The following is a 144179-nucleotide window of genomic DNA, read 5'->3' as shown; positions in this document are numbered from 1 at the left end:
CTTGGTAATGTTGAGGCACTTTTGGGGTACGCTGGGAGCCTTAGGGTCACCGCAACAGGATCAGGCGGCTCAGCTGGGTCTAACAGTTCAGGTGCTGGGGATGCTCTGAAACTGCTCTCCATCGGCTCGGTCTCCTCAGTTACTTCCTCAGGTTGTATATGTTACACCCCCCAGGCGTGGGTGGGTAGTAGCAGTTATGCGACCCTGGGGTTAGAAGGGCCTGGATAGAATCTGGATGCAGGATACAGAGAAGACATGGTGAGACAGTGTTTTCAGTTTCAGGTTTCAGATTCATCTGTTTTCTTTATTCAACAACATACACAAACCAAATCACTTTAGTCTCTTTACTCTTTCTTTAGCAGTTTCACAAACACATTGCATATTTCTGCACTCCTCATACAGATCACACAGAAGATACTTAACCTTCTTAGTTACAGTACATCTCTAGGTACACATTACTGTTACCTTGATCAGCAAACCTCCTCAACACTGTTACTACAAAAAAAAAAAAAAAAATATATATATATATATATATATATATATATATATATATATATATATATATATGTATATAAGAATATATAAAAAAATATTACTTCATATTAATATATTTATATACGCATACATATACCAATACTCACACATTCTACATTAACACCCTTCATTACACAGTTATTAATTAACAAAATTCCATTAACTTGTACTAAGCACACTTTAACTCCATGTTAGTGCTTTTAATATCTCATTTTAAGTTGAGTTTTTAAAACTTGTATCTGCTTAGAGTAATTTTAATTGACCAAAGTAATAAACGTGAACATAACTAAATAAAACAGGAATACTAATTAGAGAAATGTAAAACTGTAGCTTATTCAACTGTAATAAACCCAATGCTGTGGTTGGCAGAGGCTCTAGCTTCACCTAACAAAGCCAAACAGGCTCTTTAATAGAGTGTAGAATTAAACTGGACACTTTAGAAACACTTACTTCACCTACAGAGACTTAGTTTAGTTTTATATATACATATTTTTAATTAACTCAATTATTTATGTGTTTTTAACATACACAATGCGTGTTACTGAGTAAAAATGGCTGGTGCCGCTTAATACAGGCGCGAAATGGCGGCAGCAAGGCGCGTAATTACTCCAATGAGTTAACTAGTGTTAGCGGGAAGAAAATAGAGAACAATAGCGTCGGCCAGGTGCAGAGTTAGCAGGCCGCGGTAGCTAATGCTAGCGTCAGAGTAATTGAAACAATAGCGTCGGCCAGGCGCAGAGTTAGCAGGCCGCGGTAGCTAATGCTATTAGAATTACTTGAGAAAATAGCGACAAACGGACACTATTACAGAGCGGAGATAGTAAATACTACAGCGAAAACACACGAGAGATAGCGACGGACTGGAACACGGTTAAAGAGCGGGTATATCTCACGCCAGAGCGAGGGGAATAACAGCGGGGCGCCGGCTAGGCGCGGTTAGCGAGCGGCGGTGGCTAATGCTAACGGCGGAGAAATACAGCGAGAGCGCCGGCCAGGCGCGCAGTTAGTGGGCTGCGGGAGCTAACGCTGCCCGATGCTGAGCGTCCACCAACACACAGGACCATAGCGGCTCATATTACACACCGTAACACTTTCAAAGCATATACACACTCAAATAACCCTATTATAGTGCTTTAGAAACATGTATACTTGCACATAGTGATGCTACCCTTGAACCTGAAGCTTCGAGGCGTGTGTTGAAAAAACGACACGCATTGGTTCGAATCACTGAGCCGATGCTTGATTCGTTCTACAAAGATCACGTGACCAATGACGTCCGAAGCTTCATTTTGGCACACAACCACGTGACTGCTTCAGGGAAAGATTCAAAAGTGGCAAATCCTGGCGCGCAGTTCGAGGGTTGTTAGCGGAGATACAGATACAGAGACAGAGAGCGAGGGAGCGAGAGCGAGAGAGAGAGAGAGAGAGAGAGAGAGAGAGAGAGAGAGAGAGAGAGAGAGAGATAGATAGATAGATAGATAGATAGATAGATAGATAGATAGATAGATAGATAGATAGATAAGATAAGATATAGATAGATCATATATAGATAGATAGATAAGATATAGATAGTAGATAATAAAATATTAGAATGGAACCAGTAAGAAAAAGAGGCCGTTCTGAAGTTTGGGAACACTTTGAACTTTTGCCATCAAATAAGGTAGAAAATTATTATTTAGAAAATATAAACTTTGAAAGAAAACTATGCCTTTTAGACATATGGCATTTTATTAGTTCTGTAAGAGTCTACAATAATTATATATATATATATACATATATATATATATATATGTATATATATATATGTATATATATATACATATATATATATACATATATATATACATATATATATATATATATGTATATATATATATATATATATGTATATATATATGTATATATATATGTATATATCCTCATAGTTCAATGTGTGTACTGTCATGGCATACATCCAGTAAAAGTGTTGCCTTATGACAACATATTTTGAAATAACCAACTGAACCCCAGCACTGTGGAAAAAATGTTATTCCTAAATAAAAACTAAATTACACATGTACATAACCACGTCCATTAAATATGTGCCCCCTGCCCCTTACACAAGCACCTTCACCTTTATGAGCATACATTTCTTTCATCAAATTCTTCCATATCCCCCATGCAGCATATCTACATGAGCCTTGCCTATGGAAAAATAGGCAATGGACTAGTGATACATGTAAACATGTTACAACCCCTGCTTGGAAAGATGTGAATAATAGTGAATAATATAATTTTAAAATTTGGTATATTAACAGATTAATAACATGGTGAAGGGAAAAAAGCAACAATGTGAATGCAATTAGAATTACAAGTGTAGTTTCTCCAGTGTGCCTTATCAAGGTACATTCTAAGTGTATTATATATTAATTAAAAATATATTACAGTTATGTCTTTTAATATAATGCATTAAATTATCCAGACATCAAAGTATTCTTCCATTTCCTTTTTTCAGTTTTTATTTAAACCTCAAATGTCATGTAAATGCACTGGAACAGGTTTAAAAACTGTAAAAAGACAAAAAAAAAACGCCCCTCGTCCTTTAAATACACAAAGCACTTTCAGGTTTTGCCCACCAGGTGCCGCTGATGTCCACTGTGTTATGAAGCTCCGAGTAATGAACCTTTTTTCGATACAATTAGGAAAAAGGCTTCAGTGCTTCAGAAAGCCTCGGTTTGCCATCACTACTTGCACAGTTTCACATATTTTCCCACCTGGATGCAGGATACAGAGAAGACACGGTGAGACAGTGTTTTCAGTTTCAGGTCTCAGATTCATCTGAGACTAATCTACTGATGCCCACCTAAGCCTCTGTATAGCACCCGCCCCCTAGCACTGCTCCCTCTACTGGACTGGATGATTCACAATACAATGCAATAAACCCATTTAAAGCAGAAAAGATTATATATACAGATGCAAATAATATTAATATATAATATATAAACTAAATAATCACTTAAATGTGACTACACTTTTAAGGGTGTCACATATATCACGGCGTCTGTATTCTTGATCCGTCGCTTCTCCGCGGACCTTGTAAGACACAGGCCCCGACTGCTGGGTGATGACCCCTGGGATCCATCTTGGTGTTTCGCCGGCAGTGTTTTGCAGGTAAATTTGTTCATCAGTGTCGAATTGCCTGTCCAATGCTGTTCTGTTGTGTCCTTCCTTTTGCCGATACTGCTTCCTCCTCACAGTTTCTTGAATGTTTGGTTTCAGAAAGTCCAGTCTGGTTCTGACATGTCTTTTCAAGAACACATCAGCAGGTGACTCGCCTGTTGTGCTGTTGGGAGTTGTGCGATATCGTAGAAGGAAGTGAGAGACCTTGTCTTCAATGCTCAAGTCTTCTCTTGCCAGCTTTTTCATGCCAGCCTTGAATGTTGAGACATATCTCTCGGCTAGGCCACTTGTGGCCAGGTGCCTCGGAGCACCAGTCATGTGGAGGATTCCATTTCTCCTCGCGACTGTTAAAACTCATCAGACGTAAAGGTTGTTGCATTGTCTGTGACAATCTGTTCAGGAACTCCATATGATGCAAAAAGTCTCTTTAGTCTGGTGATGGTTGCAGATGAGGTTATTTGTGTCATTTTGTAAACCTCTAACCATTTCGAGTATGCGTCTACTACAATCATGAACATGTGGCCCATGAATCAATGTGAAGTCTCTTCCACACATCTCCTGGAAATCACATCCTTTACACACTTTTTCAATGTCCATGTCAATATGGGGCCACCAGACATATTGTCTTGCAATTGCCTTCATTTTCACAATGCCAGGGTGCCCCCTGTGGATTTCTTTAAGCACTGCAGCTCTGAGCTTCACTGGTGCTATCACTCTCGTGCCCCTGCTCCACAGAGAGTTCATCACGCTTTTTGTGGTATCCTTTCAACTCAAATCAAATTTATTTGTATAGCGCTTTTTACAACAGGTGTTGTAGCTTTACAGAAACATGATTACAGGACAAAGAATCAGGCAAAACATTAAACATAGAACATACAGAATACAGAACCCCCAGTGAGCGCGGAGGCAAGGAAAAACTCCCTCAGAGCTGCAGGAGGAGGAAGAAACCTTGGGAGGACCAAGACTCACATTTAAGGGGGGACCATCCTACCACTGGTCAAACAGCTTTTAAATTCAAATTTAAAAAGTCTTTTATACATCCACATAGGTTTTATATATTCAGGACTATAATAGCACGCCACTAATGGCTTGGATGTAAACTGTAGTGGATAATAAGATGGACGATGAGTAGCTGATCTGTGGTGGTGGTGGAGAAGAGCTGACTTCAGAAACTTCCATCAGTCTGGCCGGACAGGAGACGCGAGAGCCTGAGGGTCCAACATCAGTATCGGGTCAGACAGGTGGGCAGTCAGTAACTCGGAGGAAGGCAGAGAGATGGAATTAGTTTTTACTGGATTTATGTGAAACAGAGAATATAAAACATTATCAGACTCCGGCAGAACTGAATAAAACAGCCTAACTAAAGGCAGAGAGCCAGAAGGTAACATAGACATGGAGGCTCCCTGAAACACTGGCATCCACCCACTCCACTGTCCACAAACCTGAGTGACCGTGTGCAGTGGGAGAACAACAGCACCAGCATCTCAGTTTACCCACAATTCCCTCTGTCCATGAACCCCTGAATCTGCAGCCTTATCTAAAGGAAAAAAAACATTAATTACCAAAAGCTAAACTAAACAAGTAAGTTTTCAGTCTAGACTTAAAGATTGAGACTGTGTCTCGAACATATTCGGGGAGATTATTCCAGAGTTGAGGAGCTTTATAAGAGAAAGCTCTTCCTCCTGCAGAGCTCCTCTGAATTTTAGGAACTACTAGGAAACCAGCACCCTGAGATCTGAGTAATCGCGGTGGTTCATAACAGGAGATGAGGTCTTGTAAATACTCAGGAGCGAGCCCGTGTAGGGCTTTATACGTTAACAGGAGAATTTTATAGTCTATGCGGAATTTGACTGGAAGCCAGTGCAGTGCTGATAGTACTGGACTAATATGGTCAAATTTTCTAGTTTTAGTAAGGACCCTGGCTGCAGCATTTTGAACTATCTGAAGTTTATTTAAGTTACTGCAGGAACATCCAGACAGTAGCGCATTACAATAATCTAGCCTTGAGGTAATAAAGGCATGGACTAGTTTTTCTGCGTCATGCAGTGATAGGGCATTTCTTAGCTTGGCAATATTACGGAGGTGTAGAAAAGCTGTTCTAGTAACATTAGATATGTGTTTATCGAATGTTAGATCTGAATCTATAATAACTCCAAGGTTTTTAGCTGCTGAACCAGGTGTGACTGAGAAGTCGGCCAGATTTAGCATTAAGTCTGATAATTTATTTCTAGCAGCTTTGGGGCCTAATAGGAGAACTTCTGTTTTATCACTATTTAATAGGAGGAAGTTGTGCGACATCCACAATTTCACATCTTTTACACAATCCTCAATTTTCTTTAATCTCACTCTGTCATCAGGTTTGGCTGATAACTTTATAACTGATAACTAATAACTTTGCCCAGTGGGAGCATATATAATGTAAATAATAATGGTCCTAATATAGAGCCTTGTGGAATTCCATATCTTACCTTGGTATAACTGGAAGACATATCATTTATCCTCACAAACTGATAGCGATCGGTTACGTATGATTTGAACCATGATAAGGCAGTTCCAGTTACACCGACCATGTTCTCTAGTCTTTCTAAAAGGATAGTATGATCTATTGTATCAAAGGCTGCGCTCAGATTGAGAAGTACGAGTAGGGAAACACAGCCTTGGTCGGCGGCCGTAAGTAGATCGTTTGTTATTTTAACTAAAGCTGTCTCAGTGCTATAATGAGGCCTAAATCCAGATTGAAATTTTTCATAGATTTGGTTTCTTTGCAGGTAAGAGCAAAGTTGTTGGGCTACAGCTTTTTCTAAAATCTTAGAAATAAACGGTAAGTTTGAAATAGGTCTATAGTTAGACAGTACACTAGGATCAAGATTTGGTTTCTTGATCAGAGGTTTAATTACAGCTGTTTTAAAGGCTTTGGGTACATGGCCCAGGGTGAGCGATGAGTTTACTATCATTAACAGAGGTTTAATTATATCTGGTAGTACCTGCTTTAATAATTTTGTGGGAACTGCATCAAGTGTGCAGGTTGTGCTGTTTGAAGAGGAGATCATTTTCTCTAGTTCTAGCTGTGGAAGTGGGTTAAAGACTTCCAACCTAACTTCGGTGACAGGGTTTTGTTCTAAATCAGCCAGACCAGATGACAGAGAGGATGTCATATTTATCTGTTTAATTTTATCCCAAATGTTTTCAATTTTACTATCGAAGAAGTCCATAAAATCGTTGCTGGTGTGAATGGCTGGAATCTGAGGTTCAGTACCTGCCTGGCTTTTAGTTAATTTGGAAATAACACTAAAGAGAACTCTAGGATTATTTTTATTTATCTCGATCTGTGAGGCCAGATATGCTGAGCGGGCTTTATTAAGTTCTTTTCTATATTTTACAAGACTGTCTTTCCACACAGAGTGAAACACTTCCAGTTTAGTTGATCGATATTTACGCTCTAAATTTCGTACTAACTGCTTTAAGGTACGAGTTTGATCATTGTACCACGGTGCGAGCTTTTTCTGTCTCTCTATTTTATGTTTAAGGGGTGCTACAACATCTAAGGTAGAGCGAAAGGTGTTTTCTAAACCTTCGGTTAGTTTGTCTAGTTCTACTGGGTCTACAGGAAAGTACATTAGAGTTGATAAATCGTTGTAAATTGTTGGGCTGTAAAAGGCGAAATTGAACGTTTTATAGAGTAGCTAGGGGATGTTCATTACCTTATTTCATTTAAATTACATCTTAGTCATAATATACGTATATTATGACTAAGATGTAATTTAAATGAAATAAGGTAATGATCTGAAATTGCGGAAGTTTGAGAACGAATATTCGGGTTATCTATGCTCACACCCAGGGTCAAAACTAAATCCAGAGTATGATTACAGTAATGAGTAGGTCCTGTTATATTTTGAATAATACCCACTGAGTCTAAAATCGATGTGAATGCCTTTTTTAATGGATCATCCAATTTTTTGAAATGAATGTTGAAGTCTCCAACTATAATCACTTTATCATTACTTACTGCTAAGTCTGTGACAAAATCACTAAATTCTTTTAAAAATTCTAAATAGGGCCCTGGTGGTCTGTAGATGTTAATTAAAGAAAATGCATTCTTTTTTGTAACTGGATTAATTATACTGGTGTAAAGAAGCTCAAAAGAAGTAAAATTTTCATAGTGTTTCTGATTGCTAACTAAGGTACTTTGGAAAAGTATGCAGACCCCACCTCCTCTACCGGACAATCTCGGATTGTGTATATAATTATAGCCTGCAGGGGTGGCTTCATTTAATGCTACATATTCATTTGGCCTAATCCAGGTTTCTGTCAGACACAGAACATCGAATTTCTGATAAGTTATCATTTCATTCACTAGAACTGCTTTTGAATTTAGAGATCTAATATTAAGTAAACCAATCTTTGGGCTTGAAGTGTTAGTACTACAGTCTGGATATGATTGTTTAATATAAGTTAAGTTATTTAGATTGACTGTTTTAGTTTTTTTATGTTTTTGTTTGACTCGGGGGACAGACACAGTCTGAATACATTGGTATCTAGGTAACGTCTCTTTGCAGCTCGCAGACGGTCGGTTAAGCCTCTCTGTCTGCGGCCTGGTCCCGGGTCTGGATTGTCAGCAGCTTCTAACACTACTCTGCCGACTAACTAAAAGACTATGAGCTATGCTGTATGAAAGTAAGGCAGCAACCTCCCGTGTGGGGTGGACACCATCCCTACCTAAAAGACCAGGCTTGCCCTCAAACTGTAGCCAGTTATCTATAAAGCCCACATGATTTTCTGCACACCACTTGGACATCCAGCGGTTCAGCGAAGAAAGCCTGCTGTAAGCTTCATCACCACGCCTCATTGGGATGGGGCCAGAGCAGATTACCTCCTCGGACAGCGTCTGGGCCTGTTTAATCACCTCTTTAATATTAGCCTTAGTTACTTCAGACTGCCGCAGACGAATATCATTGGCCCCTACATGAATTACTACCTTCGAATATCTCCTATTCCCTATCAACCTAAGGTTGCCACTAATGTCCGGTGCTCTGGCTCCCGGTAAACAAGTAACTGTTGCCGCTGGTGCCCCTAAAGGAGTAGCTAATTTCACGTGTCGGACGATAGAGTCTCCTATCACCAGAGTACCTTTAACAGGCTCCTCAGTTGGTGCTTCACTGAGCGGGGCAAACCTGTTTGACACGTGAACTGGGGGAGCGTGGTGTTCAGGTGGGCTGGCTGTGGCCTTTGCGGTAGCATTAGCCTTAGCCTTTCGACTATGCCGCCGAGACGTTACCCATTCGCCTCGCTGTGAGGGCTCTAAGGCCGGAGTCGAGGGGGTACTAACTCTCCCTGAGACACCCGGGGCTGCTAACAGTGAATCCTGCTGTCTATCCCTTATTAAACCCCGGATGTGCAGCTCTAACTTATTCACCTTATCCACCAAGGTGCTAACTATCTCACACTTAGTACAAATACCACTATTGTTACCAGTATCGGTGGACAAGGGATCTAAGCTATACATGCCACACTCTAAACAGGAGTAAACCTTAGCAGAAGCCATGGAGAAAAAAAGCACTCACCTTGTTTCAGTTGAAATTAGAAACTTACACAAACAAACTGCAGCAGCAAACAGCTAATCCAGCAAACCTGAGGAAAAAAGTCTATAAAAGTAGACTGAGAGTGGATTAATAGGTGTGTAGAGCAAAGAGGAAGCAGACTAAAAGTGGATTAGTAAGTGTGAAGAGAGTAAAAGAGAAGAAAACAGAGAAAAGTGTAGAAGCTTAAGATTAGAGCAAGCTTTCAGCAGCAGAGCAGACCAGAGTAGTAGAGAGCAGAGCAGGGAGCAGAGCAGGGAGCCTCTGTGTCAGTTCTCATTACTCTAGCAATCTGCTTTGCAGTTAGCGGCACTCCCTCTAGGTGTTCACATATCAGTGCGTCGACATAGGCAGAGATTGTGCCTGTTCCAGCATCTTTGGTCTCTGATAGCGGCACACGAGACAACCCGTCAGCGTTGCCATGCTTCTCTGACTGACAGTAAACAATGTGATAGTTGTATGCCGACAGTATGATGGCCCACCTCTGGATCCGGGCTGCTGCCATTGTAGGAAGCCCTTTATGTTCTCCAAACAAAGTCAGTAATGGCCTATGGTCTTTGACCAAGTTGAATTTACGTCCCCAGAGGTATTGGTGAAACTTTTTAACACCATAGACAAGGCTTAAGGCCTCTTTCTCAATTTGCGAATATTTCTTCTCTGCTGGAGAGAGGGTACGCGAAGCATAAGCAATTGGATGTTCTTTTCCATCTGATGCTGTGTGTTGGATTACGGCTCCAATGCCATAAGTTGAAGCGTCACACGCAAGAGTCAACGGCAGACTCTGATCATAGTGCATTAACACTTGTCAGGAGTTCTTTACATTTGTTGAATGCATCTTGTTCAGCTTTCTTGCATTTCCATGTGACTTGCTCTTTCAGCAGACTGTAAAGTGGCGCTAGCACAGTACTTTGCTGCGGCATGAAACGGCCATAGTAGTTAACTAGGCCAAGGAAAGCCCGTAGCTCCTTCACATTTGTAGGTGCGGGTGCATCATGTATTGCTCTCACCTTGTCTTTGGATGGGTACACCCCTTTTTCATCCAGGACATGGCCCAGGTACTCGATTTGGGTCTTTCCGAACTCGCACTTTGACTGTTTCACTCTCTCTCTTGCAAGCGTTGTAGGACTCTGTCGAGATTCTTCAGATGCTCTGTCTCGTCTCTTCCCGTTATGAGCAGATCATCAAGGTAAACAACCACGTTCAGGTCCTTCATTAGATTCTCCGTTACTCTCTGGAAGATACTAACAGCAGAGTTAATGCCAAAACAAAGACGATTATACACAAACAAGCCTTTGTGAGTGTTGATTGTTGTGTATTTTTTTAATCTTCATCAAGGAGCACTTGTTGGTAAGCTGAAGCTAGGTCGATTTTCGAAAACAACTTGCCACCACTCAGCGTTTCCAGCACTTCTTCAATGCGCGGCAGTGGGTATATGTCTGTGTTGGTTGCCTGGTTTCTGTTACCTTGTAATCGCCGCACAAGCGAATCATGCCACCTCTCTTGACCACAGGAACGACAGGAGCGGCCCATTCACTGTGTTTTACAGGACTGATGTTTTCTTTTTCTAGTCTCTGTAGTTCATCCTCTACTCGTTCCTTCATTGCAAATGGCAAAGGGCGGCTTTTGTGGAACCTGGGCGTGGCATCAGGCTTGACAGAAATTGTGGCTTTAATATCCTTTAATGTTCTCAACTCTTCTTTAAAAACTGTATTTTTCTAACACTTCAGGTATTGACTTGGATGTTGAGGACTGTTTTGCATGAATCATTTTTATTGTTTTCCAGTCCAACTTGATGCTTTTAAGCCAGTTCCTACCACAAAGTGCAGGTCCCTTTCCTATCACTACAATTAATGGTAAATGAGCAGTTTGATCTCCATATGTAACTTTTGCTACAAACTGCCCTCTAACTGGAATGGCCTGGCCAGTGTAGGTCTTCAGCGTGACGTTGCTGCCGCCTAGTGGCACATTCGCGAATGACTCTTTGTACATCGCCTCAGATATTATACTGACTGCAGCTCCCGTGTCTATTTCCATTGCGACAGGTTTACGGTAAAGTTTTCTTTGAATGCCTGTTAGTCTGTTTCATTTACACAGAACACTTCCTCTGTCTCCTCTTCTTCTGCTATCACATAACTTGCCACTTTTTGCTGATTCTTAATGCGCCGTCCTTTCCTCTCTCTCGCGACAGGCTGGCTACCCCTGCATGCTTTCTGTATATGACCGACTTTATCACATTTGTGTCATTTGGCAGTTTTGAAGTAGCATTCATGTGGGCTATGATTTTTTCCTTTACATCTATAGCACGCTGCCTGCGCCGGTGGAGAAGGCTTTTGTGTGTAATTTACCTTGTGCATAGAAGAAGTAGAGGGAGCCTCGCTTTGCCGTAGCTGCCGAGTGTCTCGGTGGGCTGCTTCCATATTGAGAGCGATCTCCTGGGCTCTGGCAAACGTTAGTTCATCTGTGGAAAGCAACTTGCGTTGGCACGCTTCATTTATTGTAACACATAAAGCGATACTCTTACTGTCCGCAATGTTTGCGACCTTAGGCGTCTGTCGAATGCTTTCTTGGACTCGCAGCCAAGCCCGCTTTTCTGTATTCGATTTCTGCGCTGCTTATTATCTCGGGCCGTGCCTGCTCTATTGCTTTAATGACTCGCAGTCCGCATTGTTTATTATCTCGGGCCGTGCCCGCTCTAATGCTTTACTGTACTCGCAGTCCGCGTTGTTTATTATCTCGGGCCGTGCCCACTCTAATGCTTTACTGTACTCGCAGTCCGCGTTGTTTATTATCTCGGGCCGTGCCCACTCTAATGCTTTACTGTACTCGCAGTCCGCGTTGTTTATTATCTCGGGCCGTGCCCGCTCTAATGCTTTAATGACTCGCGTTCCGCATTGTTTATTATCTCGGGTCGTGCCCGCTCTGATGGTTTACTGTACTCGCAGTCCGCATTGTTTATTATTTTGGGCCGTGCCCGCTCTTTACTGTACTCGCAGTCCGCATCGTTTATTATCTCGGGCCGTGCCCGCTCTAATGCTTTAATGACTCGCAGTATGCATTGCTCTTATTGGGTTAATTTTGTGTTGCCTGTGCTATGTTTTGTTTTGTGATTGGCATGTACCTTTCTTGCAGAATTTCAGACTTTTATGATTCCGTGTATTAAAATATTAATCAACGCCGCGGGCCAAGGATGCTATTTGCTATTTTGCGCATTTACCGATCACGGGTTGCTTTGACGTGCTGCTCTGCAAATTACGTGCCTCAATGTTAAGTATCTGATCCGATTTGTCGTTGCTTTATGTCTTATGGTTTGTGCTGATGTTACTTTCCCTGGTCCTTTGGTTTTGGGGGTGTTCTCCAAGGACAGTCTGCCCTTGGTTCTTGCATTTGGTCCTTCCTTCCTGATTTGTTTTGAAATTAATTTCGTTTCCCCTGTCATTTTTGCTGTGTTCGCATCATTACTTACAAGGTGTCTAATAACAATCATCAGTAAAATGTTATAGCAGTCAATGATAATGGAAAGTCTTTTAAATCTCGGCCGTGCCCGCCCTAATACCCACTGGACTCGTAGTCTGCGTTGCTGCGATCGCGGGCCGTGCCCGCTCTAAATACCCACTGGACTCGTAGTCCACGCTTCTGCAGTTGCGATCCGTGCTCGCTCTTATACCCTCACCCATCTTGTTCGGGATGCCAGATGTCCAAGTAACCAGGTAAAGGATCCTCCTGTGGGTAATTATATCTTTTCATATTTTTTGGGATAGGCTCCGCCCCCGCCGTACCTGTCCGGCAGGATCTGCGAGGTTCTAGACGCTGCGGACCTTTTTGACAGGCCTTTCGCCAAAGACCCTATATACACTATATTCACTATAACTAATTGTCATACGTTGTAATTGGGATTAAATCTTTCTTGCTGCACTTTGTCTCTAGAGTTTTCCTGCTAGAACTGCAGTGTGGAGCTCAGGGTGGAAACAAACAAACTTCTTCACATCTAGCTCTAAAAACAATGTGAACTATATTACTCTAGCTCCATTACTGATTGGGCTAAAAGATTAACATTAGAGAGTAGGACTGCACAATATATTGTTTAAGCATCGTCATCGCGATGTGCACATGTTACATTGAAGGACGAACAATGTCACCTAAGGCAGTGGTTCCCAACCTTTTTCTTCAGGGACCCATATTTTTACCATTGTAAGCTTTGGTGACCCAACATAACCCCCGCCCCCCCCCCCCCAAAATGTAAAAGATGTAAGTGTATAATTGGGTTGGGGGGGGGGGGGGTTAGAAATGACAAATAAAAACTGACATTTACTACAGATGAATAAAATAAACACGTAAAAAAGGAAAAATTGATACATAAAACATAAGGAATTTTTATCTTATGAAGAAAAAAATTATTAGATCAATAAAATAATACAACTATTTAAAATGAATAAAAAATAATTTATATAAAATAAAAACAAACAACAAAAAAAAAAAAAGAATAATATCAGTTTCAGTTTCAAATCAGTAAAACAGCTCACCAAAACCTCAACCTGTCCAAATATTGGACAATAATTGATTAACTTTACAGGCCCTCACTCATTTTCATTTATTTAACTAAACTGAGTTTTATATTCTTATATTCTTATATTATTATATTCAGCCTCGCGCTGAATTCAGCTCCGCGCTGCCGGAGAGAGCGCCCGCGCGCGCGCCAGAGAGAGAGAGAGAGACAGAGAGAGCGCAGCGCAGCGCGGCGAATTTTGCTTACCCTAGACTATATATAGTATTAATATTAAACCCCTTAAAATCAAGAGGGCTTCGCGACCCATCGTGGATCTTTGGCGACCCATAGGTTGGGTCGCGACCCATAGGTTGGGAACCACTGACCTAAGGCAATTAAATTAAACACGTCATGTTGCTATGTTTTAATTTTTGACACAAGAAGCATCCTCTCTGTGTGTAAGTGACAGGCTCCTGCTGCCAGTGTGAGAAGTGCAGGGGGGGGCAGGAGTAAACACAGGTAAGGGCATGCTGAGGCTACCTAATGTTGGGCTGTAGCACTGACTTGGGTAAAGATAGCTGCTGCTCCAGCGCCGACTAGTTGGATGAAGAACTGCAGCTTCCTGTAAGCGAGCAGTTTCACCTGTCCCCCACACAGCACTGCTTAACTGCATAACCCTAAACTTCTGAAAGCCGGTTCCTGCGAACCTTTTAAGAACCGGGCCGTGTTTCCACTGATTTAAGGAGTCACTCACTACATATGTGAATGTGGGCGTAAACAGAAGTCAGGGGGAGATTTAAAAAGCGACGTGGCAGAACCCGAGCTCCTCTTGAAACTTGTGCTGCTGTCCTCGGTGGACCACTGTTGATTCATTTTTATTCATTTAGCTGCTTCTGCTGCTCCTAGCTGTGAGTAGAGGTGAGGTTTGTAAACAACTTCGCCCCGGAGATGCTTCAACGCCGCTCGCGTCACAGGTTCGCTGTTCCAGACCAGCAAGATTGGGGGGCCAGAACGGAACCGGCTTTTCTGGCCCAGAACCTGTGATTTTGCAGTGGAAATGCAAAGAACCGTTTGGGAACCTGGCACCAGCAACGGCACTCTGCCGGTGGAAAAGTGTCTTAAAACAACATTTGTGTAATTACTTTTAATCACAAATTTGTTTCTGTACTACATTACGTCACGCATCTTTACGTTCTCATGTCACATGTTATGGTTTGCTCACATTGCAGCAACACAAAGCATTTTTTCGCTCCGCCTCCCACTGTTCTTTATGCAGTGTGGCAGCAGCAGCAAAAAGTTATTTTTAAGATATTTTCAACTTAATGCAACTGAGAAGCGATTTAACTGTGCTCTCTTTACCTGAAAAAAGGACACAAATTGGTATACTAGCATCAAAAATCTGGTTCAGGTTATTGAACCACTACAGGAAGTCCGATAAGAACTTGGTTAGGATGTCCCCGAGGATGTGAATCAGCAACAGAAACTGGAAATCTGCTCAGTGGTTTATTGACTTATATGCATGTGTGGTTCTGTAAATAAAACCAATACAGAACTAGTTCAGTGGAATATTGATTAAGGAGTCAACATAGACCATCAAACATATACAAATTAACAACAGTCCTTCTCAAATAGGCAAACAAAATCAAAGGCATTTAGCTACACATCTGACCGACATTAAGCATTTACTTAACAACATTTCTAGTTAACATTTACAAATATGTAGTATATAAACTAACACAAGAAAAGGTCCATAGTACTTACTTTAAATGTACGCACACCAAATGAACTGAGCAGCTTATAATTTAACAACCTGAACAATCAACTTAAAACTTAAACTATGAAGCTGAAGTCTCTCCATCTCTCTCTGCTACTGAGGCACTGAGAATTGCAGCTGCAGGGCTAATTACTTCTGCCTTCTGATTGGGTGAGAGTTAATGAGCCATCTGATTGGTGGAGTCATTACAGAATCATGAAGGGAGGGGCTGCTCCCAGGTGCTCTGCCTTTTGCACATTACCTCTCTGTTTGATTACAGAGACAGAGGACCAGCTGGTCCTGAGCTGGATATTTTAGGAAGGTTCACCAGGTGATAAAAAAAGGACAGCGTCTTGTTCAACACAGCACTGAACTACAACTCTGCACATTTTTGCTGGTGGCAGATAAACCTGCTTGAGTGGTGGAGAAAGCGATTGGCAGCGATGCCGCATTGCTTCAGTGTGAACGTATCCAGCTGGCACACAACTGACCTTCAACGTTGAAATGTGGTTGAAATATGACTAAAGTAATGTATGTTGTTGTTTCAGTGTTGTTTCCCCCAACCCCCACCAGCACACTTACTCTCCTCTGCGCTCCGCAAAACCAGCGACCTGATTGGCTGTTTCTCCTGAAAGGTGAAACTTTCTACCTAACCAGTTCCACGATTGGCATTATGAGATTTCCCATTCACACAATGGTCAGTGGCCTGAGCTGAGTGGGAACGATATCACTTTTGGGGGGAACCAATCCACCTATTTCATCCCCCCCAGTTCCTACGCCAATGCAAATGGGCGTGGTAGTGGGGGGAAAACTGTACTTCACTACTCAGGGCCTGAGTGAGAGGGGCCCATGAATATCCTGATGGACAATTTTTTGTGATTTTTTTTATTGAATTGGGCCCTCCAGTTAATTATTTATTAATTGATCTTTCAAATATATTGATAACATCAACTGAGGGAATGAACTTAAGTCACAGTCCCTTAACATAATAGATATTCTTGGGGCCCCCTCTTGGAGGCGCAAAATGGTTTAGTCCGCCCGACAGCGGACTAACATTAGTGAGCCCAGACTGAAAGACCTGGTGGCTAGACCAAAAAGCATAAATCTGCCCAAAAAGCAGAAATCAGAAAGTTTGCTTGTTATGCAAAGTCCAATTAAAGTTAACGTAGTCCATTGTATGCTCACATGAAGTTGGTTGCTTAGTAAGTTGCCAACCAGGCTGTAAGTATAAAGACAATTATGAGCTGGCTAATGTTAGTTCTACTATTATGACTCCAGAAGAAATGTTGTTAGTTGAACTATTTAATGTTTTAACATTTTTAATAAAAACAAAGATACATACTATAAAGAGGTTATATAGAAACAGTCTCTTCAAGTAGAGTCTTTGGCGTAGGCACAGTCATCGAACCAGGACTTGATACATCTGGGTTCTGCAGGTCCGTTCGTACATTGGAGACAGGGGCGAAGCCAACCCCAAAAGTAAAAGAAATTATATATATATATACCCAACGGCAGATATTTACATTGTTCCTACATCCTGTAATAAAAGAAATGTTTAATTAATAATAAGCATTATAATAAACGAAACACATACTTTTAAACATTAGCTCTTTAGCACCAGAGACTGTGGACCGTGAAGTATTTCTTTTTATACCTTGGATATCCCATGCATGAGTGAGTTTATTTAGCAATTAACTTGTGGATTGTGTAAGGTGAGCACATGCTTGCTTTATGTAAATGTGGGGTGTTCTGTGCATTTTCAAGCAAAGTTATCTTGGGTGTAGTGCCCGCTGATGCGCTTGAATCGCGCCAACTTTCCATGCTGTTAGCATGGGCCGATGCCCCTCATTCATACATACGCTGGGCTACGAGCCCTAAAACGGGGTGCGCTCCCAAAGCGTACGGGCGGTGAGCCCTTCACTCAATTATTCATTCATTCTTTTGGGCCGCGTGCCCTCGTTCATTCATTCATTAATTCATTCATCCAATCATGCGCGGGGAACGCCCCCAAACATACAGGCCGTGTGCCCTCATTCATTCATTCATTTATTCATTCATCCGATTATGCGCGGGGAACACCCCCAAACATACAGGCTGTGTGCCTTCATTCATTCATTTGTTTGTTCATTCTTCGTTCATCCGATCATGCGAGGGGTGAGCCACGGGCCCTACATTGATCCACTTGGGCGTTGAGCCCAATCATGCGCAGGGACCGCCCCCAAAGCATGCATTGCTGTTAGTAATGGGCTGCGCGCTTGGACATCAAGCCTGCAAGCGCAGGGATCGACCCCTTAGGAAACATGCATTGCTGTTAGCAACTTACCATAGTCCTAATGTCATGTTTGCTGACCTATGAGCCCGAGCTTAAGAGGGGATCGTCCCCTAAGCATGTGTTGATGTAAATGACCACGGGCATAATGCATAAAAGCTAGGTATAAACATGTGTGAAGGATCAGCAGTGCTCATTTTATAACTGGTCCATACTGTTAGTGAAGCATTAAAACAATAAGCAAATGTTGATGTGGATAATGGAAATTATGGAAATAATGGAAATTGCTGAATTGACGCGTAAATTAACATACTCTAAAGTCTGTAGTACATCCACTACCTCCAGTGTGTGCTTATAAAATAGAACTTACTTAGTGTTGAATGGGCTCGCTGGGCGTTAAGCAGTAGGCCTAACCAGATTGGGTCTAATGTGGGACAGGTATGCTGAAAATACCTGCCTCCCAAGCAGCATAATGGAAGGAATGCTGACGCCAGCTTCGGCTGAAGACGTGGCTGTGCCAATCCTGAAAGACCAGCGTAGCAGGATGGAGATAGTCTGCGTTTTTTTATAACATTGAACAGGTGAACTCTGAACCACTGTTTCTTCATAGGGTAGCTATTAGGTAAAACCAACAGAGGTGCATTAAGATTAGAAGAGCGTGATTGCAGATAGCAAGCCCCAGAAGTGTAAGGGCAGAAATCATAGTGCAGTTTTAGCATTTTTATTGTAAAACCAGGGCCCTGTTATCTGTATATTAGACTGTTTCAAGAAAACAGAAAAGAAGGAAGGCGTAAAACTTAAATCAGACAGTGTGTGGCCACTGAACTGATCAAAAAAAATTGTTGTCGCTTGTGAACTGCCTGTACGCATAAATCCATAAAAGCCGCCACATGAAGTTGAAACATAGGGAGAATAAAACTCTTGTAAAATTAAGATAAATTTCTGTAAAATAGCAACCTTCATCTTTAGATTGAGAAAGAGAATTTTGCAATGCCTTTGAGCATACCTGTCAAGTCTCCCGTTTTGTCCGGGAAACTACCGTATTTTACTCCTCTTTCCCGCCGTCCTCCCGTATTAGTATTTTCCCGTAAATTTCCCGTATTATATTAAGATTAAAAAATATATATTATTGAGGAGACAGGGCACTGACCCCGCTGTGTCTCTTAACCAATCATGGAGCCGGTTCAAGGAGAAAGTCCCGCCTTTCAGGAGAAACAGCCAATCAGCTTGCTATAGAGGGTCAGCGTGGGGAAGCCCCCCGTCGCTGTGAGTTCAGGCAGCTATTCGGAGCTGCTGATGTTAAAACATATCTGGATATTCAGCGATTTTTCTAAAAGAAAGGTAACGGTAGGCTAATCATGTAAACTGTGATGAGATTTTTCTGATAGCTGCTTAAAAATACTTGTCTCCGAAATAAAACACACAGATTAAACCTTTTAAAATAAAAAAATACAGTTTGTGACTCAGTTTAACTAGAAAATGTGGAGAGGACCGAAATGAACTGAACTGATCAGGAGTGATCAAAAGAAAGAAGTATTAATTAAAAATGATTAATTGTGTAGGCCATTAGGACTAATTTTTACTGATGGAATATATCTGGTCCATGTCCTTTTAGTAAAATCTCATAATACTATTTTTAGGTCACCAACAGTCATTTTGCAGAATTTGTGCACCCTTTGTTTAATTTTAAATCTATTAAATAAATAAAAAATATATATAATATAAAAGAGTGCATTTATGGCAAAAAAGACATGAAATCTTAACTTTTTTAATATCTAGAAAAGTATTTTTAATTTGACTGTATTAAAAGAATGACATATGTAGGAATGTCCACAACATTTCAGATTCTGATAATCTAATTGTAGTGTGTAAGTGGTTCACATGTGGTTATTTTAATTTTTTTTTTTGTAAACCTGTCTTAAAATGTAAGGGGTACTGAACCTTCGTTGGGCTGGTGGGACGGCTTTAAGCGGACAGAGGAAAATATCCCTTATTTTTCAATCTAAAACTTGACAGGTATGCCTTTGAGGAGTAGGCGTATAGCTGGGTTAGAAAACAAACTTGGATAATCTGGACTATTACAATGTTCCTTAATTGACTGGCATCAATAATTTTCTGCAGAGAGAAATTTGTCTATGTTGTGTAGTATGAGGGTTGAAGGAGCTAAACCTTTAGACATGCAGTTTTGAGTGCTAAATATCTAATTAAATATAAATATATATTCAAATATATAACGCAGGATTAAGTGATTGAAAGTGGGCATGGTTCCAGGAACTGTTTGGCTGCTGGGCAGAGGCATCTGAATTATTATAAATGAAAACAGGACAATGCAACAGCAACGTTATTGCAGTGAACAAATTATGAACAGCTTTAATAATGAAAATTTTATTACTGATTGTCAGGTAATTATACTAAGCCACATGTGTCAAACACAAGGCCCGCGGGCCAAATGTGGCCCGCCACGTCTTTTTATGTGGCCCGCGAGAGCTTGTAAGATCTTAGTGTCTATAATAAATAAGTCAGAAGCGTTCTTTGACCAAAAAATACATTTCCCACAATGCTTGTCGATTGTATTACCCGCAAAGTTACGGCTTACTGCCACTACACGGCAGTGTAGTCATTGATGTGGAAACCCTGCCGGAGGGAAGGTGTAACTTCGCGGGTGGAATTGAGACATATAAATGTTTATCCCATAATGTCCAGAAAAAGAGAAGTTGATGCAGACGGACGGCTGTGCTTCAAGGCGAAAGACCGGTATGCCTTTTGTGTTACGAAGAGTGTTTCTGACCAAAATAAACGCTTTTTAGGAGAGATATAAGTTCTGTGTAAATATTTATAAGACAATAGCTGACAAAATCTGTTTTAATGAGGTTAATAAACATCACTGGGACAGCGCTAGTCGCAGTTTCACCGCAGCAAAGTACGAGGACGTGAATCACTTATCTAACCAGCCTTTACTAATTTCTGCCCTCAATAACCCTTTCAATAACCTCCAATAGCCTTTAATAGTCTTCAGTAGCCTTCAACAGTCTAACCTTGCAGCCGTGGTGTGTCCACTAAACTCCGTAGTTATAAACATCCTGAGGTTAGCAGCGCGATAACTGACCTGTTTATAATGTAATCCCAGCAGTGACTCATGCTCTAAACGGCTGCTGTTAGCTGATTGGGCTGAAAGATGAACTGTAGAGAGCTGTATTATTCGGTTACAAAAATCTTTATTTCATACACAGAAGAACTTAAAATTTTTAAAAACGCTCCAGACTGGCTGAGCTGAGCCCTGTAGCCCGTGGCTGGGCTGTAGCTCTGACTCAGTAAATACTGCGGACTTGTGGTGCTGCTGCTGCAGCTCCCACTAGTGGTTGGATGAGGAACTGCTAAATCTGAGGAAATGCTTTGTTCTTAACAGCTCACAATTTTTGATTTTATATTTATTAAGCCTTATTTCAGTTAATAATTTCAAAGTTAATATAACTTGATGTCATTTCTATTCACTTGAATAGTTTGGTTCTTGATTGATGGAGTTTTTGGATTTCATGACATGACAAATTAAAAGGATTTATGTTAATAGAGCAACAAGCAAACATTTTTTCCATGCAACTGTAATATTTGATTGAATAAATAATATATTGAGAGTTATTTAACATTAAGGAGTAATTACATTCATTTACATATATTACATTTGGTTACATTTTATTAGATTTATAAGTTACATCTGGCCCTCGGAGGACAGCCAATATGCCAATGTGGCCCTCGGCCAAAATGAGTTTGACACCCCTGTACTAAGCAATGACATGATTGAAGTGCAAGAAGAACGACCTTTATTGATAATCGTGACCACGGCTTCATAGTCACAGTATAAATTAATTAATTTCAGAGACAATAATTTGTCCCATGAAACGAACGCGACCACCACCGGATAAATTTCGTGCAGAGCTGAAGAGGCAGATCCAGGGGCGAGGGTTGAAAATCCAACTGCCAACGTTCGGCCAACCATCGCCCTTAGAAGTAACCCCCAAAACAGACGGACAGAGCAGTGTTTGTAAAATTGAGTGCGTCCAAAAAAACGAGCGCCGAGGAATACAAACAGAAATACCAGACCACAAAACGAGAAAGCGGGACCAGAACAACAATTACAGCAGCCAACGAAGAAGAGACAACGTCCGGCCCACCAGCCAGCCAAAAGTGCAATGACCGTGGAGCGGACCATCCGCGCGCCGGGCAAACATGCCGGGGGCAAACAGGCTTCGGAAGGAAGGCAAAAAAAAAAGCAGCAGCAGGAGAAATGATATGAGAAAAAGAAATGATCATACCCAAAAGGCATGCATGGCAGTAGCCAAACAAAGGAGGAAGAGGCCAGGGCAGCAGAGGACCCAGGCAGAAGAGCACTAGGCAGCACTGAGGACTGAGGACCCGGGAAGAAGAGCATCAGCCAGCGCAGCAGCCGCCAAAGATCTGGTCAGAAGCGCACCAGGCGGCACAGCAGCAGCAAAAGCCCAGCCAGCGTAGCAGCAGCACAAAAGTGTGTGAGTGAGTGATCTTATTTAAAGTCAGATGGTTGGATAGGATTGGATAGGTACTTAGGTGACGTAGCACTGGAGTCTTTAGTAGAACTTACGCTGCGCTTTCATTTATCGACATTAACCAGTTTCAGAAACAAAAAGTGCTGCTGGCGCAGCCGCAGCAGCTGAGATCATTGTTCTAGTATTCAAGGACAAGCTCCCCTCTCCGACCCCCCCACCCCCTTTCCGTTTGTATGTTGGTTCCAGAGAGAGAGAGAGAGAAATGCTGACTTGTAGAATTGCTGCCTAAATGCAAGTTGTTTAAAGTAAGTTGTTATTTTGGTTCAATGCGTGTGCTATAGCCTATTGACTACTAACACAGCAGAGCTGAAATTGAAGCTCTGTGCTGAGACTTAATAAATTATCCATCTAGCAATATTTCTGCTGCATATATCAACATGTAAATAGCCTACCAATATCACTGTAGGCCCAAGTGCACACTAGTAATACATTAAGCAATAAAGCAATTTATTATTTTTGTCTGGTAAAAAGCATTAGCCCTGCAGTGCAGTGCTGTACTTAAAATCTATTGTACTGGCATTGATAGGGGCCCACTGACATTGAGAGTGTACAGGGCCCAGAATTTGCTGCTACACCCCTGCCAATGCACGTATATACAAGATAACGGTGGATAACCATGTTTACAAATATGCATTTAAAAAAAGCATATATACGTTTATTATTCTCTCCACTAACCAGTAACCTCTCTAAGCTTGGCATTGATTCTAGAGTAGATGTCTTACTTCATTTGAATGTCAGAATGCAAGTTCCATGACTTGGAGGATCGGTTTATTGGCCTTTTGCTGCTAATTCACCTGTGCCATCACTCTACGGCAAGCCCAAGGACTCTTGCAGGACCTCAGTGCTCTCTTTCTTCCTTGGCTCTTTTTGGAGGCATTTTCTACAAGCCAAGTGAAACACTTCAAGTTCAAGTAATACAAAATCACTGAATAGCCAATTTTACTCAAATAATGCCAGCTCAGTTAAACTAAATTTTAAACAAAATTTGTGGGATCTACCCAGATTGTATCTTGCGCCGCCATTACCAATGGAAGTCTCCTCTGTTCTGATAGTTTTGCTCACAAGAGAAACGGGTGGGTTCAGAAAAAAGGTGATCTGAACTGTGTATCAGATGTATCTGATATAAGGGTGTAAGGAATTTGATGTTAGTATTTTGCTCATATTTATCATTTAATGTCAACTCCAATTATTTTAAGTCTACAGTAAAAATAAAGGGACTGGCCTCACTGTTCCATTACTTTTGGGGAGCATTGTATGTACATAATTGTACTGTTAATATATACACTTAAATATATATAACATATTGTTAAGCATGTTGCTTTATGCCTAAAATATATGTTTCATATATAAAAGTTGTCCTGTTTCAGATAAGTAGGCAAATACATCCTTTTTTATGTTATATGTATTTAGGTATAATGAAATAAGGATTTAAATGTATTACATTAAAAATTATATAAATTAATTTTAAGTTTAAAAAATGTGTGTACTGGAAAAATTGTGATATTGAGCAGTCAAAAACAGCTAGAAATTGTTTTTGTTGTTTTTTTTTTTTGCTGTCATAGACCAGTACAAATTACTTTGTAAGGGTGATGCTGACGACCATGTGTCCTGTTGCAAAAAGTGAGAGTGAATACATGCAAGGACAGAATTGTGAACTGATTGAGGCAAAAGCTGTGAGTATTCTGATTTAATAATGTAAAAAGTTTAATTTGCCAATGCTTAATTAATTTAGTGGTATCCAGTGATGGCATGTTTAAAAAAATCTGATTAATGTTTATTCATTTAAAAAGTTACTTTATTGGATTACTTGATTTTAAAAGTAACTAAGTTTGAATACAAGTTATTTATTAGTTACATTCAGCAGCTGCGGACAACAACGCTCTTTTTTAAGCTTTGTTGCCAGCACTGAGTGTACAACCAACTTTCATGTGGGGGCATGGGGGGGCTGGATGAGGCAGGGCAAGAGAGGGGTCTCTGTGTATATGTGTGTGAGTGAGGAGCAGAAAAAGGGAGGCCTGCTGTGTGTGAAGAAAGCCAGGCGAGGGAGTGACGACTCACAGGCATCTCCTCCCCTAACCCAACACAGACTTCATCCAAGAAGATGGGGAGATGGGGGGTTGTGTGGTTGTGTGTAAATAGGAGAAAGGTGGGAATCACTGTGTGTAAGAGGTGGGGAAAGAGGGGGGTTACTGTGTTACCTGTGTAGCCTGTTATTTTGGCGTAGTAGCGTCCGACAGTTCCAGCAATAAAGCGACAACTGTAAACCTTTTTCTTGTGCATCCTTTCAACGCCTCCAGCCGGACGCTACAATATCTTTTAACAAAGGAAAATGACGAAAAAACTAATGCACAGTGACTTGCATAAGTACCTTTAATCTGATTACTGGATTGAAAATAGAAATGTGTTACTGACATCACCGGTGACATCTTTTAAAATTAATTATCTAATTTGGCCTACTGAATATAGATTTAAGATTTAGCTGCAATAATTGATTTGTTTTTATAGTGTGCTTAATATGTATAAACAGAAAAAATACAATAATTGTAAATCACAAAATCTCTCATTTACTGCTGGAATTTCTTTGTATTTAGAACTTTATCTACACATTCCAACCAGGGGGCGTTACCTGGGTATGCAAAGATCCGGGGCTCAGTCCAGCTATATTTAAAAGTTTGGACACATGCTCATTCAATGTGTTTCCTTTATTTTCATGACTAGTTACATTGTAGATTCTCACTGATGGCATCAAAACTATGAATGAACACATTTGAAGATATGTAATTAATAAAAATGGTGAAATAACTGAAAACATGTTTTATATTCTAGTTTCTTCAAAATAGCCACTCTTTGCTCTGATTACTGCTTTGCACACTCTTGGCATTCTCTCAATGAGCTTTAAGAGGTGGTCACCTGAAATGGTTTTCCCAGAGGTGTTTAGCACTTGTTGCCCCTTCGCCTTTACTCTGCGGCCCAGCTCATCCCAAAACCCTCTCGACTGGGTTCAGGTCCGGTGACTGTGGAGGCCAGGTCATCTGACGCAACACTCTGTCACTCTCCTTCTTGGTCCAATAGCCCTTACAAAGCCTGGAGGTGTTTTTTGGGTCGTTGTTCTGTTGAAAAATAAATTATTGTCCGACTAAACGCAAACCAGATGAGATGGCAGGTTGCTGCAGGATTCAATTGTTCTGCTGCGAGAACTCTGTGTGGTCTCTGATCTCAGCTGCTGTTAACTTGCGATTTCTTAGGCTGGTGACTCGGGTGAACTTGTCCTGAGAAGCAGAGGTGACTCTTGGTCCTCCTTTCCTGGGTTGGTCCTCATGTGTGCCAGTTTCGTTGTAGCGCTTGATGGTTTTTGCGACTCCACTTGGGGACACATTTAAAGTTTTTGCAATCTTCCAGACTGACTGACCTTCATTTCTTAAAGTAATGATGGCCACTCATTTTTCTTTAGTAAGCAGATTGGTTCTTGCCATAATATGAATTTTAACAACTGATGGTCCCAACACCAATGATAAAGCAAGACATTCCACTAATTAACCCTGATAAGGCACACCTAAAAACCTTTTCAGGTGACCACCTCTTGAAGCTCATTGAGAGAATGCCAAGAGTGTGCAAAGCAGTAATCAGAGCAAAGAGTGGCTATTTAGAAGTAACTAGAATATAAAACATGTTTTCAGTTATTTCAACTATATGTGTATATATATATATATATATATATATATATATATATATATATATATATATATATATATATATGTGTGTGTGTGTGTATATATGAGCTGAGCTAAAGCCCCGGAAGCCCAGGCTAGGTGACGCCCCTGCTTCCTACCTTATATTTTCTTATTTCTTTTGTATAGCGCTGGTTTGACTGTGTTGTGTGTAAGAAGAGAGAAGGTGGAGAGTATGTTGATTGTGCTTTATATAAAGATAAAGCAAAGGTAAGTTCTAAGTTTATTTCTTCTTCCATCTTTTCATACGCTGTATCTGTATATAATAAAGATAAGCTGCAGTGGGAAGTACTTTTCTGAAAAGCCTTACTGTTTTTTCAGAGAATAAAGATGAAAGATGAGTGTGACACTTACTTCCGTGGGGGTAAAACTGCTATGTTGCAGTCACCAGGACATGATGATCAGAAGTTTGGATGTGTTGGATGTGTCTGATGTTGACACCTCTCAGTATGCTAACTGAAAAAAATATATAGAATTATTAAACAATAAATGAATAAAGAAACATGAACCTGCTCAATATAAATAAACTGAAGTGGCAAAATTAGCAAATGTGTGCAGTTGAATTATTTTGTTTCTGCAAACCATATAAGTTTCTCATGTTGAAATTAATTTTTTCACTAGTTTAGAACATGACATTCCAAGTTGCAAAAGTTGATTTTAGGGAGGTGAACCCCCCCTAAACGAAACTTTACTTTTATATTAATTAATTTTACATTTAAATTTAATTTAATTTAAATATAATTTAATTTAAATTTAGAGTATTCAGAGTTTTAATTCACATTAAAACAGTCGTTGCTGAATGATATTTAGAGCACTTGAAAATAGATCAAGACATTCATACTGGAAAGGCTTTTTTAATATCCTTGAACAGGCGTCCAAGTGGCCCATCAGGGTTACGAGAACCAAGCCAGGATGACCATGAGGTGCTCCTTCAACAAAGTCTCTGTACGATTTCCTCTCAGTATACGGATATGTCCTTTGATGTTCTAATCTTATATATTATACCAATATCAATCAATATTAATATTAATTTTATATTAAGTTATTATTATTATTATTATTATTATTATTATACATAGACGTATGTTCCTGTATGTCTATGTCTTTATAAATATTTATTACTGTTAATAAATAAATAATTACTTTTGTTTTTCAAAATGTATTTATGTATTTATTAATTTATTTATTTACAGGAACACTTGATTTTATAAACAAAAAATTTAAACCAACTAGAATATGTTTTATACTTTATACATTTATCTTTGAGGACAGATCCGCACCCTCTTGGTATTTTATGAGGGAGAGTCACCTGGAATAGTTTTCTCAGCATCAGCTGTGAAGCTCCAGCTCATCTCAAATCACCATCTCAGTGGTTCGAATGATGTATAACATGTCCGCATTGGATCAATTATAATACGTACAAAAAAACGCAAATATGGAAATTATTAATCATAATTCTAATAAACAAGGCATAGATTCTAAGCTTTAAAATGGAATATTGGGTGTCTATAATTATTCATAAACACAGCCAGATATTAATTATGACGGGCCAGGGCGTGTTAAGAGGTAAATGATGTGTATTGGGCTTCACAAAGTAAACTACGCTGAGTGGACAATTCAAGATTTTTTCCATATCTCTGTTTACCGGCTGCAGCTGGAGTCTGCCCTCTGGTTGGTTAATTTTGCACATTTGGCAGCTTCTTCTTCCATCTTCTTTCTTTTTTTTTTTTTTTATCGGGCCTTTTCGGCTCCACCTGGCCTCTTTTTACCCTCCATCACAGCCGACTGACGCTTTGTGCTATTCTGTTGCTGTATTTAATTTTATGGCTCCAGGCTTGTGGGCACAACCAACTCAAACATTTGGGAGAGGAGAATTCCCTCAGATGGTTGAACCTATCTAACCTACTGCAAAGTAGGGGCTGTGCTGTCAGATGAATAGAGAATGCATACATAGTTGAATGGAATTTAATGCAAGAATAAGATTAGATAAGTGACAGATAAGGGTCAAATTTTTTTTTCCATCCAACCGGTGTTAGATTCCAAACTGACGTCTGTGTACAACATTTTCTCTGCATGCAAATCTCTTTCTTTTTTCTAACACTGAAATACAGCTACTTTATTTCTCAGTTTTAAAACTAGAACGCAGCAATAGCTTTAAAACTGTCCCTTAAACAGTCAGTTTCTGTCTTTGTTCTGGCTCAGCAGAGATCACAGCAAAGACCAGTTGAACTCAGTTACAGTGGAGAGCCACGCTTCTTCTTTAAACTCAGTGCCATTACGCACGCACGCTCCATTCGCACGCACAAGCGAGAACCTTAGGCCAGTTAGGTATAAAACATATTGCTGGTTGACCATCATGACCAATCAAAGGACTGACATGGTATTAATCTCAGCTTAAGCATTCAAAAGTTGTAAGTGTTAGAAGACATTTTGCTGCACCATGGTAGAACTAATTTGCATATGGCGGCCATATTGTTTAAGAAATGGGCCCTTTTCACATTTCCGGGTTTGGAATGCGGGTGTAAAAAATAGCAGGGCAAACAGTGTGGGTAGAACGTACAGACGAATTGGAGCAGCATAGGAAATGCTACTGCAGCGAGCCTTTCTGCTCAAACAGCAAACGCAAACAACCAAACCTGAGTTTCCACGACTTTCCAAATGATACACATTTACGCGGTAAATGGATAAGAGCAATTAGGAGAGAGGAAAATGCCACATTTACGGTTCTGCGTGGCAGTACATGTGTGTAGCCAGCACTTCAGGCCGGAGGAGCTATATGTAAAAGCGGGAGGAAACAGAGCCAGGGATCAGTTCCATCACGATTCGCCTGGAATCATTTTGGGAATCGATATGAAAACCGTCTGACACCCTACGAGAGGGCAAGTACTCGTCTCAGTTTGAACACTGAAGTTACCACGGACAGAGAGACGAGGAGGACCTGAAGCTATGCTAACCAAGCTGAACACTAAAGCTGTGGTGCACGATTACTGCCGTCCACCAACTCCCGGTGAGTAATTTTACAACTCTTATATTAATTTACACAATAAATACACAAGCCAGCTACCTAAATAACCATTTGAATAATTAATAATTACCTGAGTATCAGTCTTAAGAAAGGATACCTACCAAAATAACATTGGAGATACAATATATACTGAATAACCGTCTAAACTTACAAATCATACCTGATTAAAGTCTTAATATGATATAATTATTTGGATAAAGTCTTAATATGCAATACTTACCTGAAAAAGTCTACACTTACAATTCATACCTTAATGAAGTTTAAATATGCAATACTTATTTGAACTTACCTAAATTACTAACTTATGTCCGAGATATCATTTGTTGTTTAAAAACATTCCAAGCACAAGCATGTTTTATGTATTATACCAAAAAATACCAGTATTTGTTAGCTAAACATTGCACAGTAAAATATACCAATTTAGCTTATTCATAATTTGTGTACAATAAAGGTCATTTCAGAGTTTGACTTAAATTTTGTCTTTTTTTTCCCTTTTGTCACAGGCAAAGTGGATGCTGCAGCTGCACAAATAATGGAGCTGGAGAAAAAAGTGATTGCGCTGGAGAATGAAATAAAACAGCTTGCAGAACAACCTAGGCTTTAACAATTTCTGCTCAACTAAAGAAGAGTTCTGCTTTTTTTTACACGATTTCCCTCAACTCTGTACAAAATTCTGTGTAAATATTTTAGCTTTAACTTACCACATTTCTTAATTACTCACTTGAGCTTCGTTTGTTTTTTTTAGATTTTTAAAATTTATAATGAGTGTTTTATAAATATAATAAATTAAATACATTTTAATCCTCTTGTCCCAGGTTGTATTTGTTTTATCTGTAGACAGTCATAGAGAACATAGAGAACTGTAGAGTTCATAGAGAACTGTATTCACTGGACATACCATTGCAGGAAATACAGTATTCTAAATATACTGATTATAAACAATAGAGCTAGTTGTCAGAATTGATGCATTTTTGAAGCACAATCAAAATAATGTTTACCCAAAATATACTGTTTTTTTTAAGTTAATTAAAATGTAAAATAGTTCCATGACACCCAATACAAATAGATTAATTCAGTAAACAAAATGTCAATGAACTGACAAATTTTTTCTTGCTTGTTGCTGGCTCTGTGCTACATAAAAAGACAACTCAAGCAAAGAATACAAGTTTATTTAGAAAATTCCATATTTCCACAAAAAACAACAAACTATAACAGAACAGGCTACTGGAAGAGGGACTGTTTTAAAGCCCATAGTGATGTAATGGGCACTCTGATAAAGAAGAGCAATAGTATGATGGCAAAAGGCCTTCCCCGCAACACTTGCACGATGTCTTCTTTACCTCCACAGGACCTGGGTGGCATGAAGTCACCTGTAATGCGAAGCACAGACACACTGTCAGCTCTAAGAAACATTTTTAAAAAGGTACAAAAAGCACCAAATGTTTATATCTACATTTAAGCCATTGACAATTAGTACTACATCTGTTACATCTTGGATGACCCTAAACAATCTACCTGAATAAGTTAACCTCCTAAAAACCAAGCAAACATTTAATATGATGGACAAATTAACACTCGACCTTCACATTCTTTGGCCACTGGTTTAACCTACCTAGTGGGTAGATAACTAGGGTTAAATGTGATTTAACATAATTTTTTTTCTCCCTGTCGATTAACCTTCCTATCTAAAACACCTGCACTGTGTTTGAAACTGTATATACAAAGATAAAACAGTTCTGTCTTCTATCCAACTCAAAGCCTAAAATAAGCACATCAGATCCTGGGCAGTAGCTACAGTAATTGTTAAAACAGAAAAGAAAACATTAACTAAACAGCAACTTAGCATTACTTGACGTACTGTTATCTATCTAAGTTAGCAAGCTCGCTAGTTAGCGTTAGCTAACCTAACTGGATTGGAAGCCTCGCTAACTTGTATAAAAATAACTACTTAGCCTAAAAATTAAAGATGTATTCCTTGACAAATAGCTTGTAAGCCTTTTCAGCCTTTGATATTTTCGCTACTGATATCTCATCTATGATCAGGGAGAGGTCGGAGAAAGAAATCAAGTTTGTGCAGAGACTGCAGTGAACTCCATTCTAGCGCCGCTGTGTTTACCCTGCTAAACCAAACCGGAAACACGTCATCAAGCTCTGTGAAAAGGGCATATTTCAAGATTTTTTAAATAATTATTGAGGAGTAAGCTCTTCTGAATAGTTTGACACCAAACATGTCATGATCGGTCAAGGAGCCAAGGACAAGTTCTCAAAAGTAGGTTTTGCATATTATGCAAATTTGCAAAAAACTTAGGTGGGTGGAGCATAAACAAGAATGACCAAGGACAAAGATGTTCAATCAGCAAGACGAGCAAGATTAAATAAGTTCATCAGAGCTTTAATTTAGAATGATTCACCTGTAGCTGTTTTACCAAATGACCACCAGAGCGCAGCAAGAGACCACATATAAACTGCTGAGAATCAGTAAGAGAGAAATGTTACTACAACCCCTGGCAAAAAGTATGGAATCACCAGTCTTGGATGAGCACTCCTTCAGACATTTCATTCTGTAAAACAAACTCTGATCAAAAACATGATACAATAATAAGGTCATTCCAAAGTGCAACTTGTTGGCTTTCAGGAACACTCAAAGAAATGAAGAAAAAACATTGTGGAAGTCAGTGAATGTTACTTTTATTGACCAACCACAGGGAAAAAAATATGGAATCACTCAATTCTGAGGAAAAAAGTATGGAATCACTCAAATTGAAGGTAGAAAATAAGGACACACCCAGTCAATTTCCTTTCCCTAAATGGACACCTGCCTCAGATTAGATCTGCTTGTTAGTCTGCAGTTAAAAACACCTGCAGTCATGACACCTTGGAGGGCTGCTGGACGAATTAGAGTGGCAAGAACCATGGCTCCAACAAGAGAAATGTCTCTTGAAACAAAAGAGAGGATTGTGAAACTTCTTGAAGAAGGTAACTCTTCACGCATGGTTGCTAAAGATGTGGGCTGTTCACAGTCAGCTGTATCCAAGATATGGACCAAATACAAACAGCATGGAATGGTTGTTAAAGCCAAGCGTACTGGTAGACCGAGAAAGACATCAAAAGCGTCAAAACAAGCAACTTAAGGCCATTTGTCTTGAAAACCGAAAAAGTACAACTAAACAGATAAATGGGAAGCATAAATGGGAAGAAGCTGGAGCCAATGTATGTGACCGAACCGTAAGAAATCGCCTAAAGGAAATGGGATTTCAATACAGGAAAGCTAAAAGAAAACCATCATTGACACCTAAACATAAAAGAACAAGACTGCAGTGGTCTAAGGAGAGGCAATCATGGACTGTGGATGACTGGATGAAAGTTATCTTCAGTGATGAGTCAAGAATCTGCATTGGACAAGGTGATGATGCTGGAACTTTTGTTTGGTGCCGTTCCAGTGAGATTTATGAAGAGGCCTGCCTGAAGAAAACAACAAATTTCCACAGTCCTTGATGATATGGGGCTGCATGTCAGGCAAAGGCACTGGGGAGATGACTGTGGTTAATTCTTCTATCAATGCACAAGTTTACATTGACATTTTGGACAGTTTTCTCATCCCTTCAGTTGAACAGATGTTTGGAGATAATGAAATAATTTTCCAAGATGACAATGCATCGTGCCATAGGGCAAAAACAGTGAAGGCATTCCTTGGAGAAAGACACATTCAGTCGATGTCATGGCCTGCAAATAGTCCAGATCTCAACCCAATTGAAAACCTGTGGTGGAAATTGAAAAAAATGGTCCACAAGAAGGCTCCGACCTGCAAAGCTGATCTGGCAACTGCTATCAAAGAGAGTTGGCACCAAATTGATGCAGAATACTGTTTGTCACTCATCAAGTCCATGCCTCAGAGACTGAAAGCCGTTATAAAAGCCTAAAGTGGTGCAACTAAATACTAGTGATGTATTTTGAATCATCTTTTGTTTATCTGTTTTTCATGATTCCATACTTTTTTCCTCAGAATTGAGTGATTCCATATTTTTTTCCCTGTGGTTGGTCAATAAAAGTAACATTCACTGACTTCCACAATGTTTTTTCTTCATTTCTTTGAGTGTTCCTGAAAGCCAACAAGTTGCACTTTGGAATGACCTTATTATTGTATCATGTTTTTGATCAGAGTTTGTTTTACAGAATGAAATGTCTGAAGGAGTGCTCATCCAAGACTGGTGATTCCATACTTTTTGCCAGGGGTTGTATAAGTAAATTTCTATTTTTATAGCAGAGAGAAAAAAAAAGTCCGATTTGGCTCAAAATTCAAGTCAAGATCAAGTGGTGTATATATATGTATATAAATTTGTGTGTTGATAGGGTCAAAGGTTCCTCACTTTTGTCCATTTAGGGTTTGAAAAAAGCAATGATTTTGGTTTTGGGTGTGCAAAATCACTGTTGCTCTTTGGCCATATTAGAGGCAAAAAGTAGCCGATTTGGCTCAAAATTTGCACTCAAGATCACAACATGTATATAAATTTATGTGCTGATAGGGTCAAAGGTTCCTGTCTTCTGTCCATTTAGGTTTGAAAAAAGCGATAATATAGGCTTACGGCCAACAAAATCACTGTAGATTTCGAGCCGTTGTAGAGGGAAAACATGTCGGATTTGGCTGAAAATTTGCAGTCAAGATCAGATTATCAGTCTATATATGTGTTAATTTGTGTATTGATAGGGTCAAAGGGTTCTGTCTTCCGTTCATTTAGGTATGAATATAGTGATAAATAGAATTAATTGAAAATAGTTAATTTGTCACCGTAGAGAATACTGAAGACTTATTTGGCTCATACTTGGCAGATGTGCTTAAAATGTTATTGTTAATTAGTGGGTTTATCAGTTTTGACCAAATAACTCTGAAAAGGCTTTCACGTACCTGTTTGATCAAGGCTTATGGGCCACAACTAGTTAAATGTCAAGATTTTTTCAATAATTATTTACCTACAGGGTCTCAAGATTGCATCAAGACCAAATTTGTTTTGATTGGTTGAATATCCAGGGACTAGTTCGAAAAGTGCGATTTTTACTCTACTGGCCACTGATGCAAAACAATGTATTTTTAGTAAAGACATGTAATGACAAAGTTGTAGATGCTACAGCAAAGCATACAAATCAAAAAGAATGACATGCCTAGGCCACTTGTACCTTTAGATATAACTGATTTTCTGCTATGGTGCCCCCAAGAGGCCAATCAATGCCATGTTTTAATAGATGATAGAAGGCCCTCATATACATGTAGGCTATAAGTATTGTCCTGATTGGTCATTGTTTAGCCTGTCAAAAGCTTGCTGAAAACTGATTGGCTAATAACGATCGCAAAAATGTACATATCAAATTTTCCTTCGGTGTAATATAGGCCACAGATGATACATGTCAAACGAGAGCTTGATAGCTTGTACGGTTCCTGAGAAACAGATTTTTAGCTTTGGCTCTGCCCCCTGGGGGCGTATGTCTACACAGATTGACAGGCTACCTCAGAATCATGTTAGAATCAAAGATCTAAAGTGGCATTAGTGTCGGTTTAAGCGTTCAAAAGTTACAGCTGTTAGAGTAAATTTTGGTGTGCCACGTTAAGATTATTTGCATACGGCGGCCATATTGTTCACAAATTTCACGATTTTTTCTATAATTATTGAGGGTGGGACTCTGCTTGTCAAATTGTCAAACATGTCAGGATTGGTAAAAAATCCACAGACTAGTTCGCAAAAGTAGATTTTGCATTTTATTCTAAATAGCAAAAAATCTAAGTGGGTGGAGCTTAGTGGTTCTATTGACCTTTTTGATTTGCCATAAACCAAGGAATCATACATATAACAAAATAATTTTTCGTCTAGCCATCAGGGCGTGGGAGTTACGAGGCCTAACGCGTTGACCTTTGCCATAGCGCCCCCTTGAGGCCGATCGGGCTCATCTTTTGAATCTGATTAGCGGTGAGAAGTACTGCCATATGACCAAGTCTCAGCCCTGTAGGCCTTACGGTTTCTTCTGCCCAATCGCTTTTATGGCAGAAAAAGAATAAGAACTATAATCAGAACAATTACAATAGGGTTCCTACCACTACGTGCTCGAACCCCTAATAATAATTTTATGAGACTGATTACTTAATGAGCTTTATGCTATCAGCACCTACACAAGTTCATGTGTTGATGCCACAATCCTGTGTACACAGCAGCAGGAAAACTCAGATACACACTGGATCACAGTTCAGAACAGGTTTGTGCCTAAAAACAGAGAAATAAAACAGTTAACGAGTCAAAGTTACTGTGAAAGAAATTTTGAAGTACCGTATTTTTCGGACTATAAGGCGCACTTAAAAACTTTTAATTTTCACAAAAATTGACAGTGCGTCTTATAATACGGTGCGCCTTTTGTATGGATTTTACTCGTCAGGTTGTAAGGAGCAGTAAACACACACTCCGTGCAGCGTTATAGAGAGTTTCAGTGCTATACAGAGTCCAGAGCCGTGCAGCTCCGAGGCTGAGCAGCAATAGCATTAGCTAGATGCTAACCGCTAAGCTAGCTAGCTTATTCACTGAGATCAGTATTATCTAAATTTTACTCGTCAGGTTGTAAGAAGCAGTAAACACACACTCCGTGCAGCGTTATACAGAGTTTCAGTGCTATACAGAGTCCAGAGCCGTGCAGCGCCGAGGCTGGAGCAGCAAATAGCATTAGCTAGCTTATTCACTGTTCAGAGATCAGTATTATCTAAATTTTACTCGTCAGGTTGTAAGGAGCAGTAAACACACACTCCGTGCAGCGTTATACAGAGTTTCAGTGCTATACAGAGTCCAGAGCCGTGCAGCTCCGAGGCTGGAGCAGCAAATAGCATTAGCTAGCTTATTCACTGTTCAGAGATCAGTATTATCTAAATTTTACCCGTCAGGTGTAAGGAGCAGTAAACACACACTCCGTGCAGAGCCGTGCCGCTCCGAGGCTGGAGCAGCAATAGCATTAGCTAGATGCTAACCGCTTAGCTAGCTAGCTTTTTCACTGTTCAGAGATCAGTATTTTCTAAATTTAGCACTTTTAATACTGCTGGAGCAGTATTATTAGAGTTAGATGCTAATCGCTAAGCGTTCACCGTTCAGAGGTGAGTTATCGGCCTGTAAGTCTGTGCTGCTTTGCCTGGCTAGCATTAGCTAGATGCTAAGCGCTAACTCTCTCAGAGGTGAGTTTTATCAGCCTGTAATCTGCTTGTTTACCGTGTTAAAACAAGCTACTGGGGACGAATCGCTAGCTAATATCTCACTGTCTTACCAGAACACGCAGGATTACTCAGTGTAACGCTGTCGTTTATGTTTGGGTTAACTTTACTAGTTTAGGTGACTAGCTAGCGCGCTAGCGGATAGCTATGCTAACGCTGGTGCAGCAAGCCTTAGTGGACATCTGGAAATCTAAGCTTACTGTAAATAAACTGAAGCACGTTACTCACCCAAATAAACAGTTTTCAGGAGAGGAATCTGTGTAGATTAATATCCAGCACTCGTTTGACTTTGAAATAGCTAGATTTGTATACTGAGACGCTCCACCGGCAAGCGACCACCCCCGGTGGGGGAAGGGAAACATGGCGCCACCCCTGTTCACTTTGATAGAGGCACCCTTTCTAGTGTCACTTAACGCGCCTTATAATGCGATGCGCCCTATGTATGGAAAAATAGCAGAAAATAGGCGTTCTTTGATAGTGCGTCTTATAATACGGTGCGCCTTATAGTCCGAAAAATACGGTAACTGTTTTTCACAATGGATTAATTAATCACAGATTCTCACCAGAGAGCAATATGGTTGGTGATGTGTTGAGGCATTCTTAAGTAATTAAGATGAGAAATGGCAAGGTGTGATTTTAGTCTTGTGCATTCACCTCCAGCTTTGAATAAGTCCGCCGCGCTGTCCTTCGAAGCAACCATTTTCAAACACATTACAGAACTAACCAAACTAATTTACACAAGCTTTGGCTTTCCCCAATCGCTGTGCATTCAAGCATCCAATTAATCTGGGACACCTCTGGACCCATAACAATGATGAAAAGGAAAAAAACAGATAATGAAGTTGCTTCCTCCAAGATTTGTCAGCAGCAACTGCAGCAGGGGTGTAACCAGGGTCCACAGTCAGGATCCACAGATGAGGAGTTGGCATAGTTACAGTCAGGTTTGGCAGGGTTAAAGCTCCAAAGCTAAACAGGAACAGCAGCCAAGCATGGCAAGGTTTAACAGGGTTTAATGCAGAACTGTCAGAAGACTGCACTGTATCGGTCATTTCAAACCTTTAATAACCCTCTGCATAATTTTTCATGACCTTTTATAATTACATTTTAGTGCACAATGGGCCACCACTGCAAAATGTATATAGAGGAAAAACAGCAGTTACTTCACAAATGACAATCACTGATAAATAAAAGAATTTAATAGATTATTTCCTTGTTTCAAAAGCCTTTGTTTCAACATAAAGTACTTCAATAGTCCAAATGAACATCAGCAGCACTGCCTACTCTGCAGCAGTGCAAGACATACAGACAGACAGTCATGTGACTGTGACCCTGCCTTCTACAACCAGGTGCTGGCTACACATTGAGAAAATGAGAAAAATATGATAGGCACAATGAGCATTTCTATAAAAAAAAAAAAAAAAAAAAAATATATATATGTATATATATATATATATATATATATATATATATATATATATATATATATATATATATATATAGCACATTTCATTCTGTGACAACAAGCATACACTTGGTGAAGAAAAAAAAAACATGGATCTCAGTGATCATTTTGTGAAATTGCAGCCTTCAAACAACCCGAGAGTCCAGAGATCCCAGAAGCAAGAGACACCAGCGCTGATGTGCTAGTGTGAGAATGTGTGCACGCAAGCATTTTTTATATGTCGATTTAAACCATCAACGACGGTACACCCCAAATGCTACAAAACTAAAGAAAATGGTGATGCCCACGAGCGAGGCAGTGGCAGGTGTGGTGAAAAAATGGCGATACTGGAACTGAAAATACCACAGCACTGACAGCATGAGCACGAACAATGGCACCATCAGGCTACCAACGTTCAGTGCCACATGCACCTGGTCCGCAGCACGGGTGCCTGCCGGCACAGCCCGAGTGGCATGCTGTGAGATGTGACAGTGGAGGACACAGTTATCGGACAGGTTCAGCGAGGAAAGTGTCTGGGCGTCATCCTGGAGGAGCTGGCCCTGGTAGATTAGCCGGACTTGGTGTTCCTGTCCAGCGAAGTAGGTCCTAAAGTACACACACAAACACAATTTAGTGTGTTATCTATATACAACTAATCGAAATGCACATTCACAATGGATAATTAACCAACTTATTTAAAAGATGATTGTACAGTGCAGATCAAGTTCAGACTCTTGAAATGTTTTTTCAATCTACAATTGAAAACCAAGCCAAAGTGCCGACCTAAACCCTATTGAGATCATGTAGCATGACCTAAACAGAGCTGTACACACATCCTGGAAATAGTAATGGTGCAACAATGATTTTGACAGTTGCCATTACAGTGAACTTGTTAAAGCATTTATAAATAGGGGTTAATAAAGTGCAGGAGTCCAATTTTCAACAACTGGAGATTTTCTGCCGAACATACTCCTACCCAGATGCGTGGCTCACACAGGTTGCCAGGTTGACACACAGTGACAAGCAACAAAGAGTGCTGATCAGTGAACATATACATTTGCAGTGTCCAAAATGCCCTTCTCTACTATGGTGATAAATTACCCAGCTATGGTTAGCAAACATTACTAAAGCTTAGTGATTACCTGTTAAAAAATATCCAGCTTGCCTGTTTCCATGACTGCAGAAAACTGTTTGCGTGCTGGCAACCCTGAGTGTGAAGATGGGACTGGCAGTGAAGTGCACACTTCAAGTAAGAAAATATTGGCTCAAGCTCTGCTGACAAGAACTATCTGTGCAGGTTTCCTTAATATAGGATGATACTCCTGATCATGAGTTACTACAGAAAATATAATCCTTAATGGTCCAAAGAGGACCAACACCAAAGTGCGACACGTCTGCCGTAACCATTTTTAGGTCCCAGATTTAGGAGGAAGAGTGGAGAGTAGGGCTGAAACGATTACTCGAGTAAATAGAGGTACTTGATTAAAAAAATTGAGTAATTTTCTGTGCCTCAAATAATCGTTTATTTAATTTTAAAACCCAGAGCAACAGAGTTTAGTGCTGACTACATTTATTGTGAAACAGCACACTTAGCGCTGAAAGCAGGAGGAGGAGGCGAAGGTTTTGGTTGAGAAGCTGGCATATGGAAGTTGCAAGGGAAAAGAGAAAACGACAATTTAAGAGAAAAAAGGGCAATAATATACAAATTTTAGGCTCAACCGCAATAACAACTCTGTCATATGTATTTGGTAAAACGTGGTCATACCACCCCACAACAGCACGTCTTCAATGCAGAACTAGCAACATCTCTGCTGTTCAGAAGACAAGGTGCACAACATAAAGCCAATGTTTATGCCTTTTTTAATTCCCTATATTTGATACTTACAGGAAATTCTAAGTTAAAATAATTTAAATAAAATTGATTACATTATTAATAAGTAAACTATTACTTGTGGTATTTATGTCTATTTTGTGTTTTATTTTTTTATTGTTTTATCATTTATTATGGTGAAATGTCTTGTTTTTAATTGCTCTTTAGTCAAGCAAATACGTTTTTTTCCGATTACTCGATTAATCAAATCAGGTTTTCAGTAGAGTACTCGATTACAAAAATAATCGATAGCTTGAGCCCTAGTTGAGAGCCACACAGTCCAAGCCTTTAGAGATCTAGTGTGAAATTTCTACATGAATAATGGTATGGGGAGCCATGTCATCTGTATCACTTTACAAAAATGTGGTCATGAGTTTCTGAGCACCTCCGAATGTGGTTCTCCTCATTCAGACTAGTAGTTTGTGCTGGCCACTTTAATCAGATCAGCTAGGTCACATGTTAATGCCACATGTGAAAAGATTTTCATCAATGACGGCTGTAATATTAGTAATAATGATTAAGCCACACAGATAAATGTAGTTTTTAATTAATCTACAAAAACAGGTTCCTTTAATCCTGGTCCTGGCACCCCCCTGCCGTGCATATTTATGGCTTTTCCTTCTTCCAACACACCTGATTCAACTACTTAGCTCATTAACAAGCATTACAGTGAGTATTTTAATGCAGAGAAAACTTTGAAAAGAGTAGAGAATGAAGGGCACCATGACCAGGATAGAAGAACCCTTTATTAAACTATTAACCAGGATGCTTAATTCTGCCAAACATCCAAAATGCAGTATTAATATTAATAGTACCTCTTAATGTAACCAATGGTGTCCTCAGGGTTGACCTGTGCTACTCGCTCTGTGTCGTTTAGGAACTTTAGCCTCAGCACCATGTTCCTCTCTGTGTCGTTGGGCGTGTCTTCAGAAGGGCTGGGCTGTGTTGATCTTGAGGCACTAGCTGGTGGCTCTGTGGCAAGCGAAGGCCCTGCTGCCTCTCTGCGTCTCAGACCATCCGCTCTCAGCAGGCCTTCATCCCCTCCTCCTTCCTCTGAATTGTGTTCCTCACCCGCTCTCTCGGTCTCGGCCTTACTGTCCTCCCTAAGGCCATGGGACGGTGAGCTGATGTCATTGGTGGGAATGGGCTCCTGGTTCTCTTCTTCGAAAGAGGGGGCAGCAGATTCTGGGCGCGTGGAGAGGAGGTGCTCAGAAGGCTCAGCAGTGTGTGTGGAGATCCAGGCCAAAACCAGGACCAGCACCAGAAACACCACTCCAAAGAGTAGAGTGACCTCATCACCCACACCCTCTATCAAAACCATCCTGGGCTGCTGTGTCCCTAAGGCAACGTCAAACTAGGCACCTACAGAACAAAGGACATAATGGAAGAATACTTTACAGTCCAGATTAAACCTGTCTGAAGATGTAGAAGACAAAGCTTAGCAAACTCCTTTTAAACTTAGTTTCCAGTCATAAAAACTGTAAGAACCTATTAATAAATAAAATATTTATCATACAGGAGAACTGCATTTTCCAAAGAGTGGGACTTGAGGAAAGGTTGGGCAAGATGAGAGGGTTAACACTCAATGGAGTACAGTCTAATGTAAATGGTTCCATAGAAGAAACATAATTAAAGGAGCAGCATGACAGAGCTTTATTTTAGCTTTTCTGTGAAATATCAGAAGTGCTGCTGTCTTACATGAATTTAATTACAAATAAATACTGATATTTTAACATTACCATATGTATATACAAGTGTTTAGAGGGATTATGTATTGTAATGTCTCTTAAGCATTTATAGGTATGTTTTTTAGACACACTGTTCAGCCCCAGACTAAGGCAGTAAACACATGCACTGCTTTTTTTTAATAAAAAGCTTTGCTCAAATCTCAATCTGGGTCAGGACAGTTTGTAGCTAATCCTCTAAAGTAACAAAAATACCATATTTGGTTTAACCTCTGAACACAAAGCAAGCATTTGGAGCAGGGCGCTTCAGGTATTTTCTGCTCATATTCCAGGCAAAAAGTCCTTAAATTTTTTATAAACCTTACCTTTAAAAATCGTTCAACTGTGCTATAGGCAAAAAGGATGTTTTCATTTATTTTGGTACACAATCAATATTAATATGTAAATCAGTCAATTAATAATACCGCTGCCCTTGTGACGTCCAACAATCTGTGCCTTACTGCAATCAGATGCAATTACAATCCCCGTCCCGAAACCCTTACATCATCCAGAGAACCAATCACTGGGTGACATTTTTCAAATGTGAGCTAAAGGGTGGGGACAGCTAAAATCAGAGGGTATAGTTACTCTTTAAACACCTGCACAATGCCCCATCCATCTGCACACACTACCAAACCTCAGTCTAACTCCCATAATTCACCTGGCATTACAATCAGCACACTAGTCAGGGTTCAATCTTTCTTACTAACAAGATAAAACCTTACAACTTATACAAGTGTGGCCATTCCCAAGCCATCCCCTAAGGCAACATTTCCCATGTCCCATGACTTCATGTCATCATTGTATTTAGCCATTCAGATTGTATTTAGAAACATTTAGTTAACATCTGAGTGGAGAAGCCACAGTTTCTTGACTTACGTTCTGCACTGTATAAGGAGCTTTTTACAATTCAGACCTAATGTTTGCATAACACTTTCTGAACGGAGACAAATCAGCACAGAATCAAACACTAAGATTGTACAAATCGAAGACAAGAACAGACTGTGACTGTTCAAAATAAATAAAATTGCAGCCCCTGTGCCTGTTTTTGGGATTTATTTTCTTTTCAGGACATTACTCTTGTGAGAATGTAAAAATAAGAACAAAATAAGAACAATTATGTTCTGGTCAAACACTGAGAAAAAGATGCTGAAAGTACTGGATATGAAACTCATGCAAGTGTAATTAATTTACTTTTATCTATTTTGTACTTTAATAAGTTTAACTTTTCCTTAATGAAAATGTTCATTTTAAAGTATAAAATTGGCTTGGCCCAGGCTAATTCTATGTTTTCCTTAAAGTAGAAGACTAGAACTCTTAATATCGTGTATTTGGTCTGGCCCAAGATGAAAAAATCACATTGGAACATTAGCTTTATATTCATTACATTTGTGTATTATGGCTCGTGTACCATGTTGCTAATTTATTTTACAGTATAAAATCAGCTCGGGCCAGGCTAATTCCAAGATTTCCTTAAATTAAGAATAGAATTCTTCATATGTGTATTTGTTTTGGCCCAAGATGAAAGAAAATCCTTTAAAATCACACTGGATCATCTGCCTCATATTTTTTAGCGCAATGGCTTTCAAAATATAAATTTATTAAATATATATTTTTTATTATATATTAAATTATTAATTATAAATTCCGTTATTAAAATAAATATTTTACAGTATACAATTAGCTTCGGCCAGGATAATGCCTGGTTTTCTTTAAAGTAGGAGGCTAATTCTCTATTTCAGATATTTTTACTCAGGAAATGAATGAAGTACACTAAAACAGCAAATTCATGTTGTAAGTAAAACTGGAGAAAATAAATGATGGAAGATCGTGTATATAACATTACATTTAATAACATATCGTATATTTACATTTTTAATAAACAGCTGTCCTGCTTTTCTTCATTCTATCTGCTTCAGTGTTGATCTGTGGGGTGTTTAATATAATATGTGGAACAGCGGGTGTTTGTGAATGCTCCCTTTAGTTCACGGTGGTTCAGTGAAGCGGTAGCTGCGAATATCAAACCAACTTCAGCCTCGTCCACTAATAGTAGTTCTTCCGTCATTTTGGAGGTTCGATGATTTAAGCAACAGTAACGATATAATCATTTTACCACCCTTATATCAGACTATTAAATTGTGAAAAAAATAAAAAATAAATAAAGACCACATGACCAGCAGCAGTCCAAACACATGTGGTACAGAGACTGTCCAGGGCACCCAATAATTACAGAGAGGATATAGCAAGCGTTACACAGAACTTATCCTGGCCGCATTAACAGGCAAGTTAAATTGACATCATCAGTCAGTCTAAACCTAAACCAATATAAACCACCCGAATCCTCGTTTAATGGTACCGGTAACTAAACAGAAGTGACCAGACCAGAAGAATATACTAAATCATAGGTAAAACAGTAAGATAAAAAAGAATCTACAGAAAGCAGCAACACCGAGTCTAACCTGCACTGTCTAACCAGAATAAAGGTAATATGTTATTTGTGTAGTTATATAGCTATGTGTCGTTATGTATGCGTGTATGTACGTACAGGCAGTCAGGGAGCTTTACAGGTGAGCTAACAGTGCCCCGCAGCTCAGAGCTAACAGCAAGCTTAGCGCGGCTCCGGATCCCCGCTGCAGTCGGTAAACGCGGGTTTTAAACGGATTCTGCAGAAAGACGAAGAAAGATAAACGGAGGGAAGACTTACTGCTGACATATTTACACTGCACGCTGCGACATGTTCCACTCCGCCACACTTTCAGTTACTCTCACTTTAGCTCGCGGGCAGAGTGGCCGCATCAACATTAGCCGATCTGTTCCGGTTGAGAAAAACGCACTTCACACGACAAAATAAAAGTCTCACCTTTATCAAACTACCGAATTTTCCAAGACTGAACTTAACATATTATGATTATTTTATTTATATTTATTAGTATAATAAAATACGAATACATTTTACAAAACAAACAGGAATTTATTTTGAGTCGCTTTGACGGTATGCTGGGTTGTTAAAAAAAAATCAGTATTCAGTCAGTAGTTTTTTTTGTAATGTAAGTTTTGTTAAAACATATTTATGCTCTTTAATTCACGCAGTGGTGAAAAGATTTTTTAGCAAAATGTTTCAGTTTTAACCATATTAAGTTTAGTGCATCCTTAGATGCATCCTAAGACTTGTCCTACTGCGGTCAAGCCAGCCCCCACTTCAAAACGCTTGGTCAAACTAACGTTAGCCCCCACGCTGTTTCTCAGAGCGCGCATACACTGAACATTGCGGCAAGCGTGAGAAGGAACACATTTCAAAATAAAAGCCCCCCCCCCCCTTAATATCAAGACATTATGCTGTGGAGTGGTATTAAAAGGAATCCACATGATATCACGTTATGTCTGATATCACATGTCAATTTAATGTAGTCCTGGTAGTACACAAAATAAAAGCCCTGTAAATTATAACAATTATGTTATTTTAATAATACTAATACTAATAATAATAATACTAATAATACTAGTACTAATAATAATAATAATAATACTTGTATGTGTCACTCACTTAATAACAGGCCATTATAATGTGTCATTTCAAAATAAAGGCCCTTTAAATTATAACAATATTTTATTTCAACACAATATTTAGACTGTTATTAAAAGGATTGTGTCTGATATCACAGGTCAATTCCATATAGTCCTGATAGTACACTACTTGTATGTGTCACTCACTTAATAACAGAACATTTTGATGTGTCATTTCAAAATAAAGGCCCTTTAAATTGTAACATTTATGTAATTTTACACAATGTTTAGACTGTTATTAAAAGAAATCTGTCTGATATCACAGGTCAATATCATATAGTCCTGATAGTACACTACTTGTATGTGTCACTCACCTAAAATCATAACATTTTGATGTGTCATTTCAAAATAAAGGCCCTTTAAATTATAAAAATATTTTATTTCAACACAATGTTTAGACTGTTATTAAAAGGAATCTGTCTGATATCACAGGTCAATTCCATATAGTCCTGATAGTACACTACTTGTATGTGTCACTCACTTAATAACAGAACATTTTGATGTGTCATTTCAAAATAAAGGCCCTTTAAATTGTAACATTTATGTAATTTTACACAATGTTTAGACTGTTATTAAAAGGAATCTGTCTGATATCACAGTTCAATTTCATATAGTCCTGATATCAGACAGATTGTTTTAATAACAGTCTAAACATTGTGTAATTTTGTGTAATTTTACACAAAATTACATAAATGTTACAATTTAAATGGCCCTTATTTTGAAACGACACATCAAAATGTTCTGATATTAAGTGAGTGAAACATACAAGTGGTGTACTATCAGGACTATAAGAAATTGAACTGTGATAGACAGATTTTTTTAATAACAGTCTAAACATTGTGTAAAATTACATAAATGTTACAATTTAAATGGCCCTTATTTTGAAATGACACATCAAACTGTTCTGATATTAAGTGAGTGACACATAGTGACACAAGTAGTGTACTATCAGGACTATATGAAATTGACCTGTGATATCAGACAGATTCCTTTTAATAACAGTCAAAACTTGTGTTGAAATAAAATATTGTTATAATTTAAAGGGCCTTTATTTTGAAATGGCGCATCAAAATGTTCTGATATTAAGTGAGTGACAAATACAAGTGGTGTACTATCAGGACTATATGAAATTGACCTGTGATATCAGACAGATTTATTTTAATAACAGTCAAAACTTGTGTTAAAATAAAATATTGTTATAATTTAAAGGGCCTTTATTTTGAAATTACACATCAAAATGTTCTGATATTAAGTGAGTGACACATAAAAGTGATGTACTATCAGGACTATATGATATTGACCTGTGATATCAGACAGATTCATTTTAATAACAGTCAAAAATTCTGTTAAAATAAAATATTGTTATAATTTAAAGGGCCTTTATTTTGAAACGACACATCAAAATGTTCTGTTATTAAGTGAGTGACACATACAAGTATTGTACTATCAGGACTATATGAAACTGACCTGTGATAGCAGACAGATTCCTTTTAATAACAGTCTAAACATTGTGTTGAAATAAAATGTTATAATTTAAATGGCCTTTATTTTGAAATGACACATGAAAATGTCCTGATATTAAGTAAGTGACAAATACAAGTGGTGTACTATCAGGACTATATGAAATTGACCTGTGATATCAGACAGATTTATTTTAATAACAGTCTAAACATTGTGTTAAAATAATATATTTTTATTATTTAAATGGCCTTTATTTTGAAATGACACATTATAATGCCCTGTTATTAAGTGAGTGACACATACAAGTATTATTATTATTAGTAGTAGTAGTAGTATTAGTAGTAGTAGTAGTAGTAGTAGTAAAATAACATAATTGTTATAATTTACATGGCTTTTATTTTGTGTACTACCAGGACTACATGAAATTGACATGTGATATCAGACATAACATGTGATATCATGTGGATTCCTTTTAATACCACTCCACAGCATAATGTCTTGATAATGTTCAGTGTATGCGCGCTCTGGGAAACAGCGTGGGGGCTAGTTTGACCAAGCGTTTTGAAGTGACCGCAGTCTTATCCTGTGGATGCAATGCTAAGAATGGTCGAGCTGCAGCCAGGGGCGTTCCTGTACAAACCAGAAACACTCATCTACGTAATGCTGCAGGCCGGAGCCCCAGTGGGCGTGGCTAAAGGGCGGAGCATGTGTCAATCATTTTCGACTGCAGCTAATCAGATACTACACTTTCGTTGTCAATCACTTTTTATTAAGCCAATCCTCAGACAGACCAAGCTGTCCATGAGGGGGTGGGTGGGGGTCTCTAAATGACGTCAACACCTAATTTGCATAATACATGTTTTTGAAGCTGTAAAGGATAAAAAAAGTGTGTAAAAAACATCCTAAATATGTTAGAAATGTTACAAAAGAACAACTTATGTCATTTTTTTTACATTAACTTCATTTTTACGTAAATATTTTTTTTTGCCGTGTTCTTAAATGTTATTATAAGTGCAGCAGTTAGCCAGAAGTGTTGATTTACGTTTTTTTTATTTTTAAAGCTATCATAGATTGTTCAATGGTTCAATAGATATTTAGGAGGAGGTGAGTGACAGGCAACGAGGTGAACGTGGGAGAGACTGACTGAGACTGTGTGAGTTAAATTCAATATTTTGTTTGTGTCACAGTGAAGACAGTTATATTTACATCCTGATCTGTAAATACGGGGCGGGGTCAGTCAGCGGCGGCTGTGGGCACGGTGTTGGTGGAGCGGTGTGTAAGCTCTGACTGAGAGACTGCACTGTGAGAGTCGCCAAAAGTCTCCAATAACACCGCAAAAACTCTCTAGATTTGTCGGTAGTGTTTTTTTTTTTTTTTTTTTTTTTTTTTTTTAACAAAAAAAGTCGCCAAAGGGGCTGAAAAGTCGCTAAATTGGAAGCACTGACTGACAGTCACACTTATATATATATATATATATATATATATATATAAGTGTATTAGTATTAGTTGATTTTTAGTTGGTTTATATATATAATTATATATATAAATAATTATTGTTAGTTTAACATCACTGCTACCTAATTATATCTCCTTGTGAATTAGTTATATATTAGTAATAATAAGTAAGTAATAAATAAGTGTCTTAGCCAATCGTGTTCAAGTCCCTCCAACTAAAATTGACAACTTTCAAATTTGACCTAAAAAAAAAAAAAAAAAAAAAAAAAAAAAAAAAGCGACTACCTACTACCAAATCTAGAGAGTTTTTGCGGTGTTATTGGAGACTTTTGGCGACTCTCACAGTGCAGTCTCTTGGCTAAGACACTTATTTATTACTTACTTATTATTACTAATATATAACTAATTCACAAGGAGATATAATTAGGTAGCAGTGATGTTAAACTAACAATAATTATTTTTCAAGCCCAACATAAAATTTAAATCAACACATTTTGTTCTGAGGCAAAATAATAGGGTAGTAAAGAGTCTTTTTTTTATCCTACCCAAAATCACACACCAAATAAATTTTTACATCAAATAAAAATCTGTTTTTTTGAGATTACAGATTCATGGGAACCCTTATAGCAAATATGTGGCTGTGAGTGTAAGAAACACTTAAAATGCAGACAAAATGAATCCAGTTGTTTTTAAATTGTTATAATCATTTAATATAGACATTTTAATATGTAAATATAAACAGAGGTTTTCCCACCTATTGCCCACACATCCACTTACCAAGTCCTCTTACATTCAAAGGAACACTTGCCATAATAAATAATTTCTCTTCGAAAAAAGAGCAAAGCAAACACACAGAGTGACAGTGCCACAATGAGAACAAGATCACACAAAATAAGGTTTCCATAGTACTGCGCATCCAAAAACTTTGACAAAAAGTGCACCAAACAAAAAAACACACAATCCATTTTTCATGATGAGAGTTTGACTACTTTGACCTTTAACCCACTTTGCATGGCTTTCCCCACTAAGGCAAATGACTGATACAGAAAGTACCTGTCTTAAGGAGGGAGGAGGAGGAAAAAGTCTGTTCTTTCAAACACATTATTAAAATCTTGGACACGAAGATAAACAACAATCTGACAACACAACAATTAACAGGGGACATATTATTACTTTGAAAAGAACTGATTATCCACTGTAGTCTACTGAGTGTGCTGCTTTGCCTTCTTTTAACATAGATCATTCTGAGAAAATAAAACTATAGATTTAATCCTTTTTTATAACTCCTTTATACATTCATCATGATCCTCTCTGGTTCCTTTTCACACCTGTATCACTGTTTCATGCTTCCAGAGTTTTAGCTTATAAAACATCACATGTTAATGCTCAGTTCACATTCAGCATCAGATTTAGCATCTGCCTTGGATATATAGTCAGTGTGATCTAGTGAAAATAGGCTCTTTTTCCCCTCATGGATGCAGGGTCAAATTAGGGACATGTGCTCATCTGTAGTGTCACTCCTGTCCAGCCTACACCTACACATTTTTCTTTACAAAAGTCCACCTTTAATCTGGGCAGCATAAACAAGGCGATCGTGGTGTCTGTCCACAACCTGCCCCCTTGATGGTTTAAAACACTTATGAGGGACAGATTAGCAACACGGGAGATAAAAACACGAACTGGTGATCTGGAGATCTAACCAGTGGGGCAATTATCATGAACAAGTAACAGAGTGTCTAAACCCCACCTCTTAGTGAATCAAAATCAAAAGGATGAAGCAACACTCAATCTGGACAAAATATAAAACCAGTATTCAGAGATTCTAGCAGTAACCTGGATGGGCAAAAGGCATTTGGTTCAGGTGTCACTGTGGTATTCAGAAATGATCATCACTACTTTCAAAATTCAAAATACAACCAGTTTTCCAAAGAGAACCAAGGCTCCACTCAACAGATAAATATATATACAGTAATATATTAAATAAAATCTTGATGCAACCACCAGCACAACAGCAGCTGCAATGATATTCCTATTCAGCTATTTTGACAATTGTTATTGTTGGTTGGCATAATGCAGTTTCTACCTTTATTCTATTGTGTACTAAAACAATTTCAAGTCATATATTTTCACACATAATACTGTGATCCTCCTGCCAGTTAATAATGTATTGACCCAAGCCTACTGAAAAACAGCATGGGAGATTTGGGAGCCATCAGTTTTAAAAGTAGCATCATGTACTATTAAGCACCAGAACAGACAGCAGAATCTTGTCATGTGACAGTGCAGCAGTAAGAATTTCTGAGATTAAATGTATACTTGTGTCATCTCCTGTTTGTAGAAACGTTGTTTTAGATTTTGCCCAGAGGTGTCATCAATCCCTTTACCTAACAATACCTAAGACACTTCCATTCAGTCTTAGTTTTCAGTCCAGTCTTAGTATCACCACAACCAGTCCTAAAAATTAGGACTTTTCACATCCTGTGTGAAAAGACACAAACAGACAAGCACGCACGCACGCACGCACACACACACACACGCACACACACCAATCTGCTTTTTCACTGTCATAATGGAACCTCCAGCAGCTTCTTGTGTAGATACTGCTTCACTTCTTCGATTCCATTCAGCTTCTCTAACTCCAGATATGGCAACTGGTAAACAGAGACAGACAATCAAGACTGGGAAAGAACTTTGACAACAGCAATCAGCAATGTATCATTTGTAGCCGATTTAGCTCTCACATTCATAACTGAAGACCAGAGTAATGTACATAAATTATTTTTAATTACATAAACGTCATATAAAACAATGTACCCAACACAGTAATTTAATCAGCCATTAATTCATCTAGCAAAACAGTTAGCATCACTAGTTAGCCATTAGCTGTAATACAATGGTGTAGTGTTGTAGGAGATATGCAGTATTATACAAGTTTATAATGTTTAGAGTAAATAAAAGAGCAGCAATAATAAGCTGGTCTAATGCTGTAAGAGATATAGAGTATTATAATAAGTTATAATGTTTAGGTGAATAAAGGGGCAGCTATAATAAACTAGTCTCATGTTCAAAGGGATGTTCAGTATTATAACAGTTTATGATGTTTAGACTGAATGAAGGGGAAGCTATAATAAATCTATTTAATGCTGTTAGAGATATACAGTATTATAATACTTTATAATGTTTAGGTGAATAAAGGGGAAGCTGTAATAAACTGCTCTAGTGTTGTAAGAGATATACAGTATTATAAAAAAAACAGAAAATGGAATTTGCCAAACAAAAAAAATTGGATTTTATTGAGCCTAAGGATTGGCCGATTAAGCTGAAAGACAATTGGCATTCGGCTACTTTAGCTGAAAGGTTGAGCCGGTTGAGCTGAAAGACAATCAGCGATCATCATTAGCCCAAACAACCCTAATCAGTAAATCTGTAGTTGAGACACTTTCAGTACATTCAATCTACAGCCTACCTGTAGAATTATGTAACCAAGCAGCTGCAGGTGGCGGTCTCTCATGGCCCTGGAGCCCACTAACACGTCAGAGTTGTGGCAGTAGTGCCACTTATCATTTACAGACATAATTACCCTGTAAAAAAACACAAATCCAAACAATAAAATTAATAAATACATTAAAAATTAAATACTGAGTTGCTGTGCACAGAAATGTGCCAATTTTTAAAATTAAAACTGTTTATTGTGGAAGGTTTTTTCAGTTATTTTTTACTTAAATCTACATGGTTGTGTTATTTTACCCAACTGCAGCATAAGGCTTTATAAGAGCACTTTATTAAAAGCACCTGGACATCCATACATACAGCTATCCAAACAGCCAACCATGTGGCAGGCGTGCAATACATACAACTATGCAGCAGCTCACATCATCTATTAGAATGTAGAAATTTGAGCATGGTTTGAATATTTTTTCTTTAGGTTGTTAATACCAATCATTCAATGCTAGAATGCTACAGCCTTTTCAATATGTTTTTTAGAAACTGCAGTATTGTAATTGCTTTTCGTTAGGGATTTGGTATTAAAAAAATGATCCGTTTCAGCCAAAACTTTTCATTTTTGTGCATCTCTAGTAATTAGCAACTCTAAAGATGAAGGTCTGACAATTCTTTAGCGATATACCTGCTGTAAACAAAGTAGTGTTTATTGTAAGAATAGGTTTAAATAGCGTAAATGTTTTTATAGCAGAATGTTAAACTCAGAATCAGCTTTTAGTTAATGTTAAAACAGTTTAATGTTAGTATAATTTAAACATAAAACTTAAAGGCTGTGTTATTAAACATTAGTAATAATTTCAAAATAATATTACAAATGAAAAAAGTAAGACCATTAAATATGTAATACATATTTTGTTTGTATACATACTGTGTATCTGTTGGCTAACTAAATAAAGGGTAATATAGAGTGTGAGCCAAAGAACACGACATACTACAGGAAAATTATCACTGCACCACAGAGGCTGGTTTAGTATTTATGATTGACAGTGTTCAGTGTAAGCAAACTGAACTTTGTATTAATGGTAGTCATGTAAACACAGAATTGCAACACATGTAAATCCCTGAACCTTGTATTACTGTATAATGTGGTAAAACTGTATGAAAAAAGTGGATGAAGTCCAACCCTAAACTCAGAAATGAGTCAGATATTTTCTGCCACAATCAAGAGCACATGACCAAAATACTAAAATGTTTGGGAATTGTATAATTTTTTATAGGCTTCCCCTAACCATTTTCACTTGATACTGGTTGGACTGACCTCTTAACATGCTCCCCAATAGACCGTTCTGTCTCAGGCGGGTCTGCAGAAAGCAGCTGGAGTGGGGTAGCAGTCACTACATCATTCTCCTCTCCCTCATATACCCCCTCATAAAATGGCACAATCTCGCAGTCTGGTACAGGATTGGCCCCTGTCGGGATGGACGAGCCCCCTTCGTCCTCCAGGATCTTTCCAATAGAGAACTGGAATAGGGAATCTTGTGGAGCAGCAGTGCTGGGCATGATAGAGCCTGCCTGAGCCAAGCAGTCTGATGGGCTGCTAAGGGTGGAGCTGTCCTGACTCTCCAGAGAGTGCTCCTTGGCCAGTGTGGCATAGTAATCTGAGGTGGAGTAATAAGTGTTGTAGTCCAGCGGAACTGACCCATTGGTGCCTGCTCTCTGGCCAGTACGTGCCGGGGACCGCATATGTGGGGGTAAGAAAACAGAATCTTCGCTGGGCTGTTTGTCAGACCCCTCCTCCAGTGCAGGTGAGAAGGGAGAGAACTTCTGGAAGTCGGAGGTGAGGGCAGTGATAGAGTTTGAGCCGTCCTGTGATTTGGGGTTTACGACTGCACAAGGAGTAGAATCCATCCTCAATGAGGCCGCTGCCGACCCGGCTCTGATAGGAAGAACACAGCCTGAGTGGTCTATCCACAGCAGAAAATCTAGGAAGGGAGAGCACATCAAAAATGCATCAAGGACATTTTGCAACTTTACTTTTGTTCTGCGGTTTGTTCTACACTGTGTAATTTTCAGGGAACTAAAATGCATCAATATGTCTTATACAATTTAAATTTAAATTGATTTGGTGAGTTAGACTATAAGAGTTGGTTATAATAATAATAATAATAATAATAATAGCCGCAAGCTGCGATTTACGGGACCAGCATGACCATGATGACCAAGATGGATGAACAGCATGACCAGCATAACCAAGCAGGATGACCAGCATGACCAAGCGGGATGACCAACATGACCAAGCGGGATGACCAGCATGACCAAGCAGGATGACCAACATGACCAAGCAGGATGACCAGCATGACCAAGCAGGATGACCAACATGACCAAGCAGGATGACCAGCATGACCAAGCGGGATGACCAACATGACCAAGCAGGATGACCAGCATGACCAAGCAGGATGACCAGCATGACCAAGCTGGTCGACCAGCATGACCAGCTTGACCAAGCTGATTAACCAGCAACACCAAGCTGGTTGACCAGCATGACGGAGAGATAATAGGAGGCGCTGTCCATCAAACTGTAAACTTTGGAATTTGACTTTGACCTCTGGAATATGACCTTTGACCTCTCCCCTTTACCCCTAACCTTTCACCCTTCTTTTATCCGGTAATGTGAATATTTACTTAATAGGAATTTAATATTAATAGGAATCAGGCAATATTCATCTTTATTAATGTGAGTAGGTAAAGTCATATGTTATATTTACCCTAAATATCCATACACCCAACAGCTGTAATGAGCAGTTGGAAACATTTGTACACTGAAAAACGGGAGGGTGAGCAACAGGGGTCTGGAAGAGTTAATCAACCAGGGAATGGTTTAGATCCAAATATAGTCGTAAATCGGTTAGACAATTTCAACACCACAGAAATTAGACGTCGGTTAAACTTTTCCTCTTTACAAAATGTTGACTCTTTTGTCCGTAGCAAACTGCATCAAAGCTTTGCACTTGCTTTTGAGTTTTGGAGTTCATAATTTGAAAAAAGAGTTTCCGTAAGAATCAAAAAATTCTCCTGAGGTAGCGTCGTTGAGACCTATTGCCAACCTGTGTTCTCCCGGGATGTGGCTGGGGTGCCAGAGAACTCTGAAATTTCTCTGGTATCCATGTTTTACTGAAAATCGATGAGAATGTTTTGTCGATTGTTGAGTAACAGAATTGGATCAAAACTTGCGTATACAATTAGATTTATGATCCTTGGAAGAGGCTTTTAAAATTTTACCTCCAGTCTCATACTCCCCGACTTATTAGCAATGGGTGTTGTCCGTAGTCATCATCAGGGCTTATGTTGAAAGCAATCAGAGTGTATTCTTGTGTAGTCTTGACGATTTATGGCTTGTCCCTGATCTTTAAAATGCTTTCCAGATGCTAAAACCAAAGAGTGAAATTCACGGACGACGTTGACGAATTCAAAATTTGGTTGAAATGGTTTTCCAGGGTATTGTATTCCGTCAACATAAAGAGCGATAAACTCTGTATCATATTGTTTAAAATGAAAGGGATTTTTTTCCAAAAACACCACAAATTACATCATTATCAACTAGGGCTGGGCGATATATCGAGATTAAAAAATATTGATATATTTTTATATGCGATATAAGACGAGACAATTGTGTATATTGTGTGTATATTGTGTATATTGATATAGGCTGCGTTACAGTGAGCCCTGCCAGTTCTCCCCGCTGTGTCTCTGTACAGCCTCACCTAGCCCCGCCTCCCTTACTCACTAAACACACTACCCCTCCCCCACCACAGTCAGCATCAGGCAGCAAGAGCATAGAGAGAGAGAGCAGAAGACAGAGAAACGTTACAGCTCATTTTCAGATGGTTTAGATTTAGCGAGTCAGATGAGCAGCAGAATAAGATATTTTGTAGAGCGGGGGTCAGTAATAGGCGGACCTGATCCACTATTGAGAACTAGTTCATTTCGACAGGGTTTTATTTTGAACTTTACAAGCCAATCGCCTGCATTCTAAATAAAGGTGGCGCGCACAGAGGACAGATACGAAGCTCATTCAGACGCCGTTCTCTATAAAAACACAGTGACTGCAGAACCCGACTTTTCAGCTAAACAGCAGCATGTCTCATGTTCTGAAGCATCACCACTGAACAAAACACTGATCTTTAGAGCAGACAGACTCACTCTAACCTGAACTGAACAATCAGCTCCTTCACATGGGTATGAGAATAGACCTGACACTGTTTCAGCCCAGATTTACAGAAAACTCAAACTGCACTTTTTATTTACTTTTTCTTAAGCACTTTAGATGCTCTTTTTCAAAAAGCACAATGTAATTTTTTATATATCCCTTGTTTGTTAGGCTACTTTAAGTGAAAAAAAAAGATTTAATTTGAGGAATTGTTTAATATATATATTTTATGTTTATAATTAGTATAACTTGAAATGACTTTCAGTTGTTGAGGCTACTCTAATATACAGGATACCGCACTGAATTATAAAAGTACCAATATAAAATTTGGAACATGTAGCTTTGTCTTAAAAATATCTTTTTGATATTGCCTTATGGGATGAAAAAAATAGAGATATATATCATATAACGCAATTCAGAAAAAAAAAAACGAGATATAGTTTTTGATCCATATCGCCCAGTCCTATTATCAACCATAGAAATTATTATGGTTTTAGGCATAGGCCCCAGAAACAAATTCTCGTGTACATATACGGCTCCCTGCCGGTAGACTTCGTACATACTCTTTTGATAGGGTATTTATAAAGAGACCTTATAGGATAGTTTACAACATCGACCTTTGGATCGTTAGCTAAATCCGTACCGTCTGCGTTTGTGATTTTACACCTCTTATTCATGAAATCCTGACTTTGTCTCCAATCTTTAACTTAAAGCATAATTTCTTTGCTCTCAAAGGAATCAGTCCAGACAACGTTTTAAGAACTTTGAATGAATTTGACTTGTTTACCTCTGCAGATTTCATTTTGATACTGCTGTGATAATTGTGATAAGAGTGAACCAAATCCTGAACCACATCAATATATTTTCTAGCATTAAAGGCTGTGAAATATTTCCACATTTTATTCCTGAGTGTCTTTTTTAACCTTTTACAGATTGATACTTTCTGACCAGTACCGTAGCAAAGTGAACAATGTTGTGTTTTATCATTAAACCTTGAACGTTTTTTTGAAAAATAATTTTCCTTGATCCATTTGTAATTTTTTAGGAACTCGCCCTTCCTTTAGAGTGAAATTAAACCTCAGCACTTGTTTTATTTTCGCAATACACTTTTAGATAAAATATCTATACATTAATTTCATACTGCCATTATTTTCTGACACGTTTGTCATGTCCACCAAGTCAGCCTGCCTTAAGGGATTCCAGGAAGCCATTGTCAGCCTGCTTGTAATAGTCCACATAGGTCTGAGGGTCTATGTAGCATCTATGTAGGGTCTATGTAGTGTTCAATTACTTCCCAGAGTAGAGAAGTAGTTTCAGTTGTTCAGTGTTGAAGGCATCGACTGTAGAGATGATGTTTCCCATGTGATGGGTAGATCAGATGATTCCAGAGAACAGTGAAAATTCCAGTAGTCAACAATATCTTTGTTCCCTTGATCGTTGTAAACTGACAGTTTTTTTGCTAGAAGCGAAAAACCCTTGAAACCTTTTTTGCTTGATGTCTCTCAGAGCCGTCTTGAAGTACTGTTCATCTCGCACACATGATCGTTTCAGCCACGGTTTGCATTTTTTCCCAATAATGGTATATGGTTGAGATTCCACACAACCTTAGAGCTTTGACTAAGGTGTATTTTAACAAAGGCTTAAAACAGTTTTGCCAACAGTCTTTTACCATTGAAGTGTAGATAGTAGTCTTCTGGATCGTACAAACACGTGTGTTGTGTTTGACTGGGGTGGTCTATTTTAAACTTGCAGTGTTGTCTTGTGTCCTTTTCAATGATTCGGTCCAGCAGATCACTGGTCACAGCACGGATGATGGAAAGCATAGCTGTGCTTATGCAGCAGTCAGTTTCATCCGTTGCTTCCAGCTACGTTTTTCCTGTAGCAATATCATTTGTGGTAGGATCATAAGGTTTAAGAGTTCTTGAGCCATTTTTCCGGGGTATTTGCTGATGCCGCTCCAAGGAGAAAAAAGAGAAGCTTGTGACTTGTTAGCCACAGGCTTAAGGGCTCTCCGTTTCGTGACGAGTCAACCGCTGTGGGCGGGTCAAAACTCTGACTCCTCTCTCGACTTCTTTCACATACACATAGTCAAAGTCTGCATCTGCAGTTAGTTTCAGTTTCAAATAATTGAAACAGCTCACCTATCCTTTATCCTATCCTTTACCCTTTAACCTATCCTTTATATTTGACAATATTTGTGCCAAATCTGTACTTTGAAAAACGGGACATTTAAGACATTCTGTGCATCCACAATGAAAGAGCAGTGGGAGGGGTAAGCAGTTGGAGCTCACTGATTGGGGATTCTCACTGAGGAGATCATACAGCAAAAACTCAATAAACTCTACAGGTTTCACTAATTTTCACCGAAATTATCGCCACAAATAGCCACATTTTTGCTGGAATGGCAATTAAAATCCCAACAACCAACCAACCAACCACCGAAATGATCAGATTTATCAGTTTATCCTGCAGCGTGGGGTGTTCTGATGTATGAGTTACTCACAGGTAAAGTTACAGCTGCTTCTCAAATATTCCTCATCTCCTGTTTTTCTACAAAACAGTTTTTTTAATCTCCCTCGCACTCATATTCTAATCCCATAAAGAATTCTGCAGTTTCCTCAGGGTTTTCTGTCATTATTTCACAGCTAGCTCGAGCGCTGTAAATATAAGTAATTCTGAGGACCGCGAGGCGTTGTGCGCTGCCAAAATCTGACCCCTGCAGAATCTGTCTCCGCTTTGCGAGCAGAAACGGCACAACACTACGCGCTGCTAAACTGCTGTAGTGGAATCAGCGCTTATAAATAAATTAACAAACACGAAAATGAGGGTATTCAATCTGTAATTTCAGTTCGTTTAATTTTAATTACCGTTTTTATTAGTTTCAGTTAAGGAGAACTTTCACTTTCAGTTTTCGTCATTTCGTTCATTTTCGTTAACAGTAATACTTTGTTACTTAGCGATATGGTGATTTATCAGGCCATAGCTTCATATAAAATAAAAATAGTATTCCAAATTAGATGACTACATCACAGACTATTACCTGGAGCCTGGACTCCACCCGAGATTTTCTATTACTTTCCTCGGGCCGGGTCGGGTCCGGGCAGAGAAATAAAAATCAAAGTATCCTGCTATTTAAAAGAATGGAAAATTAATAACAATAATAATATAGTTCTGCATACTAGAGTTTAGATTGTCTGCCTGAACCCGAGTGTGAACGTAAGACTGAACGTGAGCTCATCCGGCCATTTAAAGCTCCGAAGGTGGATTAGTGGGTGCGCACTTCGCGCTTCTTCTACTGCTTACCGCATGATGTGTGGTCTCTCAGCCTGCCAGTCAGACTACAGTGTCAGCTAGGGCTGCACGATATTGGGAAAAATTCACATCGCATTGTTTTAGTTTTCTGCGATATATATCGCGATATTACACAATGCAGGACCCTTGACGTCACCAGCCCCGCCCCCACCCGCGCTCTGTCTCACAACAGAGACCCTGACCGACCGAGAGCTAAGTCAAAGCTTTAGAGTCAGCTAAGCCCTCAAAACTCAAAGAAAACAGCAAAACAACGATAATTAAGCATTTAAATTGCCTTTTAAAAAGGTCAATAAGAGCATTTTTCTGGGATTAAAAGCATGAATTCACAAAACTAAGGTGCACAGCTTTGGACTGGCTGTCTGAGGCGGTTACAGGGTTCATACACTTTTCTATTTTCATGACCGTACAGTCTTTAAAATATCAGTGCAGACATTAACAAGCAGTCGTCATCTCACGCCTCGACTACTGCAATGCCCTGCTAACTGGCCTCCCGTCCTGTGTAGTAAAACCACTCCAAATGATCCAGAATGCAGCAGCACGTCTGGTCTTCAACCAACCAAAATGGGCACGTCACCCCGCTGCTCATTGTGCTCCACTGGCTACCAGTTGATGCTCGCATCAAATTCAAAACTCTTACAAGCCGCTGCGCTCCTCCAATGAACATCGCCTCGCTTTACCAAACACTCACACAAAGCAATCCAGACTGTTCTCATACAGAGTTCCCCAATGGTGTAACAAACTACCCTCCACTACCACATCAGGAGAATCTCTCGCTATCTTTAAGAGACTCCTGAAGACAGAGCTCTTCAAAGAGCACTTACTCTCCTAACACCTCTAACACACTAACTACTTCTAACCTCATTTCCTTCTTCCCCTCCTTCACTTCTCTATCCCTTTATTTCCCTTTGACCTCCTTTAAGCCCTATCTAAAAATGGGTTATCTTAATTCCTATTACTTTTGTACTTCATTATTGTAAGTCGCTTTGGACAAAAGCGTCTGCCAAATGTAATGTAATGTAATGTAATGTAATTAACAATAAAACAAACAAAAAAAAGCACTAAGTGGGTGGAGCATGAACAAGAATGATCAAGATGGCTGACCAGCATGACCAAGAATGAATAAGATGTTCAACCGACAAGATCAGTAAAATCAAATGAGCTATAGCAGGGGTATTAGAATTCAGTATGGTCCAGAGAAACTTTTGTCAGTCCAAGGTCCGGACTGTCGCCAATGTTAACTTGTGTTATGAATCAGTGCTATATCCTGTGTGTGTGTGTGTGTATATATATATATATATATATATATATATATATATATATATATATATATACACACACACAGGATATAGCAAGAGAAAGGCGGATAAAACGATTGGGAGCAATGCCGCATCGCTGCAGTGTGAACAAAAAAGTTATGCCACTTTAAATTAACACAGCCTAAATTAAATCCTTCTCTGTAGTTTATCGGTTTGGGTCCACATTGGACAACTTCTGGGTCCGGACTGCGATCCACCTATGAGTGACCTCTGAGCTATAGGGTTCAGCAGGGCTTTAATTTAAAACCTGTAGCTGTTTTACCAAATGACCACCAGAGTGCAGCAAGACACCACATATAACCTGCTGAGAGCCATGTAGTGAGGAATAAATATGCCTTTCAGTATACTTTAATTTGATTGCAGAGACAATTTGGGAATCAAGATCATACTACCAGTCTGTATATGTACGTTTGTGTGTTGATAGAGTCAAATATTCCTGTCTTCTATCCATTTAGGTTGGAAATTAGCGATAAATGTCATAGTTAATTTGTCACTGGCAGATGTGCTTCAAATGTCATTTTTAATGAGTGTCATCAATAGTTTTGATATGCCACAAACTTTGACAGAGTTTTGGCCAAATAACTCGGAAAAGGCATACAAAAGTTATAACTGTTGAAGTGAATTTGGCTGCCCCACGGTACGAACAATTTGCATATGGCAGCCATAATGTTTTCAAATGTCAATATGTTTTCGATAATTATTGAGGTTCGCACTCTGCTGAGTTGTTTGACACCAAACATGTCAGGATTGGTCAAAAATCCACAGACTAGCATGCAAAAGTAGGTTTTGCATATCATGCTAAATAGCAAAAAATCTACATGGGCGGAGCTTAGTGCCACAAACCAAGGAATCAATTAGTGAAAGAATTTTTCTTCTAGCTATTAGGGCGTGGGAGTTAGAAGGCGTCATGCGTTTAGCTTTGCCATAGTGCCCCCATGAGGCCGATCGGGCTCATGACAAGCGGCTGAGTAGCGGTATAAAGAACTACTATATAACAAAGACCTTACGGTTCCTTCTGGCCAATAACTGGCCAATAACTTCTATGGCAGAAAAAGAATAAGAATAACGAGGGGTCCCCCTGTCACAGGGGGACGTAGGGCCCTCACACGAGTCATACCGGTTGGACCCATATGTGATTTCTCACAAAATGTGCAGCTAAATACATTTACCTTTTAACAAACCTGGAACACGTTTACTGCATAATGAGGTAAGCAGTATATAAGATATCTTTTAAAATGGCTGACTTCCTGTTGGGCGGAGCTTATATAACCAAATGGCAAATACGTGCAAGGCTATAAGTGAAAAAAGTGTTTTTAGGTTTTATGGAATCACAATGTGTCATCAGATATGTTCATATGTTTATTTTTGCCAAATACCAAGAGAATTTGACAAATTTCCTAGAAGTAGTTTGACAACATATGCAAAAAAATGTGTGTAAAAACAGATATTGGCTGACTTACTGTTGGGTGGAGTCAGTCCTACCAATAATGTGTGTGTAATTATGTCTTTCAAGCATCGGTGTTCTGACAATGTTATTGTTTCACTTTAGTTTTTAAGCATTTCCAGTATGTCAAATATGCATTGAATCCTATGTGGTGCTATAGAGCTGATGAATTACACATATTTCAAATTTCAATTTCAGATCAAAGGACAGCCTAAGTAATCCATACCACTGCCGACATTCGGGGGCGCTATGGAGCGGAGCGCCAATTTGCAGGAAGTTTTTGAGTTTTGGAAATGCATCAAAAATGGGCAAAACTGGCTATAATAATAACGAGGGGTCCATGTGTCACAGGGGGACGTAGGGCCCTCGCACAGTGCAAATTGTACCAGGCCAAACCAAGAAACCGATGAGAGTTGTACCCATAAGTGATTTTTAATGAATTGTGCAGTTATACTGCAGGGGCCAATTTTTTAAGTTTTTGAGCATTCCCGTAATGTCAAATGTGCACTGAAACCTAGGTGTTGCTATAGAGCCAATGAAATATATAAAGATGAAATTTCAATTTCAGATCAAAAGACAGCACTAGTCAAGCAGGCCTGTAAAGTTTCATGAGTTTTCATCCATTGTAACCTTCTAAAACACCTATGAACACCAAGATGTATACACTTCCTGTTTTGATGGGGCATCTCAAACAATTCAACTGTCTGCCATTTCGTCATTGTTTAAGATATCGACTATTCCTTTACAATTTATCATCAGGTATGTTAGTAGCTTAATGCTAACAAATATCAAGAGTATTCAAAAATACCCTAGGAGGAGAATGTGTAAAATGCACGTATTTCAAAATGGTCAACTTCCTGTTGGGCTGAGTCAATCATACCAATACTGACGATGTGTGTAATGATATCTATTATGTTTTTGCCAAGTTTCATGAATTTCCAATCAGCTGTATTCTAAAGTGTGCTTATGTTTCTATTTGGTCTAGTGTTGCGTTAAGTGAATTGCCCGCCATTGCGCCATCGTTTCAAAATATATAAAAAATTCCAATATGGCTGACTTCCTGATGGGCGGAGCTAACACATGCCAATTTGTAAAATGCGCGGGATCATATCTATACTTACCAAAAATCGAGAATATTAATTAAGTTAATTTATTAACCAAACCAAATAGGGGGCGCTGTAGAGTCATTTCGTCCATCGACTATTTCTTCACAATTTATCATCAGATATGTTCAAAGTTTATTTTTGTCAAATACCAAGAGAATTCAACAAATATCCTAGGAGTAGTTTCACAACTTATGCAAAGACTTCCTGTTGGTTAGGTGTCGCTATAGAGCCAATGAAATACGTATATTCAAAATTTAGATTTCAGATCAAAGGACAGCCTACGTCAAGCTGGCCTGTGAATTTTTGTGGGTTTGCATCCATTGTAACCTCCTTAAACACCAAGAAACACCAATATGTTTTCAGTTCCTGTTTTAATGGGGGATCTCAAGCAATTCAACTGTCCACCATTTGTCCTCAATCAAGATATAGACTATTCCTTCGCCATTTATCATCAAGGTTGGTAATAGTTTATTGCTGGCAAATAGTAGAGTATTTGAAAATTGTAAATTTCCTAAAAGGAGTTTGAAAACGTTCGCAAAAAATGTGTATAAAATGCACATATTGTAATATATGTAAAAATATATAAAAATATTGGAGAAATTTTGAGTTAGCTACAGCTAATTTATTAGCCTAAAGCAAATAGGGGCGCTGTAGAGTCCTCTAGCTAAACACAAGAAAAACAACAATATATTTCTAAATCAAATCAAGGCTTTATTGAATCTGCCAATTTTCAAGAGGCTGTGAGCTTTCCATGAATGTCATATAAAATAGGTGGTGCTAGAGAGCTGATAAAACACTAATATACGAAATTCCACTTTTAGATCAAAGGACGGCCTAAGTGAAAACTTCGAACATTCGAACATTTCGAACATTATAACCCCCTCAAAACCCAGCGGGAATCTTTTTTTTTTTTTAAACTTCCTGCCAAAATGTCCGACTTCCTGTTGGGTGGAGTCAGATAAAACCAAGTGATCCTTGTTCTTTATAAGGAGGTAAATGAGCTTTGGTGTACATTGGACAAACTTCATCCCAGCCTATGTCGACATTTGGAGGAGCTATGGAGCTCCTGAACCACACCCAAGTCCAGGCTCTATGGAAATTTTAAATTTGGAGTCAAGATCATATTCTCTCTCTCTCTCTCTCTCTCTCTCTCTCTCTGTATATTAGGGGTGTCACGATCTCGATATTTTATCGAAATCGAATCGAAATGAGGTCACGATCTCGAGTATCGAAGTCAAAAAGAGGATCGACGATCCCTCCCGCGCGCGCTACGCAAATAGCGCAGCGCGCTACGCAAATGGCGCGGCACCAACACAGCGCATCCTATTCATTTAAATAGAGATAGCCACTGCATGAGCGCAGTCGGCGGGAGTGTGATCACTGTTTTTATCTGTCCAACGGGGGAGGGGGGGCGGGGGTTGGGCGCGCAGGTTTTGTATCTGTATCTAACGGAGGGGTGGGTGCGCGCAGGTGAGAGCGTGTGAACTCGCTGAAATGCGTGTGTCAGTGTGACTTGAGAACACTGACTATAGATCACAGTGAGGTGGATTAAAAATCTTAAACTTATAATTGACTACACCTGTTGCTTTCCATTGAATTAAAAAAACATCTTTCTCTCAGATAAAGTAAACACAAGCGTGTTTCTGACTAAAATAAAAGCTTTTCAGGAGAGATATAAGTTATGTGTAAATATTTATAAGACAATACCCACATCACTTATCTAACCAGCCTGTACTGATTTCTGCCCCCCAATAATGCTTTCAATGACCTCTTGTAACCCCTGGGAGCCAGGGGTTACACTCTAATAGCCTTTAATAGTCTTCAGTAGCCTTTAAAAGACTTAACTGGCAGCCGTGGTGTGTCCACTAAACTCCGTAGTTATAAACATCCTGAGGTTAGCAGCGCGCTAACTGACCTGTTCATAATGTAATCCGAGCAGTGCCTCCGGGATGGCTGTTCTAACCTGCTGCTGTTAGCTGCTTGGGCTGAAAGATGAACTGTAGTGAGCTGTATTATCCGGTTAGTGGGGTTAAAACCTTTATTTGTTTACAGAAACAGTAAAAACGGACTGGCTGAGCTCTGTAGCCCGTGGCTGGGCTGTACTGAAGTAGTGACTGAGTGAAGAGAGCGGGGTGCTGCTGCTGCTGCAGCTCCGACTAGTGGTTTGATGAAGAACTGCAGCTTCATGTAATGAGCAGTTTCACCAGCCATCCACAAACAGCTCTGATAAACTGCTTGTTTTAATAGTGCACACTGTTGCTACCAAAAAAGTCACTAGATGGCATTACCATATATATCTTAATAAATAATAATAATAATATTTATAATAATAATAATAATAATAATAATAATAATAATAATAATAATAATAATAAATATATTATTTAAATTTTATGAGGCATAAAATAATAACAAGAAAAAAAACAAGAAAATCGAGAATCGAATCGAATCGTGACCCTCAAATCGAAAATGAAATCGAATCGAGGATTTAGAGAATCGTGACACCCCTACTGTATATATATATATATATATATATATATATATATATATATATATATATATGTTATGTATTTATACATTTATGTATTGATAGGATCAAAGGTTTCTGTAATCTGTCGATTTACGCTTGAAAAAAAAAGCAATAAATTAGGCCTGAGACCTTTACAATCACAGTTGATTTTTGGCTCTGGTGCAGGGAAAAAATGCCCAATTTGGCTTAATTGGGTATCAAGATCATATTGTCAGTATATATATATATATATATATATGTGTGTATGTAAATTTGTATGTTGATTGGTTAAAAAAAAAAAACTGTCTTTGGTCCATTTAGGTTTGATAATAGCAATAAATTAGGCCTCAGGCGTAGTTTTTTGGGCTTTGTAGAGGTAAAAAATGTCCGATTTGGCTCCAAAATGGGAATCAAGATAATTTATCAGTATATATATGTATGTAAATTTGTGTTTTGATAGGTTCAAAGATTCCTGTCTTTTGTCCATTTAGGTTCGAAAATAGAAATAAATTAATTAGGCCTCAGGCGTTTACAATCACAGTTGACTTTTGGGCGTTGTAGAGGGACAAAATGTCCGATTTGGCTCCAAATTGGGAATCAAGATCACATTACTAGTAAATATATGTATGCAAATTTGTGTTGATAGGTTTAAAGGTTCCTGTTTTCTATCCATTTAGGTTTGAAAATAGCGATAAATAATATTAATGCAGAATAGTTCATTTGTCACTGTAGAGCCTCCTGAAGACTCACTTGGCTTACACTTGGCAGATGTGCTTGAAATGTCTTTGTTAATCTTCAATACTTTTGACATGCCTAAAACTTTAACAGAGTTTTGGCCAAATAACTCAGAAAAGGCCTTCACGTACCTGTTTGATCAAGGTGTTTGGGCCACAATAGTGAAAATCTCAAGATTTTTAAAATAATTATTTACCTATACACAGTCTCAAGATTGCATCAAGCCCAAAGCTGATTTGAATGGTGGAATATCAAAAGCGCCCCCATGAGGCCAATCAACACAATATTTTAATAGGTGATAGAAAGCCCTCACATACATTTAGGGTACAAGTCTCATCCTGATTGGTGATTGTTTAGCCTGTCAAAAGCTGTCTGGAAACTGATTGGCTAATAGGGACCACAAAAATGTACATATCAAATTTTCCTTCGGTATATCTTTAGGACATAGGCCCAAGATGGTAAATGCCAATCCAGAGCTTGATAGCTTGTATGTTTCTTGAGAAACTGATTTCGTGCATTGGCTCCACCCCCTTGTGGCAGATGTCTAAACGGATTGACATTGTACCTCAGAATCATGTGGCATTAGTGTCAGTTTAAGCTTTCAAAAGTTACAGCTGTTTAGAGTAAATTTGTGTGTGCCACGGTAAGACTAATTTGCATATGGCAGCCATATTGTTAACAAATTTCAAGATTTATGCTAAAGAGCAAAAATCTCAGCACTGTAGTTCCTTCTGCCCAATCACTTCTATGGCTGAAAAAGAATAAGAACTATAATAATATAGTCGCAAGCGACAATTGGGGTTCAAGCACGTACAGGGCCAATTGTGCCTAAAAAGCATTCATGGCAAGAAGTCGACAATAGGAGAAAATGAACAATAGGCAGATTTGGGCCTGATTTACAGACAAAATGCACCCATATGGGGCAGTACAATAGGGATGAGTGATGTTTTAGAATATGGCAAAAGATCTCCATGTGTTTAGATTAATGAACAGGACTGTGTACCAAGATTTATGAAGACTGACTGTATTAATGAGCGTTAGCTCAGGTACTGTTTAGGACTGTATTATGAGAATGATGAATGAAATGGGTGTCTCCTTGGTGTGTCGGTTAGAACACAGGAAAATGTGAGATGCACAGGGTTTAACGGTGATTATTTTAATGATAATGGGTACAGTAAATGCAGCACAGCACAACACAGGGTACACTTCTGTATGAATCTTCAAATAAAATCCTCTTGAATGTGTTTCCACATTATTCATATAATGTAAGTAACAAAGGTGTGTGGTCTACAAGGGAAAAAAGGGTAGAGGAAAATGTCTATCAATCAACATCATATCACTGTACAAACATATATAGATATGTGGCGCAAGAGCACCCTCTACAGGCAACTAGTGGTAATGAACAGGCAACTCTAGCACCTGTGGAAAATTCCAGCAACACCACTTAATTAAGCATTAAGCTAGCGACTTCTAATTCAACATTCTGAGCCCAAAATGACTAATAAACAGCTGATTTAAGTCACATCGCTCGTACAACTACTTGAAACGTAGAACAGGAATTTCAGTTTCAAAGGCAATCTGAACTGAAGGAAACTTAGCTTAAAGCATTTAACAAAAACTGTTTCTAAAGCTTCTATCTAACAATTCTAAGCATGTGACACAAAGTGTACAGGAAGAATAAGGGCTACACATTTGAAATTAAGGCAGGATTACTTACTTCTAGACAATCACGCACACAGGAGAAAAGAAAAGGAACCTCCAACAGCATCCACACGACTAACTGACTAAGTTTGTGTATAGTCACATGACTAGACTACTCACCACTCATTGGACACGTGAACATGAACATTAATTAGTAAGGCAGGACTGAGGCACATGCACAATATGAAAGGCAGTCTTTCCAACACTGACCTTTTGACCTTGGATATATAAGCTGAAGTTATGTTTCCTGTTATTGAACAATGTTTGTGTGCTTTCATGTTATGAAGATGCACATTGATGTATACAATTTAAATAAGCTATTAATGAATTGGACTTATTTTCAAGGCCATACCAAAAGGCTTGCTCCATAATCCTGATTAAAGAATAATAGCACAAACTCACCACTAGAGGGCAGAAACACACCACATAAACCCACTATTAAGCATGAATATTGCTATTATTTTGGTTTTCTGTGCTTTTTTGAGGTCACTGAAAGCTGATTTGGCTCAAATGTGGCCGTTTTCCTCAGAATATGCTTGTTAATGAGACAGTTAAACATTTTTGTGACAATCCTTGACAGTTGTGGCCAAATGACTCAGAAAAGGCATTCAAGTACCTGTTTGATCAAGATGTTTTAGCCACAGAGTTAAAATTTAAATATTTCTTGAAAAATGCTTATCCTTCAGGGTCTGAAGATTGCAACAAGATCAGTTTTTATTTGATTGTGTGAATTTCCACAGACTAGTGAAAAAAAGTGTTTTTTTTTTCACAACAGGCCACTAAAGTAAAACAGTGCATATTTGTAAAGAAAAGTAATTGAAAAGTTGTAAAGGCTACAGCAAAGCATATACCTGAAAAATAATCCTATGGATAGGCTATATGCACATTTAGATATAACTGATTGTCTGGTATAGCGCCCCCAAGAGGCCAATTAAGTCAACAGTTTACAGCATTATAGCATGTCCCTATGCACCTATTGTGTATACGTTTTGTCCTGACTGATGAATGTTTAGCCTGTCAAAAGCATGCTTGAATTTGATTGGCTAATATATATATATATATATATATATATAGTACATTTATGTGTTGATAACAATAATTTACATAGTCATTTCCTTTGATGTACCATTAGTACATAAGCCATAGATGATCACTGCAAAGGTAGAGCTTAATTGCTTGTATGGTTTCTGAGAAACAGATATTTGTCTGTAGCCCTGCCCTCTGGGGGCAGATGTCTACAATGATTGACATGGTACCTCAAAGACCACGAGAGAGTTGGGTTGCAACGGTATGAGATTTTCACGGTATGATAACCGTCTCAGAAAATACCGCGGTATCACGGTTATCACGGTATCACAGTTTGTTACATATATTATTAAACTGACCCTTAAAGAAATTACAACAAAGTTGTTGTTTTTGTTCAATTAACTATTTATTGTAGAAACCTGGAACAATTATAATTTTAATGTCTCCTTAAAAAAATAAGCTGTACACCATCAGGTGAAGGAAATTAGTTTTTTCCACTACTCTTAAGGGCATTAAGAATGTATATATATATAAAAAAAAATATATATATATATATATATATATATATATATATATATATATATATATATATATATATATATATATATATATATATATATATATACACTGCTCAAAAAAAAAATAAAGGGAACACTCAAATAACACATCCTAGATCTGAATGAATGAAATATTCTCATTGAATACTTTGTTCTGTACAAAGTTGAATGTGCTGACAACAAAATCACACAAAAATCATCAATGGAAATCAAATTTATTAACCAATGGAGGCCTGGATTTGGAGCCACACACAAAATTAAAGTGAAAAAACACACTACAGGCTGATCCAACTTTAATGTAATGTCCTTAAAACAAGTCAAAATGAGGCTCAGTATTGTGTGTGGCCTCCACGTGCCTGTATGACCTCCCTACAACGCCTGGGCATGCTCCTGATGAGGTGGCGGATGGTCTCCTGAGGGATCTCCTCCCAGACCTGGACTAAAGCATCCGCCAACTTCTGGACAGTCTGTGGTGCAACGTGACGTTGGTGGATGGAGCGAGACATGATGTCCCAGATGTGCTCAATCGGATTCAGGTCTGGGGAACGGGCGGGCCAGTCCATAGCTTCAATGCCTTCATCTTGCAGGAACTGCTGACACACTCCAGCCACATGAGGTCTAGCATTGTCCTGCATTAGGAGGAACCCAGGGCCAACCGCACCAGCATACGGTCTCACAAGGGGTCTGAGGATCTCATCTCGGTACCTAATGGCAGTCAGGCTACCTCTGGTGAGCACATGGAGGGCTGTGCGGCCCTCCAAAGAAATGCCACCCCACACCATTACTGACCCACTGCCAAACCGGTCATGCTGAAGGATGTTGCAGGCAGCAGACCGCTCTCCACGGCGTCTCCAGACTCTGGCACGTCTGTCATGTGCTCAGTATGAACCTGCTTTCATCTGTGAAGAGCACAAGGCGCCAGTGGCGAATTTGCCAATCCTGGTGTTCTCTGGTAAATGCCAAGCGTCCTGCACGGTGTTGGGCTGTGAGCACAACCCCCATCTGTGGACGTCGGGCCCTCATACCATCCTCATGGAGTCGGTTTCTAACCGTTTGTGCAGACACATGCACATTTGTGGCCTGCTGGAGGTCATTTTGCAGGGCTCTGGCAGTGCTCCTCCTGTTCCTTCTTGCACAAAGGCGGAGGTAGCGGTCCTGCTGCTGGGTTGTTGCCCTCCTACGGCCTCCTCCACGTCTCCTGGTGTACTGGCCTGTCCCCTGGTAGCGCCTCCAGCCTCTGGACACTACGCTGACAGACACAGCAAACCTTCTTGCCACAGCTCGCATTGATGTGCCATCCTGGATGAGCTGCACTACCTGAGCCACTTGTGTGGGTTGTAGAGTCCGTCTCATGCTACCACGAGTGTGAAAGCACCACCAACATTCAAAACTGACCAAAACATCAGCCAGACAGCATAGGTTCTGAGAAGTGGTCTGTGGTCCCCACCTGCAGAACCACTCCTTTATTGAGTGTGTCTTGCTAATTGCCAATAATTTCCACCTGTTGTCTATTCCATTTGCACAACAGCAGGTGAAATTGATTGTCAATCAGTGTTGCTTCCTAAGTGGACAGTTTAATTTCACAGAAGTTTGATTTACTTGGAGTTATATTGTGTTATTTGAGTGTTCCCTTTATTTTTTTGAGCAGTGTATATATATATATATATATATATATATATATATATATATATATATATATATATATATACACACACACATACACACACATACACACACATACACACATTACATGTCCTCTAAGAAGTAAAGATCCTGTATTTAAAATATTCAGTACAATATTCAGTTTAAATTATTTAATATCTGATAAACTGAGCCTGGGTCAGTGTCTGATCAACAACTGTTGTAAACGTTCGTTTTACTGCCAAGTTGGTATATAACCAGATACTGCAGAAAGAGGGGATTTATTTCTGACATGATCCTCACAATAGAGATTTCTATTTTAAGGCTTTCACAGCGAGTCTGGTTTTAACATACGAAAAACAGGCACGTCAGAATTAGAAAATGAACGCATGTAAATGAATGGCGTCTTTCACATCCAGTCCGGCCAGGACCTTTACACGGACACGTGAATCCGTCGTAGCACGCACTTCACGCCTGTACCTGCGTGCCCAAATTTCGGATAACTCAGCGCTTTTGCGTGCGCTTACCGCATGGGTTGTGCACGACTACAAAGAGATTTTATTTATGTTCAGATTAAAATTATAAACTAACCGCTGCACGGCGGGGTGGTGTTCTCAGAGATGGGAGAACAGGTTTGATGTATGTCCACCTTTAGCTGTGACTTTACGGCCACATTGATTATAAATCGGATAACCATCCTCGGGTGTGTTCGGCGGGTATCCGAAATAGTCCCACACTGCTGATTTTAGTTTAGCCTTTTTTTAGGCGGACGGAGATTTGTTTAGTCTGATGCACTTTCTGCTGTTCTCACCGCTGTGTACTGAATAGCTGAAGCGGAGCAGAGTTGCGCATGCGCGGGTGAGTTTCTCCGCTGGCTTGCGTTTTACCGGTAATAAGCAAACACACACGGTATGATAACCGTGCATTTTAATACCATGGTATACCGTGAAACCGGTTACCGCTGCAACCCTACTGGACACTGATGAAAAATGATCAAATCATTTTTGGTAAAGACATGTGATTACAAAGTTGTAAAGGCTACAGCAAAGAATCATATGCCTAGGCCACATGTACATGCCCCTAGGAGGCCAATCAACACAATATTTTAATGGGTGATAGGAGACAGTCATATACATGTAGTGTATATAGTGTGTGCAGAATTATTAGGCAAGTTGTTTTAAGAGGATTATTTTTATTATTGAACAACAACTATGTTCTCAAGCAACCCAAAAGACTTAAAGCTTAATATTTTTGGAAGTTGGAGTGCTTTTTTTTTAGTTTGGCTATCTTAGGAGGATATCTGTTTGTGCAGGTAACTATTACTGTGCAGAATTATTAGGCAAATTAATAAAAAACAAATATATACCATCTTACTTGTTTATTTTGACCAATAAAACAAATCAGTGACCAGTGACCACCTTTCTTTACAATGACACTCAAAAGCCTTCCATCCATAGATTCTATCAGTTTCTTGATCTGTTTATGATCAATATTGCGTGCAGCAGCCACCACAGCCTCCCAGACACTGTTCAGAAAAGTGTATTGTTTTCACTCCCTGTAGATCTCACATTTTATGAGGGACCACATGTTCTCTATGGGGTTAAGATCAGGTGAACAAGGGGGCCATGTTATAATTTTTCTTCTTTTAGACCTTTACTGGCCAGCCACGCAGTGGAGTATTTGGATGCATGTGATAGAGCAGTCCTGCATGTAAATCATGTTTTGTTTTGTTTTTTAACGATACTGACTTCTTCCTGTACCACTGCTTGAAGGTGTCTTTCAGAAACTGGCAGTAGGTCTGGGAGTTAAGCTTCACTCCATCCTCAACCTAAAAAGGTCCAGCCATGTTCCTGAGTATCCCACACCTTGTGCTTTATGATACTCCAGTAATGTTGCAGCTCTGAAATATGGCAAAACTGATGGCAAATGGCATCTTGGCAGCTTCATGCTTGATTTTCTTCACTTCATGGGCAGTTATTTTGCGCCTTTTTTTTCAACACGCTTCTTGCGACCCTGTTGGCTATTTGCCATGAAACGCTTGATTGTTGGGTGATCACGCTTTAAAAGTTTGGCAATTTCAAGACTGCTGCACCCCTTTTGCAGTATATCTCACAATTCTGTCAAATCTCTCTTCTGACCCATTTTGCCAAAGGAAAGGAAGTTGCCTAATAATTAAGCACACCTTATATAAGGTACTGATGTCATTAGACCACACCCCTTCTCATTACAGAGGTGCACATCATCTGATTTACTTAAATGGTAGTTGGCTTTCAAGCCTAAACAGCTTGGAGTAGGATAACATGTATAAAAAGGATGATGTGATCAAAATACTCATTTGCCTAATAATTCTGCACACAGTGTATGTTTCGTCCTGATTGGTGAATGTTTAGTCTGTCAAAAGCTTGCTGGAAACTAGGCCAATAGCGACCACAAAAATTTACATATCAAATATTCCTTCAATATTCCATTAGGACATAGGCCCAAGATGATAACTGCCAATTAGGAGGTTGATAGCTTGTATGGTTCTTGAAAAAACAGATTTCTAGCATTGGCTCTACCCCTTGGGGGCGTATGTCTACATAGATTGACAAGGTACCTAAGAATCATGTTATGATCAGAGGTCTGAAGTATCAGCATTAATGTCAGCTTAGGCTTTCAAAAGTTATGGCTGTGCCACGGTAAGACTGCTTTTCTAAAACCCAAAGGCATTTATTCATTAGTGCATAAAAAATACAGAAACAGAATACACAACCAGTCATAGTTCAACATTTAACATATAGACATAGGAAATAATCAAGTTAGTCAAAAGGGAGGTCATACACAAAAGAGAAGAGGTGAGTCTTAAGAATAGATTTGAATATAGAAATTGAGGAAGATGTTTGATCATATGCCAGGTGATAATTAGTTTCAATAGTCAAGTGTACTGGAAACAAATGCATAAATGAGGTGCGTAGGAGCAGACAGAGAGATCTTTGGTATCTTTTGCACAGGTGGAAGAATGCAGTTTTCACCATGGAGTTAAAGTGGGCTGTAAATGAGAGAGTGAGATCGAGGACACTCAGATTCCAGTGGGTGAGATCTGTACATCATTGTTCAAATAGGGAAATTCAAAATTTTGCTTCATCTAGTTTTTGATCTCTAACAGACAGTTTTTCATATGTACAATGGGGAAATCATTAACTAAACTGGTACTGAGGTTGATCTGGGTATCATCCGCATGACAATGAAAATTCTTGTTAAATGATACAATATGTATCAGAGAGGAAGGATGTATGTGATTAAATGAAAAAGGTCCAAGGACTGATATTTGTTGGACTCACAGAGGTGGAGACGGTATGACCACAAAGTGTGATAAACTTGTTCGGTCTGTTAAGTAAGACGTAAACCAGTCTAAGGCAGTGCCGGAAATTCCAAGTTCATGTAATTGTGTCAGGAAGATGGAATGATTGATTGCATCACATGTGGCACTTAAGTCCAAGAGCAGGGGAATACTGACGGAACTAGCATCAGCAGCAACCAACAGATCATTTACAAACTATACTAACTGCTGAAAATAAGTATTTGCACACCTGCCAATAAGCAAAAAGTTCTGGCTCTCAAAGACCTGTTAGTCCGCCTCTAAAAAGTCCACCTCCACTCTACTTATTATTCTAAATCAGAAGCACCTGATTGAAGTTGTTAGCTGCATAAAGACAGTGCTCTACACCACACAATCAGTAAGACTCCAACTACTAACATAAACACGAAGATAAACAATCCAAGATGGCCGCCAGTCCAGTCCTTTGTTTGTGTGCTTGTATGTGAAGTCTGTGTTGTACTTCATTTTATTGTTTTAAATAGATAATTTTAGTTACGCAAAGTGTTTCAAAGTAATATACTGACCCTGAGAGGTGAGCTACCCCGAAACTGTGTGGTGAGGACCTGTGATTACAGCTGCCTTTGGACTGCACAGACTCAACTTATCAATCATCTTCCTTGACAGTCAAATTATTATTGACTGTTTGTGCCCTCTCACAGCGGGAAAGGCGATTGGACTGACCTGGCTTCATTGAATGCTTGCTGGACTGGATCCTTACTCAGGTTTGTCTAGTCAGTGTGGAGTATTGTTGCTGCTTTTTTGCACCACTCCTCAAAGTTTGACCCAGAAGTCAACTTTGACTGATTTTGGGTGCTTTTATACTGCTGGGTAAGCAACAGAAGAAGCCGCTCTAGACATTGGATATTTTATTTGTTGTGCATGGTTGCTGGACTTGTGCAACTAATATGGTGGATTCCACTCTGCTGTCTCATGTGTTCTTCGGATATCTTCTGCGTTAAAGCCAGTGTCTTCTTTCATTAAAACAACTGAGCATTCCATGTACTATGGCTTTATCTACAGGCATTAAGCATGTGTTTGCCTGTTTGTACATCATTTTGTAACGAACAGTATGGGTATATTAATATTAATTGTAGAATTTCTTTAGGTATGAACCTTAAATAAAAAGCAACTCACTACCCACTGCCACATCTCACCTTCTAAGGTCGAGGAGGTCTAATAAATATTACACTGAGCCAACCACAATCAGAGTGCAATGCAGCAAGATTTAATAAATGTTGGACCGAGTTATCCACATAAAGACTACACCCTATTTACACAAACCAAACCCCTCCCCCCCTCCACCAAATAAACCCGAAATACGGCGATCTCAGCATCAAACATTATATATCCATACAACAAGTGTGTGTATGTGTGTGTGTGTATGTGTGTGTGTATGTGTACGTGGTCGAGAGAGGCAAGAGAGAGAGAGAGAGTTAGAGAGAGTGACTGGACTAAGCTACTAAATTGTCCCACCGTCGCAAATGTCCATAATCCCTTATTCCGGACGGGAGAGAGAGAAAGAGCGAGAGAAGTCCTGGGTTTACAGCGCGAGAGAGACGCGGTGGCTCTCTTGTTACCCTTAGCTCACCAGATCCGCAAGGAAAGTTGAACGCGCAGGGAAAAAAAGTCCCAAAAGAAGTTCTGCAGCACTGGAGATTAAATTCTACCGCGTTGGGCCAACAACCGACCAAAAAGATTAAAAATACAGCGTGCACGCCTAGAAAACTCCAAAAAATGTTTCTTCAGTGGTTAAATCCCAAACGCTCAAACCATGCCGGCCTCGTCTCTCCCCTTACCATGTCCCAAGTCCCTTGTTTATCCTGGTTACAGCACCTGATTGGCCGAATCGTCCCGTGACGTCGCGAGTGAGGGCATAAGGATGAAAGTTCGCTGGATAAGGAATATTATAATGTACTGTAAAATACTACCTAAATTAGGAATTAGAGGTAAACACAGCACTTCCACATAAAAAAAAAAACATTAAAAAAAAAAGAGAAGAAAAAAAAAACATATAATGTGATGTTATGTTTACTGTACATTTGTCACAATTTGTTGCTCTTGTGGGCCTACTGGACGCAGCATGGTAAAGGACTGCTCATTATCTAACTCTCAAAGCCTCACACACTCTGTGACTAGGGACTTCTGCATCCCTCATCAAGACATTCATCCTTTACATCAGCATAAGCTTTATGACCTACAAATGCAAAGAAGCACATTGCTGTGTCTACAATCTGTGAAAGCCCTAAACGATATCTTTATTATGGGAAAAACCTGTCCAAATTCTTCCGCCAGAGACACTGATTACAAGGTCAATACATGTACTGGGAAACTGAAAAGTGTTATTTTGCTATTGCTGTTGACATCTGGAAATGTGCAGCCTAACCCGGGTCCAATTCAAAATCTACCCACACCAGCAGATCTCAAAAGTAGATCAGGTCTTGGAATGCTGCACTTAAACGTTAGAAGTCTTCTCCCTAAAATGGATATGATTAAGCTTTGGGCTGTTACAACAAACACAGATATAATGGTCATTTCTGAAACATGGTTGAAAAAATCTGTACCTGATGATCTGATTTCAATTGAGGGCTATAATGTCTATAGATCGGATAGAGTTGGTAAAGGTGGAGGAGTTGCAATCTACATCAAGTCTAAATTTTGTAGCTCCATGCTTTAATCAATAACCAAAGCCAAACAGTTTGAGATACTTGCTGTAAAAATACATCTTTCTGAAGGCGTCAACCTCACTGTTGTTGGCTGTTACAGACCGCCTTCAGCCATAAAAGAAGCTGTTTCCTCACTTTTAGATGTTCTGTACACTCTCAATGATTCTGAATTTATTCTTATGGGTGATCTGAATTGGGACTGGCTCTCCTCTGCCTCTGATTCCATTAAGGAACTGTGTGATACATTAAATCTAACACAAATTATAAATGCTCCAAAAAGGCTTAACCCAAAAGATCAAAGTAAATCCACATTACTAGATCTTATTTTAACAAAAGCTCCTCACAAATTTACTTCCACAGCAGTGTTTTGTAGCGATGTTAGTGATCATTGTGCCATTGCTTGTGTAAGACATTCCCAGCTACCCAAGTCGAATCCTCGCTATGTTTTTAAAAGGCATTTTAAACATTTTGAGGAACAAGCATTTCTACATGATTTGTATAATAGTGATATAGGGAGAGCTAGTCTAATTCCTGATGTTGAAAATGCCTGGGAATATTTTTATAAATTATTTCTCTCTGTTTGTGATAAGCATGCTCCTATAAAGAAATTCAGGATTTCAGGAAAGAACAATCCCTGGTTTACACAGGAATTTTCAAATTTGTTAAAAGAGCGAAATATCTCCTGGGCCAAGGCAAGATCCACAAATTCCAAAGCTGACTGGACTGCCTTCAGAGCACTGCGAAATAAATGTACAACTCAGACGAGGAAACTTATAGCAGAATACTACTTAAAATGTACTTCGGAAAGTTTTAACAATCCTTCTAAATTCTGGAAGCAAATAAAGTCATTAACTGGTTCTAATTGTAACTCTGTACTTCCTAAGCACATCTAAATCAATTCAGATAAAATTATGTGTAAAGATGATATTGCAAATCATTTAAATGAGCATTTTGTATCAGTTGGTTCTAACAACCAGGCACCGGGTTATCGGAGTTGTGATTTTGTGTTACCCCAATCTCGTAATGATTCTTCAACGGATTTCTTAGTTTTTAGTTCCATCTCTGATGCAGAGGTTTGTAAAGCTTTGAAAGCTATTGATCCAAAAAAGTCACCTGGACCCGACAATCTGGATCCTTATCTGTTAAAGCTAGCAGCAGAACTTATTGCTAAGCCTATAGATCATATTTTTAATCTGAGCCTTCAAACTAACATCATTCCAAAAATATGGAAAACAGCCTATGTTCGCCCCTTATTGAAATGTGGGGACCCCTCAGACTTAAATAATTACCGTCCTATTTCCAAATTATGTATTCTCGCCAAGATTTAAGAATCTTAAGTAAATTGTCAATTGAAACAATTCTTGGCCGACAATAATGTTTTAAGTGAAAATCAATCTGGCTTTAGGTCAGATCACAGTACCATAACAGCAGCTATGTTGGTAACAAATGATATTATGAATGCCTTGGATAGAAAGTAGCATTGTGCTGCTCTATTTGTCGATCTATCCAAGGCATTTGACTCTGTTGACCATGAGCTCCCGCGAGGTAGGCTTAGTGACATTGGCATAGGTGCTAAAACCTTGCCCTGGTTCAGGAGTTATCTCACTGACAGATCTCAGTGTGTATTTACAGAAGGTTATAAATCAAAGGTTCTGGAGATCCCCAAGGGAGTACCTCAAGGTTCAGTTTTAGCTCCTGTATTATTCTCTATTTTTATAAATAACATTGGAAAGAACATGCTTACAGCTAAAGTTCATCTCTATGCAGATGATACAATAGTCTACTCAGTTGCCTCCTCTCTGAGTCAGGCAATTGCTGAGCTACAGGTTGCCTTTCAACAGCTACAGGTCTCACTTAATGATCTAAACTTGGTTCTTAATTCTAAGAAAACCAAATGTATGATATTTTCTAGAGGTCACTCTCAGATCCTAGATTCGGCTGAGATTCACACTATGGGAGGGGACAAAATAGAAAGAGTCCCATCCTATAAGTACTTGAAAGAAATTGAAGGCAAGATTGGGTTTTAATTATCGAAATAGGACCTGCCTGCATTTTGCTGCACGAAAATTACTTGTTCAAGCTACATTTTTAAGTGTTTTAGATTATGGGGACATTATCTATATGCATGCTGACTCCTCCTTACTTCGCCGGTTAGATCCATTGTACCACAGTTCTTTACGTTTTATATCTAATTCATTGTTCCGCACACATCATTGTGTACTTTATGATTTAGTGTCATGGCCTTCTCTGAGCTCGAGGAGACAACACCACTGGTACATTTTTATTTATAAAGCTCTGTTGGGTAAACTTCCTTCCTACTTGTGTAATTTGCTGTCACGTTTTAACAGTTTTTATGATTCTCGCTCTTCCAGAAGGCTGCTTTTGAAGGTCCCCAAAATTAGTTTAGAACTGGGCAAAAAAGATTTCTCCTATTTTGCACCGTGGTCTTGGAATAAACTTCAAAGCAAATTACATCTTAATGATTTGGTCTCCTTCAGTAATTTTAAAACTTTGTTAACAAATTCTGTGACAGAAACATGTAACTGTTATTCCTAAGCTGCATTTGTGTCTGATTTCGAAATTCTATGTAACTGGTTGTTTTTTGTCTATGTTGAATGCCCTTATGTGAACTGTCTGATTGTACTTTGTCTGTAACTGGAAATGGTGTGCCACCTTGGCCAGGTCTCCCTCGAAAAAGAGATATTAATCTCAAGGGATTTCCTGGTTAAATAAAGGTTAAATAAAAAAATAAAAAATAAACATGGCTAAGACCAAAGAGCTCTCCAAAGACACCAGAGACAAAATTGCAGACCTGAACAAGGCTGGAAAGGGCTACGGGGAAATTGCCAAGCAGCTTGGTGAAAAAAGATCAACTGTAACGTAGGGTTGCAACGGTATGAGATTTTCACGGTATGATAACCGTCTCAGAAAATACCGCGGTATCACGGTTATCACGGTATCACAGTTTGTTACATATATTATTAAACTGACCCTTAAAGAAATTACAACAAAGGTTTTTTGTTCAATTAACTATTTATTGTAGAAACCTGGAACAACTATATAGATAATGTCTCCTTAAAAAAAATAAACTGTACACCATTAGGTGAAGGAAACCAGGTTTTTCCACTACTCTTAAGGTCATTAAGGGTGTATATAATTATATATATATATATATATATATATATATATATATATATATATATATATATATATATATATACACACACACACACACACACACGTGTCACACATTACATGTCCTCTAAGAAGTAAAGATCCTGTGTTTAAACTATTCAGTACAATTATTTAAGTTTAAATTATTTAATATCTGATAAACTGAGCCTGGGTCAGTGTCTGATCAACAACTGTTGTAAACGTCCGTTTTACTGCCAAGTTGGTATATAACCAGATAGAGGGGATTTATTTCTGAGTCTGGTTTTAACACATGAAAAACAGGCACGTCAGAATTTGAAAATTAACGCATGTAAATGAATGGCGTCTTTCACATCCAGTCCGGCCAGGACCTTTACACGGACACGTGAATCCGTCGTAGCACGCACTTCACGCCTGTACCTGCGTGCCCAAATTTCGGATAACTCAGCGCTTTTGCGTGCGCTTACCGCATGGGTTGTGCACGACTACAAAGAGATTTTATTTATGTTCAGATTAAAATGATAAACTAAACACATACTTTGCGCTGCACGGCGGGGTGGTGTTCTCAGAGATGGGAGAACAGGTTTGACATATGTCCACCTTTAGCTGTGACTTTACGGCCACATTGATTATAAATCGGATAACCATCCTCGGGTGCGTTCGGCGGGTATCCGAAATAGTCCCACACTGCTGATTTTAGTTTAGCCTTTTTTTAGGCGGACGGAGATTTGTTTAGTCTGATGCACTTTCTGCTGTTCTCACCGCTGTGTGCTGAGCAGCTGAAGCGGAGCAGAGTTGCGCATGCGCGGGTGAGTTTATCCGCTGGCTTGCGTTTTACCGGTAATAAGCAAACACACACGGTATGATAACCGTGCATTTTAATACCATGGTATACCGTGAAACCGGTTACCGCTGCAACCCTACTGTAACGATAACTGTAAAGATAACAGCAATTATTCAAAAATGGAAGAAGCTAAACATAACTGTCAATCTACCTGTCAATCTCACCTCGTGGCATATCAGTGATCCTAAGAAAGGTGAGGAATCAGCCCAGAACTACACGGGAGGAGCTGGTCAATAACCTAATGATAGCTGGCACCACAGCTGGTCTCCAAGGTTACTGTGGGTGATACACTAAGACGTCATAGTTTAAAGCAGGGATGGGCAACTTCCATGATGGAGAGGGCCACATTTTTTTCAGCATGACCATTGGAGGGCCACATGACCTCGCACTTCAAATAATTGAATATGAAAAACGCTACAAATGATTTTCAATAAGAACAAATTTTATATGAATTTATATCTGTATGTTTACAGCACCAACATTTATCAACAACTATTTTCTGCATATTAATGCATTTTAATACGGCAAAAGACAAACCGTTTGCTTAAAAAAAGTGCAAAAAGGAAGTCATTCATATCAAAGAACAAAAAGTTTGCTTAAAAAAAGTGCAAAAAGGAAGTCCTTCATATCAAAGAACAAAAAGTTTGCTTAAAAAACTGATTGCAAATACAGTAGTTCCTCTGTGTAAAATAAGTTCATTATAACAAGTCCTTCATAAGCAACAAGGACAAAACATTTGCTTATAAAAGTGCAAAAGGCATTTGAACTCATTTATAACAAAGAACAAAAAAGATTTAAAAACTGATTGCAAATAGCTCATTCAATAATAGCAGAAAACTAGACCACAGAGGCCCAACATTTATTGAAGCTAATGAGAGAGCTGTGGTTTGGCCTGCTGGCTCACAATGGACTGGATGTCAATGTCAATTTTCGTGGTTGTTTGGCAGCGCCCTCTAGCGGTCAAAAGTAGAATTACGGTTTTTTTTTTATTTTTTTATTTATTTTTTTTTATTATGAAATTATGAAATTATTTTTGATCTATTCGCGGGCCGCACTGAGTGATGACGAGGGCCGTGTGCGGCCCCCGGGCCGCCAGTTGCCCATCCCTGGTTTAAAGTCATGCATGGCACGTAAGGTTCTCCTGCCTTAATCAAAACAGGCCCAGCTTAAGTTTGCCCATGACCATTTGGACGATCCAGAGGAGTCATGGGAAAAAGTTCTGTGGTCAGATGAGACCAAAATAGAACTTTTGGTTTTAATTCCACTCGTCGTGTTTGTAGGACAAAGAATGAGGAGTACCATCCCCAAAACACCATCCCTGCTGTGAAACATGGGGGTGGAAGTATCATGCTTTGTTTTCTGCACATGGGACAGGACAACTGCACTGTATTAAGGAGAGGATGACCGGAGCAGTGTATTGCGAAATTTTGGGGAACAACCTTCTCTCAGTTAGAGCACTGAAGATGGGTCGTGACTGGGTCTTCCAACATGAAAATGACCCAAAGCACACAACCAGGATAACCAAGGACTGACTTGGTAAGAAGCATATCAAGGGTCTGGAGTGGCCTAGCCAGTCTCCAGACCTTAACTAGAAAAGCTTTGTTTTTCAGCAACAGCCCAGAAACCTGGCTGATCTGGAGAAGATGCAAAATCCCTGCTGCAGTGTGTGAAAACCTGGTGAAAAACTACAGGAAATTTTTTACTTCTGTAATTGCAGGCAGAGGTCAGGCTACTGTACCAAATATTAACATTAAAGTTCACAGATGTTCAAATGCAGCAGTAACACAAAAAATTATTTAAAAAAATCATACATTGTGAGACCCATGATTTTTAAGTGGAAAAACTTCACATGGTGTTCCCATACTTATTCTCTTCACTGTATTAACATTTGCTACTTTGGTTTCAAATGACTTTTAGAAAGCGTTACATAGTGTTGGAGAGGGGACAAGGGTGTATGTATGTTGAGAAACCGTACAGTTTATACTATGCTGATTATTGATGAGATTGGAGAGGTAAGTTGTCTTAGCAATATGGAGAGCAGCTTTATAAAGAAACATTTGCTGCTAGTAGATGTCAGCATGAACCGTAAACTTAAATCTTTTGTAGAGCCATTCTAGCTGACGGCCAATCTGCTTCACATTACACAGATCTGCAGTGAACCAAGGAGAGGAGGTAGAGAAGGTCACAGTTTTTAGGGGGGCTAATGTGTTCAGCACTTCAGATAGAGCAGAGTTTAGCATTAATGGATGTACTTCAGGAAATGGGGGAGCAGAAGCAACAAAAATGGAAGACAGATGGATTAAGAAGAGGAGGAATAATAAAGCAAAAAAATAAAGTGTCTTACTGAAAGAAATACGTTTTTTGATGAAACAACGGGTGATACGTATATGTGGAAATCACAGAGGGTGAAGACTGAAGAGGCGGCACTCACTTAGATGGGGCAGAGCAGAAATAATCAGGTAGAACAGCTGTACTTATTCGGGATGAAGGGAAGAAAACAAGATTAGAAGCCCAGTCACACAGGGTGTGCGTACACAGCAGAAAAAAAACGTGGTAGAGGAGCTGCGCTCAGCTTCCCACTGGGCTGGTTGGAGCAGTGGAGAAGCCAAGGTAGAACAGCCACACTCTGATAAATGGCCTGCGCTCCTACACTCACTGGGCCGATGTGCACAGCACAGAAGCTGTGGTTGAGCAGTCGCTCTCGGTCTAAGATGCCCTAGAGGGTTTGTATGTCTATAAACATGTTTAATAAAGATATCTTGGCCAAAACAAAGTTAGGCTTAGGCTTCAACCATGAAAAAGCTTGGGCGTGCTTTGCTGTGAAGTAAGACACAGTTTCTTTTTCAACTGCTGCAAATGCAACATCAATAGGCAGTAGAGGGATCATGTGCCTCTTTATAGTTCTGAACAAATATGAATTGCAGATAAGCTTTTTTTACATTTTAACATTTATATTTTACACTCATTGCTATTAAATGATTTAGCTAAAGTGATTATTAAATCTTGATGTGAAAGTTTATTGGAAACACAGACGAAGCCACTTGAATGAAGTGTGTTCCAATAAGTTTGCAGTGTCATAGCTGATTAAGTAGAAGAAAAACTTTAAATGCCTTCTGCACTGGTTTAAATCATGTGTACCGAAGAGTTAAGGCTTCACTGTAACATGTTTACAGCAGCATCAGCCTAATGTGTAAAAGACTAAACTGGGAGCAAAAACAACTTCTTACCACAGCATTTAAGAATGGGCTAAAGCTGTTTCCACATCTACAGTTTATCGCAACACAAGCCACACAGTAGTAAGATCCCAGATATTTATGAACAAGAAAATATCCAAACAATCAAAAAAAATATATACAGGGAATCTTTTGTTGCCATAACCACAGATAGCTGGACCTCCAGGTTTTGGGGGTTGTCTTGTTGCTACCTCTCGTTTTGCTTATGTTTGCCAACTGCGTAGTAGTGCTGTGCGATATGATGATAAATATCGTGGGGACGACAGTGTCTATTGTGCTACTAACCTTCTATCGTCCCTATCGTTTCTACAGTAATTTAATCAATAATTAATGCAAATATATAAAGTAGGCTACGATAAAATGTGTTGGCCTTAGGGTTGGGTTTCTATCATGGTTTTCTATTTTTGCTGAGGATCTTGGACTGATTTTATGTGGTACACGGCGCTCTGTTATGTATTTTTAATTGTTTTGTATTTCGTTTTGATATTTTAGAAGTCGTTAGATTATATTTCTTTTAGCATTTTAAGGTTAGATTAGTTGGTTAGTTTCCTATTTTGTATCTATTTTTCTGTTTTTATTAAATGTTATTAGCTTATTAGCTTTTTAGCTTGTTGCTGCCTTCTTTGGCATTTAGCATACAGAAGGTCTTACTGGTCTTTTCTATAAATGTTGATTTATTCATTTAATAGCTGTATCTAACTATTTTAAGCCAGACAGACACTGTGTGATTTTTTAATCAGTGCGGAAAGCTCATCCGCATGTTTGAATGGATAGTCCTGTAGGAAAACGCACGCGATTCATATGCTGACACTGTAGTCTGACTAGCAGTAGAAGAAGCGTCAAATCCCTGCGATTAATCCACCTGCGGAGCTTTTAAAGTGCGGATGAGATAGTGCTCAGGACAATCTAAACTCTAGTATGCAGAATAATATTATTATTGTTATTAATTTTCCATTCTTTTAATTAGCAGGATACTTTGACTTTTATTTCTCTGCTCGGACACGACCCGAGATTTTCCCATTCCTTTTTTGTGATGTAGTCATCTGTATGAAATAAAAACTGAAACTGAAAGTTCTCCTTATCTGAAACTAATAAAAAAGGTAATTGAAAGAAAAAACTAAAACGAACTGAAATTATAGATTGAATACACTCATATTCGTATATGTTAATTTATCTAGATGTCTGGTTGATTTCTCTGAACTGGCTGCATCGTGCAATGTGCATTGTGGGTTTTGTGTCATTATCTTGCTGCATTATGAAGGATCTCCCAATTAGTTGTATCTTCCTTTATATTTACAGACAAAATGACTCTGTAGACTTCTGAGTTCATTGTAAATCAATAAAGATTAATGAGCCTATCCCAGAAGAAGCCAGACATTATCGCCAACTGTGTTTCACACATGACTTGGTATGTGTGGAATCATGAGCAGAGCCTTTCTTTCTCCTAACTTTAGTCTTTCCATTACATTGGTAAAGGTACATCTTTGTCTCATCAGTCCATAATCAGTCCATAGGCTTATCTCTGTACTTGGAAAATTCCAGCCCAGCCTCACTGTTCCAATACATTTGAAGGGGACAGTACATGTGTTCCTGGAGGCCTAAAATAGAGACCTCCACCTGCCACAGTAGCAATGACGCACCAGACAGATGCGGGTAGCTGTTCTTTAAAACTTTTGTCATGCTGATGCTGCTGAGTGCTTCCACTAGCCCTAGTGATTTTGCACAGACATGCAAAACCAACACAACGAATGCACACAAGATATGTGGGATTGCCATCATATAAACAAAAGCATGGTTAACAGCAAGTGTCTCCAGCCTTAGAAATACAAACTAAAACAAATTCAGCATCAGCCTGAAACAATGAAGAGCCTTGTAAATGAAGATAAACTTGAGTGGGCTGTGATGTGTGTGAACAGAAGCATAATTAAACGGATAACAGAATGATAATATTTTTGTGCATTGACAACCTGTAAACAGCATCACTCTGGTGAAATAGAAAGAGTGATCATTTGAAGTGAGGTCATAGTTAACAGTACATATGAAACAGTACCTGTGCAATATCCTGGAGCCAGAACTTCATCCTGTTTGTATCCATGCTCTCCAACCAACTGCCGGAGTGCCTCTGCAACCAGCCCTTTGTAACTGTAAAACAAGCAAATTTATATCAGTTTTCTCTTTCTGTGGTTCCCTTCTTCCTTCCTTCTTTCTACACATTCATCCACCCAGCCATCCATTTATTTTTAAACATCTATATCCACTTGTTTTGATCCAGTGCAGCAGCCAACCATTCCATTATTTTGGCAGCACCAGGTACCTGCTTATTAAATTCTAATTTAACTCCAATTCCTGGGAGGGGTTAAGGGCTTTCACACTTGGTTCGCTCTCCGTGTCTCCAAAAATGTCCAACACCATATAAGGGACAAGACAACTGCACTTACTGTAGGTCCGCTCAAATTACATTTAAACTTATTCTTTGTTTAAATCCAATATTTCGTTCCTTCTGCTGTCTTTGAAGCGCTAGAGAAAGTCTGTCTAAAACCCTTAATCTAAGCTTAAACTAGCCTTATAACTAAGGTATCCACAGTCATGCACAAAACAGTACATTTTCATTATGAACAGTTTGAAATAAAGGCTTTTGGCGGCAGAGGAAGATATATAATAAAAATTCTCTTATGGTTAACATTGAAGGTATATTTAAGTGTCTTACAATTTCATGAAAATAACAACATCCTGTCTGTGTGAACATCTCCTATAGTTTGCTTTGTCATTTTTATGTTAATATAGGTCTATCAACTATCAAAATGCCCTGCAAAATTGGAAGAGTGCAGTGGTTCTCAGTATTTTAGACAAATTACCATCAATGACCAAAGTAAAACAAAGTAAGACCAAAGTACCTACAAGCTATTTCACAGGAACACATGTAGCACACACATGCTTATACAAAGCAAGCTAGACTTGTAATCCACATTCTTATGTCGGCATATCTTCGCCAATTGTCCTTTTATGTGGCGCTTGCCCATGTTTGCAGTCTGTAAGTTACTATGGTAAGTCGTTTGATTGTTTATTATTTCTGGTTAATAAGGTATTTCTACTGAGAATCTAGTACCAAAACAACAAAAGTGCCAAACAGTGAACTACAGTGCTGACTACCAGTTTAACCATTAACTGTATTGCAGAAACTGCAGTGAACTGTTGTTTTAGGGCCTGAGTAAAACTGATGTTAAAAATAATAAAACTGTAGTTCTGACAGTGAAGGACCTAAGTGTAGCTTACATACTGGTTCTAACAGGTCAACAAACTAAAAACAAACTAATGAAATGTTAGGAAAATTACAGGTGGATTTTAGAACTTTTTTCTGAGGTCATCTAGTGCGCCACCTTGGGATACTTCGAGTACCACCAGTGGTCCCTTTACCAATAAAAAGAACAAATAAAGGGCTTGACAAAATATGTGACTAACTGACAAAATAATCAGCTTTAGTTGCAGTCCTAGTTTGATCTGACCTTCCTGTCATTTCTGCACATAGCCCACACTGCTAAGGCTGAAGATTCAAGATTTTTATTGTCACGCCACAGAGTACATGTGAGTAAAAAACTTGCAGGTGCAGGTTCCCACAATTGTCCAGAGAACAGTATTTACAACATGTAGAATAGTAAAATAAAATAGAATATACAGATGACTTTACAGTATACACAATATACAAAACACACACAATAACAATACACAACATATGACAATAACTTACACTATAGATATACTGACAAATGGTATTGTATGGAAATACGTTTCCATAAGACTGAATATATAATATACAATGCTATTAGGGCTGCAACGATTAGTCGATATAATCGACAATGTCGATTATTTAAATTTGTCAACTACATATATAATTGTCGACTAATTGTTAATTTGTAATAGTACCACATTACACAAAGTTTTGGAGACAGAACCGCAATTGAAGATTAGTAAATGTCTCACTCACACAGTTTACCCTCAACGTAATCTATCTCCAAAACTCAACAGATTACATATTTAGTCACTACATATCAAACATTCAGACATTTAAATACCTTTTAAATCTCATGTTTAGCTGTTTCTATCGTTTTTAGAGAGAGAGGACATGGCAGAAATAATCGTTGACTAATTGACCAATCGAGAAAATAATCATCCGATTAGTCAACTACCAAAATAATCATTATGCAGCCGTAGATGCTATATAGATGTGCAGGTATCTAGAGTGTGTGTGTGTGTGTGTGTGGAAGTGAGGAAATAGTCCAATAGGAGACAGAAAAACTTTGAGTAATGTGCAGGTAAAAAATGAGTTGTGTGATGTACAGGGTGCAGAATGCTGTATGTGGGATGAGTATGGGACAGTCCGGTAGGTACGGTGTAAAGTAAAGCTGCACAATGTTTTGTTCAGACCCAGAGCTTGACGCTGAGCCTCTAGGGAACGATGGTGTTGAATGCTGAACTGTAGTCCACATACGTGTCCTTCTTGACCAGGTGAGAGAGGGCAGGGCCAGGCATCTTCAGTGGATCTGTTCCGCCTGTATGCAAACTGTAGTGGGTCCAGGATGGCAGGCAGTGAGGAACAGATGATATCCCTAACCAGCCTCTCAAAGCATTTGCTTATAATGGAGGTTAGGGCAACAGGTTATCAGTCATTCAGACAGGTAGTGCTGGCACACTTTGGAACTGGAACAATGGTGGCCAGTTTGAAGCAAGCTGGCACAACCTAAAGAGAGAGTGAGGTGTTATAAATGTCTGCATAGACTCTAGCCGATTCCCGGGAATGCCGTATGGACCAGCTGACTTGCTGGGGGACGCGTAGCATGATCTGCCTCGAACTGAGCATAGAAGCAGTTCAGCTCGTTCGGCAGCTCAGCGCTGGTGCTGGTCAGAGTGTGAGAGCCATTTTATCTTTGTTGGAATTATGGCAAATGTCAAAACTGTCAAAACTGCATTTACAACGCTATAAAAGAGATGTTTCACATAATTTCTCTACTAATAATGCAAATACAACCTTAATTCAAATGAAGTTGGGACAAATAAAAACAGAATATGATGATTTGCAAATCCTTTTCAACCTATCAGTAATTGAATAGACTACAAGACAAGATGTTTAATGCTGAAATGGATAAACTTTATTATTCTTTGAAAGTATTTACTCATTTTGAATTTGATGCTGCAACACGTTCCAAAGTAGCTGGGAAAGGTTCATGTTTACCACTGTGTTCCATCACCTTTCTTTTTAACACTCATTAAGCATTTGGGAACTGAGGAAACTAAGTGTTGAAGCTTTGTAGGTGGAATTCTTTCCCATTCTTGCTTGATGTACAGCTTTAGTTGCTCAACAGTGCGGGGTCTCCGTTGTCATATTTAGCACTTCATAGTGCCCACACGTTTTCAATTTGAGACAGTTCTGGACTGCAGGTGATCCTTAATTGTGAAAGACTAAGCTTTTCAGCAATGCTCTCTTTATACCCAATCACGACACTCACCTGTTCCCAATAAACCTGTTCACCTGTGGAATGTTCCAAACAGGTGTTTGAGCATTCATAAATATTTATTTAATTAAAAGTTTATTTGTTTTCACATTCAATATTATGTCTTTGTAGTGTATTTAATTGATTATAAGAAAATAATCAAATCATCGTTTTCTGTTTTCATTTGTTTTACACAGCATCCCAACTTCATTGGAACTGGAGTTGTAGACAAACCAAATAATCAAATCATCGTTTTCTGTTTTCATTTGTTTTACACAGCATCCCAACTTCATTGGAACTGGAGTTGTAGACAAACCAACAAAGTACAACACCTCAGCAGTGTAAAATCTACACAGAGCCATTTTTTCGTAAACAAACAGACTAACGCCAAGTCTGCTAAACTTCATTATCCTAGCCCTGTCCAGATTGTATATTTCAGCTCGAAAACAGCTAGTTTGTGAATAGACTGAGTGAACGAATTCTAAGAATTTATGCTGAAATTTTATTTAATTTATTTAGGTATGGGAGGGGGGTTTAATGCCAGGACTATTTATATATGCCAGTTTTCGGTGATATTGCCAGTATTGTGCCAGTTCACATTTAAAATGAAATAGTTCAAATAGTTCAGTTCATCCTTTTTTATGTTCAGTTATTTAAAAAAAAATAACATGTTAAAAATGCTGAATTTGAGCTGGGCGATTAATCGATTTTATCGATTAATTCGAATTTACAGTTAAGGACGATGTGTTTTTTTTACCATGAGTTTTAATTTTCACCACCGACACTCCCCTGAGCTTAGCCCCGCCCCTCTCTCCCGCACGCAGGTGATTTTAGTAGGGGAAAAAAGTCGTTTTAAATCGAAAATTTGATTTTATTATTTTTATAAAAATCGAAGATTTTTTTTGGGGGCCATATCGCCCAGCTCTATGTTACTTCCCGTCGGCGGCGCGAGCAGTCGCAGCGGCTACTCCGGAAGCAAAACACGGTGCTTTTGTTTGTTTTTCTGTGTAAATAATCCGATCTGAACTCGCAATCATGCAAAAGTTCGCTATGGGAACAACTTACGACCGACAGACCCTGCTAGACCTGCAAAATCAACAAAAATCTGTACTTACAGACGGTCTACGAGCGGAGCTACGCGCGCTAGGCCTGCTAAGATCCGCTGCGTTTCCTGAGCCTGCTAGCCGGAAGAGGTCTCTCCGCAAGCGTTGCGCGAGGAGCCGAAAGCGCGGTAAGAGAGCCGGAGCCCGCGCTAAGCTAATGGCTAACTCCAGCCGGCCAGTGGTTCCATCTCTCCTTCTCTCCAACGTTTGCTCCCTGCCGAACAAGATTGACTATCTCCGGCTCCAGCGGACATCCCAGAGCGAGTTCAGAGACTGCTGTGTGTTCGTTTTCACGGAGACGTGGTTAACGGACTCCATCCCGGACTCCGCGATTGAGGTGAGCGGCATGCTATGCTACCGCGCGGACCGCGACGCCGGCCTCTCGGGCAAAGTACGTGGAGGTGGGGTGTGTGTTTACATCAACACAGCATGGTGTAACAACGCTGCGCTGATCTCCAGCTACTGCTCGCCGCTGGTGGAGTTTGCTGTAGTCAGAGCCAGGCCATTCTACCTGCCCAGAGAGCTTAGCAACGTCTACATAATAGCAGTGTATGTAGCACCCAGTGCTAATGCTAATGCTAACGGTGCTAATGCTAACGCTCTGCAAGAACTGTAACTGTTATCTCCAAACTCCAGAACTCACACCCCGACGGACTGTTTATTGTTGCTGGTGATTTCAATCACAGTAATCTGAAGGCTCTGCTGTCCAGCTTTCACCAACATGTGGATTTTCCAACCCGTGGAGCTAACCTGCTTGATTGTGTGTATACTAACATTCCCGGTTCGTACAGAGCAGAGCCCCGCCCCCACTACGGCTACTATGATCATATCACTGTCATGCTCATCCCAGCATACAGACAGCTCATCAGACGTGCCAAATCAGAGAAGAAGCAAGTTACAACCTGGACTCCAGGAGCAATCTCTGCTCTTCAGGACTGTTTTGAGCACACTGACTGGGACATGTTCAGAGAAGCTGCTACTTCTGATGACTCCATCAACCTGGAGGAGTACACAGACTCAGTGACTGGCTACATCAGCAAGTGCATTGAGGATGTTACTGTCTCCAAAACCATCACATCCCGCCCCAACCAGAAGCCGTGGATGACTGCAGAGGTGCGTGTGCTACTGAGATCCCGAGACAAGGCCTTTAAGTCAGGGGACAGGGCTGGCCTCCGAACAGCTAGAGCCAAGCTCTCCCGGGGGATCAGAGAGGCAAAGCGCACCTACGCAAAGAAAATCCACGCCCACTTCCAGGACACTACTGACACTCGGCGCATGTGGCAGGGCATCCAGACCATTATCAACTACAAGTCACCCTCCCCTGCTAACAGTGATGCCTCCCTTCCAGATGCACTGAACTCCTTCTACGCAAGGTTCGAAGCACAGAACTACACGACAGCAAGGAAGACTACACCTCCTCCAAACGACCAGGTACTGTGCCTGTCCTCAGCTGATGTGCGGAGAACTCTACTCAGAGTCAACCCACGGAAAGCCCCAGGACCAGACAGCATACCTGGCAGAGTGCTCAGAGGATGTGCAGAACAACTCACGGATGTTCTCACGGACATTTTCAACATCTCTCTGAGTACTGCAATCGTGCCGACGGGCTTCAAGACGACCACCATCGTCCCTGTGCCGAAGAAGTCTCAAGTGTCCTGCCTTAATGACTACCGTCCCATTGCACTTACTCCCATCATCATGAAGTGCTTTGAGAAGCTGGTCATGAGGCACATCAAAAACCAGCTCCCGTCCTCACTGGACCCTCTGCAGTTTGCGTATCGTCCAAACAGATCAACAGACGATGCCATCTCTACTGCGCTCCACCTGGCTCTCACCCACCTGGACAACAAAGACTGCTATGTTCGAATGCTGTTCATCGACTTCAGTTCAGCATTCAACACCATCATCCCTCAGCATCTGATCGGAAAACTGAGCTTGCTGGGCCTGAACTCCTCCCTCTGCAACTGGGTTTTAGACTTCCTGACTGAGAGACCACAATCAGTCAGGATTGGAAACAACACCTCCAGCACCACCATACTGAGCACCGGCGCCCCCCAGGGCTGTGTGCTCAGCCCACTGCTGTTCACTCTGCTGACTCATGACTGTTATGCAAAGTACAGCTCAAACCACATCATCAAGTTTGCTGATGACACAACTGTAGTTGGCCTCATCAGCAAGAACGACGAGTCAGCATACAGAGAGGAGGTGCAGTGGCTGACGGACTGGTGCAGAACCAACAACCTATCTCTTAACGTGGATAAAACCAAGGAGATGGTTGTTGACTTCAGGAGAGCTCCAGGTGTCCACCACCCGCTGAACATCAACGGCTCTGCTGTGGAAATTGTTCCTCGGTGTTCACATTGCAGAGAACCTCACCTGGTCCCTCAACACCAGCTCCATAACCAAGAAAGCCCAGCAGCGCCTCTACTTCCTGCGGAGACTGAGGAAAGCACATCTCCCACCCCCCATCCTCACCATGTTCTACAGAGGGACTGTAGAAAGCATCCTGAGCACCTGCATTACCGTCTGGTTTGGGAATTGCAACACCTCAGACCGCAAGACCCTACAGCGGATAGTGCGGACAGCTGAGAAAATCATCGGAGTCTCTCTTCCCTCCATCACCGAGATCTACACCACACGCTGCATCCGCAAAGCCAGCAGCATTGTGGACGACCCCACCCATCCCTCACACGGACTCTTCGCTCTGATGCCGTCCGGCAGAAGATACAGGAGCATCCGAGCCTCCACTACTAGACTCTGCAACAGCTTCATCCACCAGGCAGTCAGACTTCTCAACGCACAGAGACAGAACTGAACCCCCACCCCACCCACCACTCACCCAACACACTCGCACAAAACTAAACTGTACACCCCCCCCTTTACACTCACAAAGAACTAAACTTCACCCACACACACACCCAGTCAGCACACAGAGGCTGACATGACTATTTGCTGCACTCTATAAACTCTACCTCAGTAACTGCTGTGATTATATATGTTACAGTATGTCACACATCTCTGCACCTTATCCCCACTATACACTTTATTATACCGTATCGGTACTGCACTGTCCTGTCTTTAAATTGTCTCGTCTTTTGTATTTATTGTATTTATTGTTATTTAGTGTTATAATTTTATAATTATGTTGCACTGTCGTCACTTCTGCACTTTATGTTGTCTATTGCTTGTTGTTCTATGTTGCACCATGGTTCCGGAGGAACGTAATTTCATCACACTGTGTACCTGTACTCAGATGTAATGACAATAAAAGCCTCTTGACTTGACTTGACTTAAATTACATCTTTTCAACCTTACTGAAAGGCTGAAGATCTCCCAGAAATTACTCCAGGATAGACTTGATATTGATATTGTCTACTTGATATTGAGAATCATAGGCAGCAGTTCCATTTCAAAATGCTGTTAACTTCTTTTGGGTGAATAAAGAATGCATTTGTTGTTGTTGCATTGACACTGTAGTTATCTTCTTGTGCTTATGAATACCTCACATTTATTTCACAAGCCTCTTTCGATGTTACTACCCCCTGTGTTTTTAAATTCGATGCAGACGTGGGTGACACCTGGAAGTTTGTTTTCAATTCAGGCAGAAACAATATGCACAAAATCGTGTGTTTTTTCACTGTTCTGACAGTAACTCCAGCATCAGCTCACAGTAGCAGTATTGCTAGAGCCTTTTCTGACTAAAACCCATTGACTGTAGAAAACTGAAATATACTGAAAAATCAGTTTTCTTTGCTTTCTATATCAAAATAAATAAATCTACTTATCAAAATTAAAGGAATGTTGTGGCCAAGTAGACAGTTACTATTTTTAGCTTTGGAGTATTTTGCATTTAGCTTTATTCATTCCCATCTATTTTCGACTCAATGGCAGGCTCCCTCCAGTGCTTTGCAGTAATTTTCTGACAGAACAGCTTAGATAAGAAGTGAGCAGGCTCTCCATAAACTGGCTGTGGCTTGGCTGTGTTTTCGGCATGGCGTTGTGTCATGCAGCATGCCGTAGAGTTTAGCGTTCATAAAAAAAAAAAAATGAACGGCATTCATGCACAACGCCATCCATGCACTGGATGTTGTAATGGAGGAATGGTGGTAAATTGTGAGTGCAGTTAAAAAATGCTTTATTCAGAGGCTTGAAAAGGGAGTTTGGCAGGTTTTGTTTGGTCTAAAATAAATCAAAAATAACCCAAGTCTGCCGCTTGTTGGCTCCATCCCTGTACTGTATTACAGCATTTGACAGACAGACAGATACTGTATTGATCCCAGAGAGAAATTTGGGGATCCCAGAGTGAAATTCTGGAAAATTGCACTTAACTGTAAACAAGTTATTTTTTTCTCAATATTAATTTCATGGCAGTAATTAAGAATCAGAACAAATATTGGGTAATACTTAGCACATAGGCATTCTGACTGGAAGGAGGCAATAACCAAATGGATTGGGATATTCCTAATGTATCCTGTTCAAGAAAACCACTTCAAGTTTACCTACAGTACAATGATCCTCTACAGAGATGAAATTTCAGAGACAGGTCTAGAGAGTTCAGTTTAGATAATAAATATTTTAATCTGTAATATCTGCAACCTGTGTTCCGAAGCACATGTGGATCTGCAGACTAACCTGTATTTTCGGTTGACCTCATCTGCAGTGAGAGCATGTTCGAACATGAGTACTTTGTGGGAGTCCTGCAGGCGGGGGCCCGTGTACTCCCTGTGCTCCAGCTCCACTGCAGCATCCAGCAGTGACAGGTATCGCCGCACAATCAGAGCGTATGGGCTGTCTGCATGCCAAACACAGGGTAAAAAAATTCAGTGCCAGTGAATAGAAGCATTGCAATAAAGTGGTCAACAGAGATCCCTGTAGTGGATTCTGGTTTCAGATTAATTGTCATACAAAATAAACAAAACATATTACTACTAATTACACTAGGCAACTTTTTTTAATTCGCATGATTTAAAGTCATCTGCAAAAAATGAACTCACTGGTGACGTTGCTGATAAAAGTTGGTGAGAAGACGCGGTGGAGGACCAGGCTTGGAAAGTGTCCCAGCTGGAAGAGGGACATGAGGATGTTGACGGTGGCCAGTGGTGAGCTTAAAGCCTTCAGCTCCAGCACCATTTCCAACTTGGAGAAAAACTGAGCTTCGTTAGGCGGCCGGTAACTCATACGACTGAAGGGGAACACAAGTTTCTGAATAACCTGGACAAAACATCAGCAAAGCAGCAAAGAGGGTGGTAGTTAGAAATAAGTGTATTTGTATACAGGCACACCTCAATAAATTAGAATACCATTGAAGGGGTAATTTATTTTAGTAATTCAATTCAAAGTCAAACCTATTGCATACCGGGCACTTTTTACATAAATTACTGCATTAAAGCAGAGTGGCATGTAGTCAATCAGCCTGTGGTCGGTGTTATATAAATATAAATATATATACCAGGGGTCACTAATAGGCGGACCGATAAACTACAGAGAAGGATTTAATTTTGACATTGTTTAAATAAAGCAGTGACTTGCGCCTGAAAGAGCAAGCAGTTTATCTGCCACCAGCAAGAATGTGCAGAGTTGTAGTTCAGTGCTGTGTATGAACCAGACCCTGTTCTTTTTGTTTTTATCGCCCGGTGATCGCTGCTAAAATCATCCAGTTCAGGACCAGCTGGTGCTCTGTCTCTGTTATCTTACAAAGGGGTATCTTAAAGCACAAAAAAGCCTGACAAAGCTGTAATCAACCTCTCCTTCATTTTTCTCACTCTGCAGTTCAGCCTGTGGCATGCGTGGTGCTGAAGCCATATGGCTGAAGCCCTGTCTGCGTGGCACTGATTGGCTACCGCCTAGCGAATCTTGTTTCTCATTTGCATAAAGTTGAAAATATCCCAAATTTTTGCCACCGCTACCGCTCCCAGAATTCTCTGCGTGGTGCGAAAAATGCATCCCGTCGCTGCAGTGTGTGTTTTGCAGCGCAGTAAATGCACAAACCAATCACGTGCGTTGTAAGATCACCAAACGCTGAACAGTTAACATTGGCCCTGTCCGGACCTTGGACTGACAAAATTTTTCCAACTGGACCATACTGAATTCTAATTAAATACCTGTGATATATACAGTCCTCTCCAAAAGCATTGAAAAAATTTGGTTAATCCATTTATTTTGTACTACAGACTAAAAATTTGTGCACACTGTGCATTTATAACTAGAGAAGTAACCCTCACGAAAACCAGTCAGCTGTCTATGGCTAAAAAAAAAAAATAAATTGTGAATGAGAGAAGATGGAAAATCAAATCAGAGCCATTGCACAAATATTGGCCAAAGTCTGTACAATCGTTTGGAAAGTCGTCACTGGTGTACTAAATAACAGATGTCAAACAGGTAGACCAAAGAAAACCACAGCATTTGATGACAAAAACATTGAGAGTGCTGTAAGGAATGACTTCTTGCATCAACAAGGCATTTGCACCCACAAAACTGCAGCTCACTGGATATTTTTTTCTTTTTTTGATAATTCTCTGTAAACCATGCCATGTTTAAAGTCACTTAAATCACATTTTCCCCCCATTCTGATGCTCAGTTTGAACTGCAGCAGATTGTCTTGGTCATGTGATTGGCTGATTCGACATTTGCCCTAATAAGCAGTTGGACAGCTGAATCTAATAATGTGACCGGTGAGTGTACTTTTTAACAATAATTGAATTTTCAGCAATACTGACTTCTGCGTTTTTATGATCAAAAAAAAAAAAAAAAAAAAAAAAACACTTGAAACAAATCTATATAAATCTATATCAAATACAAGTTACTATTTTTGAACTGAATTACTGAAATACCTTTTGAAGATAGTCTAATTGAATGAGATGCACCTACATGTTTCTATATAAGAATTTCTAATAGTTAATCTGTCCTTTGCCTCACTTTGCTATCAAGGTATTCGCCCTTTTTGACCAGGAACTCAGCGATAGTGTCCAGCAGGCAGGTTTCTCTGAGGCGATGCCGTGCAATATACTTGGCAATAAGCGCCATGGTGTAAGGGGTGATGCTGTCAACCTTTTTAGGCAGCTCCTCTAGAAAATCAAGAGAAAAAAAAAGACAGGTAGCATTATTTTTTCCCCAAATTCACACATAAATGCCTCTTAAACATCGCAACTATTCAGCAACTGGGAAAGTAAAATCTCCAGCATCAACAGCAATGCAAACTGGTAGAATTGTTTCCAACAAGGATGCACCAAATATTTGGCACTTAAAACAATTGGCAACTAAAATTATTTGGCTGAAAATGTTTACTGAACAATGAATAGTTTAATTTGAGTCATACTGCAGGGTTTCTTGTAGTGTAATACGTTTAGTGTCTCTTTACAAACTGATTGTCTTCAAGCTGACATATACAAACCGTAGATATATATGTATATATACACTTTGAAACAACAGTTTATAATATTTTTTATTAATAAAAAACAGTGCAGGACCTTGCAACAGCATTTAAGTTCAAAATTAAATTAAACAGCAAACAACTTAACAATTACTCACAAACAGTAATTTTTAAGTAAACAATTACTCACTGATTGATTGTTGACATCTGGCCAATAGCACAGGTTAGGTTTGGTTTCTATGATATCACTCATGTCTGAACCAGAGTTAGAAAGCCACGCCTAAAGTGGTTAAAAGCTTCAATTCTAAAAGCCAGTAGCCAGCAATGGCAGGTTTCAAGCTTTTAGCTAAGATTTTTAACTGTTTTTTAAACTACATTACTCAATGAGAATAGCTGGGTAGGTCTTGCTGTTTGCTATGTAATGTTTGTAGATTGCTTTGAACCAAATTATACAATCTAGAATAAGGGGATTAAAACGTAATGTTAAAAGGCAGGCTCAGCCAAGTTAAAGCTGAAGTGCCAACAGAGAGAAATATCAAAATTACTTACCATCCATATAAGGTGATATGAGGTAAATTTAAAACATGCATCTAAACATCCATATGTACGCTCTTACCATTTTAGGAATGAAAACAAACACAAGGACATCATTACCCAGAGTAATTACCCACTCCTGTGCTAGTAGATTAGATATTAAACTAGCATCTTCTCCAACAGCCTCACAGCACCCGAGACATCCGTTTCACCAGAACTTCATTAAAAAAGTTTTTCCATCACAAAATAGTAAGAGCAGGCTTATGGACGTTTTGCTGGATGCTTTACATTTAACTTTACAAACAAAGCAGCTCAAGAAACCCCAGTTCTTTGAAAGGCAGTGGATATATATTTGCTAGAAATTTAGCTATATGATTTCCCCACACACGCAAATTGAGGACTAAAAGCAGAATTTAGATATAAACACGGAATATGCACAGAACTGTACAGAATTACAAAAACAAAAAATGGTCGATACTGTAACCTGGTGATGGGGTTAACATTGATAACTGAATAACATACAGACATCATACACAACATATCAAACAGCACAACCATATATAAACAACACAGTAACATCACTTTGATCTTAAGCATCAGAGATTAATTAATCTTGAAAAAAATAGCATCCAAACAAACACCCTCATATCTTACTGCTGAGGGCCGGAGTGGCCCCTTTTTCAGCCCGGGAGTTTCATGCTCAAATCTGGCCCACTTTTTCCATGGAGGAGGAATTTGAATAAATGAAACTGCAGCTCTTACAATGCCTTTTTATTGCATATAAGTACAAGTATTTGTTGGTTAAGTTAACACCCTTCACTTAAACATGTTTCACTCAAATATAAATCAGATAAAGATTTAAATGGTAAAAAAATAAGAAATTATGAATTAATATTACTTAGAAGCCCTTACAAAATTAATTGAAAACACTTAAAAATATTTAATTGAACATGTAATGGTCAGAATATTGTTAAAACTGTTTAGGCGTTTTTCAGATTTTAAATTTTATTTTAGTTTTTTCAGATCCATAAAATGAAATATTTATATGGATAAAGTGAAGTCCCTTTCACTGGTTATTATGGATATTATAGAAATTTAAACTGGGAATGGTATTTACCTTCTCCAAAGGACTGAAAACTTAATAAGAATAAAAACTACTTATTTTATAACTTATTTTGCAGTAAAGAAGGTGTTTTTGTATATTCTACTCCTAAAGAAGAGATATTGTGCACTGTTTCTTTAAAAGGCCCCTGTTTCCTCAGCAAACAGCTCTCCTCTCTCTGAGTCTCAGGTAACAAGCATTACTCTTAACAAGGGCGTGTTAAGAGGTTAAATTATGTGTAATCGGCTCTACAAAATAAACTATGCTAAGTCGACATTGCAAATGTAGCGCATTAGCTGACAATTCAAGATTATTTCCATATCTCTGTTTACCGGCTGCAGCTGGAGTCTGTCCTCTGGAAAACAAGTTTGTTAATTTTGCACATTTGGCAGCTTCTTCTTACATCTTCTTTCTTTTTTTTTTTTGCTGGCCTTTTCGGCTCCACCTGGCCTCTTTTTACCCTCCATCACAGCCGACTGACGTTTCGTGCTATTCTGTTGCTGTATTTAATTTAATTGCTCCAGAAAACCAACTCAAACATTTGGGAGAGGAGAATTCCCTCAGATGGTTGAACCTATCTAACCTACTGCAAAGTAGGGGCTGTGCTGTCAGATGAATAGAGAATGCATACGCAGTTAAACAGAAATGAAAGCAAGGATAAGATTAGATTAGATTAGAAGTGACAGATAAGTGTCAAAAAATATTTTCCGTCCAACCGGCCCAAACTCGAGATTGACATGAACTGGCCTATCGGGAATCCTCCTGAATCTCCTGATTAGCCACTCCGGGCCTGCTGTTAGCTAGCATTGAGCCGCTAGCTGGATTCCAGTGTACTGGGGTAAATGACTAAAGACTAAAGTAAACTTAAGTCATAGTCCATTTATCATTTATATCATATATTTAACTCCAAACCCTAGTAGTCTAACCAGCACAGTGCCATCCATCTGTTATCAAACCCCATAACCTACTAATCTAACCAGCACAGCACCATCCATCTGTTATCAAACCCCATAACCAGCTAGTCTAACCAGCACAGTTCCATCCATCTGTTATCAAACCCCATAACCTACTAATCTAACCAGCACAGCACCATCCATCTGTTAGCAAACCCCATAACCAGCTAATCTAACCAGCACAGTTCATTCCATCTGTTATCAAACCCCAGAACCAGCTAATCTAACCAGCACAGTGCCATGCATCTGTTATCAAACCCCATAACCTACTAATCTTACCAGCACAGTTCCATCCATCTGTTATCAAACCCCATAACCAGCTAGTCTAACCAGCACAGTTCCATCCATCTGTTATCAAACCCCATAACCAGCTAATCTTACCAGCACAGTTCATTCCATCTGTTATCAAACCCCAGAACCAGCTAATCTAACCAGCACAGCGCCATCCATCTGTTAGCAAACCCCAGAACCAGTTTATCAGAACCTACTTATCTAACCAGCACAGCGCCATCCATCTGTTATCAAACCCCAGAACCTACTAATCTAACCAGCACAGTTCCATGCATCTGTTATCAAACCACAGAACCTACTAATCTAACCAACACAGTGCCATGCATCTGTTATCAAACCCCAGAACCTACTAATCTAACCAGCACAGTTCCATCCATCTGTTATCAAACCCCAGAACCTACTAATCTAACCAGCACAGTGCCATGCATCTGTTATCAAACCACAGAACCTACTAATCTAACCAGCACAGTTCCATCCATCTGTTATCAAACCCCAGAAACTACTAATCTAACCAGCACAGTTCCATCCATCTGTTATCAAACCCCAAAACCTACTAATCTAACCAGCACAGCGCCATCCATCTGTTATCAAACCCCATAACCTACTTATCTAACCAGCACAGTTCCATCCATCTGTTATCAACCCCCAGAAACTACTAATCTAACCAGCACAGTACCATCCATCTGTTATCAAACCCCATAACCAGCTAATCTAACCAGTACAGTGCCATCCATCTGTTATCAAACCCCATAACCTACTAATCTAACCAGCACATTGCCATGCATCTGTTATCAAACCCCATAACCTACTAATCTAACCAGCAATCTGTTATCAAACCCCATAACCTGCTAATCTAACCAGCACAGTGCCATGCATCTGTTAACAAACCCCAGAACCTACTAATCTAACCACCACAGTTCCATCCATCTGTTATCAAACCCCAGAAACTACTAATCTAACCAGCACAGCGCCATCCATCTGTTATCAAACCTCAGAACCTACTAATCTAACCAGCACATTGCCATGCATCTGTTATCAAACCCCATAACCTACTAATCTAACCAGCAATCTGTTATCAACCCCCATAACCTACTAATCTAACCAGCACAGTGCCATGCATCTGTTAACAAACCCCAGAACCTACTAATCTAACCACCACAGTTCCATCCATCTGTTATCAAACCCCAGAAACTACTAATCTAACCAGCACAGTTCCATCCATCTGTTATCAAACCCCAGAAACTACTAATCTAACCAGCACAGTGCCAACCATCTGTTATCAAACCCCATAACCAGCTAATCTAACCAGTACAGTGCCATCCATCTGTTATCAAACCCCATAACCTACTAATCTAACAGCACAGCGCCATCCATCTGTTATCAAACCACAGAAACTACTAATCTAACCAGCACAGTTCATTCCATCTGTTATCAAACCCCAGAAACTACTAATCTAACCAGCACAGCGCCATCCATCTGTTATCAAACCCCATAACCTACTTATCTAACCAGCACAGTTCCATCCACCTGTTATCAACCCCCAGAAACTACTAATCTAACCAGCACAGTTCCATCCATCTGTTATCAAACCCCATAACCTACTAATCTAACCAGCACAGCGCCATCCATCTGTTATCAAACCCCAGAAACTACTAATCTAACCAGCACAGTTCCATCCATCTGTTATCAAACCCCAGAAACTACTAATCTAACCAGCACAGTTCCATCCATCTGTTATCAAACCCCACAACCTATTAATCTAACCAGCACAGCGCCATCCATCTGTTATCAAACCCCAGAACCTACTAATCTAACCAGCAAAGTGTCATCCATCTGTTATCAAAGAGAAAGAGAGAGAGAGAGAGAGAGAGAGAGAGAGAGAGGGGCGCAACTTTTCTTAGACAAACAATAATTTTAGGGAGGTAGCTCCTTGGAAGAAGAAGAAGGGCCTTATATACACGTATCCTAAAATCACCTAAATAACATCCAGCCTTGGCGAATGTTTCCTTTAATATACTTTGTAATTTTAGTTTAATATATTTAAGATACTTAAAGATTGGTCTTGGAGCATAAACGTTTAGCTCTCCTCGCGAGTAGGTGGTGTAAAAGAAAGGCATGACTAAAAATAATCTTGACACATCAACTAATCAAACAAATATTCCTCAGATTAGTAGACTACTAAAATAATCATTAAACACAGTTTAACATATTTGATGGTGAATGTGGTTAATTTAGATTAATTACTTTCAGAGCATGTAATCAATTGTATATATATTTTTAAATGTGGCCATAAAAAACTGAAAAGAAAAAAAAAAGATTTTACAGGGGACTACATATGCTCTTAATAGCCATGAATAACATTAAATGTGCTCATGGAATGTTGGGCTAACATAGTTACCTACTTTATGATCAGGGACCACAGCAGTAAATACTTCCGACTGCATTCATTTTAAATATAATAGTGTCTCTATATCTGACTAAGAATACTTTAGCTGATATTCACAATAACTTAAAATCCATACTTACCTTTATTGAACTCAATTTATTTTTGTTTAATTTATATACAATCTAGACCAGTAGTAAGCACTGGCAATTACTTACCAGCAAGGCTGCCGATGAACTTCTCCTGCCTGTTCTGGTAGAAGAGATGGGAGCTGAAAATGAGCTCCAGGCTCTTGTTGCTGGCCTCGCTGGCGCATGCTGCCAGCATCTCATCCAGCAGGGCCATCTCATGGTCCCTGACACAACTGACACTGGCTAGTGTGTGCTTCACCAGCCGGAGGATCTTGCGATTGACCACGAGCTGCTCAGCAGTGGCGCCTTCCCCTGCCTGCAGTGCTCGCCACTTGGTGCGATAGTAAGAGAGGAGGAGAAAGAGCGTCTGTGGGTGTCGCTCACGCTCAATGTTCTTCTCCAGGCCTGCCAGACAGGACTCGATGAGTGGGTGCTGGCTGGACAGGTGCAGCTTCATGCTGCTGCTAAACACCATAGAGATGTCTTTCTGGTTGAACTGTGACAGACGGCCCTGTGACTCCTCCTCCAGCACCTGCACTATCTGAGAGTCACTGGGTAAGCCTGAAAGAACAATACAATTAATCTAAAGTAAATAAAGTAAAATCTGTTTATTCTGTACAAATACCTTCCCAATTCCCCATATCATACAGCCTCTACAAATACAGAAAGCATGCAATTATATTGCTAGCCCAGTATGAGACAGCTCTAATCCATTCGGACTTCTACCAAAAATGCTGAGCCAGCTAACATGAAATTGGTGATAAATAAAAGCCACGCTGGTAGCGCCAATTATTACAATCAGTATTGTATCATAAGTACCTGAATGCCTGTCCTGGACAAATATTTTTAGCTATATAATGCTTAATAGGCCCTTTCATTACTGACATTCTGAGATCCAACTTAAGTTAAAGTTAGCAAACATTGGAAACACCTATGGATGCCTTCTGAAAGTATTATCATCAAAGGTCAGGGTTTAGGCCTTTTGGAAAAAAATCTTCACATTTTCAAATATATTTTTTTGCTTTCTTTCAATCACGCTTTTTCCTGGACATTACCTAACATTGAGGTATGATTTGTTTTATGTTAAATCAGTTCAAATAACATTGTCACTTAGGGCTGTTCAATATGACCAAAAATGTCTGATATAAGCCATTTTATACCCCAACAATACATATATTGTACATACATATTCTTCTTTTATTAAGAAACTTTGTGCAAAGTTTTAGTTTAACACACAGTATAAAGTACATATACTTTTCACTTTAATTTCTATTTCAGTGTTTCTTAATCCTGGTCCTGTAACCCCCTGCTCTGCATATTTTCCAGAACTTCTCTCCTATAACTTACCCCTGCTACTCTAAAGGAACTTATGACCTAGGGATTGGCACAAGAATTGGGACAGACAACAACGCTAACACTTAACATTGATTGCAGGTTACAAAAAAACACAGTATTTTGAGTTGGACTGACCTCTAATTGTGGTTTGCTAGAAGTTAAGGAAAACCAACTTAAATGAGTATTTGCAACATTTGGCACTTACCCATGCTTCTAACATGCACATCACATAAACAACACTGTAAGAAAGGTTGCTTTATGTTTCATCTACACTTTAAATACTGTCCCATTTTTTTTTTGGGGGGGGGGGTATAATTGTGGCTACATATTATATTTTATATGTTAATAACAACATTGGATATACTCAATAGACTGGTCACTGCCAATAGCAACCGCAGAAACAGCCATAAAGAAAACTCAGCCATAGATTCACAGGCTTACCGAGAGAAGCCACAGCATAAAGGCAGTTGACAATGCTGAAGTTGTCGAACTTGGAGCAGTCACTGACAATTGCATCACACAGCGTTTGGAAGTCCAGGTGATCCAAAATCTGTCGAGTAGCACCATCACCCAAACTTCCGGCAGGGGGTGAGGGTAGGGGTCCTTCTCCGGACGCCCCACTATTAACAGATCCCCCATTTTCCCCTTCACTGGCACCAACCCCTGCAGTTTGCTGAAGCACCAGGAGCTGGCCAATCTTCTGAAGGGCGACAGGATAGTGATTGTGTGAGATTTTGCCAGGGTTTTGAGTGACCCAGCGAAGAACCTCGTCCACACTGCGTGAGCGATCGATTAGCCGCTTCATGGTGAAAAATGTGTCATAACTCATTTTCTCATGGATGAAATTCCAGGTTTTCTTCTTACTGTGGTGAAGGTGGGCATGGGGCTGGTAGTGAGGAGGAGGCAGGTGAGGGGGCTGAGGATGTGCATGATAATGTTGGTGGGCCTGGTAGTGGGGACGGTGGGCATCAAGACGACCCTGGTAGAGAGGTGGGTAGCTTTGTGGTGGGGGGACATGGGGGTGATGATGAGGAGGGAGAGTATGGTGGTGATTCTCCAGCATTGGTTGCCCTCCCCCCGTCAACCCGACACGTCGTGCTGGCTTGCCCCCTCCACCACCGTACAGACGTGTGGCGTACATACTGGCAAGAGCACCACAGGCCAGGAGGCAGGAAGGCTGGGGAGGCAAGGCAAATCTCCCACAATTTAAGAGGACAAGGCGGGAGTGCAGCCCCAGCATGGTATATGTGCTGATCCAGGAGGGCAGTTCAAATCTATACACCTAAAGACAAAAAAACATCCCTGCATAGTTAGTACACTGCACAAAAGACCAAAGCCTTTTTCTCACATGTACAGAAACCCATAAATGTTCCAGAGATTCCGGATATAAGGAGATGTATGTGTCGACACAAATTAACAAATCAATTGTACCAGACATTACTCAAACTTTATCCTGCCAGTCCCCTAGTGCAAAGCCATGTCTGAGTGAGCTGGGTTTATTAAAAAAATTAATAATAATAATTACATTTTTTTTTTAAAAAGCAGGTAATTCTCAACGGGTCAATTTTTTTGGAATTTGCTAAAATAAATGAAATGACAGGATAATACAGAAAAATGACTAATTTACTATTTTTTATAAACCAGGACTGCTGTGTTTCTTTCAACAGCAATAGCAATATTCATTGGTGAAAAGTAAAACATTTATTGAAAGCCTGAGAGAGAAAAAGAAATAATAAGTCTGCCTTCAGCCAAATGTAACATTGTTTTGGTTTTTTACAAAAACGCATCACGTTACTAGTTAAGACTTGATATACTAACTTGCATAATTATATTGTACATTTCATTCTTATCTTGCTCTCATCTCTAAAGGTGAACACATATGTGGGTGAACAATTTTAAAACATTTATAATTAGATTTTCCTGGGGCCACTTGGGCTACATCTATTTCACACACACAGCCAATCACTGAGCAAAAAAAAAAAAAAAAAAAAAACCACTAACGTGCACTAGGCACTCGTCCTCCCAACATGTACATTACATTTTACATCCACACCTCACTAGTCATTCAGAAGAAGAAGATGACTGAAATTTACAGTGAGTAATTTCAAGGCAAGGCATCCAAAAATAGCTGGAACAGTAACCCAACACATGCTAAGCTTTTGTCCAACATGAAGAGAGGGGTTTCCTAACATTAAATTTGTGTGTCAAATATTTAACACATATATTGGGCACTGATAAGCATAAATGTTGAATGATGTCTGCTGATTGCGCTTAAATAATTAATCATAGAACTGTGTAACCTTCAGTTGTGTGGTTTGCTGCAGTAGCTGTTAAAAAAAGGTCATACAAATCTAAATAAAGTAAGATCATCCCAGGCTCTTCTTTCACCAACTTTTCATCTACACACAAACACTACACACAAACAATACAGAAGGTACAGCACAAGTTAACAACGAAAATAACAACAATTAATATTTGTAAGAACATTGGGATGTATGAACCATTTCCACACCTTTTACTGATATTTAAATTGCTGTTCTTTGTAATTCCACACTCTTTTCCATTAACAGCGATGAAATGTTCACCAGTCATATCAGATCTGCAGAGCTATAAATCCATTCTGACATAACTCATATTACCAGGACATCATCTCCTTACTTACAATAAAAATAACTGGTCTTAGGTTACCACTGATTTATGTGAAATAGCACCCTCACTTATCTACAACTACATCGATAAAGATATGGTAATGTGGCTGTCTAGAATAAATATGTATATCTGTACATCTGATATTACAACTAATAAAAGTGTTAATAGAGCAGGCTGAAGCTCCGTGTGAAAATGACGGCGTGTTCCCATACATTAATAACAGCAGCTACACACTGCACACTTAACTCACATGTTTGTCTTAAAGAAGCGACTTCAAACACCGAGGGAGTTTAAAATAAGCGGAAAGGAACACTGGAGACATTGGAGAAACGCGGGCAACTCCGTAGCTCCAGTGCGCATTGGAGCACTGCTGGTTTTACCAACAAACTGAGTGACACTGAGCTGCAGATTAACAGCAGCACGTTACAGACATTTAGAGCACGACGGCTCTGATAGCGCTGTCATCTCACACGCAGCGACAGGGGGTTCCGGACAGAAGGCCCACCACCAGGAGCTAAGCACTCGCTTAGGGTCATTAGCTGGTTCGGTTAGCTCGCTGCACGGCGGGCTGACACACCGCCCCTTGGTTCAGACACACTGATCAGGATCTGCCCGAAGCATCGTCAAACACTGGAATCTGGGGTTAAAGCTTATAGACTGGAGGCAGAATGAACAGAGAGCGGATCAGGGCTGCTGCTGCTGTCCGCATACAATCAAATAACATGGCCTCCCCGCAGCTATGCTGCTGCTGCTGCTGCTATCCTCACAGCCGCTCAGGGGCTCGGGTGTATACTGCTGCCCGGGGGACAGATGCGGTCTGACCACAGTGTGTAAGTGAACTGGCCGCTGCTGCCCGAGCCGGACCAGGGCAAGGGTGTGGAGCGGTAACCCGGCCTGCCGTCACTGTCTCCTCGCGCTCGGGGAGGGCTCGTCCGCCGTTCCGGTCTCCGCCATGTTCCCGGAAGTCAACAGTGGAGAAAAGGAAACACGTGGTCTCCCACTGACGTAAAGACGCAGGCTCGCTCCCTCACTGCACACCCAAGTATGTATTGCTGCAGACTGGAGCACCTCCAAAGTCTACATCGTAAGGCAGGGAGACCTCACTCAACACAGCTCCATTTCTCTGCCGAATGCCACAAAAAAGTATTCCGTGATTAAAAAGCTCATGCATGTCAATAAATATATTAGTCAACAATTAATGATTATTTATATTTATTAAATGTCAATATAATAAAATACGTGTAGTGTGTATGTATTTATAATATTATTGGCTATGAATAAACAACTGCATTTATTATTTAGATCTTTACTATTTTATAATTTGAAATATTCACAGCATGGCAAATGTTTAAACGTTTTAAATAAATAAAATGTGGTTGCAATGTGCACAACATGCTTTTAGACTCTTAGAATAAATAAACATTTAATAAACGAAATAGATTAATTAATTAATCTTTGGGGTTATTTACAAGCACAAAACGTTGTGAAAAACACCATACCGCGTAACACCAAGAACCATCCTACTTGGAGGTAGGCTCCGCCTGTTTGGAGGTATGTTCCTCCCAGTGTTGGGAGTAACGGCGTTAAAACTAACGGCGTTACTAACGCCGTTACTTTTTCTCAGTAACGAGTAATCTAACTAATTACTATGGCTGTAACTATAACGCCATTACCATTTCCGACACCCCGTTACTGCACGTTACTTTAGCTGCTCTATTAACTTTTTTTTTTTTTAGCTTCGCTTTGCCCTGGTTAACCTCTCCTCTTTCCGGTGAACTTGAGTTTCTGGCCGCTGTGCCTGTGGTTTGGCGTGGTGAAGTGAGGCACAATTGTGACGATTTGCGTGCTCTAATCAATTCAGTGATTGTCGTGGACAGCCCAAGTTCCGAATTAAGGACGTTAAGCTTTTTTAGCTGCTCCGGTTTTTGTGGTGCTGCTGCTTTCTCTTTTAGAGCTTAGATTCTCTGCCCGAACCCGACCTGACCCGAGGACCGACCCGAAATCGGGCTCCTATTTTTATTTTATATAAACCTCTGGTGTGATAATCACAATGTTGCTAAGTAACCAATTATTATTGTTCACTAAAGCAAACGAAATAGCGAAAACTGAAAGTGAAAAAAAAACATTTGTGTTAACTGAATCTAATAAAACGATAATTAAAAGGAAAAAACATAACTATCTCGAACGGTATTTTGTGTTTATAAAACTAACTAAAACGAACTGAAATTACTGATAGAATACCCTCATTTTCGTGTTTAATTTATTTATAAGCGCTGTTGTACAGCGGAGTTGTACGGCGGGAGGTGTTGTGCCGAGCGCGCGGCACCTCGTGGTCTGTTAGTTCTTGTGTAAAGCTCTCGCGCTAGCCGCAAAATACGACAAAAAAAACACTCAGAAACTGCAGAACTATGAATGGGATTACAATATGAGCGCCAGGCAGATGAAAGAGAAACAGGAGATACAGTGTGTGAGAACATTTACCTGTGAGTAGCTTATACCAGAACACGCAAATCTCTCTCTCTCTCTCTCACTCTCTCTCTCTCACGTTTCTTAGATTGCTCTCTCTGATGAAAAAACTTACTGAACAGAAAAAATTAAAACAAAATCAAATTAAACTATAATAAAAATGAAAAATGTAATCACGTAGCTCTGGGCGCACGTGAACGCCTCAGCGTTTGACTGTAGCTGTTCTTAAAAATCATTTAAATTAAATAATGGTTCTATGCTTTTATGTTACAGTGTTAATTAACATAATTCTGATCATATTTCGCTCATTCAATCAGCCCGAAAACAGACAGTTTATGGGGCGGATCGGGTCGGGCTCATAATGACAGTTCATGGTTCGGGTTGAGTCGGGCTCGGGCAGAATGTGCACGGGCTAGGGCTGGGTCGGGTCGGATTTTTTGGGCACGATCTAAGCTCTATTCTCTTTTGGTGAAGCTGTTATATTAATACCATTTTAACGGTCATTAGATTGTTGTTTTTGTCCATTATTTTGTTTTTTTTTTTATATATATACATATTTCCTTTGAGTGTGGCTTGGTTTGTTTAATTTCATCCCCAGACGCGTTTTTCCGTTTTTTCCGTTTTTTTCAGTATTACAAGTTTTAGTAATTTTCTTTAGTTGTGTGGAGAATTTCGTTTTATTTTTTTGAAATTCGTTAGATTATATTTTTGTCAACATTTTGGGTTTATTTTCGTTTGTTATTTTTCTAATAATAATAGTAAATGCATAATTGATTTCCTTTTTTTAGGCGAATAATAAAAAGTAATGCTATAGTTACTTTTACTGGTAACTTTTATAGTGGAGTAACTCCGTTAGTAACTCAGTTACTTTTTTTGGAGAAGTAACCAGTAACTATAACTAATTACTTTTTCAAAGTAACGTGCCCAACACTGGTTCCTCCCCTTTGGAGGTGCTCCAGGCTGCAGCTATACCCTTCTTTGCACACCCAGAACCTCCGAAGATGTGTCCTTTGAAGGGTGGGTATAGGCTGCAGCGGCTCTACTGAAATGTTTGAGATTCTACCCACCACAACCAAAGTCAGAGCTGAGAAATGAGCTTTTGATTCTAGTTTTGCTTCAGACCACAAAATACCAAACTAATTAAGTTCAGGTTAATTAACTGTGCAGTTACTTAAATGTTTTAAATGTGAATGGGTGTAACTGAACATAAACAAATAAAATGCTGTTTGAAATGAAGTTGGAAAAAAGATAATAAATTAGAATAAAGTAGTGTTTAGTTTATATACATAATATCTATAAGTATATATATATATATATCTATATATCTTTTCGTGCTGAAATAAGCCGGCGCGCAATGAGTCTTGGGATACTGTAGGCTGTGAAGGATACAACCGGGGTATCCTTCGTTTCCGAGGAAAAGAAAGCTGCATTATAGTGACACCTGGTATTTAGTGAGAGCCGCCAGGGGGCAGGGTATGTTATCTACGTATAAGATATCTTCGGCTTCATGTGCACACAACCCCCCCCTGCTGGCCAAAAGCCTTATTGTTATTTCAACTGTTTGTGATGTTTTGCAACAGGGCCAGGATAAGAATAATCACAGACAAGAAAATAAATAAAAACACCTTGAGTGTTGTTCATTCATTGATCTAACCTGTTAGATCTGTGTGATGTGTGGATAATGTAAGTAAAGGTATATTAAAAAAATAAAACTTCAGTATATGATTAAACAAATATTATAGGACATGAGATAATGTTAAAACTGTAAGGACAGTGATGAATACTAAGGTGATTCTGATGTCATTAATCTTATTATAAATAAGGTTTTTTCCATTGTACTTGTATTTACCAGTGGTAAACTCTGATTTTTAGATATGTCCTGAGTTTCCTAGTTGGGGGCGTGTCAGTATCAAGAGTAAAAGTAACAGGAACATTCAAGAAATTTGTTTGTATTGTCTGCATCACACTGCTTAACACTGCCATTGCTACAACACATGCAGGTTGTTATAACTAATAAAATCACTAGCAGTATGTGAAAAAATGTAAAAGTCTAGCATAATTCATGGTTCTAATGGGATAAAAACATAATTTGCTTCATTCTCTTGCAGTATGGCAAAATAAACCTCCTTTCTTAAGAAAATAGACCAAAAATATAAATTAACGGATTTTTCTAATGGCGTCCATTTCCACCCGACCAAAAAACACTCAAATGCATGTCAAGTTGTAACTATGACCTCCAACCTCAAAAAGTAGGAGGGTCATTCCTACAATTCGGTGCCTTTTGCATCCCCACTACTGATCCCTGTATTTACAAAGTAAAAATGTAAACAATATAATTTCTGAAAATTCTACTAAAATAATTAACATATTTTTAATATTAACCATATTGCATTTGACCCCAAAATACAATTTTAATACATTTTACAGTGTTTTTATTTATTAGACACTATGGGTTTTCCCATGTCTCTGGTGTTGTGCATTCTCTTTGTGTGATGGGAATATGAGGTAAAATTATAAAAATCTTTCGGTCTTTTAATATTGTTTAAAAGTGCATAACCCCTCTCTTAACTATAATTTATTTTTCTAAATGGCTTTTTTTGTCACAGATTATAATGTTTTTTTGCACCTCCCTCAAATTACTGTCCAGCCAGTTATGTCTAAGTACTGTCTCTTTAAATAAAGAGCTGTTTTACATACTGACATAATTTCCAGGAATTTGCATCATTTTTTAGGTGGGGGAAAAACTGTAAAAGATGAGTGGCTAACTACTAACGCTAATGTCTGTTTTTCCTAATTTTATTCCATCAGTCTGACATGGTCAACCACAAGATACCCTGTTATAAAAAAAAATGAGAATAGGCTGTAAGATTTAAACAGTCATATTAAAAAGCATACAATACTTTGTCTAATTTCAGTATTTTGCTGGCCTGTTTTTGCTCATGATACATGGTGATGATAGTGTATGTGTGTTTTTTGTTGTTTAATTATTATGTTTAGTATGAATAATAATATATTTTTAGAATATTGATATCAAGTGTGCATCGCTTAAAGAATGCCCTGCAAAGAGACAGAAGCATTACAGGTGTCATGGTGGGGTACAGAATACAGACACTCGCGGAACCAGTTAAGGATTTTATTGAAAACCCACAGGGTATAAACAGAAACAGTAGCAGAGAGTAAATGACACCGGTAAACAGTTACCTGGAGGTAAAGACCATTACAGGATAGTGAGGCAGTCCAATGGTCATACACGAGGCAGGCAGTATCAGAGGTAATCCACAAATAGAAACGATACACAGTCCAGAGGTGGTCATCCACAAGATCAGAGGTGATACAAAACAGAAACGATAAACAGTCCAGGTAATACACGAAAAATCCACACAGTAGGCAAGGCAAAAATCAAAGTCGAAAAACAAAAAGGCAAGGTCATACACGAGAGAATAATCACAGAAATAAACGCTTTGTAATGTGGGCGAAACCAGGCAATACGCGGCGCAGGTGTGTGTGTGAGCAGTCCTTATATACTGCAGAGAATAACCAATATTCGGGACAGCCTGGCCAAGCATTGTGATTTTAGCAACACTTGGCAGGAGTCCAAAACGATTTCCTGTCAAAATAAAAGTCCCCCTAAAATGTAATAAAAATCAGTTTTGAGGCTGTAAATGAAATAGTATGAACTAGTTTAATAATATTTACAGTTTAAAACTAATTAAAAGCTTTTCAAAACTTCTAAACACGTTTAAATAACGTAGATAATAAAATAAAATGTAAGAAATTGTACTAAAACTAGTGTTGCTGGGTAATACAGTTTTGCGCTGGGATTATTATTATATCCTGACTCAGGACACATAACTCTTTAATAAAAGTAACATTATAAAGAAAAATATATTTTTTTAAGCCACTGACAGCATGTTTTATACTAGCTGAATAGTAGAAATCAGTGGATTTCAGAGGTTTGACTGTACTTAAACTAGTGTTGCTGGGTAATACAGTTTTGCGCTGGGACTTTATCAATATATTCTGACTCAGGACACATAACTCTTTAATAAAAGTAACATTATAAAGAAATATATATTTCTTTAAGCCACTGACAGCATGTTTTATACTAGGCGAATAGTACAAATCTGTAGATTGTTTCCCTGTAATAAAACTAGTGTTGCTGGGTAATACAGTTTTGCGCTGGGACTTTATTATTATATTCTGATTCAGGACACATAACTCTTTAATAAAAGTAACATTATAAAGAAAAATATATTTCTTCAAGCCACTGACAGCATGTTTTATACTAGGCGAATAGAAAAATCAGTGGATTTCAGAGGTTTGACTGTACTAAAACTAGTGTTGCTGGGTAATACAGCTTTGCGCTGGGACTTTATTATTATATCCTGACTCCGGACACATAGCTCTTTAATAAAAGTAACATTATAAAGAAAAATATATTTCTTTAAACTACTGACAGCATGTTTTATACTAGCTGAATAGTAGAAATCAGTGGATTTCAGAGGTTTGACTGTACTAAAACTAATGTTGCTGGGTAATACAGTTTTGCGCTGGGACTTTATTATTATATTCTTTATTATTATATTCTATATATACTTAGCACAGTACTACTAAAAATGAATGAGCATCCCTTTATTAAAATGTTTAAACTTCAGAATGATCACTGGATATCTTATGGTGAAACAAATACTTACACCTTAAATTTGTGAACAAATTTGTCAATGTGATTTCACTGCTGCAGGATACAATTTGGTGGAGAGTGTTCATGTTAAGCATTGTAAACTGATAGAAATTTTCCATTCATGTTCACATTCATGCAGCAAGTCCTTTGAAATGCATATTCCAAGTGATACCTTTCTGAAACAAAGTAACATTAAACAGGGTTCAATAAATCTCAGTAGTCTAGAGGGAAATAATGAATTTCTTAATGATCTCATAATTTATCAATATATGTCCTTACTAATTAGCAAACACAAAAGTAAGATTTTGGCAGTTCCAGCTACTTCAATTTAAAAGTAGATGCTCTTCTAAGGATACCAAAGTATAAAAGAAACTGGTGGAATTATTTATCTGTTATCATCCCTGTAAATCTTCATTAAATTCATTGGACTCAATTATTCTTAACATGAACTCCATTCCAAATAGCAGTGACATTATTGTGCAAGCCCAGTGTATGGATTCTCTTGAAATCTATGACAGAGACTTAGAAAATATTTTACAAAGGCTACAACATTACTTAACAGCTCAGTATTTTACCTATAGAGGAGAAATTCCAAGACTTACTATTAACATTGAACATGCACACAGGTGCAACCATGCAGACCCAAAGAGTGTGTTTTCTGGACTCTTTACACACATAGACTTTCCAACCAGGGGTAACAACACATTGGACCAGGTCTTTACTATACACAGAGGAGCCTACAGAGCCCCCCCCCCCTCCCCCACCTGGGAGCCTCTGATCACCTTACCATTATGCTAATGCCAGCTTACAGACCACTGGTTAAAGTCACCAAACCAGTTCTTAAGCAGGTACGAGTGTGGCCAGAGGGTTCCTCAGAGGCACTTCAGGACTGTTTCAGCACAACAGACTGGAATATGTTCAGAGAGGCTGCCACCCACAACAACTCCACAGACATTCAGGAGTACACAGAAACTGTCTCTGCCTACATCACCAAGTGCACTGATGATGTAACCGACCTCAAGACCATCACTGTTCGAGCGAATCAGAACCCCTACCAGTTTGCTTATCGGTCAAATCGCTCCACCGATGATGCCATCTCCACTGTTCTCCACTCAGCCCTCACACACCTAGACAAGAAGAACACCTACGTCAGAATGCTGTTTGTTGAGTTCAGCTCAGCATTCAACACAATCGTCCCCCAACAGCTCATACACAAACTGGACAGTCTGGGGCTGAGCACTTCACTGTGCAACTGGCTGTTAGACTTCCTGACTGGAAGACCACAGGCAGTGCGGGTTGGCAGCAGCACATCCAGCATCACCACACTGAACACAGGGGCTCCCCAAGGATGTGTGCTGAGCCCCCTTCTGTTCTCTCTGCTGACCCACGATTGCACACCAGCACACATCTCCAACCTCTTCCTCAAGTTTGCGGATGACACGACGGTGGTGGGTCTCATCAGCAACAACGATGAGTCACACTACAGGAGCGAGGTGAGCCGCCTGGCCTCCTGGTGCAAACACAATAATCTCTCTCTGAACACAGAGAAGACCAAGGAGATCGTTGTGGACTTCAGGAGAACTCACACACAGCACACTCCTCTGTTCATCAACGGAACTGCTATGGAGAGGGTGAGCAGCACCAAGTTCCTGGGTGTGCACGTCACAGAGCACCAACTTAGCATCACTGGCCAGGAAGGCAAATCAGCGTCTCTACTTTCTCCGCAAGCTGAGAAGAGCTGGAGCCCCAACCCCCATCATGACCACCTTCTACAGAGGGGCCATCGAGAGCATCCTGACCAGCTGTTTCACCGTGTGGTACGGGGCCTGCACAGCATCCTGCCGCAGGACCCTCCAGCGCATCGTGAGAGCAGCTGAGAAGATTGTTGGCACCTCTCTCCCCTCCCTTCAGGACTTGTACAGCTCCCGCCTCACACGGAAAGCCCTCCGTCTGGCAGGAGATCCCTCCCACCCACTACACATCTTCTTCAGCCTGCTGCCATCAGGGAGGAGACTGCGGAGTCTCGGGGCAAGGACCAGCAGACTGCGAGACAGCCCCATCCATCAGGCTGTGAGGATGCTGAACTCTCTTCCTGCTCTACCCCCCATCCCAATCCTGCCCCCAGCACACACTCACTCAGCATCCTGACCCCCCACTAATACAGTACTGAAACTCTGCACTACAATGCACAAAGTACTGGTCCCTTCCAAACGGACTTGCACTACACAATACCTGCACTACTGCTATACTTGCCCTGTCAATACGCACTTTAATTCCACTTAATTAAACTGTGAACTTTAAGGACTTACGCACCCATTCACTTTACCAGCCTTAAGCTATATACCATATACCCTATTTGCACTACTGTTATTTACTATTTATACTGTCATTCCATCTCAATCACCATCAATATTGCACTATTGTCTTACGTATGTTTATTGTGTCTTGTTGTATTGTACATATAGTGTCTCCCACTCTTTTATATTATATATCTATTTTTTTACTTATATTTATATATCTATTTCTCCCCCACACTACTGCACCTTGTTTTTGTCTCATGTATGTCTATTTGTGTCCCTGCTGTATTGTACACATAGTGTCTCCCATTCTCCTTTATTATATCTATTATCTGTACTTGCTGTAAAATTGGGAAGGAGAGTAACGTAATTTCATTTCTCTGTATGTCCTGTATGCAGTATTGACAATAAAACTACTTGACTTGACTTGACTTGACTTATTTTTAAAACCACAACAAATGAGAAAATTGTTGGCATTTGAACTTAAAACAAAACAGCTTGTACTTTAGCATGTTTGTAGCATAGGAACTGTACAAGATTTGAAAGCAAGATTTGGTCCAATTTTATATGGTATATTATGGTGTTTGTACTGCACAATTAAAAGGTTTTAGGATAAACATTGTGTTTAACTGAGTCTTCTTAGTCAGGATTCTTAGGTGAGTTCATTAGGCAGGGAGTTGTCCATAAGGTAGGCTAAAATGTTATTATTTGTGTTGATGTTAGACCTTGTTTGTAGGTTTACAATCTGTTCAGACAGTTCACTTTAAGTTCATGTTAATTGTTAAAGTTTATTAGGGATGCACCAATATTCTTAGGAATTCTGAGCTACTGCTGCTTTCCAATATTTTGTGTATACACATCTACTGACACATAAACATTTGTAAAATGTGTAACTGGAAACTAAATCCAGCAGGATTATCATAACAGAAAAATGTCACATTTATTTCTGTGAGGTAACAAGGCAAGTAAAATTAACAATGTTAGTAGCATTCAAGTATACCCTAGCATCTCTAAAACATTTAGCTTTGCAGGAGTACAAAAGTAACATCACTCAATATATTTAAATGAAATATTGGTCAAAGGTAAACCTGTGCCTGGCAGGACTAATTTGGTTTAAATAACATGGTGCATCCCTAGTTGAAATATATAACATTACAAATTGTGGTTCTTCATGTATTTGTTTAAAGTTTACATTTTAAACATCTAGGTCTGCCTAAATATGGCTGCAACTGTACAGAAAGTGCTTTAAAGAAAAACAGAAAATAAAATCTTGGTAGCACTTTACAATAAGGGTACATTAACAGCACTTACAACAGAATGTCTTAACTAATTATTAATTGATGAACTAGGGATAATGCGACTTGCCAGTCAGATAAACACATTTTTCTTCACCCATGACTCTAAAGGCTCATGTGTGCTTGTCCACAGGTTTAGTGAAACTGTAAAGAAACACAGCCTTTTAAATATTTACCCACAAAAAAGAAAAAACCTACACTGCAAATTCTCTTGAATTACATAGATTAGCATTGAAGGGTGTGATTGGAGATAACCACACCTTCACACTCTTATTCTTAAACGTTTTATACATTTATATATACAGTTATTATGTTTACTGTTCACTTTATAATTCACTTAATAACCTTATGATCTTTGCTCTCTTTTTAACTTTTTCAGGAATCAGGAAGGTCAGAGTGTTTTCATCAACAATGAGAGCTGTGAGGAGAACGTGACCCTGAGTGGCAGAGAAGCTTCACGGCTGTTCTGCTGTTCTGGGACCAGTGTATATGAACTAGGAGACAACAAGCTATCTGAGTGAAGTGCTGGGAACCTCTCCTCAGATAGCCAGCGCTTGCCTGTTCTACGCGGCGTAAAGTCGCACACAGGCCAGAAGATCATTCCATGCACTCTTTTCCTCCGTTTCATCTTCTCACAGACTTTAGGACACTTAAGGACTGTCTGCTGTGTTCATGAAGGACACAGTGCTGAACAACACCATGATAAGAACTTGTTGCTCAGGCTGGAGCGGATCACGTCATCAGAACTGGACAACATGCTGTTAACTGGACTCTGCTGGCGTAATCATATTGATAAGTTCTGTACAATCACATGTCATTTGCATAAATGTATAACTGCTTGGAAGAAGTCTGAGGAGTTCTCTCTGGCCCTCGACTGGCTTTAGTTTCTTTCTCTCTCTCTCTCTTTCTCTCTCTCTTTCTCTTTCTCTCTCTTTCTCTCTCTCTCTCTCTTTCTCTCTCTCTCTGGGTTGTGAATGTGTTGATCTATCGAGATTTTATTACACTATGTGTTTACTCGTTGATGTACTTTTACTCTTTTCTAATATATATCTATTAATATTTGTTCCTTTTTTGCTGTAATGCTGAAACTATTTTCCAGTAAACTTTAATATATTTTAAATTCTAAGCTCTGACTCATTGGTCATCATTTCATGTTCTGAGATTTCTCACATCCGAGATTTATCTAAGTCATGCTGTGTTAAATTACCCTACAGCATATAAAGGAAACATACTATGAATTAGCATTTAAAGCAAGCTAGCATCAATTTAGCTGAGATTCTTATTAATTTCTAAAATATAAAAAATACTAGTGTACACTGGTGCGGATATATGAAATTAATATAGTATATATTTAGAGACATACAAAAGGTTCCTATTAAAGAGCAGGACAATTGACATTTTTTAAAACAAATTTCTCAATTAATTATTATTTACAACATTCTTAAGCATTCTTAATTTAGTAATGTTTAATATATAAAATAAATAATAAGTTAAGACATTACTAAACCATTTAACAATGTTTATTACTGTTGTAAGTACTGTTATTTGTCACCCTTATTGTAAAGTGTTACCTAAATCCCTCTCTTCCTTTGCAGAGCATGGATCTCTCGGCCGCAAAAATAACAGCTGATAATAATGCTGGTAAGATAGTCCAGATGCTCTAAAAATACTTATTTTCTAACTGAATACTATAGCTTAACTCATTATTATATTATTAACCTATTGTAGTATACATATGCAGTGAATTTTGTGTGTACATTTAATCAGATTCTTGGATCTCACAGAGAGCCTGCTCTGGTTGGTACCTTAAGAGCAACTATAATGAAAACGGTAAGTTTTTAAGGACCAATATGATGATAATATGTTAAACACTAAACACTAATACTATATATTTTAATATTTTCAGGTAAAAAAAATATTTTTCTATATATATTTACAGATCAAGATACAGCGTCAAGGAGGATAGCAATCACAGCACTTTCACAACAACAGAGTTTTTCCTTGCCACCATGCTCATTGGGCAGTGATCTGCAAATAACTGTTTGGCTGTTTAAAAATTGCCAATTGGCAATTTTTGTTGAGTTGGTAATGGCTGGCTATGTTAATTGTTTCTAATAAACAATCATTTTTCTATTAACTCAGCTCAGTATCTCTGCTTAGACTGTGTAATGTCATACAACAAGATAATAGTAAGAAGAAAAATATGAAACAACAATACTACTTTTATTAAAGAGTTATGTGTCCTGAGTCAGAATATATTGATAAAGTCCCAGCGCAAAACTGTATTACCCAGCAACACTAGTTTTAGAACAATCAAACCTCTGAAATCCACTGATTTTTCTATTCGCCTAGTATAAAACATGCTGTCAGTGGATGAAAGAAATGTATTTTTTTCATAATGCTTATTTAATTTAACATTAAATCACGTTGTTAGACATATCTTTATATGTTAAACAAAATATTTAAAATACTGATAATATTTACAATAAATTTTTTAACATTATGTATCATTAAAGGTCCTTAAAATATTGACTCAGATCATAATTAATTACCAGTATGTACTAGAGAGACAGACAGGCAAAACTGCTTGAAATCTGCTTTTAGCAATTGTTTTTTAACTGCATGTTGTTACTAATTGTTAGCTTTCTTTATAAATTGCTCAAAAGATTTATAAATGACTGTTTAATTGCTGCTTTTTTCATAATGAAATGTAAAGACACAACACATTGTTCATTTAGTGCCTTATGTAGTGCAAGAACCAATTTGACTTTTGGTTTCCCATTTATTTTTTTAATCTCTCTTTTTTCTCTTTGTCAAATTTTATGTGATAAGAAAAATCCATCAATAAAAATTGTAATCACATCATATATTATGTGTTATTTGTCCAACCTGTTATGTAATTTATATAATTTAATTAGGATAGTACAAATAATTAACATTTACATATGTGTAATCTTTTGCCTAAAAAGAGACCAAAGCATGCATCCTTAAAAATAATCAAAATACCCATTGAATTAATTTTCATCTAAACATAAAATAGTGAAATTATGTGCTGGTAAGAATTCAGAGACACAGTTCATAAAATATCTGTTTTAAAAAGTTATAGATAATTAATGCTTTGTACAACATTTTAAACCATAAGTCTTTTAGATAGCTATGCATATGTCCATAACAGGGTGGACATCCTTGGTCAGAGACTTCATAAAAATGATATAAATGCTACAAATTATATGCCTGAGCCTGACCAAAATTAATTCTAAAAAATGTAACATATCCCTTTCATAATAAAACATGAAAAAAGTATAATAACAGTATTTCATTTTCAAAAGGTTTTGAGGTCCAAATGACACCCAATCCCAGGAATGACCCAGGAATTTTCGGGAAGACTTGAAGGCAGAACTTACTTCGGGGTAATGCTGCAGGCCGGAGCCCCAGTGGGCTGTAAAAGGCAGAGCGTATGTCAATCATTTTCTACTGCAGCCAATCAGATATTAGACCTCCGTTGTCAATCTCTTTTTACTAAGCCCATCGACAACAGGAGCTCCTCAGAGCCATCTCTCTTAATAGACCACTGAAGTTGTGTCGTCATTTTGTAGTCGGTGCCATGTTGTGTTTATTTCCATATTTGGGGTTCCGAGTCAAAGAGGTTCAGGCCTATAGAAAATTTTAAAGGGCTTTTCAAAAACTGGTCTCTGTCACATTCTGTGGTAAATAAATATGTTTAGAACCCTGTACGTTATTCTGTGTACATTTACCTCCTAAATATCACTGGATCCTCTGAATCTCCAGATCGTTTAAGGGTAGTAATTAGAAAAAAGCTAGCTTTAAGCTAATGCTTAACTGACGTCACAACACAGTGGCAGGGAATGGCAGCGGACTTGATTCTGCACTACACCAGCAAACTCCAGCCGGATCATGTTTTGGATTAATATTTTTCTTCACAGAGGATCATTAAAGTATTTAAAGAGGTAAAAACACTTTCAGTCTGGTCGTGTGAGATGCAACCAAGTGCACAGCCGGAGAGACAACCGCAGTTCTAGACCTGAAGTTCTAGACAAGCCTTAGTTTTAGACATGCGCCACCTAGCGTCTTGGAATGTTACATGTCATTTGTCGTGGGAGCAGATGGAGGAAAGAGATGTTTGTAAGCAACAATAATATATATATATATATATATATATATATATATATATATATATATATATATATATATATATATACATATATTACAATATTACAAAGTTTTCATTAGCCTCTAATAATGGGGAAATGTATGATTTTACCAAGGTATACTGTTTTCAGGAAATGTATAAATATATAAATCTTGTTTTTGAGTATATAATATAAACACATAAAAATATACATCATTTATCTTGCCATTTTTGTACATAAACAGTATTTTTAAATTATGTATTGTGCTATGGAACTGCTATATTCATTACATACTACTTAACCCTTGTGTGGTCTTCATACTTTTGTTACTCGTTTACTTTGTTACTTGCATTTAATTCAGCAAAATTAAGCAATTTTACATTAAAATGCTTTACACATGCTTGCTTGTCCTAAATTGCAAGCAATATAAACAGCTTACATGGTTAATATTTGCCCTTTACCTTTCTTATGTTACATTTCTTTCAAAAAGTGCTACTCTTTTTTTATTAGTTTTTTAATAAAATGTAATTGAAAATGAGAAAATGAAAATGAGAAAATGAATTTAACTCAAGATATGAGTAGAAAATTTGTTTAGTTTCAAATTTACAAATGAAGCAATGTTTATTAGCCCTTGGCCAAACATACTGTATGTAATATAAATGTGTAGGGGGTTTGGGGATGGGTGTACAGTGTGTGTTTATCAAAAATGTGTTTTTATATATGTTTCTCACAAAAAATGAGCCAATGCCAATGAGTTTGAGTTAGAAAAAACATTTTTTTAGTATCATTTGATGAAAAATGAAAACGGGTCCCACAGACCCGAACACCACACAAGGGTTAAAACAAAAAGACACTGAGAATTTAATCTAAAGAAGCTTTGCACTGCACTGCACAGCCTCTGCTAGCTTACTATCTAGCTTATCTCACTAGCTACTTAGCTGGTTAGTTAGCAAACTAATGTTCCCAGTGGTTAGCTAGCAAACTAATGTTGGGAGTGGTTAGCTAGCTAGCTAACTAACATTCGCATTCGTAGCTTAACGTTAAAACTACTTTTTTTGTTTTATTGGCATTTGCATTAAGATAACATGTTCTGTGCTATTTATTTACTAGTCTACCATCAGAAAACGTTTTTAAAAGCCATTCACCAGCGCTTATCCAGCCACTGCACTCTACTAATAAGAGCAGCGCAGCTCGCCGCTGCCTTCAGCTTCTCCGACTCACCCAGACCGAGGCTGCACTCTAATTGTCTGATTACATTTTAAACTGCCAACACGAAGCCTTCAACCAGAATGCGCCAAACCTGCAGTCTCTCCTGTCCTGTACAATCCACAGCCAGAGGCACAGCCATATGTTTTAATGATGCTAAAAGAGAATACAAGGCATACCTACTGAATGATGATAACTCTGCTGAATGATGATAACTCTGTCCCAAGGTCCAGTCAAATTAGGCTGTGATAATTTACAATATAAATTAATGTATTTTTTTCATTTTTTTTATAAGGTAAAAAAAATACCAAAAAATTTAAGACAATGATGCTGCGGCTGAGGATGAGGTTGGTGCACAAACTGTGTGTTGGTAAACAGCCACTGCTCCGAGGCGACAGAACAGCTGACTGTAAAGTGTCACCCTCATTTTCTGCCTCGTGAGTTTCGGCAGTGTTCATGATTGCTGTTTACATAGCACCGGATGCTAATGCTAACAATGCACTAAAGGAGCATTATGAAAACATCAGCTCACTTCAGAACAAGCATCTGGATGCGTTCTACGTGGTAGCAGGGGATTTTAACCATGTAGAACTGAAGAACACCCTGCTGAGGTTTTACCAACACCTGAACATCCCAACGTGAAGTAATAACACGCTGGACCATGTTTTCACCAACGTGAGGGATGCATACAGAGCCTTACCCTGCCCCCACCTCGGGCTTTCCGACTACATCTTCATCATGCTGGTCCCCACATACCACCCCCCGCTGCGACGCTCCAAACCCACACAGAAGACCATCACTGTGTGGCCCAGTGATGGCGACGCTGTGCTGCAGGACTGCTTCGACTGCACAGACTGGCAGGTCTTCAGGGAGGCTGCTGAGTGTGAGGGGGAGCTGGATCTGGAGGAATACACATCTGCTGTTCTCGGGTACATCAGCAAGTGTGTGGAGGATGTCACTACCACCAAGACTGTGACCTGCTACCAGAACCAGAAGCCCTGGCTGAAGGCAGAGGTGCATTCTCTGCTGAAAGCCAGAGATTCTGCCTTCAGTTCCGGTGACTCAGGAGGGCTAGGAGAGAGCTGACTGTTGGAGTTAAAAGGGCAAAAGCTGCATATGTTCAGAAAAACCAGGGACACTTTTCCTCCCAGGATCCACAGAGCATGTGGAGCGGCATTAAGTGCATCATGGACTACAAATCTAACGTTGCACAAAGCTCCAAAGACCCATCCCTGCCTGAGACTCTCAACAAGTTTTGAGAATCCTGACACCCCCCAGACTCCCACACTTACCAGGAGAGGAGCCCCTCAGCATGACACCAGCAGAAATAAGGGGAATGCTGAGGAGGATCAACCCCCAGAAACACTGCCCTCACCAACCTGGAGCGAAAGGGTTCCTACGTCCGTATGCTCTTTGAAGACTTTACATCTGCTTTCAACACCATGATTCCTCAGACACTGATAACCAAACTCTCCTCATTTGGACTGAGCTCTTCCCTGTGTAACTGGGTCCTAGACTTCCTGACCAACAGGCCGCAGTCTGTGAGGATTCACAATATCTCCTCCCCCACCATAATCCTCAGCACTGGCTCCCCTCAGGGCTGTATGCTGAGCCCCCTCCTGTTCACACTGCTCACATATGACTGCTCACCTCTCCATCCAGGCTGTAATATTGTGAAATTTGCGGGCGACAAGGCAGTGGTTGGATGCATCACAAACACAGATGAGTCCAGCTACAGGCAGGAGGTGGAACACCTGGAGGGTTGGTGCAGAGAGAACAACCTCTGCATCAATGTAAAGAAGATGAAGGAGATGATTGTGGACTTCAGAAGGAGCCAGCATGTCCCCCTCCCCCTGCACATTGGATGATCTGCAGCGGAAGTGGTCGACAGCTACAGGTACTTAGGGGTGCACCTGAGCAGCAACCTCACCTGAAGCATCAACACTTTCACTCTGGTCAGGAAGGCACATCAGCGGCTCTACTTCCTCAGGAGGCTGAGGCAAGCTGGTCTCGGGAGCGCATTCCTCATATTCTTCTACAGATGTGTGGTGGAGAGCACTGTGTGCTCCATCATAAACGTGTGGCATGGAAGCTGCTCCGCTGGACACAGGAAAGCTCTGCAGAGGGTGGTGAAAGCTGCACAGATGATTGCTGGAGTCAGCTTCCCCAGCACCACAGACATTTACACCTCCAGATGCAGGAAAAGGGCCACCTGCATCAGGAAGGATCCCACCCACCCAGCACACACACTTTTTGTCCCGCTCCCCTCAGGCCGGAGGCTGCGGAGCATCAAGTGCAAAAAACCTAGACTCAGAAACATCTTCACTGAAAGATTCTTAAACTCCACCTAACAACACACTGCACTGACACACAAGGACAAATTACTGTTTACAAACACTGTCACTTTAAACCGCACTGAGACACTTTATCTTTTACTGCTCTAATTCCATCATGCTGCCATAGTAAACTTGCACTCTGCACTTCATGTTGCTGCTACCTGTCTACTCTCTCTATTTACTTTTATTTTTGGGGGGTATTTATCTTTACCTATTTTGTATATTCTATTTTTATTGTATTCTTTTATTTTGTATCTTATTTTGTCTATATATCTATTTTAACAACAGCTCTTGGGTGTAAACTGGATCCTGAGATCACAATTTCATTCCACCTCATGTACTAAATGTGATGCAAAAGACAATAAAATCTTCTTGAATCCTTGAATCCTTAATTGTTAAAAATGTGTGCACATGTGTTTTCAGCATGTTCAATATTTATAAAAAAAATAAATGCATTAGAAAATTCACTTCAGTTCTGTTTTCTTTCTGTTTATTTTTAAAGTTGGAAGTGTAAAACTACTAAATACAATACTACAAAACCTACCTTATACTACAATACTTAATTTAAATGTAAGAATGTTTTTAATAATGCAATGATACATACATACATATGACCAGTGTTGGGAGTAACGGCGTTAAAACTAACGATGTTTCTAACGCCGTTACGTTTTTTCAGTAACGAGTAATCTAACTAATTACTCTGACTGTAACTATAACGCCGTTACCATTTCCGACACCCCGTTACTGCACGTTACTTTAGCACCACGGTAAAGTTAGTTTCATTTTTGATATTCGAATTTTCGGCTCTAATAACTTCTGAACGGAGGATGGTAGCCAGCAGATACTTACAAAATCAGGACAGTACGACCACAGAGAGTGACGCACACCCTTCCTTTTACTGTTTGGGTGAAATTTGCGCAACGCCCTTTTAGCGTTAATACCGAAAAACTAAGCGCACTTTTCCTGTCAGAATAAAATGCATGTACTTCTAGACCACTTCTACAACTGTACACACTCATTTATTTACCTCCAAATCACTTCAGTGCATAAAAATGCTTATTAATGTTCCCACATAAGAATAGATGCTTTAAGAAAAAAAAAACACCATATGCTTAGGGTTCATACACATCAGAATAACGAGGATGTATACTTTGAGTCATGAGGAAAATTGCACACCCATTAATATTATGCAAAATGTTCTAATGTTTTATTATATTTTATATATTCACAAATTCAATAGCATTTCAGCAACTGTGTATGTCACAGCTAGGTGGCAGCAGACACGCACACCATTTATATTTTGGATACAGTGCCAATTCTAGTGAATATTACATTTTATATGTTTAAAAAAATCAATAGAATTTAAACCGAATTACACAGAACACTAAACATAAGTGTGTTTGATACAGCTAGGTGTCAGGAAACAAACACACTCTTTGAAATTTGGATACATTACCAATTCTACTAATTATTAAATTATATACAATTTAAAATGTAATAGCTTTCAAACCGAATTACACAGAACAATAAAAACAACAAAAACTCAGGATATGACATTATTGAATAATAAAAAAGTAAAAAAAGGCAAGTCTCTGTGGCCACATGTACAAGAAATATTACATTTACTAAGATGACAGAGAATAGCAAGGGCGATTTGGACACCACTGAAATATGACAGAAGACAGTGTGGAGCCAATATATGGTGTAGGTAGCGGTCCCATACATTGTAGAAACTGTTCACAGAAGAGTTGAGTATACATGTTATATACTTTTTTTTGTGCACAAAATTTTTCAAAGTTTTTTTGGGTCCCAAAATTTTTCAAAGTTTTTATGGGTCAAAATTATTTTGGGTCACAAATTTTTTCGAAGATTGTTTTGGGTCCCAAAATGTTTCGAAGTTTTTTTTTAGGTCCCAAAATTTTTCGAAGTGTTTTTGGGTCAACATTTTTTCGGGTCTCAAAATTTTTCAAACTTTTTTTGGGTCAAATTTTTTGGGTCCCAAAATTTTCAAGTTTTTTTGGTTCCCAAAATGTTTCAAAGATTTTTTCGGGTCTCATAATTTTTCAGTTTCATGGGTCAAAATATTTTGTGTTCCAAATTTTTCAAAGATTTTTTGGGTCAAAATTTTTTAGGGTCTCAAAATTTTTCTAAAATTTTTCGTGTCTCAAAATTTTTTTGTGCCCAAAATTTTGCAACGTTTTTTTGGGTCCCAAAATTTTTCGAAGTTTTTCTTAGTCAAAAATTTTTCGGGTCTCAAAACATTTCAAAGTTTTTTTGGGTCCCAAAATTTTCAAGTTTTTTTTAGGTCAAAATGTTTTTGGGCCCAAAATTTTTAATTTTTTTTTTGGGTCCCAAATTTTTTCGGAGTTTTTTTGGGTAACGAAAATTTTCAATGTTTTTTTGGGTCAAAATTTTTTTGTTTCTCAAAATTTTTTTTTGTTTTTTCATGTCAACATTTTTTGGGTCCCAAAATTTTTCAGGTTTTTTGGGTCAAAATTTTTTATTGCTGTTCTAAAGCTGAGAGAAGAGATCTTTGATATCATTGTTTGCATTCTTTATGCACTTTTCTCCCAGTTTAGATAGACTTTTCCACCTAAGAATGTCTTTACAATCTGGACAGGCACATGTGTAGTTCCATCTTATAGATCTGCAATAGACTTGTTTCTGTTTTGCAACCTGTTGTTGCATCCGAGTGGTAATATACAGTAAACAACTGTAATGCTCGCACTTTGTTTCTGGACCATCATTAAAGGCTTTCAGTGGCTAGGTTGTGCGATACAGGCACTCTGTTTAGAAGCAGTGCCATAGACCCTTACCCACTCAGATATTCAGATTTGTAAGTGATTCACAGTTTTTTTGGGTCCCAAATTTTTTTTGGGTCAAAATTATTTTGGGTCACAAAATTTTTCGAAGTTTTTTTAGGTCCCAAAATTTTTCGAAGTGTTTTTGGGTCAAAATTTTTTCGGGTCTCAAAATTTTTCAAGCTTTTTTTGGGTCAAAATGTTTTGGGTCCCAAAATTTTCAATACTTTGTTACTGGACCATCATTAAAGGCTTTCAGTGGCTAGGTTGTGCGATACAGGCACTCTGTTTAGAAGCAGTGCCAAAGACCCTTACCCACTCAGATATTCAGATTTGGTAGTGATTCAGAGTTTTTTTGGGTCCCAAATTTTTTCGGAGATTGTTTTGGGTCCCAAAATTTTTCGAAGTTTTTTTGGGTCAAAATTGTTTTGGGCCTAAAATTTTTCAAAGATTTTTTTGTCTGAAATTTTTCTAAATTTTTTCGGGTATCAAAATTTTTCTACATCTTTTTGGGTCCCAAAATTTTTCGAAGTTTTTTTGGGGCAAAATTTATTTGGGGCCAAAAATTTTCAGTTTTATTGGTCAAATTTTTTTGGGTCCCAAAATTTTTCAATTGCTGTTCTAAAGCTGAGAGATCTCTGATATCATTGTTTGCATTCTTTATGCACTTTTCTCTTCTTTTAGAAAGACTTTTCCAGACAAGAATGTCTTTTGACTGGCTGTTCTGGAGTAGCTGGTGGTCATACTGTTTTGTCTTAGATGCCTCAGATTTTGCCTGAGAACAAGTTCTGGTCTTCTAAAAGGATAGGGTCCTTCACATGTGTGATAGCAAAAATCACACCCATACAGCCCATTGAAATGTTCAGTGTCCTGGAATTATTGGTATTAGTGCGAAAACCTCTGTTGTCTATTCTGAGTTTTTTGGTCAAAATGTTTTGGGTACAAAAATTTTGCAAGTTTTTTGGGTCCCAAATTTTTTCGAAGATTTTTTTGGGTCCCAACATGTTTTGAAGTTTTTTTGGGTCAAAATTTTTTTGGGCCCAAAATTTTTCAAAATTTTTTCGGGTCTCTAATTTTTTTTGGTCCCAAAATTTTTCAAAGTTTTTTTTGGGTGAAAATGTTTCAATTGCTGTTCTAAAGCTGAGAGAAGCGATCTTTGATATTATTGTTTGCATTGTTTATGCACTTTTCTCCCCTTTTAGATAGACCTTTCCACGTAAGAATGTATTTACAATCTGAAGAGGCACATGTGTAGCTCCATAGAAGTACTTCACAAGAGTGCCATTTAATAACTCAGAAGAAAATGTGGAAGTTGCCCACAAAGGACCCAATTTCCTAAGGCTAACTGCAATGTATACATTAAAAGGTGCACATTAAAAGACACTTTTGTAGTGTCATACAGCACCTCAAACTGGATGACAGGCACTCTGTTTAGAAGCAGTGCCAAAGACCCTTACCCACTGAGATATTCAGATTTGGTAGTGATTCACAGTTTTTTTGGGTCCCAACATGTTTTGAAGTTTTTTTGGGTCAAAATTTTTTTGGGCCCAAAATTTTTCAAAATTTTTTCGGGTCTCAAATTTTTTTTGGTCCCAAAATTTTTCAAAGTTTTTTTTGGGTGAAAATTACGGTGGCCGAGAAAGCCCAACGCAGTGCAAATTGAAAAGCGCTGCAAAAGCACAAAACACATCCATCAAAATTACAACACAGGCGCAGCAAATAGAAAAACGCGCTGCAAAAAGAAAAACGCGCTGCAAATAGAACCACAACACAACGGAAGTGAGTCACAACACAGCAGAATTTTCCCGGGGGACCTTAAAAATGCTGTACCAGCTAAGCTGCGTCTTCAGTAACATCTCGGACTTCACTATGTGTACAAAGGACAATAAGTGGCAAACAAGGCGTTTTGTGAAGCAGAACTTTTAATAATATGCACACAACTGTGGTAATCACAGGTAATAAACATAACTTACTTTTCAGAAGCTTGTTTGCCACTTATTGTCCTTTGTACACAGCTGGTACAGCATCTTTTAAGGTCCCCCGGGAAAATTCCGTTGTGTTGTGACTCACTTCCGTTGTGTTGTGGTTCTATTTGCAGCGCGTTTTTCTATTTGCAGCACGTTTTTCTATTTGCTGCGCCTGTGTTGTAATTTTGATGGAAGTGTTTTGTGCTTTTGCAGCGCTTTTCAATTTGCACTGCGCTGGGCTTTCTCGGCCACCGTAGAAAATGTTTCAATTGCTGTTCTAAAGCTGAGAGAAGAGATTTTTGATATTATTGTTTGCATTGTTTATGCACTTTTCTCCCCTTTTAGATAGACTTTTCCACGTAAGAATGTCTTTACAATCTGAACAGGCACATGTGTAGCTCCATAGAAGTACTTCACAAGCGTGCCATTTAATAACTGAGAAGAAAATGTGGAAGTTGCCCACAAAGGACCCAATTTCCTAAGGCTAACTGCAATGTATACATTAAAAGGTGTACATTTAAAGACACTTTTGTAATGTCATACAGCACCTCAAACTGGATGACAGGCACTCTGTTTAGAAGCAGTGCCAAAGACCCTTAGCCACTGAGATATTCAGATTTGGTAGTGATTCACAGTTTTTTTGCGACCCAATTTTTTTTTCAAAGATTTTTTTGGGTCCCAAAATTTTTCACATTTTTTCAGGTCTCAAAATTTTTTAGGGTCTCAAAATTTTTCTAAATTTTTTAGCGTCTCAAACTTTTTTTGGGCTCAAATTTTTTTGAAGTTTTTTTGGGACCCAAATTTTTTTTAAAACAAAAACTTTTCAATTTTTTTTGGGTCAAAATTTTTTTGGGTCAAAGTTTTTTTGGGTCAAAATTTTTTCGTTTCTCAAAATGTTTTAAAGTTTTTTTCGAGTCAAATTTTTTTATTGCTGTTCTAAAGCTGAGAGAAGAGATCTTTGATATCATTGTTTGCATTCTTTATGCACTTTTCTCCCCGTTTAGATAGACTTTTCCACATAAGAATGTCTTTACAATCTGGACAGGCACATGTGTAGTTCCATCTTATAGATCTGCAATAGACTTGTTTCTGTTTTGCAACCTGTTGTTGCATCCGAGTGGTAATATACAGAAACTACTGTAATACTCGCACTTTGTTACTGGACCATCATTAAAGGCTTTCAGTGGCTAGTGATTCACAGTGTTTTTGGGTCCCAAATTTTTTCGAAGTGTTTTTAGTGTCCCAAAGTTTTTCGAAGTGTTTTTGGGTCAAATTTTTTTTGGGTCCCAAATTTTTTTCGAAGATTGTTTTGGGTCCCAAAAATTTTCAACGTTTTTTTTGTTTAAACGTTTTTCTAATTTTTTTTGGGTATCAAAATTTTTTTGTTCCCAAAATTTTTCAAAGTTTTTTTGGGTCCCAAATTTGTTTTGGGCCCAAAATTTTTCAAAGTTTTTTTGGGGCCCAAAATTTTTCTAAGTTTTTTTGGGTCAAAAATTTTTTCGAAGTTTTTTTGGGTAAAAATGATTTTGGGTCACAAATTTTTTCGAAGATTGTTTTGGGTCCCAAAATTTTTCGAAGTTTTTTTTGGGTCCCGAAAATTTTCAATATTTGTTTCGGTCAAAATTTATTCGGGTTTCAAAATGTTTCGAAGTTTTTTTGTGTCAAAATTATTTTGGGTCCCAAATTTTTTCGAAGTTTTTTTGGGTCAAAATTTTTTTTGGCCAAAAATTTTTCAAAGATTTTTCGGGTCTCAAAAATGTTCTGTTTCATGGGTCAAAATTTTTTGGGTCCCAAAATTTTCAAGTTTTTTTGGGTCCCAAAAATTTTCAAAGTTTTTTTGGGTCAAACTTTTTTTTGGTCCCAAAATTTTTTGAAGTGTTTTGGGTCAAAACATTTTTGGGACCAAAATTTTTTACGTTTTTTTGTGTCAAAATTTTTTGGGTCCCAAAATTTTAAAAGTTTTTTTGGGTCAAAATTTTTTTGTGCCCAAAATTTTTCAACATTTTTTCGGGTCTCAAATTGTTTTTGGTCCCAAAATTTTTCAAAGTTTTTTTTTAGGTGAAAATGTTTCAATTGCTGTTCAAAAGCTGAGAGAAGAGATCTTTGAGATTATTGTTTGCATTGTTTATGCACATTTCTCCCCTTTTAGATAGACTTTTCCACCTAAGAATGTCTTTACAATCTGAAGAAGCACATGTGTAGATCCATTGAAGTACTTCACAAGAGTGCCATTTAATAACTCAGAAGAAAATGTGGAAGTTGCCCACAAAGGACCCCATTTCCTAAGGCTAACTGCGATGTGTGTCAGCAAGTGTACATTAAAATTTGGGTCCCAAATTTTTTGGGGTCCCAAATGTTTTCGAAGTTTTTTTGGGTCAAACTTTTTTCCAAGTTTTTTTGGGTCAAAATTCTTTTGGGTCCCAAATTTTTTCGAAGTTTTTTTGGGTCATAATTTTTTTGGACCAATATTTTTGTGGGCCGAATTTTTTTCAAAGTTTTTTTTGGGTCCCAAAATTAGGTTCACCCCGTGTGTAAAATGTAGTAAAGTGTGTTTTCAGACGGTTGAAACTGAGAAAAGCCGTTTGCATATAATTTCTCACACTCCTAACAACGATAAGCTGCTTCAAGTGTTGTTTTGAACTGAAAACATCTTTTTGATCAGAAATTATTTTTTACGAAGGAAAACACGTTTTAACTGTGCAAAATGCACTAAAATCGTTTATGAAGTGGTTAAGTTCAGCCGTGTGAAGTAAAGTGTGTTTTCAGACGGTTTAAGCTGAGAAAAGTCGTTTGCTTTGTATAGTTTTGAGCTCCTCTCTCACTCCTAACAGCGAAAAGCTGCTTCAAGTGTTGTTTTAAACTGAAAACATGTTTTTCGGTCAGAAATTATTTTTTACGAAGGAAAACACATTTTATCTGGGTAATATGCACAAACGTCGTGTAATAAACTACTCTTAAGTGTTTGGGTTCACCTGTGTGTTTAATGTAGGAAAGTGTGTTTTCAGGCGGCTTAAGCTGAGAGAAGCCGTTTGCTTTTATTTTTGAGCTCCCATTTTACTTCTTACAGCGATAAACTGCTTCAAGTGTTGTTAGGAACTGAAAGCATCTTTTGAACTAAAAGCTTTTTTTCTTCTGAGTCATTAAATGGCACTCTTGTGAATTACTTCAATGGAACTACACATGTGCCTGTCCAGATTGTAAAACATTCTTAGGTGGAAAAGTCAATCTAAAAGGGGAGAAAAATGCATAAACAATGCAAGCAATGATATCAAAGATCTCTTCTCTCAGGTAGAACAGCAATTGACCCAAAAAAAACGTGAAAAATTTTGACCCAAAAAAAATAGAAAAATTTCGGGACCCAACAATATCTTGAAAATTTTTGGGACCCAAAAAAAGTTTGACCTAAAAAAAATTTTGTCCAAAAATGTTCGAAAAATTTTGGGACCCAAAAAATTTTGACACAAAACAACTTCGAAAAATGTTGTGATTATATGGCTGGATTCACCAAATCACAGCAAAAAGTGGTATATAGACAGAAAAACAAACATTGTTTTTGCTATACACATGCTTATTAAAGAAAATGTGAAACAATGCATTGTAAATGCAGTGGAAATGGCTTTTAGGAAAATTGTCATCCAGTTTGAGGTGCTGTATGACACTGCAAAAGTGTCTTTTAATGTACACCTGCTGACACACATTGCAGTTAGCCTTAGGAAATGGGGTCCTTTGTGGGCAACTTCTACCTTTTCTTCTGAGTTATTAAATGGCACTCTTGTGAAATACTTCAATGGAACTACACATGTGCCTGTCCAGATTGTAAAGACATTCTTAGGTGGAAAAGTCTATATAAAAGGGGAGAAAAGTGCATAAAGAATGCAAACAATGATATCAAAGATCGCTTGTCTCAGCTTCTCTCAGCTTTAAAAAAAATTGACAAAAAAAAAACTTGAAAAAAATTTTACCCAAAAAAACATCGAAATATTATGGGACCCAAAATTTTTTTTCTAAATTTTGAGCCCGATAAAATTTTGACCCAAAAAAACATCAAAAAATTTCGGAACCCAAAAAAATTTTGACCTAAAATAATTTTGACCTCAAAATATCTTCGAAAAATTTTTGAACCCAAAATAACTTTGAAAAATGTTGGGCCCAAAAAAATTTGACCCAAAACAACTTCAAAACATTTTGTGACCCAAAAAAACGTAGAACATTTTTAAGACCAAAAAAAATTAGAAAAATTTTAAGACCAAAAAAATGTTGAGATCCGAAAAAATTTAGAAATATTTTGGGCCAGAAAAAATTTTGACACAAAAAAACATCGAAAAATTTCGGAACCCAAAAAAACTTCGAAAAATTTTGGGACCCCAAAAAACTTTGAAAACTTTTGGGACCCAAAATAACTTTGAAAAATTTTAAGACCAAAAAAATGTTGAGGCCCAAAAAAATGTTGACCCAAAAAAACTTGGAAAATTTTTGGACCCAAAAAATTTTGACACAAAATTAATTTCGAAAAATTTTTAGACCCCAAAAAAATTTGACACAAAAAAACATCGAAAAATTTCGGATCCCAAAAAAGTTTGACCTAAAATAATTTTGACCTTAAAATACCTTTGAAAAACTTTGGGACCCAAAATAACTTTAATTAAAAAAAAAAGTTTGACCCAAAAACTACACATGTGCCTGTCCAGATTGTAAAGACATTCTTAGGTGGAAAAGTCTATCTAAAAGGGGAGAAAAGTGCATAAACAATGCAAACAATAATATCAAAGATCGCTTCTCTCAGATTCTCTCAGCTTTAAAAAAATTGTACCCAAAAAAACTTGAAAAAATTTTGTACCCAAAAAAACATCGAAATATTATGGGACCCAAAAAAATTGTGAAAAATTTTGGGCCCGATAAAATTTTGACCCAAAAAAACATCGAAAAACTTCAGAACCCAAAAAAACTTCGAAAAATTTTGGGACCCAAAAAAATTCTGAACTAAAATAATTTTGACCTCAAAATATCTTCGAAAAATTTTGGAACCCAAAATAACTTTGAAAAATTTTGGGCCCAAAAAAATTTGACCCAAAATTTTGGGTTCCAAAAAAATTATAAATATTTTGGGACCCCAAAAAATCTTCGAAAAATTTTGGGACCCAAAAAAAACTTTGAAACTTTTTGGGCCTCAACATTTTTTTGGTCTTAAACTTTTTCAAAGATATTTTTGGGTCCTAAAATTTAAAAAAGGCCAATCTGTATTGATTAGATTAAAACGTTTTGGATGATTGATGGCTTGTTTTCCAGAGTACCAACATAGTCTAGTCTTGATGTGTCTAGACAGTCGGTGATTATATGGCTGGATTCACCAAATCACAGCAAAAAGTGGTATATAGAAAGGAAAACAAACATTGTTGGCCAAAAATTGCTCGCAGTCCAGCCTCCTGTAGAGTTCACCAGAACACCACGAACATTACATGATCGTAAATTTAGAGTGGAGGTCATTTCTTCTTTTCTATTCATTGCGACTTCTTAAAGAAAATGTGAAACTATGTAATGTTAATTCAGCGGAAATGGTTTTTAGGGAATTTGTCATCCAGTTTGAGGTGCTGTATGACACTGCAAAAGTGTCTTTTAATGTACACCTGCTGACACACATTGCAGTTAGCCTTAGGAAATGGGGTCCTTTGTGGGCACCCAAAAAAAACGTGGAAAAATTTTGGAACCCGAAAAATTTTGGAACCCAAAAAATTTTGACGAGAAAAAAAATCTTCAAAAAAATTTGGGACCTGAAAAAAACATCGAAAAATTTTGAGACAAAAAAACTTCAAAAAATTTTGAGAGAAAAAAAAAACTTTGAAAAATTTTGGGACCCAAAATAACTTTGAAAAATTTTAAGACCAAAAAAATGTTGAGGCCCAAAAAAATGTTGACCCAAAAAAACTTGGAAAATTTTTGGACCCAAAAAATTTTGACACAAAATTACTTCAAAACATTTTTAGAGCCGAAAAAAAATTGACACAGAAAAACATCGAAAAATTTTGGATCCCAAAAAAATCTTCAAAAATCTTTGGGACTCAAAAAATTTTTGACCTAAAATAATTTTGACCTCAAAATACCTTTGAAAAACTTTGGGACCCAAAATAACTTTAATAATTTTTTGGACCCAAAAAACTTTGAAAAATTTTGGGACCCAAAAAAATTTAGAAAAATTTTTGGACCCAAAAACTTTTGACACAAAAATACTCAGAATAGACAACAGAGGTTTTAGCACTAATACCAATAATACCTGAACACTGAACATTTCAATGGGATGCATGGGTGTGATTTTTGCTATCACACAGGTGAAGGACCTGAGGCATCTGAGACAAAACAGTATGACCACCAGCTACTCCAGAACAGCCAGTCATGAGTGTAAAAGGCCAATCTGTATTGATTAGATTAAAATGTTTTGGATGATTGATGGCTTGTTTTCCAGAGTACCAACATAGTGTTTGTCTTGATGTGTCTAGACAGTCGGTGATTATATGGCTGGATTCACCAAATCACAGCAAAAAGTGGTATATAGAAAGAAAAAAAAACATTGTTGGCCAAAAGTTGCTCGCAGTCCAGCCTCCTGTAGAGTTCACCAGAAAACCACGAACATTACATGATCGTAAATTTAGAGTGGAGGTCATTTCTTCTTTTCTATTCATTGCGACTTCTTAAAGAAAATGTGAAACTATGTAATGTTAATGCAGCGGAAATGTTTTTTAGGAAATGTCATCCAGTTTGAGGTGCTGTATGACACTGCAAAAGTGTCTTTTAATGTACACCTGCTGACACACATTGCAGTTAGCCTTAGGAAATGGGGTCCTCTGTGGGCATCCAAAAAAAACGTGGAAAAATTTTGGAACCCAAAAAATTTTGACGAGAAAAAAAATCTTCAAAAAAAATTGGGACCTGAAAAAAACATCGAAAAATTTTGAGACAAAAAACTTCAAAAAATTTTGAGACAAAAAAAAAACTTTGAAAAGCTTTGGTACCCAAAAAATATTTTGACCAAAAAAAAGTCAACAAAAAACTTTGGTACCCAAAAAAATTTGGGCTAAAAATATGTTGGACCCAAAAATTGTTGACCCAAAAAAAAAATTATTTTGAGACACAAAAAAACGTGGAAAAATTTTGGAACCCAAAAAATTTTGACGCCAAAAAAATGTTTGGGACCTGAAAAAAACATCGAAAATTTTTGACACAAAAAAACTGCAAAAAATTTTGAGACAATAAAACAAATTTTGGACCTAAAAACATTTTACCCAAAAAAACTTCGAAAAATGTTGGGTCCCAAAACCAATTTTGACTCAAAAAAATGTTTGAATTTTTTTTTGGGTCCCGAAATTTTTCGAAGTTTTTTCGTGTCAAAATTTTTTGGGTCTCAAAATTTTTCGAAGTGTTTTTGGGTCAAAATTTTTTTGGGCCCAAAATTTTTCAAAGTTTTGTTGGGTCCCAAAATTTTTCGAAGTTTTTTTGGGTCAAAATGTTTTCGTATCTCAAATTTTTTAAAGTTTTTTCGTGTCAAAATTTTTTATTGCTGTTCTAAAGCTGAGAGAAGAGATCTTTGATATCATTGTTTGCATTCTTTATGCACTTTTCTCTCCGTTTAGATAGACTTTTCCACCTGAAGTTCCATCTTATATATCTACAATAGACTAGTTTCTGTTTTGCAACCTGTTGTTGCATCCGAGTGGTAATATACAGGAAACAACTGTAATGCTCGCACTTTGTTACTGGACCATCATTAAACGCTTTCAGTTGCTAGGTTGTGCGATACAGGCACTCTGTTTAGAAGCAGTGCCAAAGACCCTTACCCACTCAGATATTCAGATTTGGTAGTGATTCACAGTTTTTGGGGTCCCAAATTTTTTCGAAGCTTGTCCCAAAATTTTTCATAGTTTTTTTGGGTCCCGAAAATTTTCAATGTTTGTTTCGGTCAAAATTTATTCGGGTCCCAAATTTTTTCGAATTTTTTTTGGGTCAAAATTTTTTTTGGCCAAAAATTTTTCAAAGATTTTTTGGGTCCCAAAATTTTTCAAAGATTTTTTCGGGTCTCAAAATTTTTCCGTTTCATGGGTCAACATTTTTTGGGTCCCAAAATTTTCAAGTTTTTTTGGGTCCCAAAAATTTTCAAAGTTTTTTTTAGGTGAAAATGTTTCAATTGCTGTTCAAAAGCTGAGAGAAGAGATCGTTGAGATTATTGTTTGCATTGTTTATGCACATTTCTCCCCTTTTAGATAGACTTTTCCACCTAAGAATGTCTTTACAATCTGAAGAAGCACATGTGTAGATCCATTGAAGTACTTCACAAGAGTGCCATTTAATAACTCAGAAGAAAATGTGGAAGTTGCCCACAAAGGACCCCATTTCCTAAGGCTAACTGCAATGTGTGCAAGTGTACATTAAAAGACACTTTTGCAGTGCCATACAGTACCTCAAACTGGATGACAAATTTCCCAAAAGCCATTTCCGCTGCATCAATATTACATAGTTTCACATTTTCTTTAAGAAGCATGTGCATAGCAAAAACTGAAAGAAAGAGATGATTACAGAACTTCTTAATTAGAAAAAAAACAAAGTCGCAATGAATAAAAATGAAGAAATTACCTCCACTCTAAATTTACGATCATGTAATTATTATGGTGTTCTGCTGAACTCTACAGGACTCCGAGCAATTTTTGCCCAACAAAATTAGTGCAAAAACCTCTGTTGTCTATTCTGAGTTTTTTTGGATCTCAAAATTTTTTGGGTTCCTAAATTTTTAGAAAATTTTTTGGGTCATAATTTTTTCAAAGTTTTTCTTGGGTCCCAAAATTAGGTTCACGCCGTGTGTAAAATGTAGTAAAGTGTGTTTTCAGACGGTTGAAACTGAGAAAAGCCGTTTGCATAAAGTTTTGAGCTCCTCTCACACTCCTAACAACGATAAGCTGCTTCTAGTGTTGTTTTGAACTGAAAACATCTTTTTTGATCAGAAATTAGTTTTTACGAAGGAAAACACGTTTTAACTGTGCACAATGCACTAACATCGTTTCTGAAGTGGTTAGTTTCCCCGTGTGTTAAATGTAGTAAAGTGTGTTTTCAGACGGTTAAAGCTGAGAAAAGTCGATTGCGTATAGTTTTGAGCTCCTCTCTCACTCATAACAGCGATAAGTGTTGTTTTGAACTAAAAGCATCTTTCTCCATGAGAAATGATCTTTTACGAAGGAAAACACGTTTTAGTTGTGTAAAATGCACTAAAATCGTTTCTGAAGTGGTTAGGTTCAGCTGTGGGTTAAATGAAATAAAGTGTGTTTTCAGACGGTTTAAGCTGAGAAAAGTCGTTTGCGTAAAGTTTTGAGCTCCTCTCTCACTCCTAACAGCGAAAAGCTGCTTCAAGTGTTGTTTTGAACTGAAAACATGTTTTTCGATCAGAAATGATTTTTTACGAAGGAAAACACGTTTTAGCTGTGTAAATTGCACTAACATCGTGTAATAAACTTTTCTTAGTTGTTTTGAATCACCTTGTGTGTTGAATATAGTAAAGTGTGTTTTCAGACGGTTAAAGCTGAGAAAAGCCGTTTGCTTTGTATAGTTTTGAGCTCCTCTCTCACTCCTAACAGCGATAAACTGCTTCAAGTGTTGTTTTGAAGTAAAAACCTTTTTGATGATAAATGATTTTTTACGAAAGAAAACACATTTTAGCTGTGTAAAATGCACTAACACCGTTTCTTAAGTGGTTAGGTTCAGCCGTGTGTTAAATGAAGTAAAGTGTGTTTTCAGACGGTTTAAGCTGAGAAAAGTCGTTTGCGTATAGTTTTGAGCTCCTCTCTCACTCCTAACAGCGAAAAGCTGCTTCAAGTGTTGTTTTGAAGTGAAAACATGTTTTTCGATCAGAAATGATTTTTTACGAAGGAAAACACGTTTTTGCTGTGTAAAATACACTAACATCGTGTAATAAACTTTTCTTAGTTGTTCTGGTTAAACTGTGTGTTGAATTTAGTAAAGTGTGTTTTCAGACGGTTTAAGCTGAGAAAAGTCTTTTGCGTATAGTTTTGAGCTCCTCTCTCACTCCTAACAGCGATACACTGTTTCAAGTGTTGTTTTGAACTGAAAACATGTTTTCGATCAGAAATGATTTTTTACGAAGGAAAACACATTTTAGCTGTGTAAAATGCACTAACATCGTTTCTGAAGTGGTTAGGTTCCCCCGTGTCTTAAATGCAGTAAAGTGTGTTTTCAGACGGTTAAAGCTGAGAAAAGCCGTTTGCGTAAAGTTTTGAGCTCCCATTTTACTTCTTACAGCGATAAACTGCTTCAAGTGTTGTTAGGAACTGAAAGCATCTTTTGAACTAAAAGCTTTTTTTCTTCTGAGTCATTAAATGGGACTCTTGTGAAGTACTTCAATGGAACTACACATGTGCCTGTCCAGATTGTAAAAACATTCTTAGGTGGAAAAGTCAATCTAAAAGGGCAGAAAAATGCATAAACAATGCAAGCAATGATATCAAAGATCTCTTCTCTCAGGTAGAACCTGAGAAACGTTGACCCAAAAAAAGGTTGAAAAATTTTAGGCCCAAAAATATTTTGACCCAAAAAAACGTGGAAAATTTTGGGACCCAAAAAAGTTTGACACAATAAAATTTAGAAAAATTTTGAGACCGAAAAAAATTTTGACCCAAAAAAAATAGAAAAATTTCGGGACCCATCAATATCTTGAAAATTTTTGGGACCCAAAAAAATTTTGACCTAAAAAAATTTTGATGTCCAAAAATGTTCGAAAAATTTTGGGACCCAAAACATTTTGACACAAAAAAACTTCGAAAAATTTTGAGTCCCGAAATAATTTTGATCCAAAAAAACTTTAAATAATTTTGTGATTATATGGCTGGATTCACCAAATCACAGCAAAAAGTGGTATATAGACAGAAAAACAAACATTGTTTTTGCTATGCACATGCTTATTAAAGAAAATGTGAAACAATGCAATGTAAATGCAGCGGAAATGGCTTTTAGGAAAATTGTCATCCAGTTAGAGGTGCTGTATGACACTGCAAAAGTGTCTTTTAATGTACACCTGCTGACACACATTGCAGTTAGCCTTAGGAAATGGGGTCCTTTGTGGGCAACTTCTACCTTTTCTTCTGAGTTATGGCACTCTTGTGAAGTACTTCAATGGAACAACACATGTGCCTGTCCAGATTGTAAAGACATTCTTAGGTGGAAAAGTCTATATAAAAGGGGAGAAAAGTGCATAAAGAATGCAAACAATGATATCAAAGATCGCTTCTCTCAGCTTCTCTCAGCTTTAAAAAAAAATCACAAAAAAAAAACTTGAAAGATTTTTTTACCCAAAAAAACATCGAAATATTATGGGACCCAAAAAAATTTAGAAAAACTTTGGGCCCGATAAAATTTTGACCCAAAAAAACATCGAAAAATGTCGGAACCCAAAAAAACTTCGAAAAATTTTAGGACCCAAAAAAATTTTGACCTAAAATAATTTTGACCTCAAAATATCTTCGAAAAATTTTTGAACCCAAAATAACTTTGAAAAATTTTGGGCCCAAAAAAATTTTACCCGAAACAACTTCAAAACATTTTGGGACCCAAAAAAACGTAGAAAATTTTTAAGACCAAAAAAATGTTGAGATCCGAAAAAATTTAGAAATATTTTGGGACCCAAAAAAATCTTCGAAAAATTTTGGGACCCAAAAAAACTTTGAAAACTTTTGGGACCCAAAATAACTTTGAAAAATTTTAAGACCAAAAAAATGTTGAGGCCCAAAAAAATGTTGACCCAAAAAAACTTGGAAAATTTTTGGACCCAAAAAATTTTGACACAAAATTATTCGAAAAATTTCGGATCCCAAAAAAATCTTCGAAAAATTTTGGGACTCAAAAAAATTTTGACCTAAAATAATTTTGACCTCAAAATACCTTTGAAAAACTTTGGGACCCAAAATAACTTTAATTATTTTGGGCCCAAAAAAAAAATTTTGGGCCCAAAAAAAGTTTTACCCAAAAACTACACATGTGCCTGTCCAGATTGTAAAGACATTCTTAGGTGGAAAAGTCTATATAAAAGGGGAGAAAAGTGCATAAAGAATGCAAACAATGATATCAAAGATCGCTTCTCTCAGCTTCTCTCAGTTTTAAAAAATTTTGACCCAAAAAAAGTTGAAAAAATTTTGTACCCAAAAAAACATCGAAATATTATGGGACCCAAAAAAATGTAGAAAAATTTTGGAACCCAAAAAACTTCGAATCATTTTGGGACCCAAAAAAATTCTGACCTAAAATAATTTTGACCTCAAAATATCTTCGAAAAATTTTGGAACCCAAAAAAACTTTGAAAAATTTTGGGCCCAAAAAAATTTGACCCAAAATTTTGGGTTCCAAAAAAATTAGAAATGTTTTGGGACCCAAAAAAATCTTCCAAAAAAATTTGGGACCCAAAAAAAACTTTGAAAATTTTTGGGCCTCAACATTTTTTTGGTCTTAAACTTTTTCAAAGATATTTTGGGTCCCAAAATTTAAAAAAGGCCAATCTGTATTGATTAGATTAAAACGTTTTGGATGATTGATGGCTTGTTTTCCAGAGTACCAACATAGTTTTGATGTGTCTAGACAGTCGGTGATTATATGGCTGGATTCACCAAATCACAGTAAAAAGTGGTATATAGAAAGAAAAACAAACATTGTTGGCCAAAAGTTGCTCGCAGTCCAGCCTCCTGTAGAGTTCACCAGAACACCACGAACATTACATGATCGTAAATTTAGAGTGGAGGTCATTTCTTCTTTTCTATTCATTGCGACTTCTTAAAGAAAATGTGAAACTATGTAATGTTAATGCAGCGGAAATGGCTTTTAGGAAATTCGTCATCCAGTTTGAGGTGCTGTATGTCACTGCAAAAGTGTCTTTTAATGTACACCTGCTGACACACATTGCAGTTTCTACATTTTTTCGAGTATCAAAATTTTTCTACATCTTTTTCGGTCCCAACATTTTTCGAAGTTTTATTGGTCAAAATTTTATTGGGTCCCAAAATTTTTCAAAGTTTTTTTGGGTCAAAAATGTTCAATTATTGTTCTAAAGCTGAGAGAAGAGATCTCTGATATCATTGTTTGCATTCTTTATGCACTGTTCTCCCCTTTTAGATAGACTTTTCCACCTAAGAATGTCTTTACAATCTGAACAGGCACACATTCAGATCTATTGAAGTACTTCACAAGAGTGCCATTTAATGTGAAGAAAATGTGGAAGTTGCCCACAAAGGACCCCATTTCCTAAGGCTAACTGCGATGTGTGTCAGCAGGTGTACATTAAAAGACACTTTTGCAGTGCCATACAGTACCTCAAACTGGATGACAAATTTCCCAAAAGCCATTTCCGCTGCATTAACATTACATAGTTTCACATTTTCTTTAAGAAGCATGTGCATAGCAAAAACTGAAAGAAAGAGATGATTACAGAACTTCTTAATTAGAAAAAACATTTTACATTCTCCCCGTTTAGACTTTTCCACCTAAGAATGTCTTTACAATCTGGA

The 144179-nt window shown here is 38.5% G+C and overlaps 2 protein-coding genes and 1 long non-coding RNA gene across 6 annotated transcripts; all 3 read right to left on the bottom strand.

Moving 5' to 3' along the window:
• Nucleotides 1–30260: 30260 nt before the first annotated feature.
• Nucleotides 30261–44214, bottom strand: tmub1 (transmembrane and ubiquitin-like domain containing 1). 2 transcript variants are annotated; one of them, XM_022677958.2, is made up of 5 exons: nt 44081–44214; nt 40468–41014; nt 36905–38388; nt 35265–35355; nt 30261–30477 (listed from the first exon to the last, which is right to left on the bottom strand). In XM_022677958.2, the coding sequence occupies exons 2-3, from the start codon at nt 40971–40973 to the stop codon at nt 38037–38039; spliced, it is 858 nt and encodes a 285-aa protein (XP_022533679.1). In that variant the 5' UTR covers nt 40974–41014; nt 44081–44214; the 3' UTR covers nt 30261–30477; nt 35265–35355; nt 36905–38036. The 2 variants fall into 2 exon arrangements, with proteins under 2 accessions (XP_022533679.1, XP_022533680.1); XM_022677959.2 differs by lacking the exon at nt 44081–44214 and adding an exon at nt 43922–44074.
• Nucleotides 44215–48539: 4325 nt separating this feature from the next.
• fastk (Fas-activated serine/threonine kinase) lies at nt 48540–108423 on the bottom strand. 2 transcript variants are annotated; one of them, XM_007241630.4, is made up of 10 exons: nt 107689–108423; nt 105231–106071; nt 103542–104015; nt 97607–97755; nt 95686–95902; nt 95324–95483; nt 86153–86244; nt 52616–53279; nt 51323–51437; nt 48540–50507 (listed from the first exon to the last, which is right to left on the bottom strand). In XM_007241630.4, the coding sequence occupies exons 2-10, from the start codon at nt 106027–106029 to the stop codon at nt 50421–50423; spliced, it is 2757 nt and encodes a 918-aa protein (XP_007241692.2). In that variant the 5' UTR covers nt 106030–106071; nt 107689–108423; the 3' UTR covers nt 48540–50420. The 2 variants fall into 2 exon arrangements, with proteins under 2 accessions (XP_007241692.2, XP_007241694.2); XM_007241632.4 differs by lacking the exon at nt 107689–108423 and adding an exon at nt 107302–107682.
• On the bottom strand, nt 100134–103531 carry LOC125803756 (uncharacterized). 2 transcript variants are annotated; one of them, XR_007440131.1, is made up of 3 exons: nt 101491–103531; nt 100712–101337; nt 100134–100660 (listed from the first exon to the last, which is right to left on the bottom strand). It is a non-coding gene; the product is annotated as an uncharacterized LOC125803756 (long non-coding RNA). The 2 variants fall into 2 exon arrangements; XR_007440130.1 differs by having other exon boundaries at nt 100134–101337.
• Nucleotides 108424–144179: the final 35756 nt, after the last annotated feature.

This window comes from Astyanax mexicanus, chromosome 8 (genome assembly GCF_023375975.1).
Source record: "Astyanax mexicanus isolate ESR-SI-001 chromosome 8, AstMex3_surface, whole genome shotgun sequence".
NCBI classification, from domain to species: Eukaryota; Metazoa; Chordata; class Actinopteri; order Characiformes; family Acestrorhamphidae; genus Astyanax; species Astyanax mexicanus.
This window is presented reverse-complemented; position numbering and strand designations above follow the sequence as displayed.

Bases quoted from the DNA above. Each gene is read 5' to 3' on its own strand.
- tmub1 (XM_022677958.2), bottom strand. From the start codon at position 40,973: ATGGTTTTGATAGAGGGTGTGGGTGATGAGGTCACTCTACTCTTTGGA. The intron at 38,389-40,467 runs GTACTATTAATA...TGTGTACTTTAG, and splicing joins ACCATTGGTTACATTAAGAG to GACCTACTTCGCTGGACAGG.
- fastk (XM_007241630.4), bottom strand. From the start codon at position 106,029: ATGCTGGGGCTGCACTCCCGCCTTGTCCTCTTAAATTGTGGGAGATTT. The intron at 104,016-105,230 runs GTAAGCCTGTGA...TTGTTCTTTCAG, and splicing joins TTATGCTGTGGCTTCTCTCG to GCTTACCCAGTGACTCTCAG. The intron at 51,438-52,615 runs GTCAGTCCAACC...GTTTTTTTACAG, and splicing joins ATTGGGGAGCATGTTAAGAG to GGTAATTATGTCTGTAAATG.